Source organism: Meleagris gallopavo, chromosome 6, assembly GCF_905368555.1.
Source record: "Meleagris gallopavo chromosome 6, MGAL_WU_HG_1.1, whole genome shotgun sequence".
NCBI classification, from domain to species: domain Eukaryota; kingdom Metazoa; phylum Chordata; class Aves; order Galliformes; family Phasianidae; genus Meleagris; species Meleagris gallopavo.
The window spans coordinates 23,092,702-23,205,000 of record NC_139409.1 but is presented as its reverse complement, the minus strand read 5'-3'; the positions used below and the strand labels follow the sequence as shown (position 1 = coordinate 23,205,000).

Genomic DNA, 112,299 nt, shown 5'->3' with positions numbered 1-112,299 from the left:
TGTTCTTTGTAAATGTCATACATTTAGAGCTTTTCTTACCCAAAGATACTCATATTGTAGAAAAAAGTGAGAGTCAAACAAACTTGACTTCAAATTTATCAACAGCCAACAGATTTTTGGAGGGTGTTCAAGATCATAATAGAGAAAGCTGTCAAATTTGAAATAAATTTTTTATTAGTAGGAAGTGGGAAGAACAGCAAAATGGACAAATCTGCCAAATTAGTGAAAAGTTACTATCCTCCAGTGACTGACAAAAATACGTATTAATTCTGCTGAATATAATATTTCTGACTTTGTGAGAAGATATATTGATCCTAATTATGAACGCTTTTTTTTTTTTTTTTCATTAAAACTTTGGGGTTTGTTCATATGACAAGCAATTCTATATAACTTTATTGGTATTGTTATATTTACACCACATAGCATGTATTTTAATAAAACCTGGGCTTTCAAGTCAGAAAACCCAGTCTTTGGTCGTACTCTTCTGTGTAGCTACCAGAACCAGGAGTTATTGGTACATATGTCAAATTGAAATGAGGTCTATATATCAAGGTGGAATTTCCTATCTTATTTTCATACCTGATTATAAACCTTATGACAAGATGGATATTTGTAGGTAACTGTGCCACTGATGCTTCTGCTAGTGAGCTGGTTGTCAAATGGAATGGTGCTGGAGAAGGCGATTCTGCCCTTATCTTCACCACCTTCTCCCAGCTCTGTGAGGTAGATTTTTCTGTTGAAGAAATGTAGTGGCCAGTCTGACAAAATAATTCCTGAACATTTATTTAGGTATTCAGATATATATGAAATACATATTATTTTCTAGATTATCTAAGGACATATTTTTGTCCTTATGCATGGAAGACTGAATATAAGAAGCTCAGTGCAATGGTTCTGTTAATGACAGGAGAGAGGTTTGCAATCTTGACTGTAAACAGAAACAAGCAATAAACAAGCCACGAGTCTTGAATCTATTGGACAGTCACTGCATGGACATTTAAAGCCAGACAAAGGAAATGAACACAGAAATGCAATATTTAGATGATGCATCTGTTCATACCTCCAATATGTACAAAGTACTAAATGTTCACAGACAAAATAATTGCTTTTGAAGCAAGTAGTGGTAAAAAACTTCTTTATTCACCAGAGATCGGGAGATTAGTTACTCATAGAAGTATTAAGGTTGGAAAAGAGCTCTGGGATCATCTAGTCTAACCATCAGCCTATCTGCACCATTCTCACTAACCCATGTTTCTCACTTCTTTCTTTTAAGTTTCCACTTACTTTCTGCCTGTAGTTTCACAGCACTTAGTACTTTGACAGTTCCACACTCTCTTGACTGTTTGGATTTGTTTCCATAAGCACGTGTACTTTCTTGAGGCGCCCATCTTCATAAACACAATTATTCTCGTCTTGCTCTTCCACAGTACTAAAATAAAAAAGATTTTTTTTTTTAAATTCTTTTAATTTTCTCTTAACCACTTATGAAACCAAAAAACTAATAATGGAATCTGCATTACTACCAGCAACTACCAGCTCAATTTTTTGCACTCTTTTAAAATTAAATTGCAAAACTAAATTACATCCATTAGTTTGTTTTGAGTCACAAACAATAATATCAGAAATACTTTTGAATTGCTGGACCTACAGCTGTGCACATGCCAGCCTACATACTGCTGAAAATGTAGGTCACAGGTACGTGTATATATGCAGTCCTATTATGCAATGTGCTGTGCTCAGGATTTACTCCCAGAGCCTCCTTTGCTGTACAGAGACATTGCTATTGCACTCCCTGTGCTGCGTTCTACCCCCCTTAATTCAGACTGTAGCACCTAGCTAATAATTTTTAATTGTGGGTGATAGGAACACAAGGGACAACAGCACTACACTAGTGCAAATTTGAAGATCTGCATACAACTGTGAATGTAGCCCATACCAAGTGTGATTGTCTATTGAAAGTAAAGGTGGTCTAATTTGGTGCTACTTAACAAACGAAAAGCTTAGCAGTCTGATTTGCCCCACCCACCAGTGAGCCATCATTCAGTGATAAACCCATTACATATAGTTCAGTAAAATCATATATCAGAATTGACAGTACAGTCATGTGTTATGGATTATTTATTTATTCTCTGTGAAGAAATCTGCTGTCTTAAAGCCAGTGTTGCTTCATGATGTTAGAAATATCGGCTGCTGAATCAATTTTTCGTCTGTGAGTTTACCTGATGTAATGGAAGTGTGGATGTTTTTTATTTGTCACCACAATGACTTATACATAATCATTAGTAAGAAAGCTGCTGGGTATCTCAGATTAAACTTTTTGAAACAGACAGAGAAAGCCACTGGCAGAAACCAGGTGACAAGTGGAGTGTTTGAACTGAAGCCGTGAACGCTGTCAGCAAACTGTTACATGTTTGATAAAGAGTCCAGACTGGAAATATAATTTGAAATCTCATAAAAAAGCTGTAACTCCTGTGAAACTGTCCCCAGTGGATTTCTCCCAGTGACACAAATGAAACACGATAGGAGGCAAATATTAAACGTAAGATCTAAGTGGACCATGCCAATGCAACCTGAAACGTGACTGACACTTCCCTTACTACATTGCAATGATTTCACCCCAGTTCTGTATTGGCAAACTGTTTCTGCCCTTCAGCAATGTGGAAAAGACATTGCTATGAAGTATGAAAGATGGATTAAAATGTTACGCTTTCTCTTGGCTCAATTCTGCTCGTGGGCTTATTAATCCTTGACGAAACCTCTGTGTCTTAGTCCACTCAGAAAGGCTCTCCGATGTCGTGTCGCTAGAAGATAAAATAGGATGCCCTTATCTTCAGAAATTTAACATATGATTTTGTACACTAAAGCAAAAAATCATTAATATTCCAGTGCACTGTGCAGACAAGTTATTCCAGACTTTTTGAACTAAAAGTCATTAGTTCAGAGACAGCCTGATTTCTAGTGGAAAGAAACAGCTATTTTGGAAAGGAAGAACAGGTTCTAGAAACTGAGATATCTGATAAAGCATAACATCAAAGAAAAAACAAGCCTGTTCCTTCCTCTCATGATGCGTCTTTAATATAATGGAGAAAATGCCAAATGTATTAGCAAATATTAGGGACCTGTGAAGGAAAGAAAGATATTTATGTATTTATTTTCAGGTGACCAGTACTCAAATAATTCAAAATGAATGGCTTCATTGATTCCTATACTTCTTTTCAAGCATTTTTAAGAGCCAACTAGCAATAAGGAGTGCTAAACAATGATCTTTTCATTTTAAATATATTTTCATTTCCAGTAGAGCTTTTCCAGGTGGTCAGCTTCTCTTTAAATTATTCTTCTTTTTACATGGAAGAAAACAGTCTAAGAAGGAAAAGTGGCTTTTATCAATGAAATGAGTGAGCTGGACACTTCACTCTTGTTCTTCTGAAGTCATTGGCTGGGGCTCATTTCCTCTACTGGAGCACCTTGGAGCTCGTTCCCCAAGTGGTGCTCTTCCATTCAGCTAGAATCCAGTGATGCTTCCCAACACCACCGAGATTATTCCATCATTTCTTACACTCCTTATACTGCAAACTGTGGTTCAGGTTAATTTGCATAAACCAATTCCATTTTCAGGACACATTTATGAATTCATTTACATAGCTGACAACTGCAAGTGAGAGATTCATAGCGTGGCTTCTGGTCTCCTGCTAATTGAGGTTAGAAAAGTATCTCTGATATAAAAGTAATAATAGTATCCTGCAATTCCATACAGATCTAGTAATAATTCAGCTCTGGGAAGAAAACAATCTTTTCATGTTCCCTTCTTAAATGTCATTTAAAATCCTCATTAGTATTCCATGAAATACAGCCCTATCCATCAGTGTGTTATGGTCTCTCTGTCAGAATTTCAACTCTTTTGCTATTTGTTCACAGTACACACAAACAATTTTATTTAAGTTTGTGTTCCCTAGAGTTTGAGGAAAACTAAGCTGTTAAAAGATTGAAGATTAACAGTTATACTCTTTTTAGAAACCTGGCTAGAACTTCCTACTATCACAGTTCAATGTGATACTTTTGAAAGTTGGTGCCGTTCTATACGAAAACTTTGAAGAAACTCAAAGTCAAGCTGTACCAAGTCATAATGAACACCTCAGTTTATAGTTGGCAAAGGTGCATCAGAGGGGATCTTATTCTCATTTTAAATCGGCTATGATATTCACATCCATTGTACTCTGTGAGTATCCAGCAAAGATGCAATGTCTTTTAGCAATTCTGCCAGATTCTTTTTGAGAATTCCAGTAGGCAGAGCACCTGAGCATCACAGCTCCCTTTGCAATCTCATACAGCATCAAGTTCTTCCTCTTGTAACTGTATAGGTCATGTACAAGGCTTTAAGCTGTCTCAGCCTCTCCACATATTTTCTTCCTGCCTAAGTAGGTCTCTCTTTCCCTTTCCTATCTCGTTTCCTCAGGAAATGAGGCTTGCCTCACTGTATGGGGAGGATATCTACATCCCAGTCAGACTTCCTCCAAAGAAAAATGTCTTTCTTTTTATATTAAAAAAAATATATATTCTGAATCTGTGAAAGCCTGGCGGGTATTGAATACGTCTAAATTATTTGATAGGGAACTTTGCTCCATAAGACTAGGATAGATTGTCATACATTTATTTAGCCCACAGAAAGTCAAAACCTTGAAAAGACTGAGAGGAAAGCTCTTTTTATATAGCTGCTCAGTGACATGAGTGAACTTGCAAATTTCTCTCTACGTTCTGAAGTTTAGTCGTAAAATGAGAAAATCCAAGGCAGGTCTATCATAACATATAGCTTCTTTTACCAGGATGCAAAATGTTTCTAATGGAAAATTTTTTTCCATTTTATTCCAAAAAAAAAAAAGAATAAATTGATTCGTTTTAAAATATTAATATATTTTTATTGTTTGTGCTCCTTTTTTTTTTTCTTTAACATTTTTAATTCGCTGCTAAACTTTGGCAGAAAATATAATGCTCAAAATGGTTTATACTACAGGATTCAAAAGGGTTATGAAGCGTCAGGGAGAGGTATCATTGCCTTTGTGTGTAATTTTCAAGGTAGACCATATGATACGACTGAATTGTAACGCAAAAAACAAAGTCCTGTCCACTGACTTTGGGGGAGGTATCATATCTTAGTGTATAATTTACATGATGGATCAGGTCATTTGATTCTGATGTAATGCAGATAGCAGATGTTCTTCCACGGAATTTGAATAATACTTTCCCAAGGCACTCTGCATTTCACAATCTTAGAGCATGTTAGTAAAAATGATTAAATAAACCTCTTTATGTCTTTGGAAAGAAATCCACATTTTAGTGGATTTGGGAAAAGAGAGGAACAGAGATGTTAGAGATTTGGCTCCATTTCATTAATTTGTTTTGCACGTCTAAAGACCACTCTCCATCCTGCATATCACTTCACAGCCACACTTTCTGAGCTGACATCTGCACTGTGCGCTGCAAGTGATATAAGAAAATACTGCCTAGGTAGCAGGCTGTATGCCTACACTCCCTGGGACCATGTCTGGAGGCACAGAGGCAGAACCAGATCCAGACCTGCCCACTTAGCAGATCACTGAGATTTCTCTCTGAAATTTGACTCAGGATCCCCTTCCTGTCTTTCAGGTTTCCTTTGATTCATAGAGCATGACTCAGATCTGACAGTGGTAGATTCAGTGTGTCATGTACACAAGTGTGTTGAACATGAACATGTACAGCACAGGCAGGACACATCAGACTTGCATCAGGATACCCACAGCAGCTCCAGTCCTCTGTGCTCCAAGCTTTGGCACTGGAAGAGCTAATCTACAAGTGCTGAGCACATCCCAGGCACTACAACCAGGTGCTTCAGATGTGCCTTCATTGCTCTCTACTTTTGCTGTCCTTTCTAGACTTCTTTCTAGCATTAATTTCTCAAGAACTGGAATCTCTAGAAAGAGCCTGAAGCAAGTGGAGTCACTCATATTGCAGTTGGTCATGATTTGTCCAGACACAGAAAATTTCATCTCCTAAAGCACAATCGTGTCCAGAATCATCTGTACCCTTACTGTGGTCAACGATGATCCATGAAGGAGGAATGTGGTCTGCAGTTTATAGCACTGAGTGGTCTGCACAGCAGACAGTGGTCTAGACTTCTCAGCAAGGAGCCTTCAGAGGCACTCTTGAAACCGGATCCATGACCACAAATCCTGCAAAAAACTAGTACGCTCTGGAGCCCTAGGAGAATACTTTGTTTATATAGAAGGGAAAAGACTGAAGAATGCCTGGTCATGGGCATGCTGACCTGTATTCCAAGGTGTCCCTTCTGAATACCACCAAGCCTATAATATTTCCCCTTAACGTTAGCTTTGTGCCACAACTTTTGTGCCTCTTCCAAAGAAGTGCCCTAGAGAAAAGAGAACTCCCTGTCATCTTATCTGAGGCGCTGCTCAGGTCCCACATGCACAGCCAAAAAACTTGCAGCAGGTCTGCTTCTTCAAGTTGTTTTGTAAAGCTAGTGGGATCATACTGAGGTGTATACCCAGCAACACGCCTGATCCCGATTCACCCCTACAGTTCTGAACAGAGATGCTGGGAAGAACCAGCACATGCACAAGATCCCTCTGCTCCACCTTCCAGTCCGCTCCTGGACACTGCTTAGAAATGGCTGGGAATATTTAGGTAATCTTCTCAGTGAATATGCATGTGACTGCAGAAGCCAAGAGGTCAAAAGCAACTGATGCTCTTATGTGGGCAGTGAGGTGAGTCATGGAGATGGCATGATGCAAAACAAGAGCTAGATGTTGTTGCTGGGTTTGGCTATTTAAAGAACCTGCTGTGCATGGTAAGTGCATATGAAGTCCTTCAGGCTGCAGTGTCCCATTGAGAAAGTCTCTGGCGCACCCCAAAATGAAAGTGTATGTACAACTTCCGAGATCACAGACAAGTTCCCATAGCCGAATGCCAGGATATCCTGATCTTAGAATATTTCATTCTAGGCAATGCCAGCCACCCCAAAGCATATTTTGCTGTAAGAAGACATTAAGGTAGTCAGGCTAAGCACTAACAAAATTTATCTACTCTAGAATATATTGGTTAAATTTTGGTGTGAAATTATGTGTTTGACAGATGTTAAAACAGAGTGCTCTAGGGAAATACAATAAATGTCAGCAGAGGATCATGAAGATAGATAACATGATTACTAAAGCATAGCCTTTAAATATGCACTCAATGCATCACTTAAATGACAGCCTTATTGAGTAAAAGCATTTATTTTTAATAGATGAGATTATCCTAATAATCTTATTTAAGGGAAAATGTTCTTTATAAATGAAGATTCATGAAATTCAGACACGCACATGTACATTTTCTTTTCCATCAGTGGGGTATATGAACTCAGTGTTCCTGTAGTAAATGAACGTTTGCATTTTAACTTTATGAGTTTCCAACGAAAGTACAGTTGAAAGAATTACAATGTAGCATAAGGATTCAACTCAAGAGCATCACTGTGAGAAGAACTAGTCTGTGAATAATGTTATCTCCAGACTTCCAAATAATTCAGAGGAAAGTTACTCTGTGTAAACCATCAACCTGATACTCTCCCCTCTTCTGGCATCTCAGGAAAGAGATTTGGGTGAGAAGGTTCAGTTGAATCATTAGATTTCCTCAGGAAAAGGTCTCAAAAATACCAAATCATCTTTGCTTGGCTATGCAGATACAAAGACAGCAGTTGTATAAGGAGATGGCGGTCATCTGAGCAGCAGGGAACAAAATGGTAACTGCTAGGGCGAATAAGCTGAAAAAAAACCTCCTCAGCAGCACATAAAAGGTAAAGAAAATGTGCCGGATAAGATCACTGCTTAATTTGCCACAAGTCAAACAGCAGGATACAGCAGGCCAAGGCCAACTCTCAGAGAGAAAAAATGTATGGGCAGCCTGCCAGGCTTTGAGCTGTTAGCCAGGACAAAATCCACGACAGCGGTGCTGGTGGGCCTTGAACCAGGGAGCAGCTTGCCCTTGGGCATGAACTGCTCGACCTTGAGACATCCACAAAAAGGTGCAGGCATGGTGGACTTGTACTGCGGGAAAAGGAAACTGTGAATCTTTTTATCCTGTAGGCAGCCCTGCTGACCTTTTGCCTAACATGATCCCTAAGGGGAAAAAAAGATTCTTGTTATTGTACAATTAAAAATTTTAGGTGTATAGTTTGTAACAACTATACAGTGACTGTTTGTATGTGGTGGGACACATTTGTAGATTTTTATTTATTTTTAACTCACAGATCATGCATTTATTTGCCTGTATAACTAAGCTAATGATTTTGTTATTATTATTTTCAGGTAAATAGAATTACTTCTGTTAGTGAAAATGCTATGGAGGCAGAAATAGTTCTTCATGGTGTACCACAAAGCATGATCTATGTTTGCTTTTAACTAGATTTACAGAAAGCCATAAAAAGAACCTACAGCTTTCAATTCTGAAATAAAACAATCCTTTCTACACAGTAATTAATGTTCCTTTTTGCATTGCAGTTACTTCAGTTTTGATTCCATGCCATAAAAACTTCTAAAGAATTGCCATTGGCTTCATTAAAAGCCACATAATGTTCTGAAATTTTCAATAAATTAAGAGGTTTTTTTTTTTTTTTTCTTAGAAATGCATTGATTCATTTTTGTGGATTACAATGTTATATTTTCTTCCCAGTTGGCACGCTGCATCTGTCAAAATAAAATTGTAGAAATTATCCAATACTAGTTCTTGTGGCTTAACATAAAGCTATGCAGAAACTCCAAAAGAGCTACCAAGTGCAGGAAGGCTTATCGTCTGTTTACACCATGCTCAGTACAGGCAATCAGCTCTGCTGCTGTGTTCCTTGCAACATTCTAAGAAAACAAACCTTATAAAGGTGCTTTGAATGGATAATTTAATTGAGATGGTCTTTCTGGAGAACTAGGGACTTGCAAGAGCTTTTGCAGATTTATGTTCAGGCATTAGTTTCTCTAATTAGTCATCAAACTAATCGTTTTGTGCATGATTTGTTGACCTGTCAGAAAACTAATGGGAATTAAGGAAGTTCATGATTTTATTTTTCAAGTAACTGCAGTGGCTAAGCACAAAGCTAGCGCGCGCTAGCCCAGAATCAAGGAATCTTGATTTGTGTTCTCACTTTTTCCTTTCTGGACAACAAAGCAACTAGGATGCCGACTCATTTGTCTTCAGAAGTGTGCTGCAGGAAAATGCTCTGCCCAGATACATGTCTGCAAAGCAGCTCTCCCCTGCCTGAAATTCTCTGTGCTTAAAGTCTCTGCTTTTAATGAATTCTCTGCTTTGACTGGTAAAAACCTTTCCTACATGTCTGAAAGGTCAAAACAAACAGAACTCAAATAATCAAATTATTGCTTAATTGCATCTTATGAAGCATTGGAACTGTGTGCTCCAGTCATCCCATACATTTGTTTTACTGAAATGAAAAATATTACTTCCACTTCCACTTCTTATTTTAAATGTATTAGAGCTCCTCTTTAGACATTATAGTTATTAATGTTCAGGCTACTGCAATGGCTCTGAATTCTTATCATTCATTCAGCTGATATTATTACCCCGTCAATGCTGACATCAGAAACGGTACCTTAATATGAGAGAAAGAAGTCATGACTGGAATTATTCATAGATTGCACAGCACACACTGCTTGGGAGATAGAGAATCAGTGGAGCTGTTTGTTTGTTTTTTTTTTTAATAAAAATGTATAACTCGATCCAAAGTCAATACAAAAATTCTCCACAACTTCAGTAAATTTTGATTCTAACCCTCTGTAATGAAATTTAGGAGGGAGACTATCAGTTGGTCCCACAGCCTTCCTTCTCTACTCTGATGCAATTTAACAGCACTGACAAAAAATCTATAAAAATACAGCAGAGGTGTGTGGGAGCGTTCCCCACAGAATCAAACAAGAGATGGAACAGTTTATACTACCAAAAAGTAATGAAAGGAAAGAATAAGAAGAATCACAGTATTTAGTAGAAAGAAGTGAGTAAATAATAAACATATTTAAATGTTGTTATCCATAAGGAAAGATAAAGCTCAATACTTCCCAAACAAAGCTAATATCAAAATGAGGAGAAAGAAGCCTTCACTGTGAGTAAAGAAATGGGTCATGAAAGTGGAAAGTCTGCACTTTCTTTCTTCAAATATCTTCTTCAATTACAGCCACTTTCTGCTGATGCTGCTTAACCTGTTGCTTCTCCTTCCCTCAGCTGTGTCATTGCTGAAGTGTCCAAATTGCCATCTTCTTGAGGACTCCCAGAGGATAACCTTCTGCTAGGATTGGAAAAAAAAAAAAGAGAAATATTGAATTCAAGAACAAGAAAACAATGCGATATGCATTACAGCTTGGAATGTATATAATACACACAAAACTGGAGGCTTATACCAGAAAGAAATTGTCATCTGATGGAAATTGAATTGTCTTTGGTGGAAACACATTAAGACCTGAAACAGCCTCAGTTCTTTTTGACAGTATTTAATAAAATGTTGAATCATTGTGATGGGTGAAACTGAGAGGTTTGTCTGTACTTGCAGTGATTTACTTACATTCTCATAATTAAAGAATATCAATAATGAATGTACAAACTATTCTGCTTCTGGCTTACATGATTAATTCCCTGCTTGACAGTCTAGATATCAACAACAGCAGCTATGATGAGCTTCCTTCAAACATGTATTGTCTTAAGAAGGCATGGTTTTACATAGCATCATCTTGTCTTCTTGACTGAAGTACTTGGAGAGTACAACCAGGAAGAATAACATTGATGACATACTAAGTTCACTGTCAGTGTTATGGGAGGAGGCACCTGACTGACTGGACTGACTTCTTTTAACAGAAGCATTCTGAGGATTCTTAATTGCTAAATGGCATTACAGTAAATTAGGATAATAAGTAAAAAGGATACTGATGAAGGATGCTGAAAGATGTTCTTTATTCCTTTTTGAAGGAACCAAATCTTAATTATTTTGTGATCTAGTCTAGATTCTACATGGCAAGTGCAATGATTTTATTCGGAAATGTCTCATCAGTTTTTATTTAATTGTGCAATGGATCAAGCTTGAACTACCTTTTTTTTTTAATTATTATTTTAAAAAATTGCAGTTTACTATTTAAGAAAACAGCAGTTGAAGTATTTGGTACTAACACAATGCCACAGCAGCTTTTCAGCTCTCAAATGATGACTGTAACTTGCTAGGTTGTTTTCACAGCCTGTCAGTGCTCAAAGTAGAGTGTTAATCATGCTGACTGTGAAAACCTGTTTATCAAACATGTAAGAACAATGTCAGTCTGGTTGGTAATTAAATAATTCAATGATAATACTGCCATTATTATTATCACGTTAATAAGATTCCTTTGCTGTACTTTGTGTACTGGAAGTTTGATTATATGGAATCTGTTCACACAGCTTCTTTTTGTTGTTGTTGTTCCTTTTTTTTTTTTTTTATTATTGTTTTTGTAATAGAGTCCTGGAGTAATCTACTAATAAACTGTTTGCTATGTAAATTTATTCAAACTGGAATATAGTCAAACTGGAACCAGTAAATATAACCAACAGATAAGAGCAATAAGAAATGGCTCCTGTTGGAAAGATATGTAGAACATCCCTTTTAGAAAGAAAGTATGGAGAGAGAGCAATTGTTGATCAATATTTTGGGGAAAGGAGAGAGAGTGGTCATGTGCTGGTATGGGCTGCCCAGGGAGGTGGTGGAGTCACCATTCCTGGAGGTGTTCAAGAAAAGTTTAGATGTTGTACTGAGGGATGTGGTTTAGTGGGAAATGTTGGTGATAGGTGGATTGTTGGACTGGATGATCTTAGAGATCTTTTCCAACCTTGGTGATTCTGTGATTCTGTGATTCTATGACGCACCTATACAGGCTGCTCACAAAAACACAGTTAGGACAGATCAGTTTGCAGACTGCTTAAGGGTTAATCTTCTTATTTGCTTTTTCTTCCTATATGTTGCCTTTGATTAAAAAAATATGTAGATCAGGCATCTCAAAACCACTTGTGACTGCTTGCTGAGGCTTCCCAGCAGGAAGAACTGGGGATGCTGAGAACAGCCATAGCCACAAAGCAAGCAGAAGTAACATAGAATCATTAAGGTTGGAAAAGACCCCTAAGATCACCAGCCCAACCGCAAGCAACCCCACCGTGCCCACTGACCATATCCCTCAGTGCCACATCCATAAGATCTCCAAACATTCCGGGGACAGTGACTGCACCACTTCATGACAACATGAAAATTGTATTTACTTCATATTCTGTGAGCTGATTGATACGAACAAAACCCATCAATGGAAACAGAACATAAGCAGTGAATCCTAAGGCTAGCCCTATGCTCAGCCTCCGCTGTGACATGGGTTCGTGATTACGTGTTTGTGACATCAGGAGAGCTGCAACATCAGCCTCTCTATGAAGCATATCCAGTGCATAAAACAGCAGAAATTCAATATAATAAAAATGTATTGGAAACATTAATCGCGTCAGTATCATTTCCACGCTTTGCTGCGAAGCGCTGAATTGCTGTTTACGAGCGGCTCACAGACTCAGCACAGGGAGGCACCGCAGCGGTGCCCTCTGACCGGCCGGCCCGCCCCTCGGCAGCGCGGCGCCTCCCGCCCTCCCGCGGCTCGGGACTACACTTCCCATCGGCCCCCGCGCACCACGGCTCCCAGCGGGCCGTGCGGCGTAGCGCTGTCGTGGCGCTGCCGGTGAATGAGGCGGGCGGCGGAGCGGCGGTGGGGCTGAGTTCTGCTCCCGCTTCCTTTGGTGCGGCCGTCCCGCTCCTCACCCTCCTCCTCCCGGCCCTCCCTCGGCAGCTCCGGGCACGGCCATGCGGCGCGCGGGGCTGGGTAAGAGCCGTCCTGCGTGGGGGCCCGAGGGGCCTGCGGGCCGTCGCACTGCGCGGTGCCGTAAGATAGATGCGATGTGATGGGCACGGCGTGACCGTGGGTCGGGGCTTGCGTGTGAAGAGCGTCCTGCCAGTTCTATTCGTGTTTTATTTAATTTCAGTCGTTCCGTGTGCTTTCCTGCTACATTTGGGTCAAAAATAAGGCGGATCTACTTTCGGTTTAGCGCTGGTAGAGTCTAGGGGAAAGGCCGGGGTCTCTGCTGGGTGTGCTCAGAGTCCCGGGTCTGGCTCTTCACCCAGCAGCCATGTTGATGACTGGAAGGAAACTTTGACCTCTTGTGTTGTTTTCTGGGACCTCGAAGTGCTGTCACGTCCCCGTACAGCACAGGTGGTGTGGTGAGGGGATGGCTGAGTGCGTCTGCCTAAGAGCAGGTGTCTCCAGTGGATCGCTGGGGGCTTGGGTTGGAAGGGACCTCGAAGTCCATCTAGATCCAATGCTCTGCTATGGGCAGAGTTGCCAGCCACCAGATCAATCTGCCCAGGGCCCCATCCAACCTGGCTTTGAACACCTTAAGGGATGGGGCACCCACAGCTTCTCTGGGCAGCAGTGCCAGTGCCTCATCAGTCTCTGAGTAAAGAATTTCTTCCTGACATATAACCTTAACCTCCTCTCTTTTTGTATAAAACCATTCCTTCTTGTCCTGTCACTCTCTACCCATGCTGATTTCCCTCCTGGTTATATGCTCCCTTTAAGTACTGGAAGGTCGCTATCAAGACTCCCCACAGCCTTCTCTTCTCCAGGCTCAACAAGCCCAGTTCCCTCGGCCTGTCTTCACAGGAGAAGTGCTCCCAGCCCTCTGATAATCTTTGTGGCCCTTCTCTGTACTCTTCAAAGCATTCCACATCTTCTCTGAGGCGGGGGCCCCAGGCCCAGATGCAGTCCTCCAGATGAGGCCTTATGAGGGCAAAGTAGAGAGGAACAATCATCTCCCTTATCCTGCTGGCTACCCCTCTTTTGATGCTTTTAAAGGAGTGAGGGGATGGGTGGCTATGGAAGGAACAAGCTGGAGTTGGCCTTTGTTTGGCAAGGCTCTTACAATCAGTGCTATAAGGAGCATCCAGAAGGTACTCCTTGAAACACCTGCTGAAAAGTTGAACAGATGATTTAGATGTCTCTTAGGACTGTTATCAGCTGCAGTGAAATTTGCTGATTTATCTTCAAATGTCAGCTGTTAGTCCAACCTTTTTATTCCATAGGCTGGAAGTACAAACTGCGCACCAGTATGTCTGCTTTTGTCTCCAGCTACCTGGAACCTCCTGTTTAGCCTGAGATGATATTATAGTTTTGTCTATGGGCATGTCCTGGCAATTAGTGGTGTTGCAAGACAGCCTGTAGATGTGCCGTGTAGGAGTTTCTGGCCTTCCTTTAAGCCAGACTCTACACAGAACTTCCCATTTCCTCTCTGGAACCATAGAATCCCAGAATGGCTTGGGTTGGGAGGGACCTTGAAGACCATTTAGTCACAACTCTCCTGCTATGAGTATTAACTTACAAGCATTCAAAATTGCTTGTTACTTAGTAGGAGGTACTGTAGTTAGATGTATCTGCAAAGGAAAACAATAGGAACAACCCTGACTCCATTAAATAGCATAATTTTTAGTTAACATTGGCATCAGTAGTTTTGGTTTCAAGAGAAAAAACCCTCCGCTCTCCCTCTGATGAAGTGATAAGATGCATTTCACCCTGTCTTACTGTGTGTATTTGTCATTAGTTTAACTTGCAGAATAAAATTTCAAAAGCATTTTACAAGTGCAAACTTGTAAACTTTGAATCCTTGAAAAATTATCATTATGTACACTTAGCAATGGCTTTATGGCTTGAGATAAAATGACATCTTTTACTGAAGTAGCACTATAGTTCTTTTACACGTATGCATGCAAAGCACACAGTAAAACTGAGATATGGATTTACCTATGAATGCCGTTGTGTCTATTCTCTCACTTTTTCCTCAAAAAGAAAAACACCCAAACACAGCACTTTGTAAAGCGTGTAAAAGTGGTATTGAGACACTAGTGTGGCATTCCAACTTGCCACGTAAATACTCGTTAGTGTTACAACTGGATTGTTAGTAGAATGACTCTTTTCTGTTTGCTTTTCTTGTTTTGGACTTGCTTCTTCAGTTTCAAATCTTACATTTGGGGTCTTAGGCTGATTTCCGTCTAGGCTGAACTCAGCCTTCTTTCTCCTGCCCCAGTGCTGCTGCCCAGTTGCTGTCAGTAGGGGATCCTCAGTAGGGGCTGGGGGCAGTGTGTATGTGGAGCTGAGGAAACCAACTCCAGTTCCCTTCTGCTCTGCTTACTCTCTTTGCAGGATCAGTTCTCTGGAAGGCAGTCCTGCAGCCCCGTCACCCAAAAAGTAAAGGCAGGAGAGTAGAACTGCAGGATGCTGACAGGAAGAGCAATGTGCTCTTCTGCTTACAGGCTTGGCCTCTGGTCTAAGGTCTTGTTTGAAAAGAGACATGTAAGGATGAGTATGCTCTCTCCTTCAAGGCAGGTGTAACCAAATGTTACTTGTTTTTGCTCTTCTTTCCTATTTTGAATCAGGCTTACTGCTCTGTTAGCAACCTCAATGCTGCTTTCACATCTCCATACAATATTTAGATTGATTTCCATAAAAACCATCTGAAAACACCCTCTCAGGAAAAATATAGCATTTAATTGCTGTCATTCCTCAATCTTTACCTACTTTGATTTGCATATTGGAAAGATTACTTCAGTGCTTGAAAAAAAAGGTTGAATCTATGTCTCTGGAGCACACAACACCTCTTTCCAGTTGTCTGATTTCTGTTAAGGAGATGCGTTTTTAAATGCAGAGTGTTTTCCCACGAGTGAAGAACACTTACTCCAATTATATTTTCTGTCTGTAACTACTAGCTTTTTTGCTTACAGGTGATGGAGCACCAACTGGAAACTATGGCTATACTAACAGTGGGTACAGTGTATATGAAGAAGAAAATGAAAGGTTAACAGAAAGTCTGCGCACTAAAGTCAGTGCAATAAAATCAGTGAGTATTTAATTATAGCTAAATTTAATTAAAATAGGTGGACTTGTGACTTGTTTATAGATGGTGGTGAAAAGCAGCAGCAGTAAGAAATCATGGGGTAGAGGTTGTGCCACAAAATGTAGAGGTTGTAGCTAATGGAAAGCACTGTGGCTGTGGAGGCCTTGTCCTTGCTTCACAGGGTGGCTGCTAGAAGTGAACATCTCCTGGCTGGGGCCTGTCTTGCTGCAGCAATGGATTGCAGCAATTGCTGCATCTCTGAATGCTCCTCATTTCCTATCTCCCTGCTCCTGACCTGCAGAGTTGACTTCTTGCTTGACACCAATGACACAAGTCCAAGATCAACTTGCTGGATGATCACCAGATTATTGATGACCCTGGCTACAGTCTCTGGACTGACTGACTGGCTGCCTCTTGTCCTGCTATGCCATTGCTGCTCCATGACACAAACCAGGGAAGGAACAGACAAGCTCACAGAAGAAAACTGTGTTGATTGTATCAATTGACTTGACAAAAGGCATTGCATTTGCAAGTTACAGGTGTCAGCTCCAGCAACACTGTCAAAAAGGTGTGCTTGGTCTTCACAGTCAGGAGTTCTAACAGTTGAAGGAATGCTACTCAGATTTGACTGGATCCTCAATTTTTGAAATAAGTATTTATTTCCTTCCCTGAGGATTGCTGACAGAATGCTGCGCTTGTTTTTATAACTTAAGTTTCTGTTTTTCAAAAATACCAGATATTGCTTTCACATTTTACCCAAGAAAGCACTAGAGATATCGTGTATTTTAGAGCAACTTTTCTAATTTATGTATAACTGATCACTCATATTTAAACTTTTTTTTTTTAATAGCTTTCTATTGAAATTGGAACAGAAGTTAAAAATCAAAACAAATTGTTATCAGAAATGGTAAGTGCTTTTTCATTAAGTTTCTTTAAATATGAGGCAGGATGATGAAGTTAGTAATGTAGAACATTCTTTTGTGTAGTTGGAATGTTTGTATAAATGTTGACAGCTTATTGCTGACTATATATGTAATGTTTTTATTTGTTTTCCCCTCTTTTCTCTCCTGTTTTGTTTCACTGAAACATAGGATAATGATTTTGACTCTGCAACCGGACTTCTAGGTGCGACTATGGGCAGACTCAGAAGGCTGTCCAGAGGGAGCCAGACAAAACTATTATGCTACATGATGCTCTTTGCATTATTTGTTTTTTTTGTAACATACTGGATTATTAAACTGAGGTGATGCATGTTGTCTTAAGTTTAAACTGTGTAATTTCAACCATCAGTCTTAATTAATGACGACATTGATTTAAATTGCCATATTCTGTTGATAAAACACAATGAAAGTATTGTAAATTGCATTAGTACTTAATGCAGTGTTATATACAGTTTTCTTGATGTATTGAAATTTCTCCCACTGTCCCCTGTTTTGGGGGGATTATTTATAAATACACAGAAACTGCTGGCACTATTAAGTTGCTTTTTTTTAGAATAAAAGAGTTTATAGAACTAGTTAAAAAATACCCACAAGAGGAATCAAGGAATTCCCCCAAAACCAAAGGTTGTTCAGATATGAAATAATTGCAGAATTACGAGGCCTTCACTTTCATTTTGCTTTTCAATCTGAGCCATGCTCTAAATTAGAGCTCCCTAGGTTTCAGAACTTCTAGGTTTCAGAAGCATGACCAATACTTGGGTCTTCTGAAATTGGTTTTATCTGTAGATTTTTGAAATGTTGGCTTGAGGTAACAATCGTAATGGTGGTGCCCCCCAGAAGTGATTTTTGTGATGCCTAGATTGATAGGTCTAACAGTCTGCATGTTTAAGTAGCTTAAACATTTTGTTTGGGGGAGAAGTTACTTAAAACTGGATCTTCCTTTTAAATGTGACAAATGATGCTTGTGTGTCTGTTCTGTTAAGCAAATGCCTTTGATCATTTTGGTTCAACAAATTTGGACACAGTGCAAATGTTTCCTTTACATTTAAAGTCTTCTAAACTTAATGATTCCATTGAATCACTGGAACTTGTACCATTAGCTCATTTATGTTTCATTCTGTGATGAACCCTGAATCTACTCTGCATGATGTTTGAATATGAGGTTGAATATTTTCAATTTTATATTGATACATGTAAATATTATGAAGCACCTGTTGGAGGTGGTAGCATATTAAGGTTTTTACTTCTAACACTTAGCTTTAACTCACAAAGTAGTTTTTAATAGTTGAAAGTATCACATCACTGGGTTCAACATTCAGAAAAATATTGTTTTTTAGACCTTGAAATTGTATCTACATTTTTAAAATAATTTTTTCTAGAAATACTGTATAGCATACTGCCATTAATAAGTTAATTATGAGCTGACAAATAAAGTGTCCTGGAGTATTCTTGTTGTTTGTATCATACTTTCCTGCTGTAGAATACCATTGTTTTTTGAAATGGTGCTGCACTTAAGCAACTAGACTTGTGTGATGGTGAGCTCTGTTGAAATACATGGAGCTGTATATTACATTTTTCATGTTCATTTTCATATATAACAGAAATATTATGTCTAAATCACACATTCTGTAGAATGTCTTTTATAAAAGTAACTGAAATGCAGTTGTTTCTAGCCCATTTAATTCTGGACTGTTAAAAGGTCTACAAATAACAGAACATATAGATAAGATTTATTATCCTGGTATTAATATTTATATGAGAATTGCTAGGCTTGCTAAACAAACACAGTATTCTCAGAGAAAGTCAATAGGCTATAGTTTGTCATCCCAACTGAGAGAATGTAAGGGTGCCTAGCATTCAGGATAATAATTATTGACGTAACTTTGACATCCACACTGCCTTGCTATTTGGGTCATCATTTAGAAAACATTTAAGTTTTGTCTCAGGTGGTGTCTGAGCAATTTCTCGGTATTTCTTTCTTTCTAGCCAATCTGTCTTACCAATAAATGGAAGTAGTATTTATCTACGTAACATAGAGTAGAAAATAGGTAGGTGCAACTAGTTACACAGCTGAGACATTTCCCGTGTTTGTTCTGAACGATATGCTGTGCTTTCCCTTGCCAGTGCATATGGGTAAAAAACCTCTTACTTGTCCTTCAGTTCATGTGTAAAACCAACAGGAATTTTGTTTTAAAAGTCAGACCAGATCAAAGGTAAATCATACAGAGTAGGATCCCTCTCCCTTCTTTTCTTTCTTCTTTTCTTCAGTGATGTGGTGAGATTGAGGGAGAAGGAATAGGAGGAGAAAAAAAAAAAGAGCTTGTGTCTTCCTTTCTTTGTGCTTTTTTTTTCTTCATTTTAAAGACTGACAAATTTTCTGGATGCTACAGCATCCATTTGTCTTTGGAGATTCCTTAAAAGATGCTTAAACACATCCATGTAGTTACAGGGAGAATTCCAGTGAAGCTTTTTTGTTTTTTCAATAAGACATGCTGTCTCTTCTGCCTTATTAGGAGAGTCGCCAATGTTTCTGAAGGTATGGCTGATAAGCGGTGAAGTGTAAAGAATGAGATTCTAGGAAGTACAAAGGGAGAATTGATGCTTCATAGTAGATGTGTATTTCAGTGAGACTTTGTTGAACAGATCACAATAAAATATTGAAAATATTTAGTTTTATTTATTTTAATAGTGTAATATTTAGTACACTTCTGCTTCAACTTAATCATGGCGTGCACATTTTATGGTCTCATTTAACTGATTACAATATTCATGTTAACACTTTAATATTTTTCATTCATAATTGCACATAAAACGTGAAACCTTACTGCTGAAATTCAGGCCTCCAAAGGTTTCCAGTACAATTAAGGTATTGTTTGCAGTATTCTAAAGATAAAAATCTGCCTCCAGTGCTACCACCAATCATCTGTGTCAGAGTGCAGCAAAGAGTAAGAAGGTAATGATGGTGACTGGATTGGGGGGCTTGTGATTTTTGACTTGGTTTTGCTGAAGGAACTAATTTTGATGTTTACTTGCTAAAAGTGAGAGATACGGAAGATAATGGGAACTGAGAACAAAACCATTGTTCCTGTACTTGAATATCAACTGATATGGAATAAATAATTTGTGACTTGAAAGCAAAGTGAAGTGAAATTAGATTATGCTACTACTGAAATTATCCTGGACCCATGTGGAAGTTGTGTTTCTTAATTGGTTGCATAGATGATCTAAGATGCAGCTGTACCTTGATTGAAGAAGACAAGATTTCTTTAGCTTGGATCACCACAGCCCTCAAAGCTGTAAATCACTAAGAATGGAAAAAAATCTTGCAGGCATTAACATTAATTTGATATTAGAGAACGTGCATTATGATATTGGTCAAACACTCTGACAAGTATTTTCCTGGAAAAGTTACTGTTATTTTATAAATACCGTTCCTATTTCTTCCACGCTTGAATCACGTTGTCTGTTACCTTCAGGATGCAGTAATAACCATGCTCTTGCTTTCTTAAGTTTCTGAGGAAGAGTGCAGATGTGTTATTTCCTTGGAAGTGTTTCCATGTATTTGCATATAATAGAAAGCATGGTTTCATCTGTACCGCCACCTATTGATAGCAGTCTCAAATCCCTGTAAAAACACAAAGAGCAGATATAAATATTTCCATACTGTACTGGTAGAACAATTGCACGTGCTCATTTATTCCTCTCTGCATTCATTATGGAGCTGCTTTTATTGCATTTAAATCCCTTGTTTATTAGTGCGTGCATGATGCAGACAACTGTGTGTCAGTACCATAAATACCCTTCTGTTGACAAGTGTGTTGATAGTTCAAGGTGAGGAGATTTAATTTAGCGTGACCAGTGGTTACATTCTTTCAAAAGTAACCTTAACTTGGCAGAACACTGTATTTTACTCTTCAAGTAAGCTACACTTTCTCCTAGTATACAGCTGCCCATGTAAGCCTGGCCAGAGCTTCTGCAGCTTCTGTGGAGACTGCTGGATAGGTCCCATCCCTGGCCTGCCATGTAAAAGTATCAACTGGCTCTTCCTAGTTACCTGTGCACCAAATTTCTGCCAGCTGTTTGCAGAATGCCTCATCCAATGCCTCCTCCTCGTGCGTCAATCTGCAATAGGTCCTGCAGTGCTGCCACTGCTCCTCTGCCAAAGCTGTGCGTTGCTGTCATTCAACAATTTTCAGGAAAAACTTCTTCACAGAAAGGGTTGTTAAGCACTGGAATAGGCTCCCAAAGGAGGTGGTTGAGTCACCATCCCTGGATGTGCTTAAAAACCGTTTGGATTTGGATGTGGTGCTCAGGGACACGATTTAGCAGTGGGCTGTTAGGTTGGTATGGATAGGTTGTGGTTGGACTCGATGATCTTAAAGGTCTTTTCCAACCTGAGCAATTCTATGATTCTATGAATTGTAGGAGATGAGGAAGATTTTAGGGGGCAACAGCAAAACATGTTGAAGCATTTAACTTTGCCTGGCTCTGGTAAAAGAAGTATTAGTCAATCAATACATAGGTATTGCAGAACTGTATGGGGAAGGTACTTTTCTTATACAGTACGTTCTTCAACCAAAAAAAGCACCCTGGTCTCCCTAATGGCTCATATGATATCTAGCACAACTATAGTTTAAATATGCATTAGCTTCTCTGATTTAAAAATGAACAGCTGCTCCAAGCTTATTTACTTTTGATATGATCTTTCTAACTGGACTTATTTAAAACCCACCATTTATATTGCTAAATCATCCTTCACAGTATTGCTTCAATTCCCTTGGCTAGCTAGAATGCTAACTACTGCACTTCAAGCAATTTTCTGAGCAAGTTTCTGTTCCTCTTTGGGGAGGAGGAAAAAATGAAAGAAAAACAGTTCTGCTGAACTGCCTCTACTTAATTTGATAGCGTGAAAATTTCCCACTTTCGTACAGGTTTTGTTGAAGGCAACAGAATTGGAACAACGGTAGGTTACTTGTTCTTTGTGCTATGGTGCTTCTTTTTCAAGTCTCTGACAATGCTTAGCATCTTCACAGCACTGTTGTCACAGTAAGTAATCCACAAAACTACTTCGTGGTGCAGATAAAAATCTTCCATTTGCAGCAGAAATCTCAGACTTGTGGCTTGTTTATATGAAGTTATAAATAGGCAGTGATGAGATCTGGCTTTGGCATTGTGTGACAGATATTTCAAATTATTAGATAGCCATTATACAAATGCCTTCTAAAAAGAGGAGCGTTTCACATGACTGTGTGTGTGTGTCTGTCAGTCTGTTCATCAGAATTGCTGGTGATTACATTTTTGTCTCTGTTTTGAGGAATATTTCCTCCAGAAACTGCAGGCAAGCAACTAATGTTGATCACTCTCCTGTGAGACAGGACAGAAGATTTTACCTAGTTTAAATGGATCAAGATGACAAAGGATTCAAATGCTGTTAATCTACCAGCCCTCCTTCTAAAAATAAGATTTGCTTTCAATGTAAGAAAACAAAACCATGGGACTAACTATCCTCCCAGGAACAGCGTGAGGATGCTGAGGAAGGTTATGTAGTAAACTTACATGTAAGCTATTATAAGTAAATAGTTTGATTGTTAATATCAGTAATATATTAACACAGCATATGAATATTTTAATATATGGAATATATTATATGGAATAATAATAATATGGAATGCTTTTGTTGTGGAACAGCAACACCTTGCCTTCTGATTCCCACGTTGCCATACTGTTGCCTCCAGTGCAGAACTGCAGCCCCTCAACTACCTGGAACTCGGGGGAGATGAGCACTGATATGCAGTGGCGTATCAGGGACGATAAGGAACCAGCCCCAAATGCACTCAACAGGTACAGGAGGTGTAATTTTGAGAGATGCTGTTGAATGCTGTTTTCCTTGAAGACTAGAAGGATCAGGACGCCAAAGCAATTTGCCTGGGGAAATGATAATCATTGCATTCACTGCCCCTCAACTCAAAAAACAAACAAACAAACCCAAACTGCAATGCTCCCCACAAGGAGTTTCATATCAAGGCATCCCACCCACCTGAAAAAAAAGTCCATTTTTGATGGATGAAAAAAATAACCATTTCTTCAATGCTGGCTTAAAAAACTTATGAGGGAGGGTGAGGAGCCCTTCCTACCTACCAACCTCAATCCACATTACCAATCCTTTCCAGTTAGTAGGCAAACAGGACGGAAAGGACCCTCCGCATCACCAAATGAAGTTTTCTATTTTTATAGTTAGCTAACATAGAACCTCTTGCAGAAATGTGAAGGACCCTCTAATTTACAGCCTGAACATGTTACTAAGTTGCGAAGTTTCGGTGCAGTTGTTCAGTTTTAATTTTCATTTTTGGCCGGTGTTTGCACAAACCAAGCTGTGCTCATCATCAGGACTGTTTTTCAGGCTGGGAAAATGAAGGACAGGTACCAATTGATCTCACAGTGAACACAAGTGCAGCTTTTGTACTTGTAATATGCTTCACAGGCACTAAGGCTGCAACTACCGTCACACGCAAAATCTATTTCTAGCATCAAGCCAATAAAACTGTAGAGTGTGTTGTAGTTGTGCATCCTACTACCATTTACTGCCTGCAGCCAAGAGGCTCTGCCCACTGAGGGGGGTACTCTGAATTACACTTTCCTCTTCAAAGCCATATAACAGTAGGATCTAAAAAGTTCTTACTGTTCAAAACTCCTGAACAAACCTGCATGGTCTTCAATGCAGATGTCTTCACACAACTTGAAGTATTTTTCTTTCCCTTTTCCAGCTGAGGCTGATAGGAGTTATCAGTGCCATTTTGACATGAAAAAGTGAGCACTCTTGAGAGCAGGGGTTTTGGTTATTTCGGTTCTGTTTTCCCTGTCAGCCTGACTTCATAGCAGTGATTCCCTCAGGGATGCTGCTCCCTGCCTTTGCTAGGAAAGCACTGGTACTGCACCTTGCCAAATCCTTAAGATCTATGTGATTCAGAGCATCGCTGACTCCAAGAAGACTATTTTAATGGTGCTTTCTGCCAGCACAAATTGCACTTGATTCAAAGGGTTAACAGCTTCTTTTTTCCTCTCCTCACCATTATTATGTTAAAATTGCACTACTGGCAAGATTTTTCTCCACAAAATTTACAGATGTATCCTCAAGTTTAACGTCATGTGATCTCTTCCATCTTCAGACTCTTAGAAGAGCTATGTAGAAAAAGGCTGAAAACACGTATTTGTTTTCACAGATCACTGAGCAGTAATTATTCTTGCCCCAACAGTTAGCTGCTGACTGCAAAGTAGATTTTTTTGTCAGCAGACATGGATGGGCTTTGTTTTGTTTCACACAAACAAATTGTGATAATTACACAGACTGACTATAATATGTAAATACATAAATATTTATATATTATTTATTTATCTATCATTATCTTTATTTATTTTTATTTTTATATATTTATATATAACTATAACATATAAATATATAAACTATAAAACAGAATAAACCAATGAACTGGGATCATTCTAGTTGAGACAGGTTTTATAAAAAATGAATAAATACTAAAAAATGAAATAATGAATGAAACTAATTAAAATATTGCAAATGTTTTTTTGTTTTTTGTTTTTTAATTTAGAAGGAAATGCATTCATTCCTTACTCAGAGATACTCTACAGTTAGATTTTTAGCCATCCTTACTTACAAATAAAACTTGCAACACCTAGATGGCAGATGGAGAAAGAAATCTTTTCTTCTGCAGCTATATACGCTTTATCTATTCTACATGAACAATCGATCAAGAATTTTTAGTATTACTTTCTCAAGTCTTTCACAGTGCACCAAGGAAAAAAATCAGTATTCTTCCCATCACATCCCCACAAGAGTAAAACCTGTAAGAACTGACAGCCGCTACAGACATTGTTTAATACTTTAAAATTATAATAGAATCACCGAATCATTAAGGTTGGGGGAAAAACAAACAAACAAAAAAACAAAACAAAAAAACCCCCACTTTTTTAAGAGCTCCAGTCAACAAGTTCTTCCTACCTCAACAGAAGTGTTTGAAATTGCACTGGCTGGTGATGCACTGGAACAGGTTGCCCAAGGAGGCTGTGGATGCCCCATCCCTGGAGGCATTCAAGGCCAGGCTGGATGTGGCTCTGGGCAGCCCGGTCTGGTGGTTGACAACCCTGCACATAGCAGGGAGGTTGAAACTCGATGATCAAGGCCGCTTTCAACTCAGGCCATTCTACAATTCTATGATTCAATTACTACTGAAATATTCACTAACTGAATCTTTTTATAAGAAGTTGTGAAATCTGAAAAATTGCAACAGACTTTCTTCTGAATTTTTCCCTCCCTCTGGTCTACCTCAGCCTGGGGCTTTCATATAGATGGGAGCTTTGTTCAATAACTGATTTTTCCTAAGTCATGGTATCTTTGAGGCATTTGATGTCAGAGAGAGAAAAGCAGACAAACACAACTCCAGTCTGTCTTTCTTCTCCAGAATCATATTAGTAAGCTGAAGCCTAGAAACTCCACTCTTTATTTTTTTATTTATGTGTTTCTATTAAACTCTTTGGTCTTTGGGCTCAGTTCCATTTTTTTCCAACTCATTCTCCTTCTCAGAATCCCTACAACTGAAAATGAAACATTTAAGTATATTAAATCAGCCCAGTATAGGCTCCTACATGATTAAACAGGTACCTTCAGCTACGCTTTTTATACAGTACTTTAGAATAGACACTTGATCTGCAAACTATGAACTACTAAAACTGACAGCTGTGTATAAAGCCTTTTGTCAGGCTGTTGTGCTAGATCTGTTTAGTATCTCCCTAGAAACACCAATGACCAAAATTCAAAGACTTAATGCACTAACCAGCCTTATGCTTTTTGAGGATAAACAGCCTGACGTGTTAGAGACTAACATTTCCTTGGAACTTTAGTTAGTATTGTGCAGCAGAAATCCTTGTACATTATGACAGGCTGTCATGCTGTGCAGTTATTGTAAGCCCTGTGTGCTACTTTACAAATATCACAGTGACGTGAATGGTTACTCAGACTGCTGTACAAAAAACACAACGGTTTTAGGAAAGTTGCTGCTTTGCTTATTGTTCAGATTAACAGGATTCTAACTTGAACCTGTAATTGTTTATTTAGGTAATACTCTACTTCTCCCTGGTGCTTATGGTTACTCAATGAGGGAATTTTACTGATTCACAGAAAATTTTAGGGTTTAAGTATCACACTACTTTTTGCCTTATTTATAAGTGGTTTTTTTTTTTTAGAAGCAGAAAGATGTATTTCTTTAGCCAGCAGACACAGTTGATACTACTAGGAAATACTTTGGATTTCTTCTCAGGAAAAATGTGACTGTACTGAGGTGCTTAGAAACCATTCTGGAATTCACATGGAAAAACCCGCCTGGGGTAGGAAATCTAAAGACAAGTCAAAGCCATACAAATGTACATGACTTAGTGTCTATACATGACTACACTGAAGGCAAGTGCTTTGAGACAAGTATTCATTATATTCCAAGTGCCTACCACAGTAGCTTTCAGCATCTGCTTCACTGAGGACCATTTGCTACTAATAAAGAAGTGATGACAAAGGTAAATAAGAAAAAAACTCCTACTGACAATTGGCTTGAAACTACCACCATACAGCAGACTGTACCTTTCAGGAATCCACGAGTTGAAAAAGTCTCTGATTTACCACAAAGGCATTCCATGTTCATAAAATGCTCTTAAAGGCAGAAAGAGTAATAACTCCTATTTCTGGAGGAACCCTGTGTTCTGCTAGTCTGCCATTGAAGGCAGGGCGGTCACTGCAGAAAGACACACTCAAGAACAGAGAGTTTAGCTGCTCCATTTGCAGGAAGAGAAAGCGTCTGCATTACCTGTGCTGTTAGACCCTATTACCTATGTTGTATGTGTTGAGCATCAAAGCATGACTTGGGTGTTTGGTGTAGTGCTCTCCCATCTCTATCTCCTCAACCAAGGACAGGAACTAAATAGCAGAAGGTGTGTCTCTTCTCTCTTTTGTACTGGTTTCAACAGAAGAGACTTGACATGAAGTCACTGATAAGTTTATATCACACTTTAACGTGCTGTTTCTACTTCTTTCAAATAGCCCTCATTACTAAAAAAAAAATATATATATATATATACATATATACATATATTAAAAAAACAATTATAAAGAAATGAGCTTTTTACAGGTTTATTTAACACGATCTTTTCTCACTTTACACAAATACATCATTTACCAGCAGAATCACTACTTTGCCAACCGTTAATGAGGTATTGTGTTACAAGGGCTGAACTGAAATCTACTTTTGGAAGAAAAATTAAGTTCCATCTTGGTCCCCTGGCACAATATTGGATGGGGCCAGAATTTTGCTAACAGCAGCCAGAAAAATAGTTTGCTTTGAGGGAATTTTGCCACAGAAGTAGATACACTGCAAAATTTCAAAGGCCTAGCATGGGCCTTTGCAAAAAGGCTGTTTTAATGATCTAATGACTTGCTGGAAGCAGTCACGGCTCTCAGATGTCTCACATGGTACCTGGTGTGACTAATTACATGGAGACTGCTATCAGGAATGACTACGGTGGGGCTGTAGGCAGGGCCAGTGGTGTCTCTTCCTGCAGTAAAGCTTACTGAAGGAGCCCAATGCTGAACTCCACTTTTGAACACGTATTTGGAGTGGAGATGTGAAGAAAAAAATGAAACTGATTTTCAGTGGTCCCTCACAGTTAGGAGAAATACTGCTGTTTTATTTTAGCTCTGTTTCTGTAATCAAGATTACAAGAAAAGAGCAAAAGAAAAAAAAAAATCTCATTCATAGGCTTTGCCTTTTTTTCCTTGTCCAATTGCCTGGCAGGTGCCAAAGATTCACTAGGGAAAACATGGACTTTATTTCCTTTACCTGAAATTCAAGCTAACCTGTGAGTAGTTCAAACCACATTGTTATAATATGGCCAACATTTGGCAAAAGAACAGTCAGCACTTGCATGGTGTGCTCAGCGATTGCAGTGTGAGCCCTAATATAAATCAGTGACATGCTGTTCTGTGGACAATACTAGTCATGTAAGCCAGTGGCTGCTGGCCCTTTGATTGAGTGATCTTTTAGCAGAATATTTAAGAGACAAATTTGAGTAAAGAAACATCCTGGTTTCACCATTCACTTGCTTACCTGTAAAATCTGCTCACCAGAACCTCACTGGTGAATCCCATTCCTCCCCAAAACTGGAGACAGCTGTCAGTGACCTCACGGGCCAGACGACCTGCCTTTAGCTTAGCCATGGAAGCAAATTTGGTCACATCATTGCCTTCCACGTAGAGAGCTAAAAAGGAAAAAAGATTACATACACACAGTCACTGACCACAGTTTGGCAACCATCTCCCCATATTCCTTCAGCCTAACACTGTTCTTTGCAAAGCAAAAAGCACATCTGAGGAGGCAGACATGGGAACTCACCAATGGTACGGTACAGCAGCGAGCGAAGCAGCTCCACTTCGGTTGCCAGCTCTGCCAGGCGGAAATGTACGGCCTGGTTCTGCAGCACAGACTGGCCAAACACTTTCCGCTGGCGAGTGTAGTCAATGGTTTCTTGTATTATAGTTTCCAGTGGTGTCAAGACTTTAAGAATCAAAACACAGAAAAAGACATTGCAAGACATTGCTTTCTACAGATCACAGAATGGTTTGGGTTGGAAGGGACCTTTAAGATCATCTAATTCCAACCCCCTGCTATAGGCAGGGACACCTCCCTCTAGACCAGGTTGCTCAAAACCCCAATCAGCCTGGCCTTGAATGCTTCCAGGGAGGGGGGCATCCACAGCCTCACTGGGCAACTTGTTCCAGTGTCTCACCACCTTCACAGTAAAGAATTTCTTCCTAATATCTAGTCTAAATCTACCCTCTTCCAGTTTAAAGCCATTTCCCCTGTTCTGTTGCTACGTGCCCTTACAGAAAGTCTCTCCCCAGCTTTCCTGTAGGCCTCCTTCAGGTACTAGAAAGCAGCTATAAGGTTCCCCTGGAGCCTTCTCTAGGCTGAAGAGCCCCAGCTCTCCCAGTCTGTCCCTACAGGGGAGGTGCTCCAGCCTTCTGTTCATCTTTATGGTCCTGCACTGGACTTGCTCCAACAACTCCATGTCCTTCTTGTGTTGGGAGCCCCAGAACTGGATGCAGTACTCCAGGTGGAGGTCACACAAGAGAAGAGTAGTGGGGCAGAATCACCTCCCTCAACCTGCTGGTCATGCTTCTCTTAATGCAACCCAGTTTCATTTTCTTCTTGCTGAAAAAGACATTAGTTTTCTTTCAATACAAACATTTTTCAAAATGTTATTTTTTCTAACGTAAATCACTCCATATGCTCAGTCTCAGGTGTAGTTTCAATTCGTAACACTGGCATTCCCTTGTACCTTGATAACAGGTTTCTTATCCTCGTTACACCTGAGCCCCAAACTCAGCAAAGTCAGAGAGCACAGTGTGTAATTACACGTATGCAATCCTTATCTTTCATACATCATTTGGGGCTTTTATCACAAACTTGTGACAACTCCTGCTTTCCATGCTATCTGTGTCCTGAAGGGCAGATACAATCCCAAAAGAAAATCTGAAGGCAGACAGTGTGCACTCTGAGCAATGGTAGAAATGGAAATTCAAGAAAGGTTTCAGAGAGTAGGTAGAAGCATATTCAGAGATCATGGAACATGAACAGAATATGACTGCATTCTGTGATCTAATCTTAACAAAGAATGGGAGAGAAAAGTATGAATCTTCATAGCGACTTTGAGTGAATCCTGAACTGTGCTTCTAATGAAAACAGAACCAAGAGAGGACACTGCTTGAAGACAGGTCAGAAATGGAAGACACTACTTTGAATTAAGAGAATTAGTTTGCTGCAATTTTTTTTAGCTACTTTAGTCAAGAAAAGAGAGACATTTTACAAGGCAAACCAGCAATCTGTGAAGGGATAGGCTCAGTCTCTTACAGCTTAGCTAGCATAACAACTGGTGCCAAATTTGTGGGGTTTGGAAAATGTGGGCCCATGTAATTGTGACTAACAGCAGGGAGGGTAAGAGTGGAAAGAGCTCACAAATATATTGTTACGAGAAGTGTTGCATTTTCTCTTTTGAAAATACTCAATCTACATTCACCCTCATTTAGAATCTGAAACACAAAAATCTGAATACAAAATGCAATATAAAATTTAACAAAGCCTTGTAGTACTATAAAATCCCTTTCCCCACCTGCCATGGCTCTACATGCAACTTCCTCACAGGAGCACGGTGTGCTTCAGTACTCCATTTTGCATGAATTTCAAGAACACTTCTTAAAATTTCATCCCTATACTGCTCTCACACATTTTCATATACATCCCTACACTGTTCTTATATGCAGACTTGGGCTCCCACCACCAGCCCCTCACTGCTATTATTCATCAGCTCCTCCACAGAGCATTGCTTTTTGCATCCTGTCCCCACCATGTTACATAAGGTGATTAGCTTTTCTTATTCCTTTAATATTTTCCCCTCCTTACTAAAAAAAAAACTAGCCTGAATGCTTGTTTTGCCAAAACAAACTTTTAAAAATATCTTGATTTCTTCTGTGCTAATTATATGCTGCTGTTCTAACATTTGTTTTCTGGACAGGAACTAATTGCTCTTTTCAGGTATGTTTCTTGTATGGAAGGAACAACCCTGTTTTCCTAAAGGATGATAAAACAATACTGTAAGATGTAAGACGTTAACAGCTTTTTTGCTTGTACTTCTGTGGTCTCCAGCTGCAGAGATGCTACAGAAAGAGCAAGAGGTGTCTTAGCATCTCTTGTTCCTTACTCCAAGCTGGGCAGCATACAGCTGAGCCTGAGCTGCTGGGAGATAAACCAAACTGCCATTTGCAAACAAATTAGAGAGGAGATTTTTTCAGGACAGGTATTTAGAGCTATAAGCATAGCTCTAAAATGGCAAAGCTCAACTGTGAAGCAAACGCTAAAGCAATGCAGCATGTAAAGGATAATCAGGACTGACAGCAACTCCATACAACGTAACAGCACACAATACTTTGCCAGTAAGTACAGAGAAATGCCATTGTCAACAGTGGAACTCGTTTTCTCTCTGAACTTTCATCTGTTTGCATGCATTTGTTTTCTCTTTTGTCATACATACAGTATTCTTCACATCCTTGGGCAAACTTGGTCCCAAGGGTTTGGGTTGACAGCACATGCAGGGAATGTCACCCTGGGACAGCACAGGGACCATGTGGTCTAGCAGGCAATGGAGCATTGTGAAAGCGCTCACAGTTGTTCTGCAGCTGCCAATCTTTTCCTCCTACTTCCATCCAATTTCTATTACCCTACTTGAAACTCTTGGTCATTAGAAACACACTTTGATTTGTTGTGTCTCCAGCCAATGCAGAACAAAATGAATACATTTTTCTCAGGCAGCTGCTGATCCCTCTCTGGTGTAGAGCAAGCTCCAAGCTGAACATCTGTCTCTTACGGATGCTGGTTGCCCATGCAAAAGGATCTGTCATGCTGCTTACTGGCCGTGACTCAATGGTGCTCATAAAACTGAGGCTACAGGAGCAGAGAGAATTCATTAGAGAAGTGCCATTCTGCTCTCTCATACACTCACTGAACTCCCTCTTTGCCTCCAAGTTAAGCAATTCACAAGAAAACTGTTTGCTTTTTCACCATAGTGACATTCCCTTCCTGTGGTCGGTGTGACAGGTCCTCAAAGTGACGGTGTTTGCTGAGTGTCACAACATGAGGGAGATACGTGGCAGCTCATCCTCCTCAGTGAAGCAGGAAACACAGTGACTTTTACCAACACCTCTGACAATGTGCCACTTGGAAGAAAAGATTGCACTTGTGACCCAGTTTTGCAAAGTAACATTCTTGGAAGAAAAAAAAAAAAGCCTTACAGGTAATTCACTTTCCGTTTATATTTTAAATCTGTTTCCCTGAAAATTCATTTTAAAAGGTTAAAAAAAAAAAAAAAGAGAAGGAAGGAAACATAGCACACATATTCTAATATTTGGCCAAGAAGAAGATAACTAATAAGCAAATGGAAGACTGAAGCACATTATATTTCATGCTATATTTTATACTAAAATATTTTATAAAAGAAAAACAACTCTCCAAGTGACAACAACAAAAAAGAAAAAAAAGAATTGCAGCAAACTGCCTCTACCAAATTTTAGGATTCAAAGCAAGCAAGCCAGGATCAGTCCCTCAAGTGCTTAAAAGCAACCAATGCTTTTTGTTGTCGTATGAATAGCCATGAATAGAGAATGAGAAACGTCCATCTGAGGGCCAGAAAAGAGGGGCAGAATGAACATGTGCCGACCTAATTACAAAATTACTGAAGGCATGCACATGGTCTGGAATATCGGCAAAATGCTTGTGGTTGTAAAACAATTTGCAGGACTGGAAGCTTGCAATGCCTATGAAGTTGTGGTGTAACAAACCACATTCATCAGGCAACTGGCTCTGAACAACACTTTTTCTCTCATTTACCACAACTGCTTATCTCTGAAATTTGCAATTTGACACAAGAGGTGGGCTTTGTCCTCACTCCCAGAGCTCTTCACCCATTTTACATCAGACTGTCAGTGGATAAATGCAAAATCAACTCGGGGCACAGTAAGTCCTGGTTCCCTCCTAGCAAAGACACTGTGGGATGGAGCTCCATCTCTCTTGGTCGCAGAGGGACCAAAGATTCCCTTCCCAGATTGTTCATCATCATTTTGGAAGAAAGGAGAATTGAGACCTGGTGTCCCACTTCCTGAAAGACTATGCTGGCTGCCAGGCTGTTGTGCAAAGCTGGACAGTACCAAGCTGCCGGTGGTTTCAGACATGAATGATCTCACCTGCTGGACTTTGTGTTTTGATGCTGTCACTACTCGTCACTCTGCCTGGAACATGACTAATGCTGCTAGCCGCTCTGCTGCCTGGGGAATATCACTGCAGCCTGGAGCTTCTCATTGTTTTAACTTAGCCTCCAAAATGAGCATAAAAGTGCATAATTAAGTCCATACAGTCCCCGTATATCTTGGCTACATTTCAGAAGGCAATGTTTCAGGCAATGTTCTTTTTGCTTGGAGGAGCTCTTTCTTATTCCTTTGGTGAGGCAGTGCTTACAATGACCAGACATGCAAATGGGGAGTGTTGAAATGCAGTTACCAAAGGTAAGAGCACAAGGTGCAGAACTGCATAAATCAAAACAAATCTTGACAAGATTTCAGTGGTGCAAAACTGTTCTAAGTTCTCCTAAGGTGGCGCAGTAACTGCTGTTTAATAACACTGTCATTGAATAGTGAAAGATTTCTTTTTAGGATGACGCTTGTAGACAAATGAGACAGAAAAAATACATCTGCAGAAAAACTAACTCCTGCCAAAGGGCTTGATTTTGCCTGATCTTCTGACTCCTTCAGATTCATTCCAAACTTTGTAGAACATATGTCTGTGATAAGCAAAGAAACATGAAGTCAGATAATTGAGGTACTTCGATGGTGGCCACCAGAAATGAAGATAGTCACCTATGAGGCATAAGCACAGCTCTAGACCAAGGCTATTGTGGTACCATCTACTTACAAGGATAGAAAACTGATTTAAACTGCTCTCTGTACCAGATCTGTCACATCTCTGCCTCAGCAGGAGTACTCTTTTACTAGGGACTACCAAAACTTGCCTGTTCAAGGCCCTGAAGAAACTGATGTGGCTTTGAAGTGCCCTGTCGATGAGAGGACCTCCAGAAGCCCCTTCTAGCTGGAATCCTGTAAATCTCCACGCTATCTGAGCACATACCTGGGCATACAGCATCCAAGCTTGAACCATAGCTGTTCTGAGCAAGTGGCCTTGGCACAGGCGCCAGGCGTTCAGCACAATGGTGCAGACCTGAGATGGCCCAGCTTGCAGCGGCCATTGCAATGGTACCAGAGAGCTGACCTGTGCACCTGCGGTGGCTGTTTGCAGGTGATGCCTAAAGATCTGGAATCAGCCCAAATTAAACACGGGAAGGAAAAAGAAAAATAACAACAACAACAACAACACAACAACATTGAGAACTGCTGAAACAAAGGCTGTGTGTGAGAAAGAATGCCTGAATACACTCAGACAGCCCAGTGCTTGGGGTCCTCTCTAGATGAGACCAACCACAGGCTTCAGGGAATATTCACCTTTTATGACCAAGTAGAAGAAGAGAGCCTGACTGCTTTCAAAACACCCTGAAGCCCTCGGTTATAGCACAGTCCTTGTTACAGCAATCCCCAATCTATGCTTTTAATACTACGCATAAAGAGTTCCTATTGCATGGATTTGAACACAGCTTCACTCCCATCCCGTAAATGTTCTGAACAGTGTGCAAAAAGCAGAGCCAGTGCAGGACCATATCTCCTTGCCAGAGATCAGCATCATCCCATCCAGGTCTGACCTCCCATTCTTTGCTAGAACTACCCTCGTATTTACTATTTATCTCAGGCTGAACTAAGAAATTTTGCCCAAACCAAAGATGTTTTAAGCATCTAAGCTCCAAAATATCTGGTCTGGGATCAGTCCACAACAGGGAGTCATTTTTTTTAATTTGGTCACTGAATCAAAATATCACTTTGTACAGTTGCCAATTCCTCAGCCACATACAGGCACTAACAGCGTATGCACAGGGGTACAGAGGTTACTTATACAACCTTCTTACATCTTTAATCTTTTTAAAATGAAACAGTATTTATGTTTAAGTTAAATGTGCAGATGCTATGGGATGGGGGAAGGTTGGGAGGCTGAAAAAGGACAATCCAGGTTTGGATCTGGTTATCTAAAATATCCAAAATCTTTGAATCTCAATATGGATTTGGGTATGGCCAATAACATAACAGAACAATTAGAGTAACAGAAATTCTGTGACAGCAGAACTTTGGGGAAAGGCATTTGCTTTTACACCACTACATTCAGTGTATATTGAGGTAAAACATGCATAAACAAAGTTGTAATACTGTCTTTACACAGCACTACATTCATTTTCTACAATCTAGGGTAAAGGTAAACATCCTAGTTTACTGTACTACAGGAAAAGTCACAATCTTATTTCATGTTGGTATTTTGATAGCCTTTATACTATATTTATAGCTGACATAACGTGATGCTGTTTTTTCTTATCAGCAGAATGCACTGAGAAAAGGAAGAAAACCTCTGCTAGCCTCTGTCTCTCAAAATACTTTCTTTTTGTTTCAAGTTTTCCTGTAGAAAGGGAAGATTGTCTGTAGCTACGCTGTGACATTTCAAAAACAGAGGTCATAATTTACAATAAAAGGAAAGTGCTATTAGTCATGCAGTAAGGGTGACCCATGTGTCCCTGTCAGACCCCTGCAGCACAACTGATGACTTACCAGTGGCTACTCCCCACAGTCGCTCTTCTTGGAATTGCAACATCTGATATGTAAAACCCATTCCTTCCTCACCAATTAGGTTTTTGCTAGGGACTCTTACGTCTTCAAAAAAGATCTGAGCTGTGTCCGATGACCTCATGCCCAGTTTGTCTATCTTCTTAGTAATGTGAATGCCTGAAGAAAAAAAAGAGTATTAGAAAGGCTGCAAGAAAGATAAAGCCAGATGTACAAGGATAGTGCTTTTAAAAAGTAAAGTTCAGCAAGGATATAACAAAACCTACTTCTGGGAAAACATCATAGTATTCTGGGAGGCAAAGTAAAATAGGTAGTCACATCCCATTTCTAAGAGTTTTCTCAATTTTATTTGACTAGAAAATCAGAAATTGCAACCTGAAGGGTCTTTTAATTATATCCCCAAATAATAATCATTTGCCAGTAGTAATAATTTCACTTCACGCATATCTTCAAACCGTGCATGAAGTGCTTTATTTATTTGCTTATGTTTGATTTTTTTTTGTGCACTGCAATAAAGTGTTGGAATTCAATTCAGTAGTATTTTCTGAGTCCCTGTACTACAGTGAAACTGCAAAAAAATATTTAATAACAACAGCAGAATTGTGTTGAACTGTTACTAGAGAATTTCTACTCATGGAAATTCTCTTCTTTCTCTTTCCACCACATTTATCCTCCACTTTCAAGCCTATTTTGATTTCTCTTGTACCTACAGAAGAGTTTATAATCACATGATCTCGCTTGTTCCTAGTAACAAAAAGATTAGACTCCAATTTATAAATACAAACATCTAACAGTTCTGTATCAACTACAAGTTTTGTTAAGGCTATGTCTTTTATGATGGCCTGTAATTACTACCTAGTCCATTTAAATAGTCAAAGAAGGTTTACAAATATCATGATTCACTTGTTTGAGTTTCCACATGGACATCCTTAGTGAAGATGGCTTGCTTCTCCACTGATCTCCCTGTACAGCACAGACTCTGACCCAACGTGCAGTTGCCTACTGAAGATGAACATGACTCCAGTAGGAAAATCTTGTTGTTATCTCCATTCAGATCTCAAAATTGCTTCAGGTTTGGCCACCTAAGACTTCAGCTATGTACTCTCACCAGGAAGTACTCTTCCCCAGTTGTCTTTTTCCCCATCAAGATTTTTCTATCCACAAGTTCTTCCTTGCTTTTGCTCAGATGCAAGTATGACACACTACTGTGCTATAACAGTTAGACAGACATCCACTGGTTTTTATGTTATAGCCCTTGAAATCTTCCACCTTTACCTCCTTGTGTTCCTGGAGCTAACATGCAAAAATTCTGCATGGAGATCAACAGTGCTTCATGGTAAACTGAAGCCAACAATCAGATATGAGGATTTCTGCAGGGACTGTCAACTACATCTGACAAGTCAATATATGTAGAAAAATACATGCTTTCAACATATGTGTCTTCTGCAGGAAAGAAAACATTTAACTATCCACAGACATAGTATTCTAACCAGTTTTGTAGTGGGGTGAAATTCTGGTAGTTTTTTTTTTTTTTATTTCTTATAGTCCTCTCCTGCTCTCTGAAGTGGCTTAGCAGGAATTATTCACCACACAAATTGCTGTGGTCTCCTTCTGTACATACTCGTACATGTTATCTTTCATGACTTCAGTGTGTTCTTGCAGCTAGGAAAGCAGATGGTATTCTTGGCTCCATCAGAAGAGGGGGGGCCAGTAGGGACAGGGAGGTGATTGTACCTCTCCACTTTGCCCTCGTGAGCCCCATCTAGAGCACTGTGCCCAGGTCTGGGGCCCCCAGTGCAAGAATGACAGGGAGCAGTTGGAGAGGGTCCAGAGAAGGGTCACAAAGATGATCAGAGGGCTGGAGCACCTCCCCTACAAAGACAGGCTGAGGGAGCTGGCCTTGTTCAGCCTGGGGAAGTGAAGGCTGTAGGGCAACCTCACTGCAGCATTTCAATACCTAAAGGGAGCCTATAAACAGAAGGGGAGTTAACTTTTTGAAAGGGCAGATAACAGCATGGAAATGGTTTTAAGTTGAGGGAAAGAAGATTTAGGTTGGGTATCATGGGAAGGTCTTTACTATAAGAGTGGAGTGGTGCTGGAACAGGCTGCATAGAGAGGTTGTGGATGCCCATCCCTTCAAGTGTTCAAGGACAGGTTGGATGGAGCCGTGGGCAGCCTTATCTAGAATTAAAAGGGAGGTTGGCAGGCCTGGAGCCACAGGGGGTTTGGAGCTTGATGATCCTTGAGTCCTTTCCAACCCAAGCTATTCTATGATTCTATGACTTCCACTGAGCATCTCTTTCTGAAATAGAACAGATCTCTCAGCTGCTAGTGACAGGAGTCCTTTAGTCTTCCAGGCAGAAGAAACTGGCAGTCATTTATTTCAAATTCATTTTCTCCAGGAGCACTGAATAAGATTATGGGAAGTTTAATCTCTCAGCAAAGCAGAGATGAAATACTGACACTATTTCAAAATGCCAAGCTTGCTCTCAGAAGAAGGTCCAGATATACTTCACACCTTCCACTCAAGGCTACTCCATTGGCCAATCTAAAAACAGATTACGTGTCAGGAATATTTGCTTTGATAGGTGTTCAATGGAGGAAGAAAATCAGGGCAGCTATATAAAAATCCTTGACTCTCACATTGAAAACTACCCAGTAATTTGCATCTACTCACGCCAGAAAAGCATCTGTTTTCAAAGCAGCTTTGTTTCTGTATTAAAATCAGAGCTACACAAACACTCTCTGAAACCATCTACAGGCCAAAATGATTTCTGGAACATTACTGCTTGCTTTCTTTGAGAGTCTCAGATGTTTTGGTCCACTTCCAGCCATATGCTCCCTCCCCTATGAAGATGCACTTAGGCTCTTGTTACTGGGATGTTTATTAAGGACTCTGCTGGAAAAAGTGCAACTGCTGGCAGTTCTCTGTATTGCTAAATCAATCCTACTCTGTGCTGCCCAAGGCCCACATAAGGTAACAGCTATTGAAGGAAACTCATGCAGGTTTGGTTAGAGGAATTAGAAGTATTAACATTAAACATCTACTCATGCTTCTTACCAATTGGATTGTGTGTTTATCTTTCCTGAATCCAGCAGCATTTCTTGTTTGTTGTGCCTTTCCAGTTTCACTTGCTCTTAGATTATTTCATGAATCTCCTTCAGATGGAAGCCAAGCTTCATCAGAGCCAGGTAGTACCCTCTCTTTTCGCTAGCATATGCTTTACATTTTCTCTTCAAAGACACCAACACATAATCATCTCTCTACCTATGAAATGGACACTTTCTTCCTTTATTTAATTTTCATTCTCTTCAAAAGTACTATGTAATAAAAATTACCAGCAGCAGCAATCATCTGCCCAAATAATCCCCAGAACATGTCTGTATTAAATAAATCACAGGCTATCTGAAAACACACATCTCAACCTAGGAAAGACAAGTGCTTGCCTTTCTAAAAATCACTCTAACAAAGCTATTTGTGCTTCTTGTACCAGTATCACTGAGATGGATTGCTTTCTCTCTTCCTGGGACAGTTCTTCCCAAGTGCCTTTGATTTTTCATTTTCTCTCACTTCTCCAGCCTTCTGACAATTTTTTTTTTTTTAATTTCTTTTAGCCTATCTTGACTGAAAGTAGTCACTCTCTCCTGCCACATTTAATGCTGTTACAAATGGAAAGAGACATTTTAAATTGCAACTTGAGAAACATGCTCTTTTCCCCTTTCCTGGAAGTTCTCTTCTTTATTATCCTCTGTACAATCTACTAAGTGCTATCTGATGACCCACAGGAGAAACCAGTGCACAACTACATCCCAGATGAGGGCTGCTAGCCATTTGTCTACATATCTAACATGGACAATTTATACTTTGGTAGAGTCCTTTTTCCGTCACATGAGAAAGAGTTCATACTTGCTAGTATGAGGAGTATTTACCTGCTTAATGCAAGTATCTACTGTGAATCCACACCAGTTACCCAAATTCCCTTTATGAGAGGCTTTCAGCAATGTTTGTCAAATTTAGGCCATGATTTTCTTCAACATAGAACAGACACTGCACAAACCTACAACTAAAAGTTAATTACATTTTGTATCTCCAGTAACTACCAGTAGTTGAAGCTAATAATTCATTTCAGATTTTTTTTTTTTCTTACATCACAATATGTACGAAACAATATGTTTGTATGAAAAACATGGGACTCCTATCTCCTACCAACAGCTAGCACGGAACAAGTTACCTCTGTGCCTTGAACCCTGTCTTTCCCCTGCCACACATCCTGATGACTGCAGCAGTTAGTCAGACATAATACGCTTGTCCTCCACTGTGGTCACTGGAGTGTTGTCATGCATCTGTCTACAGATGCATGATAGTGCATCTTTCTGATGTCATCCAGACACTTCCTGTACAGTCTTGGTCTGCTGCCCTCTAAAGATAGCGATCTTTCACAGACACATCCTTAGGATGTATCAAAGCAGCTGGAGCTTCCTCCTCACATCTGTGTCAATTGGCAGCCTTGTTCATACTTTTCCTCTTTGTATCCCACCCACATTTCATTTCTGATGTAGCCCACTCACTGAGCACAATCAACTGTCTCCATATTTCATTTTAAAAGGTCACCAGTCTTGGCACAGTGACCTTTCTGGAGGTCCAGACCCATGTCACAAAAGATAGAAAGCATATAGATTTTGAGGAGCATAATTTATATTTCGAGGAAGATTTCTACATCTCCGATTCTTTCATGAAAAATCATGAGGACTTTATGCAGATGGCTAAGTAAGGTCATCTGGAAATTCAGGGAGATTCTGGCTCTGAGTTACCACATTCATTCATCACTTATTGATAAGGCCAGAGTCAACAAGTGAATCAGCTCAGGTCAATCTCCTGTTCTCATTCCAAGCCAGCTTTGCATGAACAGTGGTTTAGAAAGTCACAACCCATTAGCTTCAATCCTAAAGCAATTTGCTTACTCTGACTTATTCCATATTTAAATTCATTTGTAAGAAGTTATCTTAAGATGTTCTCACCACTATCTGTTTAACACTGGAGACCTGGGATTTTGTTCTCACTCTGATCCCAGAAATAAACATACAGATATTTGCTTCACTGCCATTGTGCTTTCTCTACACATTAAAAGCTGATAATGATACATTTCACAATAAAATACTGCAAATTGAATGAACAAAAAAAGTCATACATTTCAATGTTTTCTTGCCATCATCATCATATCTACAATGCCAGTTTAAAAGATTTGAACTTCCTAAAAATCACCAGTTTTTTTTTTTTTTTTAAAGAAGTTGTTTAATTCAATGAAAGTTTTGTTTTGTGTTCTTTAAGAATGTGTAAGAACAAAAATTATTTGAAACCTTTAAAAGGTGTAATAACTGCTCAAAATTAAATTTCAATGGATAGAAAATTGGGAATATGTTATTTTGAGGACTGTTTGCATCTACAAGTCTTTTCTGAATAGAAAACCAACATAAAAGTTCTGTGGATGTTGTTATTCTCAAAAAAAAAAAAAAAAAAAAAAAATTGGCTCTATTTTTAATGATTTCTTTAAAGCACTAATTTTCTCCTTGGCAGTAACTTAATCTATCCATTCTCAGAAAATCTTATGAAATACTCCCCTGCTAATGCATCTGAAAAGCTTTTCTAAATTTATTTTGGTCAAAAAGAATTTTCCACATGATTTGGGAGTCCCAAGCTGAAGTCTGCAAAATATTTAATTTCCTTCTCATTTGCTCATCCTCTTCCTTTTTTGTGGAAGCATGAGTACAAATGCATTTCAGAACTGTCTTTGTATGACAATGAAACATTTAATTTAAAAGAGCATTAATGGGTGTTTTCTCTTATCTGGAACCTTTCCTTCTTGTAATTTGCACAAACAAAAGCACCAATAAAATCAGCCCAGAAGGAAAAGAGTCATGTCATTACCAGGTAGATTCATCGGCAGACATATGAGAGATTTATTTCGATGGGGATGCCCTTCACTTGTATTTGCCAGCAGGCACATCCAGTCTGCTTGGCACCCAGATGTAGTCCACATCTTACCACCATTTATGATGTATTCATCACCTTTTCTCACGGCTGCTGTCTTGATACCTATTCAAAATAAAGGAAATAAAGAGTTGCTCTTGTGAAAGAGGAATAAGCTGGTTCCTGTATGATTGGCCAAGTGATTCCCTTGCTCTCAACCAACTTTCACTCCTCACTTCACTGTCTAGGCTGCAAAAGGCAGGCCCACCTGGATGAGTCTCTTTGAAGACGTTCCAGGGAAAGCAGACCACTCCTCTCACCCCCTGTTAGTTGGAATCTTCATCCCAGGGGATGAAAGCAGAAAGCTCTCCATAACTAAATTCAGTTACAGAAAACTCAGGCCAGAAATATTTTAGGTTGGGATGATCTATTACACATCTGTCACTGTGTACATTAGTCACCGAGAAGGCCATTAATTTCAGAGTCCCAACTTAAACAAACATAAGCTCCAATATCTGTGTATGCCTAAGGATATATATACACACACACGCACTTCCTGTGTGTTCTAGGTCAGAATGGCATAATAAATTCAAAGTTAGTAAGTCTTTAAAAGGTGAAGTTTAAATATTAAGATTGTCTAACATTGTCTGTAAAACAAAGAGTTCTAAACACCTGCTACCCCATGATGTAGAAAAAAACATTATTTTCATTTCTGAGCATTCACATCACTGCAAGCAGCCCCAAACGCAACAGCAGGAGTGAATCATGAGTTACTGATCAACCTCCAGCAGAATTTCCAAAGAGCTATCTTCCTTGAACATGAATTTCTTCCACCGAAACCCCAACCGAAGAAGGCTCTGCAACTGATATCCAGCTGCAAGCTGCTGATGGTAAAAAAAAAAAAAAAAAAAAAAAAAAAAAAGAACCCAAGTACATTCCTAATAGCACTTTTATTATGAGACTATAAAGTGCATAAGAGGCTATATAGTGAGTTAGGCAGTAAATGTGGAGTGTAAGAGTCATGCAAAAAGTGTAGTGAGCAGCCACATTTAAGTCAGTTGGTGACTTCAATGCACACCCACCCTAACCTGCACATGAACCTTCTTCCCAAACGTCCTAAACTCAAAACAAATTGATAACAGGCACCTAATCTTCATTTAAAGGATCAAACTAATGACTACCTGGAGCTATGGTCTGCACGGTTGAAAAGATTTGTTAATGTAAAAATGGGAAAAAAAAAGCAGCTGAAAATTGTGTAATGATGTAAGATAAGGAACTTGTGGATATAGCTGTGGATAAATAAACTTACAGAAGTATAACGTTGAACAGCAAGAGATAGTACTAATGTGGATAAAAACAGCAGCAATCTATGCCAAATCTGTCCAAAGGACATACTGTAGGATCTGAATAATAATGAAGGCCAACAAAGCGAAGGAATCCAGAACACTGATCACAGTAATATGGGGACAGACATTTGACAATCATACAAGGAGACTGAACAACATGTGAAAGATGCAAAAGAGCTGTGACGAGACATGGTACAAGTAGCGTAAGAAGGATGGGAAAATACACAGTAATTTACATCACACAACCCTTTGTTATGGAACAACTACTAAGAAGATTAGATTGAAGTCGTTTGGAAGGTCTTTAAAGGAACACTGAGCACTATAATGCTATCACAAATATAAACAGTATTTACAAGCATGGCATCACAAGAGACTAACTTTCCAAATACAGATTAAAGAAGAAATGCCTGACTAATAGGAACATACAAGTAGTCTCAAGTGTGATAGCCAACAGTTTGTTTCAAGTACTTGAAAAGTAACTTTTTAAAATTGACTTATGAAGAACATAGCATTTTCATTAAAAGATTATCAAGCCAATAAGTAGATTTTACACTTAAACTACAGCAGAATTTGAAAACCTGCTTAACAATTTACTAGAATCAAGAGGATCTGAGAGATATGGCTGTAAGATCCATTGGCATTTTTCACTATAATTATTCTCCCTGATAAAGCATGGCTATGGGAAAAGGCTACTTCAGTCACTAATTTTTGGCACGTCTACATCACTGACCCTATGGTGTTTATATTCCAACAGCCTATAGAATCACAGAATCATCAAGGTTGGAAAAGACCTACCAGATCATCCAATCCAGTTGTTCACCTACCACCAATAGCTCCCACTAAACCATGTCTCTCAGGACCACATTTAAACATGTGAAACAGCTCGTGCCAAATTAATAACCAGGGCAATTTATTTCACCGTTCAAATCACAGCAAGAGACTTAAGTTTTCTTTTCCAGTGTGCTCTTGACTTAAGCACACATCTAAGTAGGTTTGACAAAAGGCAAGGTTGTCTTCAACTCTGAAAGTCAATCTTCAGATCACAGATAATCATTTATGTAATAAATTAAAAGCACGTATGTGGAATTTTCATCATCAGTACAGGAAAAAGAAACAAAAACATCTATGAGATAGCTTCAAGTTTAATCAAATGAGCAATTGCTTCAAAAAACAGGAGGTGGCCTGCAGGAAAATAAAGAGATTAATTGTCAAAGGAAGCTACAGTTTGGAGGTCAAAAGGTAAGAATTACCATAGGTTAAACTGAGTTAAATCTCACAGATGAAAGATTACAGAACCAAACAACATTAAGGCAGCAAACAAAAATGTTTCAGCCACAGAAATAAGAAGAGAATGAGAAATAATAAAGTATGCAGAAGATACCTGAAAACTAAAATATTTTACATGAGATTAAAATAGAATTGTAATATAGCTGACAAAGGAAGACATCAGCACAAGGACTGTACAAAGTGAAAATTAGTGATAACAAAGGTTCTTAGTCTCAGAAAGCTGCAGAGACTTAGAATACATTTCGAAAGAAAACTCAGTTCACCAGCGATACCTTATTTAAAGCAACCTGATACAACTATTATGAAAATGGATTTTCTAGAGAAAAATCAGAAATGGAAACAGATCCTGCTGTGCCCAAGCAAACTAAAATATGTTCTTAGGCAACCATGAGTAAAAAATTTTTATTATTATTATTTTTTTAAGTCAAAAATCACGTCCAAACTGGAAATGAGGGTAAGGAACTTGGCAGTGTGAAATAACATAAGGTTGCATTAATAAAGTGTGACATGCAGGGAGAATACTGTGGAGCTTCTCTTTGGACAACAGTCTTTGATTGAAACTGATTGCATGTTTCCAGTGATGACCTTTAGAAGAAGAGCAGGAATACATCTGTGAAATGTGTTGGTGAGACAAACCTGGGAGACATCACTAACAGATAACTCAGGTGTTACCCAGAAAAAAGGATGATTCTGAGTTTTCAAAGTCAACATGGCAAGCAGGTGCAAGTAATAAGAATTACTGCTGTTATCTCCCAATATTTCAGTGAAAAACTAGTAAAGATGATGATCACCACAGTTAACACAAGTCACATGAGAAAAAATTACTAGTGCTACACATAACTAAGTGACCCATCTAGTTACCCTTTAAGAACACCATAGTCTAGTTTCCAGATTTATTTCAAGGATAAAATCTTTAATGGCAGGTGAAAAAATATCACTTGTCATCCTGCCGTCTGTCTAACTGTGACACTGACAACCTGGGTTCATAGGATAAACCTGAGTATACTCCAAATCTTTCTTTAATTTCATTAATCCAAGTGTACCATACCAATTAATTTAGATCATAAGCAACACACAATTGAAAGAATATTTGTTATTTGTTGTCTAGAAGACTACATCCAAAAATTACAACCATACTTGGGAAGTCTTGATAATCAGGTAATTTAACTACAGAAGCATTAGCTAAAACAAATGATGCGTTTCCTACAAGAGAGAAATATAAATTTCAAATTATTTTACAAATAACAAGCCTATAAAAATTATGGATTTTTCTTATTAACAACGTTAATTAGGTAGAAGGGAAAATGGCTCTGGATCATGCAGGAAGATTTATAGCCCCTTCATTTAATTTCCCCCATGTAATGCTGTAACATGATAGAAAACACAGAATGACAGCATAGTAGCAAAGTCCTAGGTTGCAGCAAGTAAGAACATGCTCAAATATGCCAGTCGTGGACAGAGAAACAAAGGAATTTATTTACCTTCAGAAGGCCTTAGGTACACAGGGATCTCCAACAAGATTCCCCTGCCTCCACTGCCAACTCTTAAATGAGGTCTGGAAGAAGTCTCCACCTGAGCTCCCTCGGCCCTGCCTTCCCACCAGGTGCTCAATCACTGGTTCAAGCCCTGACTTAGCATTTCTGCTACACCCCATTAACTCCCTTTGGAAAAGATGCTTGTTGCACCTCTTTGCTGTGATACGTAATAATCAATTATCTGTTTGTCTTGAGAAAACAATGTGATCTGGAATGAGGAGATGGACATAGGTACTGGTTTTGCTGACCAAAAACTTTTGTTAAATTTGTTGATTTTTGTAGAAGTAGTAATCTCCATAATTTGTAAGAGCACAGTATGTTCAGCTTAGCCATTCAAAATAGCAAGATGTATACAGTAGTTTCTTGTCATTCTCTTTTCCTTTAAGCGCACATTCCACAATCAGGTGAGACATCTCCTACTATAAAATCTGCTGTAATTTAATTATCTACTGTCTCAGGCACTTCAGAATGATAGGCTGACTTGTTGCTGTTTTTAAACATATTCTTGTACTGAAACAAGAAAAACAGTTTCATGCAAAGTAACTAAATCACAAAGCTCATACATTTGATATGGCAAATTATTCATTATCCCTAAATAAAATAATTACCCATTCAGAGACAGAAATGACTGGAGGTGGTGAGGTAAGAATGAGGTAGAAGAACTTATTGCAAAAGTATGATGCCATCAGTTTCAGAAGGGACTAGCTCTGCAATCTGTCTGCATTCAGTGGGGAAGTCTGTATTAAGGAAGTGCAAGCCTTGTCCATTTGAACAAGGCACACTGTATCACATACTCCTGTAGGTTTGCACAACTAATGGTGACAGTGCAACTGGAGTACACCAATCTGGAGCTTGGACACAACAGGCCAGACAGCAGAGGGACAAAAACAGTAGAGAAATCCAGGGTCAGCCTGACAGCTGTATATTAACCTCTTCTGCTCAGCTTACATCTATTTATTCACTGACAAACACATTCAATTATTTGGCTTTTGGATGAATCAGATGTTTGTGGGGGTGCCCAACACAAGAAGGACATGCAGCTGTGGAGAGGATCTAGAGGAAGGCCACAAAGATGATCAGAGGAGCACCTCTCCTAAGAGGACAAACTGAGAGCTGGGGCTCATCAGCCTACAGAAGAGAAGGCTCCAGGGGAACCTTGTAACAGCTCCCAGTACCTGAAGGGGGACCATAGGAAAGCTGGGGAAGGACTTTTTATAAGGGCATGTAGCAACAGAACAAGGGAAAATGGCTTTAAACTGGAAGAGGATAGATTCAGACTAGATATGAGGACAAAATTCTTTACTGTGAAGGTGGTGAGACACTGGAACGGTTGCCCAGTGAGGTTGTGGATGCCCCCTCCCTAGAAGCATTCAAAGCAAGGCTGGATGGGGCTTTGAGCAACCTGATCTAGAGGGAGGTGTCCCTGCCTATAGCAGGGATGTTGAAACTAGATGATCGTAAACGTCCCTTCCAACTCAAACCATTTTACAGTTCTATGAGTCTATGTATTACTGCTCCTAGAATATTACTTTTTACTTTTTTCACTATTCCAGAATTTCTTTTGTATTTCTTATAAATGCTGACAGTAAGGGCAGGCATCAGTGAAGCCAGATTCCTTCCACTAAAATACCAAGCTGTCTGAAATTGGCAGTTTGCTAGGTTAACTTACTTGCAACATCTGATCCAGCTCCAGCTTCGCTGATTCCCAAACATGCCACAAGATCTCCAGATATAGTTGGTGTGAGGAACTGTTTTTTCAACTCATCAGAACCAAATCTGCAACAACATAATAAAAAGATAGGGTATTAAAAGCTTTTGGAGGTAAACTTTATTTACAGACTACTCACAAATTTTGTTTTACTCAGTGATCAATTTGTCTGTGACTAGGTAAAATCTATCCTGAAGCCAAAGAGAGAAGGGACTTTGTGCAAAGCTATGAATCAATCTTCACTGGAAGTGCAGCCACAACCATTTTAAGTAAGGCTTATACAAACATCTTACTTCTAAGGAAATGTGTGGTTCTAATGTTCCAAATCTTATCTTTACAATTGCTGCTTTGAGAGCTATCAAACATAAAGAAATGTTGGCTCCTGAGCTGGAAGCAGGACAGAAGACACTCTCTCTGCATACCTTCTGACTTCTGTACCAACTCTTTGCTAGGTTTTAGTAGTGACTAAAAAGTTATGCTTCTTGTCAAAACAGTGACCAAAATAGCAGCCAAATCTGCCAGCTGATGAAAAAGAAACAATAGGTGCATATGATAAAACCTTTCCCCTCAGGAGCCTAATCTCAGCTTCCTAGGAACCTAATCTCACTAGTGAACACCCATTCTAAAACACCTAAACTCAGTGCTCTGGGCTACCAGCTGCCTGCCCTGTACACCCACACGAGGAGGACCAAACCTCTTTTTGTGACACCATGAGCCTTAGTAGAGCAGGGCTGCTACTTCTTCAACAAGATGGTAGAGGAAAAATGAAGAAGCACTCTTGGACAGGGAGGAAGGGAGGAAGAACGAGGATGAACAGTCTGCAGAAAGACAGTTGTGAAGCAATGCCTGTCTCTCCTTTGTCCTTTCCCCTCCAAAAGGCAGAAAGGCTGCTGAGGGTCAGCCATCCCTCCCCAGAAATGTCCCTCTTTCCCTATGGGATGTCGGCAAAGGAGCTTGAGGGCTCTTGTGTAACAGTGCCTTTTTTATTAAGGCTCCAAGAAACAGTGACTTCTTCTCCTTCCCCGAAAGAGATTTTTTAATTTTTTTCCTAAATTTAGCTGCTTTTACCTATTCAAAGTGTGGTTTCATGGTTGATTTTTTTCTTAACCAACTTTCAAGTTTGGTCTTGGAGCTTGAATGGTTAGCTCACACTCTTGTTCTTAAACCTCTCCTGTCCCAAAAACAAAAGTCCTTGGGTTGTGAGACCTCTCCTCTGTGAGCAGAAATCCATAACAGCCAGGAAATAGATGTTTTACAATTAGTGATAATGTGCCCTCCTAGCTAAGAGGTTTCTCAGGTCAGTGTTTCAACTGACCTTTGGCTCACCAGCTGCCTAAGCAGGCTGCAGCTGGCTGGGCTTTCTACAATACCGGCACCATACTTCCAAGGCTGACCCTTTTCCTCTGCTTTCACTCTGCCACAAAGCAGTCAGAGGCCACAAGAAGCCAGAGACCAGAGTGGGAGCTGGCAGACACTCTCCCTTTGTGCACGCAAGGAGCTCAGCTCCTAGTGCTGTCCTGGCCCATAACAATCACAGCTGCAGTCCCAAATAAATACAAGAAGTAAGCTTGCAGTGTTCATTCCCCTGGTCTGTTATACACTGTAGTTGTTTTTCCTTAGAACATGATTGTGTGTGGCCAGCTGAGAGCACTCTTTAAACAAACCAAAAACAACATAAAAATTCAGATTATGAGACGAGCTGGAAGCACTGCCTATTAGGGAGTTCTGGCAATGCTTACCATTGCTTAAAACTTTGCCAACCCTTAGTTATTTGAATATAGGATTTCCATGGCAAGAAATTTCCTCAGAAAGAAAATATTTTAGATTTGACAGATTTGTTTGCTTGTTTTAAGTTCCAGAAAACAGTTCAGCTCTTCCCAAAAATGAGCCTGGAGATGAAGTTATTTAGTAATTAAAAAAGTAGTCTGCCAATGCTACCTTCAGAAGATCATGCTCTGCAGGAAGGATGTGCAGCCCAGCAAATGGCCAGCTATTGTTAGAAGTATATTGCTTTTGTTAAATTCTACTCACCTTAAGTACATCCTGGAAAGGTATCAGGTTTGCATAAATGTAGTATTCACTTCTTTCCAGTTTAACAGCTCCAGCATGAGAAAACTATGCAACGAGTCTTGCTCTGACTCAAGATAGATCAGATTATGTCTGCTTTCTGGGCTGTGATCATACCCTCAAGCATAGAGTCCCACATCATTAACTATGAAGCATTAACATCCATCTCAAAGTCATTTTCATGCAGGTGTGTACCTATAGATACAGACACGGAGTCTATGGGCAATAAACTAGAGCTCCTTGCTGACGTTGGGTAATCCAGAAGTTCCACATGTGAAATTCTAACATTAAGAACTACATGAAAATAGTCCACACTTTGTAAGTAACATTAGTTGAATGTCATGAATATAGACACAAAAATGACAGTGATAAACAACCTCATAAATTGTGTGTAAAAGGTGAAAGAATTATGATGAAATACAGATGTTAGAATGTATTCCTGATTCACCCAGTTTTGTTTATGTGCTCTGCAAATTAGAAAATGGCAGCCAGTTTTGTTAATCTCAAATATATAAAAAAAGTGTTTCTGACAGGTTTGATTGCTATATTGAGTGAAAATATGTCTATTGCACATCACTGTTCTGACTTAATTGGGCCGATAATCACCTTATTAGAGCTGCAGATCTCATTCACTTTTGTTTCTTTTGCTTCTGAGAGAAAAATGCTAAGCTGAAATGTATTAATTAAATTAGCATAGGAGGTTCTGAGTAGAACTGACATAGTTTGATTCATGATTAAGTGCAAACTGAAATTTTGAATATGAACAACTGCAGGCAGCTCTAGCACAGCTCTCAGCATTTGATTAACTGAAGCTTTCTTGCACTGGCGCTTAAACATTCGAGAAATATAGCCTACTCCAAATTCTCACATGGGCCTCTGGACCTCTTGAAAGGGAATATAATACTACCCCTGAAGAGGTTTCCTAAACAGGCATTTCAAGAACAGTTGTGAGAGACAATATTGATCCTGATGCACATTCACATATTCAACAGGCTTGAAGGTAGGCATTAATGGCGCAGCAACTTCAGAAGAATTATTCAACATCAAAGCAAAATAAAGCAAAAAAAGCTTTCAGGTGATCTATGCATTATTCTATATTATGTCAAAGATGACAGAGGAATTTGCTCATGGACTTTCCAGGAATAGAAAGAGGATTTCCTTCACCCAAAGAAGGTCACTCTGACCTATGATCATTTAATAGCAACAGGTGAATTTCTTCCAGTTCCCTCTCTATTCTGTTCCCATACTCGAACTATTAATAATACATTTGCCACATGCCATGCTTTTGCATGATTTCTGTGTATCCTGCACAGACATCCTACCATCTAAGTCTAGTCCCAGCTCAGCAGTACTCCTTGGGTCCTCAATGTACATGGAAAGAAGCAAGAGAAGATGAAAGGCAATAAATTCTCCTTACAGGCAGGGAAAGAAATGCATGGGGAACAGCATCAAGCTCCCTCGGGCAGTAGGAAAGCCTCCTTAGGATCAGCAATTTGGCTTTCAACGGCTTTAAAGGAATCCATACTGCAATCAGCTTTCTCTCTGTGAGTCCCTATTTCAGTCAAGATAAGAAGACATGCAAATTTAAAAACACCCACATTTAGAAAACTTATTTACTTATCATAAAAGACAGCATAAGGAAAAAAAAAAAAAAAAAACCACTAAGAAAAATACTCTGGCTCCCAGTTTTTATCAAGCCTTTAAGCTTGAGTTATTTGAAGACTATATGAAATAAATTGTTCAGCTTGAGCTGCAGAGGCATTCTGAAAAGAAAACAGATGGGAAACCCAGGAGCCCATTCTGACTACTCCAAGCGTTCTGGTAAAGAATGATTATGTCAATCTTCTATTTATTTAGGAATGCACTGAACTATTTATTTAGTTTTGCACTGAAGTGCGGGCATTGTGAAAGAAGAGTCAAATTAAAGATTATCTTCTTCAGAGAATGCAGTTTTTAGCATGACTGGTGTCCTGCGGCTCCCCCCCACCAGGCAGGCTGCAGAATGGCCAGCTGTCACCAGAGCCTACAGCACCCTCAGAGAGAGGGACAGCAGTGTGACTGCTTTCAGAGAAGATAGTTAGGAAGCAGCTGCTTGGCTTCACACTGCCTCAGAGTACCCATATCAATCTGGTCGTAGAAGCTCTTCCACCACGTCTGCACCCAGATGTGGACAACCTCTAACTTTCCACAGGACTTACCAGCACAGGCCGCTCCACCCAGTGTGGGTGCACTGCTTCTGGCCTGTGCCTGCTCTAGGCTTGGGAGGAATTGGCTTATAGCTCCTGCACCCAGAGGGGCACAAAGGAGATCTGGAAAAACAGGACAATGAGCAATGTTGGTAGAAATATTTTAGATCTCCTCAGAAGTTGGGCTTCTCAGATAACTTCTTTGTTTTTCCTTACTTAATCTGCAGCAGTCTCTTTGATGGCTCAGGACAAGCCCAGCATGCTAACAAATTCAGTACCAAATGATGTGGACTACACAGGATTGCTGAAGGAGCACAAAACAGAGTTCTCCTATGCTGAGCCTGTAGGCTAGCCACCCAGCTGTCAGATCACCTCTTCCCATTTTCACCATTTCCCCAGCTGATTAAGCGGATAATAGAGCATTTCAGAACCACTATTTTTACTGACAGCTGTAACTTATTTCCCTTACAGCAAACAGGAGCAGAGACAGTAACATCTTCATGTTTCTGACACTAATTCTCAGCCATTGTTCAGCACAGAGAAAGAATCTGCAATGCGTAAGTCAATGAAATGGAAAAGCATTCTTCCCACTGAAAAGTCCTCACTATCCTTACTGTCTTCCTATAAAGTTTAGTGTCTGTTGATGAGATAAAAGAACTTTATGCTGATATGATTATGGATGTGTCACACTATAGGTTTTTTTTACAAGCCCAGGGAACAGTATTTCATTCACTGCCTCAGCTGAGAGCTGCTTCCTCCGCTCTGCTTGTAAGCATGAAAGCAAGAGAGGCACTTTATCCAGAATGCATTTGAAAGATCTGACAGAGAGTTATGTTCAGAACCAGATACATCACAGGCCAGGTCACTGTTGACTGAACATTATGTATGTTGTTCTCAAATTTAGAAGTGCTACTGCTTCACTTATCTGAAAATAACAGAGCAGTCAGTCTGGGCTTCTTTCAGTAAAGCACAACTATTTTCTCCTGTAATTGTCTGCACAATAGAAGTGCACATAATTCAAAATCTGCAGGGTTGCTTCCAAGTATGATCATGCATACAGTCTTCTGAAGGTTGTCAGTAAAAAAAAAAACCAAAGAAGTGAAAGGTGGAAAGAGCATGAACAGGCAAGCAGATATGAGTAACATTTTCAAAACCTGCTTAATGAAACCCAAATTTAGGAAAGTCAACAAATGCCTTTCAATCTTCTTTTAAATTATTTTTCAGGGTATAATGTTTGATTTCTGTATTAGTTTATTTTGTGCATCATCGATGCATCATCTATAACAATACTTAGCTAAAAAAATTCAAATTCAAAAATTTCAAATTCACTTTCTGCGAACATCTTCTTTAGGATTTCACTAACACAAATGTATGTAGTTTCACTGTTGCACCAGAACAGAGCAACATAAAGCCAAAAAGTCTGCTGTGGAAGAAAATTCTATCTTATTTTACCCACAGATTTTCCTAAAACTTTGGGAATAAAAAGAGGCAAGGTCTTTTAAAATATCAGTGGTTTAGTGTTGTATTTTTTTCCTCCACTAGAATATAAATAAGTCTGTTGCAACAGACGTAATCACCTCCACAATTTCAGCAAGATTTTGGTGCATTACACAAAGGAGAACAAAATTTTTAGAAATGTATTCTATGGTTAAGATCTTCAAAGTCACACATAGCTAGTAGAAGAATGGATGGATGGATGGATGGATTGGGAAGAGAGTCCAAATTCCAGTTGGATTAAGAAATATTTTCTCTAATAGAATGAACAGACAAACAAAACACTGAAAAGCTTTTCTGTGCAAGTACTCTCTTGTATATCTATTTAGTACTGAAAAAAATCTGACTTCATAATCATTATTTGAAGTTAATTCCCACCACTACCTTCCAGAGCTTTTAGATGAACTCATATCCCGGGGCAAACTGCTGGCGCAGTGTGTCACCTCCCTCTAGTTTTGCAGACTGTTATTTTGAAGCAGAATGTCTGTGAAGCTACAAGGTCAAGGTAGAGAATAGGCAATTGCTTCTTACTGAGGGAAGGGAAAAAAAAGAGTGTAGGAGCTTGAGTGATATAAAATGATAAAAGAAGAACACTGACATAAGCACATGAGAAAAAGTATGATGAGTAATTGACTTGAATGGGAGTGTTCAGGCAGCATAATATGTGCTAAAATTTTAGCAGGATTTACACCAATCCTGATCATTATTTCTGAAAAGCCAGAGCTGGCAAGGAACACCTTGAAATACTGGAAAAAAGCGAGTAAATGTTAAAACACAATTAGACTCATTCTAATAATTACAACTAAATGTGACCTTAGTATGACTGCACTGGGATATCTAGCTAAGAAAAAAATGCACTAACATGGATTCTGGAATCATGACTGTTTAATTGATTCTAGCACCAAGGTTCTGTGTTTGGAAACAGATCACTTACTACTAAACAAGGCCTACCTTTGTTATATAATACTCTAATATTAAAAATTCGCATTCTCTCCCCTAAATAAACCTGTGTGAAAGACAGGTAGAAAGCATGTTCATTTCTCAAGCCTTACTAATGAGCAGCTACAACATAATCTGAGCAGTAACGTTTCCTCCTACTCTAAAACATGTGGCTGGATGTTTTTTAAGCTTAAACACACAACAGCTTGGGCTTTAGGCTAAACAAAACATTTTGAAAATTACCTTGTTAGCGCAGGAGTGGCCATACCAGCTTGCACCCCAATAGCCATAGGGATACCTCCACACCGGATACTTCCCAGCTCCTCTGCCACTGCAATGCTATAGGAGAAGTCCAAGCCCATTCCACCATATTCTGGGGGGGAAAAAAAATAAAATCTATCATACTGATGTTATATATTCCATGGAAAAAAAAACATCTGTCACAGTGATGTTCCAAATTGGCATAAATGACAAGAAAAAAAATACTGCTATTGCAAAAACTTGCCAACTGCAATTTGCTGCTAACTTGTAAGTATTTGATTTTATCAGATTTCATTTCAGAAAAGTGATGTCACAGTTTTCTTTATAAACCCTGAACTTAAAATTCTGTATCAGGTCACCTCTGGATAAGTTACATATCATCATTACTTTTACTGGAAAGGGCAGAAAACAGTAACTGCTGCAGAAAATGACATCAACAGGGAAAATCACTTTTTTCTAAAGAAGAAATTGCCACAAAGACGTGCTTATATTATATTTGATCTCATCCCCCATTGCACTCCAGTGGAAACATCTTTCTCCCACCGAGCAATCAAGTTAGCACAAAGCAAGACCACGTGCGCATGGTGTCCACATGTGAAGTTGCCTCTGTAGCTCAAAACTCAATGTTAAACAGAAGCACAACACCAAACAGGCATACTTCATATCCTGGCACCTGGTCATTGCTGTCATTAAAGCATTTTTCATTAATACAAGGTTGATGGCCCAGGGCGTTCTTCCTCCCTGCATTCCATTCTGCAAATTCAATTAAAGAGGATATCATTCGTCATCTCCTTCCCCGGCCCAGCACTGATAAACCTCCACATAGAGTAACAGAACACTTCTATGCTTCTATGATGGATGAGGTAATTTCTATCCGTACTAAATAGCTTTTATTCCAGAGAAAATACTGTGTGAAAGAGCTGTCTGTTGGACGTCATTAGTTGACTGCATAGTAGTTATGGTTGCATAAAGTTTTCCTCCTTTTTAATCTTTTTACTCATTTGAAGGCCAGATAAGAAAATATCAAATAAACAGATATACGATTTCCCTCCCCAACACAGGGCAAAGGACCACCTTCCGTTATCATTGCTGATGTCAAGTACTATCTGAACTCACTTCTTTTCTGCTCTTAGACATTTTCAAAAAACACCATTAATTAAAATTAAAAACATCACAGTGCACACAAACACAGATGATAGTATGCTATCATCTATTTCCTGAACTCACAGAGACTGCCTTTGTGCATTCTTTTCTACAGAGAGAAGGAAAATGATAAATCGAAAAAACTAAGTGTGAAGTTCAATTTTCAGTCTGAATGGTCTGGATTATCAGAATTACACAATAGTTACCTTTCAAAATTTTTATCTGAAAATAAAGCAAGTTTCTTAAAAACATAGATAAAATTTAAATTCCTACTAGGAGATGCTGCAGTACAGTGAGAAGATAGTAACATGGGAACACCTTTAGCATGGTAGATAATCCAATTCCTTCTTATAACTACAGGAGAACTTTTAACTACTTAGTACTCAGCATGGGGAAGCAATGGGTCAGCTGGAAAACTTATTGTTATAGAAGTACTTTCTTGATAAGGAAACATTCAGCAAACTGGAAAAGCACCAGAGTTGTAATAGCCTCAGTTTTGGCACTACACAAACACTTTCCACTTGATTTTGTTTTGCTTTTAATTTTCTAAAATAATTCATCACTTTATTGCCAAACCGCAGTTTTTACTGATTTTGTCTTTTGTTTCACCTACAAAGCATTTATATTCCTTTCTGTGACACGCTTTCAGAAGTCAAACCCTTTGTTCCATGATTTACACAGAGCAAGTTCATAAAAGGGATGTTACAGACACAGCAAACCCCAAAAAGAACTGTTTTATGCAGATGTGCACCTTACACACATTCCTTGTTTGTACATTAACTCATAATATGTTATCACGTAGCAGACTTAAAATATCCTCATTTAAGAGTAGGTATTATATAGCACATTTCAAAAACAAAATGCTGCAAAAGAACAGCTCTCAAAGTGGTGATATTTGATGAATTTCCTTCGTGACAGAAGAAACAGTACAAAGACTCAGAAGCTGAGAAGCTGAGGGGGAAGCCCTAGCAAAGAATCACAGAATGGCTTGGGTTGGAAGGGACCATCAAATGATCATCTAGTTCCAAACCACAAACCATGGGCAGGGCTGCCACCCACTAGATGATGACACTCCAAAGAATTTGATTGTTGGGATGGATAACATAGGAGACAACCAGAGAAGACAGGCCAGAAAGGTTGAAGCAAGCTGCAGGAACATTACTCAAGAGGCAACATCTGAATGTATCAATTCTGCTCCAGAAGGCAAGGACAAAAGCAACTCATGGAGAAATGTACGTGCTTATAGGGATTATAATTATTATATTATATATATATTATATATTATTATATATTATTATGTATTATATTATAGATTATAGGGAGCACTTCTTTTGAAGATGTCTTGGGAGGAAGGTAGACATCATCCTCAGCACCCAAGGTGCACCATCACACACCCACACCGCACTCACCATCGCTCAGGTGGCCTATGGCAGCCCACAGCTTCCTTCAGAACAAGCACTCAGCTCACACCAAACAGAACAGCTAGATCTTCTCATTTCCACCTCCTGAAGAGATAATGGTGAACGTTGTACAAAATGAATGCTTAATTCTGAAAACAGAATTTTTACTGTTGGTGGGCAGGAGGGTTATATTCATTAGTTCTGTATACAAAATGATACTTTCTACAGTTATCTATCCAGTGCTGCAATGCTACTAGGTTGATATAATTTTCATTCAGAAAAGCAAATATTGTGCCCAGTATCATTTTTGGTGAAAAATCCATGATTAAGGCAATCAAACTAATTCCAGATTTGATTGGTTTTACTATATGTAAATATTCACATGTAAAACATTTCCAGGGTAAATACTTCATTTAAATTGAGCTGAGTGATGTTGAGAGAACTGTTTGGCTATATTTCCATTTTTAATTTGCAAGAAATACTGAAATACCAAAGTGAAGCAAAACCAGGCAGAAAGTCTAATGCACCAACATATTTATAGTTCGAAACAGGTAGAAAATGGCAACTCTGCTATATTCAAATTGTTGCTATTTTGCTGACAATAGCACAACTTCCAGCTGTTAAAAAGATTTATATGCTATCTTGTCCATTGTTCGACTTCAGGTACTTATACAAAGAAATTGAATTATAAAACTCAAACTAAGCTCATGTGAACATGCACATAAACAGAAGTTCTACACTGCAGCCTATGGGAGGGACCTGCGATGGAACAGAGGAGAAATGTAGGAGGGAAGGAGTGGTAGAGACTGGGTTGCTATGGACTAATTGCAGCCCCCACATCCCCTCCCCCTATGCTATTTGGGGCTGGGGGAGGAGATGGAGGAGCTGGCAAAGGAGTGAAGCTGAGCTTTGGAAAAAAATGTGATGTTTTGTCTGTTTTGTCTTCCCCCCCCCCCCCCCCCCCTATACAATTCTATTTTAATTGGCAATTAATTAAATTTATTTTTCCTAATCTAAATCTGCTTCAACAATGATGGTAACTGGTGAGCAATCTCTCTGCGTTTATGTCAACAATATGCTACACTGGTAAATACAGAAGACATTTTTCTCATCATGTAAAAATAGGAAACTCTGTACAAAAACAAGCGAAACAGCAGGGAAATGCACCACATGGGTCTCGGCCTAGCTAGAAGCATGGACATGTTTAAAGAGGGTCTATGACACAGCTTTAGAATGCCAGAGCAACGTATTTTAAACCAGTGGCTCACAGCAGCTGCACCAGTTACCCTCTGAGGACCAAAGACTCCCTCACAAACCTATAAGCCAGCCTTATTTTCTAAATGGTCATGAGCATGTAACACAACGAATTGCCCTAAGCACTAGCAGTGTACCATCTGCTGTATCTTCAAACTCAAGATAGCAGAGCTCTCCAGAAATCACAAAGAAAAGCTATATATATATATGTATATAGGTATATAAACATTATTACAGTGAAGGGACGGCTAAGCTGCAAAATACTGATAGCATAAAAGAAAGAAGCACAGGGAGCAGTAACTGTGTGAAAAGATGCAGCAGACACAAAAGAAAAATGAAAATCCAAGATTGCATGCTGCCCTAAGCACCAACTGATGCATCAGCCTCAACTCAGAGTAACTTGATACGATCACTGCTCAAACACCCCTCAGACTTTTTTGCCTACTTTTAAGATGATTATTTTTCCCCTTCAGAACCAACCTAACACCAACTTCACAAACATCTACTTAAACTGTTCTGCAGTTTCTTTTTTTTTTTCTTTGAGGTTAAAAAGCACAGATCCCAGTTATTATATGTTTAAATATGTCAGTCCAACTGAATACCACAGCATGAAGAAAATAGGAAACAATCACATGGAAAAATGAAATCAGGAGGTGTACTGGCTGAATATCACACCTCCTGAGCTTTGATGGCAAAATCATGCGACTTCTCATGTGATTTCTATTTGGGCGAGCTCATAAACAAGGCATAACCTTGGTTTCAAGAATATTAACTCTGCATCCTCCCTGCTGCTTGCGGCCAGTCCACCAGCATAAGCTGCCAGGGCCCTTCCACATACTGACCACACACTTTGCTCCAATCCGCTGCATTTGCACCCAGCTTAAGTTCCTAGAGTCATAGACTATCCCAAGTTGAAAGGGACCCAAAAGGATGATCCAGACCAACTCTTGGCTCCACACAGGACCATCCAAAAATCAGACCAAATATCAGGTTAAGTTTGTAGATCTTTAAGTTTATGGATTTGAGTTTTATTCCCTTTGCTCCTCTCCAGCTTGAAGGTTGCCTCCCTTCTGTCAAGCAGGCACGTTACACCAGTATCCTTCAGCAGGGCACGTGCCGACCCACTCCTCTTCACACCACCACAAATTCTCCCAGGTCCGAAGGCCTGCCTTCAGGTTATCTGTTACCCCACATACAATGTGCTTGTCCTTCCAAGGGAGTAACTGCACAGGTCTCAGCCACCTTCTTTCAAATGTCTACATTCATTCTGAACTGAACATTAATTGATTAACATTAACATTACAAATAGTCTCACTCAACAAGAGTAATGCAGGTACAGCATCTTTATGCACTGCTGGTATGCTACACAGGACTCTTCCTCTCACAAAAAGAAGAATAACACTATCACGTTACTGTGCATTGCAGCACATCTTCCTCCAAGGGGATCTGAAGAAGTGTGAAAACATAAATAGATATTTTCAGGAACCTGCAGTAAAGTACAGTGAAGTACAGACACAATATGCTGTAAGTGAACACATCACAGCAAACAGGAATCGATTAAACAGCAGATAGCAGATAGAACCCAAAGAACTCCAGTTACAAGTACATTGGCTTGTGAGGACTTTTTGGGTGTTTTCTGAAATGGTGTCAAGAGCTGAAAGCAGAAGAAACTGCACTCAGTTTTGTTGCAAATCCTCTGACCAAAAAGCAGGCTAATTATTTCCATTTCTGCAAGGCTGCGGGACACACAGCCAGTATTCAAAGCATCCAGAGCTCATTCTGGGCTCTGTGTTCTACATAAATAATTGAACTGAGAAGCAATATTATGTGAGCCAGGGATTAAACATTTATTAAATTTACTACCTATTAACATTTCTATGCCAAGACTTAACATGAAGGCTGACTATTTACCAGCTGAAAATTGCATTTAATGTTCTTTCCTACAAAAGCTTTTATTCGAATTCAAGCTGATAAGTAGCTTTTTGGGAACTCATATTTGTCTGAGAAGGAAAATGTTAGCCAGTCAGCTCACAAGGTCACATCCAAAGACATAAATTTTTACTAGATCACATGTTCCAAAACTTTCAATCTCCACAAGGCATTATAAACTGAAAGGGTGCGTAAAGAAATTTGAGAAACGCTGGCTTTGAAAAAACTCCAGCAGAAAAAGGCTTTAGGAATGCGTGTAGCGAATAAAACAATGAAGTTTGGATATGCTTTGGAGCCAGCAAAGTCAGCTGAGGTTTAGTTCAGCAGCACAGGATTCAAAACAAAAACCCACCACAGGAGGCTTCCACAGAACTTCAATTAGTGCAGGTGGGCAGGATCAAGAGGTATTCCAGTGGCTGAATTCCCAAAGTCCATGAGGAGCTGGGCCCAGATACCAAACCCTACTATGCCTCCCAGAACACCTGTCACACTGTAGATCAACACATTCTTAGCATAGTCACAGACAACTATGAACTGATGTCCCTCTGTCATTAGGTAAAACAAAACAACACAAGAGAATCCCTATTTCTGAGCACATTTTCAGTTTTCCAGGAAACATGAGTATGAACTCAGACTTAAAACAACAACAACAACAACAACAAGAAAAGTGAACAAATTCTTTATGACATGAAATTCCATTCCCATTTCAGTTCATTTGTTTGTTTGTTTTTCTCAAGTAAAATATAAAAGAAATTTCATAATTAAAAAAAAGAAAAATCTGGGATGAAAGTGGAAGATTTTGCAATGTCAAAACAGTGCGTTTCCTCCTTTTCTCCATCAAAATCAACATTTTGATAAGTGACATTTCCCTACTTGATCTATGCTCAGTAATTTTAATGGAAAAAAATTAATTGAAAACTTTGTCTGTTGAGTATGGACAAACACTTTAAGCACTAATCCAGAACTCAAAGTATCTGTTTTAGTTCTCATTTCTACCTCTGATGTTGTGTACATCCTTTCCCTTACAATGCTAGCCATGTTATATAGTAAAATAGATCATCCTTCTCCATTTTTAAAAAAGCTAACACAACAGAATTCTAATCTGAACTACAATCTCCAATGGGAAATATATTATCTCACTATTTTCTTTTATTTACCTTGAAATTGGAGGGCATGTCTTATAGGAGACACTGACCACAGGTGAAAGGACTTCCAGTACAGCTCAAAGCATGCCAGAAATCAAATCCTTCGTCCAACACTGTTTTCTTCAAAAGAACTTTCTACTCAAAATATTATGTAATTTCTACAAACAGTCCATCATCTTTGGTGCTATACTACAAAATAAATTATTCAGATTATCTGTCTATTCTTTTTGAATTGGTTCTTAAATCAGTGACAATCAGCGTTGAAGGCAGTTACAGCCAGGAAAAGCAAGGCATTCCAAGTGGAAATGACAGCACCCAGCTGCAGAGCCGACAAAGCTGTAGCATGGTTCACTAATCAAAAAACATGTCAAGCTATTACATACCTAAGAGGTAATTTTCCAACTGACACAATGAGGTATGTAACATATAGATCGAATACTCTGTGATAGAAGGAACTTCTCTGTTCTTTTCTGTAGAAAAATGGGATGAGTTTTTAAAAAAAAACACATCCACAGAAAAGCCTATCTTGTATAAGTACCTTTTTTAGTACATAGTTTAACTGTAATTTTTTACAATGGAAAAAGAACATTGATTTAGCCTGTAGGAAATTTAACTCTGTAGGAAATTGCATCTGCAGTTCTGAATGTTTAAATGCTTGCAGCTAAAGTCAAACCTGTTCTAATTGTGAATACTTTCTGTAAAACTTAGCCTTCAGGAACTTGAGCAGGCATGTTCAGCATGCAGCTGTCACTCAGGAGCTCCAAGAATGTCAGAGGCCACCTATTAATTTCAATCTTTCTTTTTTTTTTTTAAGTAGCTACACAATAAATCTTATCTTAAATTCACATTGTTAAAATTTCACACTGGAGTAACAGCATTAAATGTATTCTTCAGGAAAACAATGCCTTGACTATATAGTCACATGGTACATTTGCAAAGAAATTAAATTTTATTGCATATGCTGAATAATTCTGGTGAAGCATATTAAATCAAAACACACGTTGCACTGCATATATCTCTATTTATGGGATGACTCCGAAACCAAGCTTTAAAGCATTCACATTCAAAAATAAAAGCAACAAAAAGAGTTTGTAGGTATAGAAGAAATTCCCCAAAAATAGGAAATTGTTGGAGGAGGTGCTGGAAAACCTGTCTTAGAAGTGCTGCCAAATACTTGAGCAGTTACCTTCGTGGCTCCATGATCTCACCAGTAACACACCTTCCTTTCACATCACAGGAGAACTACTAGTAGAGCTGGAGCCATCACCAGCCTTCCCACATCACTCTCACACATCTACTGGTAGATGGAAATTGGGGATGATGGGGGAGGGCTTGCTCATGATGGAAAACGCTCTTGTCAAAACTACATACTAAAACTACTGGCTTTTAAGTTTGTGTTGTACCATGCACTTTCCACTAGATCTAGCTCATTGCAAAACAACTTGAAAAACACAACAGGCTTGGCAGCCATCCAGCAGGCAGCAAGGGTTTATGGCACTGTCATGTGTGCTGTCTGTAACTGAGTAAACGAAACATCTGAAACCACAAAGACAGGGTCATCTTGTGGGTATGTAGGTGTAGGAATCTTCAGAAACAGAACCCACAATTATAAAATTAGCATATGAAGGCTTTTTGGCAGGTGTTTGAGAGTTACATCTCTTTCCATCTCAAACGCTCTCCATGCCAACATTTTCAGAGGCATTATTTTGGAAACACATCCAACAGCCAACAGCCACAGGAGAGTTTCTGTGCTCTCCCAGCTGCCTCCAGCCAGCTGTGACACCACCGGCTGCTGCAGCCCAGGCCCTCACTGAGCACAGCAGGGCAGCAGCAATGGGAGCAGCGCAGGACTGCATCACACAGGTACACTTCGTTGTGGTTGCACAGCTCACCGGGCAGCTCCTCCACTAAGGCTGCACAGCAGCCTCTATTTCTCCATCCCCATGGTCTTCTAGATACTATTTCAGTTTTAAAAGTATTTTCCATCACCTTGTTCTTACTCAAAGCTAACAGTGAGCAGAGAAGCAGTGGTTGTCCCTCCTTTCTCTCAGCTACGTAATAATCCTGAATCGTGAAGAATGAGAAATTCCACACCCAAACCATTAATTTACACTCAGCTCTCCCTATACATTCCAAGTAGTTGAGGATAGAACAAAACCACTGTTCTTTGAAGGCTGAAAGGCTTCAAAATTATCAGTAAGGTTTGAGATCATGCTATACTTCACGGAAACAGCAGGAAAGTTATAAGCACTATTCCTCTAATGTGAAGCTGAAATTCTCTTTCCATTATAAAAAATAAAATAAAAAAATAGAAAATTAAATTATATTTAAATTAAAGTGGAAAATTTTTTTTATGTCTGAAAAAGATCACAGTACCTCCTAGGCTACAGCCTGGTCACTTTGGGTCAGGGGACATAAAACAAATCAAGCAGGAACTAAAGCACATTTTCTTATTTCAGAAAATTAAGAAACAAAATAAAATACTGGCTCTTTTTAAGTATTTATTTTTTGCTTAAAGTATGCCAACATGGTAATGCCAACTGTAATAACAATACTATAGACTTTCTCTGTTTTTATTACTACACTGCATACTGGTGAAGAGTTTTTTATTTCTTGTTTGAAAACCTTCTCATGTTCTGACTGTAGCTAATCCTTATTTCTGAATTTTAGAGTAATATTGATAAAGAATAGACTAAATTGAGAATGAATTAATTGAAGCATGACATGAAAAATGCACCAAATACAAGCTTACCTAAAGAGTAGGCTAAAACACCGACCTTATCAATTACACTTCCCAACAAACTGAGGCACTATTTTCAGAATTTTAAGGTTTACACAAAAGAATCAGATCCATTTTCTTATTATGACATTTCTTCTTATGTGTTAGGAATATTGTCATAAAGAAAGAAAAAAAAAACACCAAAAAAACAAAATAAGAGAAGAAAGAGGGAAAAAGAGAAAAAAAAGAAAGAAAGAAAGAGAAAGAAAATGAAAGTAAAAAAGAAAGAAGAAAAAGAGAGAGGGAGGGAGGGAAGGAAAGAGGGAAGGAAGAAGGGAAGGAGGAAAGAAGGGAGGAAGGAAGGAGAGGAGGGAGGAAGGGAGAGCCCAGCACTGGGTAATGCTGAGCATGGAGCCCTCACCTTGCAAATGTAGGGTGCGCCTAACAGCGGATGGCTTCTGATGACAAAACTGTGTTTAAACAAAAGGGAGCAAACACCCCTACCTCTCACCCTCGCTTACACGATCATCCACCTTCATTTTTCATCCCCTTGCATAAGCAGAGCGGCCTTTTGCACATCTTTTCAATAAATGGCCAGTGAGGCAATTCTGTGGAAGCTAACATACCATCAACTTTCTTTTAGAACATCTTACTACTTAGAAAACAACCTTTAGTGATGACATCATGATCCATAAAGCTGATAAAAAGGCATAGAAGTGGAAGGCATGGAAGGAGAAAGTAATTCAGAAAAATTACTTCTGTAATTTAAATTACTGTGTAGTTTTTGATCCATACAGAACGATAGATGCTGCAAGACTTAAAGAGGTGTGATAAGTAAGTCTCTTGATAGAGGAATTACAAGGTTTTGCTGCAAACTTGGAAAAGACCCAAGATCTAAAAAAAGACCCAACAAACCTGAATCTGGGAAGAAGGTAATTATTTAAGGCAAACAATAGAGGAATAATTTCAGAGAAGTACACGGGGAAGGAAGGCAGACAGATGGGTGGAGTGATGCTGTCCATCACAGAGAAGTACAGGGAAGGAAGCATCCTGGCTGTTGTATTTTATTTTTAACCTTAATTAAGAGAATCAAGGAATGGAAGGAAATACGAATCCTCCTGGGCAATATGGTATGTGCTGTAACTAGAGATTCCTCTTGGTAAAGGAAACCCTTAGCATAGGTGAACTACTGCCCCTTCTGAAAGCAGAAGTCATCAGGAAAAGAATTTCTTACTCCTGGCACAGAGGTGATGGTCACTCCATCCTGCTCTCAGCATCACTGCCGCTGTTCCTGCCCAAACATCATTTAGGTTGGATATTAGGAAAAACTTCTCAGAAAGAGCAGTGAGGCACTGGAATAGGCTGCCCAGGGACATGATGGAGTCACCGTCCCTGGAGGTGTTCAAGAACCATGTATGTGGCACTGAGGGACATGGTCAGTGAGCATGGTGGGGATGGGTTGGTGGTTGGACTAGGTGATCTTAGTGGTCTTTTCCAACCTTAATGATTCTATGATTTACCTCCTGTTACTTATCCTTCCCACAGCACCCAGTCACAATATCTGCATTGTGCCTGCAAGAGCTAGGAAATATCTGCTACTAAGAAGTCTTCTAGACTGTTACCTGAGCCTTCTAAATAAGAGAAAAGCCACTTTTAGGGGTGTTGGTGGTTGTTCCATAAAGTGTACTTTAAGTCTTCTGATCCCATAGACAGTCTAACTTAATTGTGGCTGAATGAGCTGTCACAGGGAATGACCATAAGGCTGATCTCTTATCTTTTTTTCTGTTTACACTTAAGATTACTTCTCATTATTCTTGTGATAAATGACTTTACATCTTCCACTACTTTCAATAACACCCCAAGACAGATTTCTTTTAAAATAATATTAAAAAAAAGTCAAAAAACCCAACCATAATGTTTTAAAGAAATTCACAAAAGAATTCACTGAAAATTTATTCCTGAACTTAAAAATTATTTAAAATATATTGCAAATAATTCAATTTATAAAGAAATTACTGGAAATAATTCAGCCATAAATTGACTGTCTTTCTATCTGCCTGCTAATTGAGAACAAGTTTCTAAACATATATGTGAAACTGTTTAATAACACCTTCTCTAAACAAATATACGGAGATAATGAAGACAAATTGTCTGTTGTCAGTAACAACCTGAGATTCACTTTTCACTATCCACTGTGAAAAGTGACATTGTCCACTGAGAAGAGATTTTTATTCGTGTCTGCATCCACCTACAAAGGAAAATGTTTTTGCTGTTGATTACAAAACAAAAAGACAGACTTGAGAACAAGAGAAATAAAGCCAAGAAACTCTACAGATATGTTAAATGCAAAATTAGTGCATGTAGATTAAAGAATATTAATTTCTTGAATTTTTAGCTATATAGTTCTTAAGTAGTAATGTTGACCATATAACAAACTGTTTTTATCCTTACTGCCTTTCCTAAACTAAGGTATGAAAACTTGATTTGAAATGACTCATTGCATTGCTATTTCATTGTTATTTTAAAGGCAGAACCTTTACAGTAATTTCTGAGTTCCATGGAAAAAAGTATTAATTTAAAAATCAGAAAAAAAATAGGAAAAAAAATCATAACAAATTAGATAGTTTCGCAACATAAAAAGCATCACAGACAGTGATGCCCTAAGGACAAGATGTCACAAATGCAGCTGATTCTGAACACATTTCTGTCACCTTGAAAAGACCACACAGTGTGAAGTTACCACTCTGCACCAGCTCCAAAAATGAATGTTGCTGCCTGAAGTCTGCTGATGATGGCACTCCTTCAAACACTTGTCAACATATGTGTATTGGTATGGTTATTAGTACAGTGGCTTTTGGTCATTCCTCCTATTACCTTCACTCCATGACTGAAGTCGTGATTCAGAAGAAGGTAGATAATCCAGCAGCCAGAAGATGAAAATAGAAAAACTAAGTCTTGACATAAGACACAGATTTTCAACAGGGAGGCTAGGTAATAGGTAACCACTACAATAATCTTGCCACATAGCGTGCCTTAGCATGCCAGCCACTCCCCTATGTAACTTCCAGTGTGGTACCATTTAAAGCACATACAGACATAAACAACATTTCAACTGCCTTCCATTGTTTTTTGACACATTTATTTTTTTTTTCCCAGTAATTATCCAAGTGTATAGCCAAGAAGTTTGTTATTCTTCACCAACTTTTTGCACGCATCTTGGATATGACCCATAGAGATCCAAAGGGCAAAGGCCAAACCTGCTTCTCTAATTTATCCACAAGTACCAGATTTGATTATTTGATTTCTCATGGAACTTAATTATCTACATTAAACCTGAAGTTGGATGACATACGCAAGCAGCTCCCTGCTTGCCATTAAATCTGAATTAAAGAATCAAAGAAATTAAAGAATCCCATAAGCTCTAGAAGAGCTTATATTCTCCTGGCATTTAATACACATGGCATGTCTCTAGCAGTAAGTTTTCCAGCTTTTAGTGAGTATGTGAAAATCTCAGTTTTGCCTAGAATCATTGAATCATAAAATCATAGAATGATTTGAGTTGGAAGGGACCTTTAAGACCATCTAGTTCCAACTCCCTTGCTATGGGCAGGGACAAGGCAGGGACACCTTCCTCTAGACCAGGTTGCTCAGAGCCCCATCCAGCCTGGCCTGGAATGTCTCCAGGGAGGGGGCACAAATGATCTGCTGGCAGTTTTTCTTTCTCTGTCATAAGCAGTTCCTCCTTCTCTCATCTGTGCCTGACATGCACAGGAATCACCCACGCCTTTAATCACTCCCTACCTCAGCTATGGAGCTCTCTAATTGCTCCTACAAATCAGCTCTTTGATCTTTCTGCACTTCTTCCCTGAACTCATTACAGTTTGCCAGAAACTTTCAGGCCAAGACATGCCCGAACAAGAGGTGCTATCCCAATTTCATTCAGTGTCAGTAAAATAAACTGTTAATTTTGGACTTGAGTTCTTTTGTAGATGCAAATTCCCTTAAGCACAGGAAAAATGGGCTTCCTCTTTTTTAAGCTTTCACTAGCGATCATGGTGATGACTCTCGCAATATGTGCGGCACAGAGCTTCAGAGCTGCAGGCAGCAGCCTTGTAGCAAAGAGAAAAATGAAAATAAAGAGGGAATGAAATTCTGCTCACGCTTGCATAAAAAGACACTGATAGACTTCTGACAGCAGAGAGCGGATCGGTGCTGGTTACTGAGCTCAGAGGTCTTCTAATGGCAGAGGCACTCCTGCACCACAGCAAAGCTTTCCAACAGCCAAACAAAAGCAGCATTCAAAAATATAACTTTTGCAGATTGAAAGATAGTTTATTAAAAAGTTTGAAATCAAGCTCACTATTTAAAAAAATTTAACTCTAGCAAAGAATAATAAAAAGTCAGTGTTTTTTGGAATTTTTTATTTGTGCAAAATGAAAGCAACGTAAGAAATAAAGCTGACTGAGCTAAATGAATGAAACCAGACTTAAGTTCCTTTTATTGCCACTAGGTACAGCATGAGCCAGGAAAAGCTCCTCCAAGAAAGATGCCAACAGCCACCCTTGGTCTCCCACGTGTTTCAGGGGACAGTTCTGCTTCCTTCATGGGGAAAGCATTACAGTTTGATGTTGAGAGACAAATGTGGAACAGCTCCAGCTCTGAGGTTAGAAGGAAGAACAAACCCTTAGAGCATGCTGCAGCAACACCTCCTGCGCCTGCAGTCTCTCCACCAACAAATGACCTCTGATCAATAAAGAAGACGGCTTCAGACTAAAACCACAGGCAGGAACCAAGCAATCAGCAGGAAACAAAACAAACAAACAAAAAAAACCCCACAGCATTATTTTGGGGAAAAAAAATCACAATTTTGCTTTTCCTTCTGAAAGTGAGAGATCTAAGTCCCCGCTTCTCATGCTCTCCTGAGCACATCAAGAGTCTCCGGTGTATGTTCTTAATGTAATGCTCTCTGAGATTACTTAGCAAACGTTTGCACAGAACTGCAATAACTACAGAGCATGAGTAAGTTTCCTCACTGTAACCAATCTGGCAAGTTCCCAAATTTCACTATGACACACTTATTGCAAATGTACAGTAATTTCCAGCTGCTCAGCAGTGAGAATGCAGACTTTAAGAGAATGTAATTCTTCACTGAAGTTTCACAAGCTGACAAACTTCTTGCAAACACTTCTCCAACCAGCAGTACCTTCACAGCCAAGGAAAAGGCACCCAACCCTGTCACAAATAGGCCTTCCCCACTGGCCACTCACACCTGGAAACCTGACCAGGAAAGGGCCTCAGGAAAAAGATTTGATGTTCAACGGCAGTGCAATTGCCTTCCCATTTAAAATTCACATTAAAACAAACAAAAATGTCCAATGTGCTTAGTTAAAGCCTGGACAATATATGTACATGTGTCTTAAGACAATATTTTTATCATAGAATATTCCGACTTGGAAGAGACCCACAAGGATCACTGATTCCAACTCCTGGCTCCACAAGAACCACCCAAACAAGCTATACATATTACCCATCTCTAAGCCTCTCTCGCTCATGTTAAAAACACCATCACAGAACAGCAGCACTGAGGACTCCCTTGGTGCTCCTGGCAGGACACTGCTATGCCACCCACCTTTCTCTGCTCTGCAGATGACAACGAGGGGACCCAAAGGAAAGTGGGAGCTGTGCCTGACATCACCTCCACACCTCAGCTCCAGCCCCAACCTGCATCGCACCCTGGGTCTTTAGAGAGAGTGGCTTCCCACTGTCAGCCATCTGCAGTTCCGAGTAATTAGCAGGCAGTGCATTAGTTCAATTAGTTTCAAATTAAGTCTTTTAAAAACTCACGGAGAATTACAGCAATGAAGCCATGCTAATTAAATATTGAAGCAACGAGTGGAAATAAGTATCAGGGGAGAGTTCTTTATGCCCCACTCCCATTGCTCAAAGGATTTAAGGGCATTTACTGGAACGCATTAATTGGTTCAGTGGGCTCCTTCTTTACCCTTAACTTTTCTTTAACATATCTGGGCTGTGTAAAATATGTATAAATACATGAATAATGCATAAGGCACTGCTACTGAAAAGATCTTCATAAAGATTTCCTTAGGAAACATAACTGCAGCTAAACCTTTTCTAAAATGTCGGAAAAGCTTCATTGCTGTGTAACTAACACAGAAGAAGTACATTCAGCAATAATAGTATACAATCTGAAAGCAATACTGAAACACTGTGTGAACAACGTGTGCATTATATAGAAAAAAAGCACTCCTCCAAAAAATAACACAATTATTCTTCACCCAATAACCAATATATGAAGTAGCCCACAAATATAAAGTGAGAAGCATATTTCATGAAAAATGAATCAGATGGGTAACTCGACAGTGATCACTGAAATACAGAGGATAAAACCGCCACTGAAAGTGGAAAAGGGGATGAAAATCTTTTCTGTAAATATTTATGGCATCAATGACGAGCAATCATTGTTAAATTCTGCATTCCAAATCTAAAAGAATTACACTGTGGTATCTCTTGCCATCATACCAAGGGAAATCCTGTCCAAAAGGCAGCTATATGAGACATGTTTCCTGCCTGTCAGTCCAGAGCTCGTTAAAGTCATCAAGGGTGCCATTAAATCCCTGGGAGCAGGATTCGCCCTATCCTGTCCTTTCCTGCTCTACTCAGCACCAGCATTATTGTCCTGGGAGACAGGGCAGACCTTCAGCATCTAAACACTTGGGGTCCAACTGATTTTGTTGCTTGGCTTAAGGCAGCATGGAGTAGCTAAAGGCTTGGTAGGAACCTGCAAGCAAAGATGTGCTAAGGGAGACACCAGAGAGGAAGCACAATGTTTATCACAGTGCTTCCTTTATGGAACTACAAAGGCAATTTTCAAAAAATTGAAATTGCAAATACATGTGCCTCACCTCTCTCAAAAAATATTAAAATATGTAAGTATATGTATTACATAGAACGTTCAACGGGAAAAGCACAATAACCAGCACCTAGGCCTCTGCAAGTTTATATTGCCCGAGATTACTTAAATAAAGGTGATATTTGCCCGTAAGCAGATAGGAAGGCTCAGGTGAGCAGCTGGGAAGCCCTCTGCTGTTATCTGAAAGCCTCAACCTGCAGTCTGAGGGTTTAAAGCACCGCCACAAGAACAAGCTACAATGCTGACTCATCTTCTTCAAAACAAACTTAACAATAACCACTGGAGGCTGCATCCCCTGAGGAGCAAGCTGTGACACGTCTCACCCAGCCGAACCCAACACTTTCATTTGGCTTTTATCACTCATGTCGAACATGGATGTTTTCATCAAGTCCTGCACTTCAGAGTGACTTCATATCACTAAGCTGTTTTTTGCCCTAAACAATCTGATTGGTTGCGATTCGTTACTTGAGTGCAATTGCATCCGATCATTAAAGATGCATTTGTGGTATCCTTCAGATTCCCCAGGGCCAGATGAAATAAGGACAGCGCTGCCAAGTGATTTCACAGCCTGATGCCTGAGCAGTAAGAACATCTGTAATGTGTTTTGAAAGCATGCCCCCTCTCACCAAAATTAACCACTCTCCCAACAAAAAAAACTTGACTGAAAAATACCACAGACAAAGGCAAGGAAGGAGAGGAAAAGCTGGGCAGGGTGTGGGCAGATGCTGGATGTGAGCTCATCTCCACGCCCCTTTTCTGTGGCTCTAAAGATGCTCTAAACTGATTTCTATTAAGCACTTCTTTATAATTATTCACCAAAACTCAGATTTTGATTTCTTTCCCTCAAAAAACATTAGTAAGCTTCAATACCTAACTTTAAGGATATTTCCTTGTCAGAAATTGAACAGCAAAGATTTGTGGTTAATTTTGAGAGCTGGCAGATTAAACTTATTATTAAATTAAAAGCTGCTTCACAGTGTCAAAAAGAATGTTCTATATAAGAATCTGCCTTCTGACGGCAATTTTGTATAATTAATGCCAGTTTTTCATGTAATCTTTTGTGTTTTGAAGTTTATTCTGTACTCCCACATGGAAAATGAGATCATTCAGCATGTGCAGACATTTACAGAGCACAGCTCGCTACAATCCATTGAATCCATAAAATACTGAAAGGAGAATTATTTTAAATATCAGCTCATTGTCCTCTTTCAACACTATTAGCATTTTCACTCAAAAGACAGCAGATGAGATGACCGTATGTAGACCACCATTTCCACATGTACTGCTTCACCTACAGAACAGGACACTGCAAGTTTCCACCTCTGGTTTTCTCCATCTCACTTTGTAGATGCTCACAGTGTAGCAGGCAATGGGCAGTGGCCAACGCAGAACTGTCAGCCATGTCAACACACAAGTAGTGCATGGAATGGACCTAGGTGATGCTCACTGAAGTGGTAAAAATTTCCAAGTTTAATAACAACTTGATTTAAGTTTGGAATCTTAGACTGTTTTCAAATCACTTGCTTTAACAATTAAAACCTGTTAAAGCTTTAGCAAGATCAGAGCCAGAAGATTCTGGAATTCTGTACATTTATATATATTACGTGAAAGACACCTGCTTGAAAAATACCCTTTGAGAAAGTCTAGTGCATGTCATTCCACTCTATCCCATCCCCTCCCAGAAAACAGAAAACGGAAAGATTTCTCACTCCTTTCCCTAATTTAGAGGGCAGCACCATACAAACCATACAAAGGCCCAAGTTATCATTTATCACAGACAGACACAACCCTGAAATCTCCAGTGTCGCACAGAGCTTACTCAGAACAGTGACCCCATTGGTCGGGGGAGCTCTGCACATGAGTGTGCATGGGCATGTCCAGTGAGTACCTCCAAAATGGAGTGTTTCTTCAGTTTCACAAGAAGCCCCCAGAAGAACTCAAAACACCTTTCAAGCATTTTGCAACTGCAAAGTTTTTAAAGACCAGTACATACACGTCTCAGACAATATTCTAGGAAAGAAGAAACTGGATCCTCAGCAGTAAAGAATAAATCAGAGAAAAAAAGCAAGGAGCATTTGGATATAGTTTCAAAGTAAGTTTGCTGGATGGAACAGAACATTTCCTTTTGAAATGACTTTTCCTTTAAGCACTTTCCTCCTGGTATTTGTTTCATCCTGCATCCTTCTGGCTCCACATCCTGCCCTGGAACTATGGGACTTGATGATAATCCAACCACAACTTGGGCAGAGACAGAGGACAGGATTCACAAAACCGTGTTTGGAAGATAAGAAGAGAGCACAGATAACCACTTTTGCTTTGGAGTGTTATCAGGCTTATCCTGATATCTCCCCTGTGTGATGACTGGGGAGGCCAGAAGAAACCTGCCCAAATGCAACACACGCATCCTGGTTTCTTTTACAGTCCAAGAGCCCACAGGTTTTACAAGCACAAACCAAGACGTACAATTTACACAACCACGCAATGCAGTCCTTTGTGCTCAGAGGATGTATTGGGTTCAACTTAAACCAGCACAGAACAGAAGATGCCCACACCTAGTGCCCCCTCCAAACACAGCACTACTGCCAACCTCAGCAGCTTTACTCAGCTTTTCAGTAACACAGAGCTTGGCACGTGCAGAATACAGGAGTGTGTTATTTCAAGGAGGTCAGCATATAGGTGGCATTGAGAAGAAAGCCAAGGGAAGCTTTCTGCTAGAAATGATCCCATTTTCTGCAGTTCCTTTTTGTTCTTCAAAACAACCCCACGCACAGCAGCACTGGCCAGGCAGTGAGGCTATCCCCCTCCACGGTGCCAGAGGACTGGGCTAAACACAAAATAAAAAGCAGCCAGAGGGTGACTTGATTTGTTTTTAATCATGTGCCAAGTATGACACCAGCGCGGTGTCAGGAAGCATCTGGACATATTGGAAAGAATTTCCTGATTTGCCACGAGTTAATGGCTTTTTTCTGTTTGCCACAGAAAAGCAAACTGAGCTGCTTGTTCAGCTGCATTCCTTTAAAAGAAAAGGGGCAGAGAAGTTCAGTATTCTACCTAAAACAAACAAACAAGCAAAACAACCCGAAAAATCTGTTGTAAACATGGGCTTTCATGGTAGCTGGGCTTAGCCTGAACTGCTCAGCTACAAGAGACTAGGGAAAGCAAATCCCTATTAGAACACTGAAGGAGTGAGATATTGTATTTATCTTCCAGAGTAAAACTCCTGAAAAGGTTACAGAGCAAAAACAAACAAAAGAAAAAAAAAAGAAAAAAGGTAAAAGAAGCACAGTGAGTTATTAGCTTGAGGAAAAAAATATGCAATTTAATTCTTAATAAGCTTTCCCAATGAAGCAAAGTCCATCTGTCTGAACTTTTCTGAAATGGCACTGGGCTTTGCAGAGTAAATTCATAACAAGTAGATGACAAAAAAACAAACTTCAATTTCCTCAGGACCTTAAGGTTTTCAGTAATACTAAGAGTACCTGATATTAAAAGAACATTTTTATGCCCAGAACTTCATCAGTTTTTCATCATACATAAATATATATGTGCATTACACTCACTCCTCCCAAAGGAAGTTGAAAGTGGCAAACTGCGGTTGTTGGAGAGGTCACACATGAACCAACCTGAGTTCCCTTAAGAGAGAAAAACAGCAAAAAAGAGAGAAGAGGCTCAGTGGGAAATCACAAACAGACAGAGGTGGCTGAAAACAACTGTTAGGATTTAAAAAACAAATATGGGTAGCAGTGACCTGTAAAATTATAATCATAGTAATTCCAATGTACGAAGGGGGAGAAAAGTGCAAAAATAATGTGTTTCATCTCTTGTGTTGGGGAGCACAGTCCAGGATTTCTGGGTTACATGTGCAGGGCAGGACATTTTATTAGTCTTGCTCCTGCCTTGTGGTGTTTCAGGTATTTTGCAGCTGACTTTGTTGGTAGAGACCTTGGGTGATTTGAAATACAATTTCTCACCCTAAAGTAGATGTGGATAGTCCCGCCATCTATAAATATATGTAACAGCTTCTGGATTCTTATTAAACTTTGCTTCCCTGGATTTTTTTTGCATGAATTTCATGGGGTATGCATAACGTAAAAAGAAGAAATGAATTTTTTTCTTGCCCTATTACTCACTGAACTTCCACTCCACCAAGAGACCCCATTATTGAATAATAAAGGGAGAGTGAGCGTCACAACCTCAATTATTTCCTCTGACGTATAGAACAGGGAGCCAAAGAAACACTGACTGAAGTCACCTTCACAGATTTTTAAACCATTTAATGATGCTATAAAAAGCTCAAGTAGCTGCCCCTGTGATACTCACTCAAGGAAATTTTCCATTAATTCTGCCCTTTGCTTCCCTGCTCAGCAAATGAAGTGAATTTGTAAATGCAGGAGGTTTTAAGGGAGTGCACATTTTCTGCCAGCTTCACAGGCCAATAGAAACTGTACATACCATGCCAAAGGTCCCATGTCAAAACACCTCTAACCAAAACATGTCTCATCATCAAAAAAATTTCTGGCACTGAAATGGATATTGGCACACAGCCAGCAGATAACAGAGCTCAGCCATTCCACCATGAAGAAGCTAGACAGCTGAAACAGGCTCTGTACTAGTTTTCCTACACACTGCTCAAGGTATTAGTTTGTTCCAGTTCTAGATGCTGTTACAGAGCTAACCCAGCACTTTACCCAGGATTAGGAACCCCTGGCTTCATTCACTTCTCTGGATGCATTAGCAACTGAGATGAACTGTACTTCTTTAAAATAAAAAATTGGACATAAAGTTCAATTTCAGGAGCAAATCTGTAAAACAGAAAAGTGGTATTAAACTTAATTTTGGTGTACAAACAATTCTGGTGGTTAGAAGAATGCTTCCCTTATCTCTCCATCCTTCCCAATTGGACAACTCAAACACCTTAATAGCTCTGTCACAACGATTAAGCATTCTAAAAGCGTTCTCTATGTTGTTGGAAAAACAAACAAACAAAACAAAACAAAAACACCACAAAAAAATAGAAGATTAAGGCACCTAAAGGGGTTCTTGAGTGGATAGATGGATTATGATTTTTTTTGAGAGAGATTTTAATTCAGCTTTCTTTTTCTGTTTTTTTTTAACCAATAAACACTTTTATTACTGTTGTTTTCTGCTCTTCAAACAGGATGAAGTTGTGTGGCCTTCAGATAACTGCGGTTTTGTAAAAGCAACACAAAACCAAATGCCTCTGAAAAAAAAAAAAAAGTGTTAAACAAATCTTCACACTCTCTTGTGGGGCCTTCTTTTTGTTTCCTTCTTACACCCATTATCCCATGCCTACTCCCAACTTCTGCCCCAATGAATTCCAGATGTGTATCCTCCCAAGGTCTCTACCAACAAAAGCAGCCGCAAAATAACTGAAACACCACAAGGCAGGAGCAAGACTGCAATAAAGTGTCCTGCCCGGCACACCTAACCCAGAAGTCCTGCTCTGTGCTCCTTTCACCCCTAAAGGCTTACATTGTTTAGCACAGCCTTGAGGTTATGTTATTTTCCCATCTTTGATTTTCATTACATTGTACAGCAGCCCCCTGTGCAGGTTGCTGAGACACTTGATCCATTTTGCCCTGAAAGTTAACTGTGTGAAAGTTAACTTCCCTTTATAGGTTGTTCTTTTAAAGCAAGCATGAGACCAGATAAACATCACCTATCAATGCTACTACATTAAGCTTCTGCTTTAAACTAAACATCTTATCTAAGTAGGACTTAAAACAACAACAAAAAAGTTTCAAAATGGCAAGTTTCCTTATATTCATTTTATATCATGTGCATCAAAAAAGAAAAAAAAAATCAACAACAAATCATTTCCTCTAGCTATTACGCAAAATTCAGAGAAGAATAGCTATCAGTCCCTCATATCTTATCACTGTCTTCTTTATATGGGTTTGCAGCTTGCAGGAAACATTTGTTTTCCTTGGATGTTATAGATTATATTAGGGAAAAAAACAGCTAAAGTGTGAGTTCCTCACATCAAGTAGTTTGCAGCCAAGACCTGAGGAACCAAGAGTGAACAATGCATGTAAGCACACACTTAGAAGAGCTAAAGGTTATCTCATGTTGCATGACCAAAAGTTTGAGGGGTACCTGGCAGGCCTAGGAGCACCAGGTTTTCTAGTCAACTCTGTAAGCTGCCCAGACAGCACTGCCTATGTGAGAGTCCACACATTTCTCTTATGACAGACTTATAAAGACTGGATACAAGTGTATTCTAGATTTAATTGTTTTAGCAAAGCGCACTCAAATCATGTCTCCTTAAAGTACAAAGTTTAAGTGTTTATTCAGTTCAAGCCATCTATTTGGCAGACCATTTTAAGTTTCTAGGAAATGGGTGTAAAATACTCTGAAACATGAATAATCCTTTCTTTCATGTGAAAATAAACTAAAATAATGATTACTCATTTAGCAGTGAACACAAGATGCCAGATTAAATAAATTTATGTCAGGCAAGATCCCTGACCACGGCTGGGAGAGAAAGCAGGTCAGCCAGACTTATGACTGCTGTCTCAACTGGAATACAACAGGTTGCAGCTCAGCCTGGGACACAGCCAGCCTGGGGAGAGGCCGGCCCCTCAGTTCCTGGGAAATGTTACTGAGCTGAGTTCTGGTGCTCATAACAAATTTCAGCACGGTGCTGGGCGATGGGATGTTGTTTCTTGTAAGGGCAGCACAGGAGAAGAGAACACAGTGCTCCTCTGCTGTGCGTATGCACTGCTCTCAGATGCTATAGGCAGGCAGTATGGACAGCAATCACATAGGCATGCTTCTAAACACTCATCCACAGCTCACTCTTCATTCAGTAGAGGCATAACGTGGCACAATTTCTCTGGAGAGAATAAAAGATGATGAAAAAAATGAACCTAGGAAATAACAAGGAAAATCAGTCAGTACTGGTGACTACTCCAGTCTGATTAGCTAAGAGACTAAAGTGCCCAAAAAAGGAGCAGGACGAGTAGCTCGTGACTGCCAAGCATTGAGGTGAGGATGATGAGCCTGGGGCATGGTGCTCATTTGGCTCAGTTTGCAGCTGGGTTGGAAGCTGACCATGAGGTAACCATGTGGGAGCAGCTCTAATCTCCAACTGACCCCAAAGCCAGATGCAGGTTTCAGTGCATTCAGATGCATTTCCCCACATCAGGAGTCCCCACAGCAGTTGTGGTTATCTGATAGAAACAAAGATCTTCACAAAGATCTTCACAAGGCTTCTTACTGCTACAAATTATGGTATCTTAGCATTGGGCTACAGTTAAGTTACAGTGCTGTTATTTTCAACAGTAAGATTTGAAACATGAATCCTTGCATAGCAAATGGAGACAGGACTTCAAAATAATTTAAAACCAAACAACTGGCCAAGCTGACTAACTGGATATTTCATTCTCTAAAGTTTTACAGAGAGTTTAAAACAACAAAAATAATTAAAAAATCCTTCTCTACCTATAGAAATCAATGTATAAAATGAAACATAACTTTACTGCAGTATGTCATATAAATGTATAACATATATACACACAGTCATGCTTATCACTACAAAGTACTATTCAATACAGAATATTACTTTTCCATATCAGCTACGTATTACAGCTGCACAGAGCATCTGCACATGCCTGAGACTCTTGTTGCTTACCCACCCCAATGAGGAATTCACAGAACCCTCAGAACTGCAAGACACACAGCTGATAATGCTACGCAAGTTATGATGGCACAAAATCCCTGCTTGCCTCCACAGAAATGAACTGAACCATTGTCTTGCAGTGGTCAGGCTGCTCAAAAGAGCTACTTTTGAAGTTTTAAAGAATCACTCATTACTATCTCCAGTGTACCCCGACTTAAAAAAAAAAAAAAAAAAAACACATATGATTTTAAAATTTGATTAATTAACAGAGAAACTGAAGGAGAATGGATTAATTCTTTGGACCTACAATACATCTACAAATCACTGCAGTATTTAGGCTAAACCTGTAAAAGATTTTCAATATGGTTGCACCACTTCATCAGAGTGCATGTTACAATATGTCTCACACCTTTTAATAGATTATAGAAACATTTCAGAAGAAGAAAATTTTTTTTTCTTTTTCATTTCCTACTTCATTTGCTAGAGGGTATCACACAGTCTCTGGTGTGCCTATCAGTATTACATGAGGGTAAGCAATGAAATCACAATAGAACCTAAAAGCAGAACAAGCGTAAGACCCACGTCACATAACATCACAGAAGATGTGTTAGCTTCCAGGTTTATTGTGAAATGGTGATATCTATGTCACACAACACAGCGTGATTAAAAATACTGCAATCTCAGTTCTCTGCATCATTACTTCAAAATTCACTTGTTGCACTCCATCAAATTAGAAAGCTGCAAGTATATAAATCTACATATTAAGCACAAAGGAGCTTCACTCTTCGTATCAGCATTATTTTTTCTTTTCTTTTTTTTTTTTTTTTACCATGTAGCAAATGTTATGAAGTGTTGTGTGCATACTTCTCCTGTACTCAGGTTGTCAGACACACATAAATTCACAAAGACTGGGCCGGTGCCTCAGACTGTCTTTCTCTCTGGGATAATTCCAGAAAAGATTACCACTTTCTCCACAAGTCCAGTTTACAGCAGGGGAAGTCCTAGCATTGTCTGGCAAGGATAAGGACAAAATTCACAACGGTGCCTGTCAGAAGAGGTGAAAGATGCTGCCAAGATCTATTTTTCACTTCTATGAAAAGACACTTCACTGGTATGGGGAACTCTGATCTCCTTTACCAGCACTGGGATGATTAAGGGCTTATGCAATATCATCATGGATTAGATTATCAATGATACCTAATAACGATGTACTAACGATTTTGCATTAATTGGGTCAGTAGCAATTAGAAAAATTTGATCATCATAGGAGAACATAAACTAATTTTTTTTTTTCCTCCTTTTTTTTCTTCCTCATTTCCTCTCATACAGCTACACGTGTTCTGATTTATGCAGGACACCAGCTTCTTGTGTTGCTCAAGTATTGGGCATAGAAGCACTAACCTAGGAACAACACACTCTCCTCAGGCCAGCTGTCATTCAAAGTGTGCGATCTCATTATTGACCTATAGGATCTGCAAGTGCTGACAAGTTAATAGCTCCTCAACAATTTCTGTGTCAACCTCAGAATGAGTGTTTCACAATATTTTTCTCTGTTCCAGTCCCAGGAACGGAATCAACCTTTAGTCCCAGCATAATGCAAATGCAAATGAAAGCTATACTTCACAAAGATTATTTTCCCACACTCAGTGTACTGACACGTCTCAATGCATTAAGTGTGCATTTATACTTTTCAGAAAGCATTCTCATTATGCCATCTAGGTATATGACAGGTGTCAAGAATCTAGAGTCACACTTCTGAAACTGTGACAGTTTCTGTTAACAGTTAACTGTAAGCTAAAGAGACTTCTAATACCAAAGGGTTTTTTAATACAAAAAGTCATTGGCCCAAGCTTTGTCAAGTGACAGTCTTTCCATTTGATCCAGAGAAGCACACAGATAAATTCAATTATTTTAACTGAATCTCCCAAAAAGAATATCTTAGTTGATATTGTCTCGATCCCTATATTGAAGGTGTTGTAACATTTCTTATTTCTTTAATTTGTTCAGCTCCTCTCTCTGATACACATTCTTTTTCTATTCACAATCATCAAATTAAGAACATCAGATTTTAGCAGATATACCTCTTCAAAAACACTCAAACTCAGCATTTCTCTATGAAACTGGTTATCTATATAACCAGTTATATATATCTATAGTTATATAGATAGATCTTTAAAAGTAAGGGAACAGGATGAAAAGGAAAAAATGAGCACCTCACATACCGATAAAATATTAAAAGCTACAAAATTTAATAGAATTGTTCAACCACACCTTTTGAAACAGGTCCATCTCCAAATAAATGGTCACAAGATACTACCAGGAATCCTGATTCTACTGTTTTTTGTTTTTTTTTTTCATGATATTACAGTGAGAAATACCACCCAGTTTTTGATTCAGTTCAGTGCCAATTAATCCAATTGGTTCTGTCCCACAGGCTATATTGGGCTAATGACTCAGTATCTAGACCTCAGAGCAGCATGCGGGTCCTCTTCATTGAAATACAAGAAACATTATTGCTGCAGTTTTAGCATCAGGGAACAGACAGAACTCTAGCTAGAGAGGATTCCTGTCTTCAGAAGCTTGAAGCATCAGCACAGAAAAAAAGGCAGAACCTGCTAGACAGTAGATAAGACCATTGCTCTGCTTCTGGAAATCAAGGATCTCACCCTGGTGCACCATCTCAGTGTGACCTTCAAACAATGTGTCACAGCTGTCCACAGACACCTGGCTGGGAGGGGGGGAATCATACCGTGGGCACAGCTGCTGCCAGCTGTCCCTCAGATGCAGGCGAGGCAAAGTGCTGTGAGCTGGATTCCAGACACCACATGGGTCTGTCAGCTGTGTGAAGCTTGAGAGAAGAGGAAGAGAATTTGGCACAGCAGGTATGTCATGGAGCACCAAGAGCTCACTTACTTAATTGTAGACACCTCTAATTTCTTTCAGGAATTAAGTTGTTGTTTTGTTTTTTATTTTATTTTTCCTCCCTGTATCCCCGGTTCATAAATTCCTAGTCTGCCCCAAAAGTACTGGTATATGCATACCTGAAATGGACAAATTACTGTCTGGTCCTCCATTACAAGCCCCAGGTGTGAGGATTTGCTTCATCTCAAATACAAAAGCAGAATCCCAGGAACTAATCTGATCCTTCTATCAACAAGAAGTTTAAAGGAAGATTATCTCTTCCACCAAGACTCACTGTCCTTCAGTAAGTCTGTCCCCTGCTGCTCGATAGCCAAACAAGTATTCCCAGAGGTTCCACTGCAATTCCTAACCAGATATAAAGTATGAAGCACCCATGCTTCCCAATCATGTGGAGCATCAAAAACGAAAACAAAAACAAAACAAAACAAAACAATCCAAAACTCAAGCATCCATTTTCTTGTCTGACCAGGAACAGAAATTTCATCCTGCACTTTGCCATTTCACAAGAGAAAAGAATCACTCACATAGAACTTCTATGTATACACATAATAATGTTTCCTTGACATTAAGAGGGTCAGACAATCACCTAAAATTTCTTAACTTGTTTGACTGAGATGTCCACACCACTGCATCACTAATTTTGTCAGCAATTCAATTCAAATAAAGCAATGACTAGTTGGGGCTTATTGTTCTTCAAAGCCTTGAAATAGCCTATCTCTTGATTGTAAAACAAGTGCACCTCCTAACTGCTGATTTATTGGTTCACTGGTACTTAATACACAGCACAATGCCCTCCTCCCAAACATTTAGAGCACAGCTGGCTATGCTTAAACTCAAAAGAACTGTAGTTGGTCCACTCCTGACATACAGAATATTGGGAGGCAAAAAAATTCTCTATTGGCAACTATACCCCTTCTCGTTCCAATCCATAGATACATCTTAAAAAGTTCATTACAGTTAGTCATTGAAAATCACACAACTTCATCCATACTATGGAACAAATCCCTCTGTAGTGACAGAATTCACTGTTCTCCAAGGACCTTTTGTTAATTCCAAACAATAAGACTTAGTATTACAGAAAGGAAAGAAAGAGACAGCCCCCCACGCACACTTTAAAAGTGTACCAAACGCTCACAAGGTGTCCTCTTACAAGAGAAACATAACCTGTGAAGAAAACAACAGAATTAAATTCAAAGGATGGTGCAGGTTTGTATTCTCACATTCAATACAGAGGCACATACAAAAAGCAGGCTTTCCCAACTGCACTGCAATCCATCATTTGAAGTTTGTTTTGCTGCATCAGATGCTCATCTGTCTCAGGTGACAAGAACACACTGCTTATTACTTTATCCAGTCCAAAATCTGGCATACATCCCAGAGCTATGGGAAAGAGATAATGTAAATCTATCCTTTCCCATGTATGGGAAGCCTTACAACACACTCTCCTGATTCTCCTCATATGTTTAGGAATGTATTTCTGCAAGAGCACTGCAAATTGTTTGACAGGATTAAATTAAAGCTACTGTTTGGACATATCATCATAATCATTTGTGCATGTAAATGCATTCTGTTCAAAATTCCTACAGGACTGCCAGTGAAACTGCTAGAGAAATACCCAGCACAGCAATGTTATTGCTCATGTGTCACAGCACTGCTGTATGCACACACACAACAGAAGACGCTGCCCTCCTGCAAGCTGCTTTCCCTAAGCCTTTACAGTAGGATTCCTGTACTTCATCATCTGATAAAAACATGCTTCAGTCATCTGAATCGGCATGCAGAGCTTTGCAGGCATCTAACAGCACATTTGGGGCCGTGTCTTTGGCAACACATCCTAAAATTTACTAACAGCCAAGGCTTTGATTCACAAACCATAAGATTACAAAGGACCACATGGATGTTTTCAGCTTTTACTCCAATATCTCATCTAATCTGCACATAAAATGCTCCAAAAAATATGTCTTGCCCACTTCCCTTATGGAATCTCCAATGGCCAATTATCAAGGCTGTTTAAAATATTTTTGCTGCCTACCCTAATATTTTATGTCTTCAGTTTTGGGACTGTCAATACCTCAAAAGCCCAGAAACTCTATAATTTGAGGAGAAACACACAGTAAACATAAATGAAGTGTAATAAGTATTTGGAGATGCTATCTTTTTTCCCCTCAAACTAAATACTTCAGGCTGAATGGAGTGATTCTGTAAAACACATATTGCACATAGCAAAATGATACTTTTTATTCACAATTAACATTTATTTTTCACCATTTATTTTACCAGTAGAAAGAATTTCCTAATAAAGAGAATAACACACACTCTTTCCCTCCCCCCCCCCACCTCAAGGAATAGCAGAGCAGAAAAATGATTTGAAGAAAAACATCATTCTCTGGCAGAGGACTGACCAGAGAGCGCAGTAGGTTAAATGCACTGATCATCCTTAGCATTCTCCAATTATACATGTGTATGGCTTGGCCTTGCCCAGTGTTTACATAACCCCTGCAACTAACATCTTGAACTATTGTACTGCAGCAAATATCACTACAAGCATAAACAACTGCAAAAAAGCATCCAGGAAAAATATTGACATGTTTGTAGCCCATAACTGCAGATGGTGGGAATTGGTGGAACCTTTCAATGCAAACAGTGCCCCAAATCAGTTCTTCACACAGAGAAAGTTTCCAGTGATAAGGGAAACATTTAGGGCATGTTCCCTTAAAGGCCTGTCTCCCATCTAGCAGCTCATTGTTCACAAATGGAAGTGTTTACACAGGAAGAAGTCCAGTTTCAGCAAACGGGAAGTCCAGCAGATGTTTCCTTCTATCAAAGCAAAACAAGTTTAAAAGATGTTTGCAAATTGCTTTTGCCCAATCAGAAAGCTTCAAAATTAATTCTATTGAAGGAAAAAAAAAAAAAAATACTCAACAGAATAACCTTGGAAAATAAAATCAGAAAAACTTTTATTTCAAAACTGCAGCTGCTAGAATGAATTCTTTTGAAAAAAAAAATTGGTCTTTTTTACAAATGCTTTATGATCCAGGTTTGGAGGAATAAAAGGAAAATTGTAATTTTGGTCTGTTCTGGAAAGGGAAAGTAGGGCAGACTGCTACTCACACGGCTCCACGTCTCAAATGCTCTCCTCAAACCAATTAACCTCTCCTCTCTAGACTTCTCCCAACATCCCCAAAACTTCTGGCTGCTCTTGACTTCCTCATTTCTCTTCAGATCTTCAAGTACCTCTTCCTCGGTACACAGCAATTAAATAATAGAAGTGGCTGGGCAGAGTATAAAAGGTACAGCTCTTACCTTTTTCTTCACTTTTCTTTTTCCTTTTTTTTTTTTTTTTTTTTTTTTTAATTACTGCTACCAGTACACACACTGGTTACACAGTAAGCATAAGCACTCTGAAAAAAAAAAAAGATGAAGAATTTCATGCTTTGCCAAAATAAGTTCTGTTGAGAGGGTGATGTTACCCATCTGACTGTTTCACTGATCATCCCATTCAAGAATTTCAAGATGTGCCTGATGTTACTGCATCATTACAATGGTAAAGAAAAGCTGGGTCCGGGCTCCTACTGCTCAGTTGAATCTTGCAGAAGCTGTTTCTTTTTCTGCAGCTAATAACATCTTGCTCCAGAAGATCAGATGAGAACGACAAAGTAGCACTGAGGAATTTTTCCAGTTTTTTAAAGCTTTTGTAAAATGCAACTGCAGAGCTCCTACAAATTAGACTAACAGTTAGGTAGATACAAGTGTCAAAGCCAAGGATAAAATACTCTTAACTACAAGTACAACAAGTGCAGTCAGTGCACGCAGCCCTCTGTACCCATCTTTCCCTCTGCAAGCCCATTCTTCACTAGATTTCATTCATCTCTTTTTCTAACTACTTTGTGAGTATTATACAAAGTTCCCACCTCCACAATACTCATGCATGGCATGCTTGGCACCGAGGTTCCTTACCCCAGTGGAGGCCTCTGCACATCCTAAAACGTATACAAGAAAGTCAGAGCTATAATATGGAAGCAGTGAAAGGCACCATTACTACAACCAAGACGAGCATTAGCAGTCCGAAGTAGACCCCGCTGTGGCATACTTCAGATCTGCCTATCAAACAGTTATGGCAGGAGGAGGAGGCGTTGTTTTTTTTCCTCTTTCCTCCAATAATCCTTTTTGTCCTTTAAGCAAATCTTAAGTGTAATCTCAATCCGTCAGCAGTTCTGTAAAGAAATACCAGCTCAGACCTAATTGGATTTGTCAGAAAATGACAGCTAACCAGTTCTGCAAGCCCTAGCAGCTGAACAGCTAGAGGAAAATCTTCCAAGTTGGAATGTAGAAAAATACAAAAGTTCATTTCAAGAAGAAAACTTTCCTCTGAAAATAACTGGTAAAAAGATATAGTTCAAACCCTGTCCCTTAGCAACATAATGATGTGGTGTGGCATAGCTAAGGTTGTGTGAGCTGCTCTATATAGATGATTATTTGCAGTTAACTGTTCAAACATTGTCACTTCAGGTTGCTTTGAATTTGGTAAGATTGCTCAACGTTTGCCTATGCAAACTTGCTTTTGTCTTACACTTTTAAACCACAAATAAGAAAATAGGAGAACAGAAATGGGAGAAAAAAACAGAATTCTGACAGAAATATGTAACAGTAGTACTTAAAAAGAAGTATCTATTACATTGAATGCAAATGAAAAAAACTTGGAACACGCATTTTAGCTGAAGCGTTGAAATACCTCCTACACCTCGGGGTTCTAGACTTCTTCTCACAAATACAAGAAAACAAACATGAACCTTGATTTGTTCTGCACATGCTTCTGGCTGGAATAGTGCATGTCAAGGACAGTCTAGAATACAATGGCCCAAAGCCCACACAAGCATCCCCTCCAAATGATGTGACACAATGCATTACAGTGCTGCAGAGGTTACAGGTTAAATACATATAATAGGCCAAATCTTACAGTGCTTTCACTGCATTCAAACTGTGATTTCCTTAATGGTGCCAAGATCCAGAAGAAAGAAAAGTCACTAGATGGCCTGTACATTGAGAATTGAAGTGACATTTATTTCACTGGCTTTAAAATGACAATCACTAATTTTTTTTAACATTTATATTTAGGAGAACATCAACGTGATCACTTAGAAACACCATCATCTTCTGTATCTGCACAGTTGGTAGGCAGCATTCCCATGACTTGGGAATAAAAGTTATCTTCCCACTGAATTCAGAACTAGGTTTTGATCTGGGGCAAAAGCCATCTGAAATGGTATGGTTCACTGTCTGCATCAATAATCAGGAGCTGCACATTCTCCTACCTGTTGGCTTATCCACACCAAGGAATCCAGCTTGGCCCAGGGTTTTAAACACTTTGTGTGCTGGGAACTGTCCTTCTTCTTCCCATTTGTCCACAAAGGGGTTAATCTCTTTGTCAATGATCTAGATTTGAAAAATAAATGTAAAGTTATTGACAGACATTCTTACTGATACAACAAATTGACTATTTTTGTCTAAATAATTAAAAAACGAAAAGAAATACACAGGGAAAATTTTGAAAACACCCATTAACAACTACTACAACAGCTGCAATGTGGTAAATATAAATAATTCTTTTAGCAATTGCAACTAATGCAACAGGAATTCATGAGGACTGGTTTAAGACCAGGAAAATAGCAATTCCCCATCATCATTTATTATCTCTTTGGGTACTATTTCTAGAAAGCAACAGGAAGAGAAATCTGGATGGTCCTCAGAGGGACACAGCCAAGGATGGCTGATGGCCTGTTCATGATGACCACATACAGCACATAAGACAAGCAAGTACAAAGGGATTCAGCTCCCTTCTCTTTGCCTGAAATGCTCATCCTACAAAGCCTCAGATTTTCATGGCCATAAAAAGGGAGCAGATGGGCAATCTGCAGTTCCACAGCTGAGTTCTGAGGAACTACTCAACAGTCCCATGCCTCAGTCCCCTGCACTGTGGTGTTGCTCCCCACGCCCACTGACCTTTCATGAGGCAGATGGTTTCAAATAGCTTTCAAAAGGTGTCTGTGTAATGGTGTCCACCCCTTTCTACCTCCACAAGCCAAGCTGGGGGCTGGCATATGCTTCTGCTGGGCCTCCAAGTGTCTTGTGCAATTGGGTCAGCACACACAAGAGCATTCAATAGTAAAGCAAAAAAGCCACCAAACCACACCAGAACAAGTACCATTTCTCAATCTAATGTCCCTAGTTCATGACCACAATTTTACTGTTACACCGTTCTACAAAGAGAGAATTTATTATTTTAAGAACTTCTCTTAGTCTTTTCTCCACACTAAACAAACAAGTCCTGTAGTGCTAAGTCTTCCTTAAGCTGGAAATAGATCTCTTTTGCTCTTGAAGTGCCGTGCTCATGAGACCCTGTAGAGTGTTCTTCTCAGCCGTCTATTTATTGCACATTCTTCAGAGAATTTCAGACCATATACGGCTGCTTTCTGCTTCCCCGTTGGCCACAGAAATACAGATACTTCACTGTTGGCTACACAAAATTACTTTTTCTATTCTCCTACTAAATTCTGAGAAATATACAAGCTCAATGTTCAACTCACTCAGTAATTACCATCTCTCTCTCCTTCTCTTATACTACCTGACATAGGCCTTATGACCAACACTAACTGAATACTCACCAGGACACAAGGACAGCCTACATTTAACTATCTGTATTGCCGTATCCTTGATACTCAGACAGCAGCACGTAGACCTTTCGTGCTGAGTAACAGGACATGAAGCACCCCCTGGATTGCACTTTTTGTAACATGTGGTAATGCTGATCTGAAAACACCCAGGGAAGTGCCTGAAAGCAATTATGAAGCCTATACAGAAGGCTAACCCGGTGTTTTGACAGATCTTGGCAAAAGTTTGATGTGAACATACTAACACAATTCTGTATTTGTTATGGCAGGTACTGAGCCAAGTGTTTCACACAAGAAACTACCTTTGAAGTTCAACCAAGTCAGAAGAATGACGAAAGCATTCAAGAAGTTCTTTACATAATTCCTGCATATTATAACCTGCTCCCTTCTGCATCTTTGAGCAGAGCTCAAGCTGCTTGACAGAGCCAAAGTTTAAATATTAGCAGGTGAAGTTTGTTCACGTCTAGTAAAGCAAGATCTACCTGGCATGACACAACAAAAAAACAGGGACAGCCTCGCTGCACAAACTGCACTTTTTTTGTGTTTCCAGTCAAGAAAAAATGAACATCACAGTCCAGATATCAATATCCAATTATTTCTTAGCTCCTGGACCATCCACTTTAAACTGTGTTTATGGTTCGCAGTCGTAAATAAGACTCTAAACAAATTTAACCTACTTTCAGAAGAGAGAAGTAATTCCTTCAGAAGTATTATTCATGAAAATAAGGCTTTAAATAATTTGCTTTAATACTGATCATTGGATATTATCACCCTTTCATGCAAAAGCTTACAAAAAGAGACATTTTCAAAGGACCAAATCATCAATTACCAAAGGAATTTGCACATGTACAGAACTTGTGCTTTAAACGTTGCTAAAGACAGATGTATTTGGAAGCAGATCAAGTATGCTGTATGTTTCATTTGCCCTTTCCTTTGGCTTTTGCCAAAATGTAATGTGTGCTCCCAGAGAATTACATCGAGCTTCAATCAATTTATATGGTAAGTAATTAATTTTGAATTAACTTACATTTTCATAGTGCACACAGCTTTCAGAAGCAAAAACTAAGTGCTGCAGGCACCTTGAGCTAAATCATAAGGGATACCTGCCACATATGGTAATTACACAGAAAAAAAGCTTTTAGCAGTAGCCAAGAAGCAATTCTGTTTATTTTTATAGGCTTTATCATGAAAAAAATGTGGAAATCATAGCTGGTAACATTCAGACATACATCACTAGGATAGTGACTATAGTAAGAACTAAAACACCTCTCAGCAGGTATTTGGGATCTAATGCCTATTTAGGAGCCCTGTATCTTTTCTGCCTACTGATAGAGTAAGCCACAGCAGAATTCTGCTCTTGTCCTGACAGTGAGGACATGGTTAAGTCTTGTGTACAGGAACAGAGGTTTTTCAGGCTGCTTCAATAGCCCATAAAGACATAAAACAAAAGGACTGAACTCTGGAGACAGACTTGGCTCAGTCTACATCTCAGTGATGCAGACAGTCATGGTTGGTATCAGCCATGAATTATTTTTAAAAACACCATGTGCGCACGTCCAGTCAGAAACTGATCAAGACAAGAAACTCATTTCATGTTGAATGGTACTAAGAAAAATAAAAGTGTTTTATATTTCAAGTAGTCTTTACAAAGTTTGTGAAAACAGAACCTGTAACTTTCTGCTCAGGAAAGAGGAAATTGAGTGGGGGAGTAAGGGGAGGAGAAAGAATGAAATACAGGTTTTTTGTTGTTGTTGTTACGGATTATTTTATTTCTCTTCTAGATGGAGATTATCTCTCCAGAACATTGCCAGATAGTTGCATGCTTTTCTTATTTTCCCCTGGAAAGTTACTGTACTATTTAAATGAGTAAAACAAAACCACACACATGGGATTTTCCTTCGCATGGTGCTCAGTATTTTCTGCTGATATTGTACCAGCAGAAGCATTAGAGACCGTCATTTATTTCTTACTGTAATCTAAAACAAATATCCTATTCCTAATGGTAACTGTAATTAAATCATTTTGGGTACTGAGAGTCTAAAGATATTCTTTACAACCACTAAAGATTTCTTTCCATTATTCACCATCAACTTTACCTTTTAGCAAACAATTCAGATCAGAAATTAAAAATAACACTTCAATACACAATATCTCATATCTGTCTCCTACAATATTGTACAGTGGTAGTACAGTATTTCAGCACACAATAAGTAGGACAACATATAACCTTGAGTCTTACAAAAAACAACAACAACAAAAAAAATGAAGACTACATTAATATGCATTCCTACAAAAAGACAGAAACTTTTAGTAAAGTGTCTTGTGAGTTACACCGAAGTTAAGATTAGACTGACTTACTAGAAAAGCAAGATAAAATGTCTGACAAAAAACATACCTTTGTATTTAGAAAATTAGATGGATTTTGAGTTTGGTTTTTATGACAATGGCACTTTCTATGAAGATTATTACATTAGGGAGGGATGAGATTCACCTGTCTAGAAGAGACAGGGCAATCTTCGGCAGCAGGCCGGCCAACCTACTGAGGTAGGCTTTAAATTGAAGTTGGGAGCAGGGTACAAAATGGCAATAGTCTTTTCAGCAGTGCCCAGCCACAGAACAAAGGACAATGGGCGCAAAGTGAAACATAGAAAATTCCATACAAATATGAGGAAAAACTTATTTACTTTGAGAGTGACAGAGCACTGGAACAGGCTTCTCAGAAAGGTTGTGGAGTTTCCTTTTCTGGAGATATTCCAGACCCATGTGGACACTTTTCTGTGCAACTACTGTCATGAAATTGCTTTAGCAGAGGGCAGGACTAGATGTTCTCCAGAGGTCCCTTCCAACTCCTGCAATTCTATGATTTAGAGGTGCCATATCATACCAGGGTAAGAGGAGTATTTTTGCTTTTAAATCAAGCTGAGATAATGATTAAATCTTTAAATCTTTAAAGTAATATAAGGAACAACTAAATAAGCAACAAACCACTAACAACATTTCTTCCTTGATTATATCATGACAATTAGCAAAACGCTGACTTGAAAGAAAGGAGGTAACAGACTGTAGAGCTCTTTGCTTTTGACACCAGCGATAATTAAAGAGAATAATGAACAGCTCATACTACATCTCTCCTTGTAATTGAATTCATAACCTCTGGCAGCAATGAGTGCACACAACATTGCACAGTGCAGCACTGGTGCTGAGGACAGGCAGTGTTTTCCCAAGGCTAAGAACTGAAAGAGTCAAGGTGGCCAAATCCATTGCCCTGCCCATATGTACTACCAAAACAAGCCCATAAAAATCACCATAGGATGCACCAACAGCACCAGAACATGCTTTCCATCTGAATATCCTGTTAGCCTTCTTTCTGAATGCAGCAGGAGCCATGAGCTGTTGGGGGCTACATCACCTAACTCAGCCTGGCCCTGATGAGCACGGCAGTGATGAGCCCAGGTCTGCAGTGGTTGGCACCCAGAAGGAAGAGGCCATGGCTTGGGTCTGATGAGATCACGAGCAGAAGCAGAGGCAGTGTAGGACATCATAGACCACAAGAGTTACAAATAATCCCATCACACAAAGATGACTTAACTGCACAGCCACAGAAATGATTCCCTGAGTGTAAACCTTGTCTGCTTATGCCACCAAGTTACCTAGCGAGCTTTCTTCTGGCAAACAAAATCCAGCATTCTGAAATGATCTTGACAGCAAGGCTGCAACCCTCTGCTTCCTCTTTCAGGTTACACAAGCAGTACAGAGTGATTCACCAAAGATTTTTCAAGCAGTTTTGCATGCCCTTTATCTGAGTATTGTTTCTTTTAATACTAATTGCTGTAAAGGTGCTAGCAGCCCAAAACTATTGGATCCTTCTCTCACTCTCTTTTAAAACATAGATGTTTTTATTGACATATCTCAGGACTCACATAGGAAACCTATGTAAAACAACTCACCACTACACAAGGGTCCTATCGACTTGGGACATATCCTAGAGGTTGCTCTAATACTTCCGTCTCCTTACATGTCCAGGAAGGCAAGATTCTCTTCTGTTCACAGAGTGGAAGATTTGGTATTCAAATTCAATCTACAGAATTTACTCTGTATTCACTTTGGCAGCAAAATGTACATTGTAACATGTGAACCTGCAGAAGAGTTTGTCCTACTTGAGTACACAATTTGGAAACTTTGCTCTGAGCGGTCATCAGACTGCTGGGAACAAACTGAGAATATTTTCCACAATAATGCAAGTTTGAACTGAAGAAGTTCAATCTATGCATAGACATCCATTTCATGACCCTGTGAAAATCACTTAGCAGGCAAAAAAAGCCCTAAAATCAGAATATCTCAATAATTAAAATATAGAACAAAAATGAAGTAATTATGACATCAGTTTTTTAAAGCAGTGTGATTCATTTTAAAAGCCTCGAACCAACAAGTTTTAAAATTATAATTTAGAAAGCAGTTCCTTTTAAAGTCTCAATACTTTTATGTCATCAAGATATTAAATAGTGACCTAAGTGTAGCACAGAGCATGGGGGAAACAGCAGGAAAAAGAAAAACCCACAGTAATTAAGTATCCATTTAACTTCAAATTTTACAACTACTAGTAATGCATCTAGAGGGTGTGGTTTAAACACTCACCTAAAGGTTCACAAGCTTTGTACTTCACTTAGTAAATTTGAAATGTTCGTGTACCAAGCAGGATGCCTCCAAAACTTTGCCCTTGAAAACGTCCAGACCTGGGAATGTCTAAAGGACCACAACGTGCTATCCTGGCCCTTCAGTCCATTTTGGTCTCTCCAGCTCTCCACACACTTCATGCAGAACCAACCACTCTGCACAACATCTGAAGAATGCAATCAGAGAATCAGAGTTGGAAGGGACACTTAAGGTGTTCCACTCCTTGGATCCATTTTGTGGCCCTTCTTTGGATGCACTCCAACAGGTCCACATCTCTCCTGTACTGAAGACTCCACATCTGGATTCAGTACTGCAGGTGAGGCCTCACAGTGCAGAGCAGACGGGCAGGAGCACCTCCCTCAATCTACTGGCCGCCCTTCTTTTGATGCAGCCCAGCCAGGTGAGCAAAAAGAGAAAAAAAAAAAAAAAGCTGGATAAAATGACATAAAGTTAGGCCCACACTTAAGCCCCTTGCTGAGCACAGGCTCTAGGTTTCACACTTCAGCTCACTGTACTGTCTGTGGCCTGCACTGATTATCATTTATTTTGCTTGTAAATGCACCAAGTGCTTGACAGAATAAATAGTGTCACATCACCCACGTTCATCAGGTATGCTATATACACCCCCTCCTTGTGCGTGTGGGCAAACTTAGACATAAAACATGAAGATTTGAGGTCATTCAGCTTTCCCCTTTTCCCTCTCCCAATAGGCAGTATGTTAAAATTTTGGGAGAAAAATCCAATCCAGTTTAGTGCTGTGAAGGTGGTTGAAAGGAGGCAGATAACACATCATTGCTAGCACCTCAAGATGTTAGGATACTATTTCTATTTTTTTGTCCATTACTGCACAGTGAGAGTGAACAGACCCAGCTCACGTCTGCCTTTCTCCACTGCCTTTAGACATAGCTGTGTCCAGAGCTGAGCTTCCAGAGAAGCTGACAGTGGATTTAAAACCAATACTCATTAGGTTTATAGAAGGTGAAAATGGAAAAATTCCCTGAATGCTCAAAAATAAATGCCCAAAATGGGAAGATGTGTTTAAAATTGATTAATTATAATGCCACAATTCCTTTTTGTACCTTCAATTATGCTGTGCCACAGGCAACAAAGGACTCATGCAGTGTGCTACAGCACTGGGTACCAAAGACTGCGAGATCAGCAAACACAAGAACAAATCGTTACTAAATTAAATTTTCCCTTTCCTAAAGGGAAAAAAAAAAAAAAAAAAAAAAAAAAGCACAGGGAAAAAAGGCAATGAAGTAAGATTACATACCTGTCCTCATCTATTTTCTTTTCAGCCAAAAAGCACACACATTATAAGTATAATGCCATTTCTTCTCTCTATACATTTGGCCGCAATTGGACATGCTTCTGTTCAAATCATTGCGTTTGTTTCCTGTCAGAGACACAGTTCTCTGCCATATACATAATACATAAAGCAGAGCTGATTATTGCTTCAGAAATTTAAATACTGCAAATCCTTTAGTCCCATACATCTGGCTACAATTTTTACTTTGGAGGAAAAAAATATATATCTGAATCAACCACAAAGCTTTTGTCACTGCTTGCCTAAAACTTAAAAACCTACAAGTCCTGTAGGGAGTGCAGGGCTGGGCAGAAGCACGTGCTGTCCCTCCGCCTGTGTGGAGCAGAAGGTGGCTTTTGTCACTCTGGCATGTATCGTCACCCAATGAAGAAAACAAAAGGTCCAGACCAGGATGTGGGAGCTGAGCCCAGCTTAACCTTTCCTGAGGAACAAGATGCTGAAAGACCAGCTCTGGTTGGGGAGGCACGTGATCCCAACTGACCCTCCTCCTTCCTGGCATTCTACTCCCTGCCCAAAGGGACACAAACACAGACAAACCCCTTGCACACTTGGGAGCTTTTGTAGTCCCTGCTCACTCCCAGCCACTCCTTCAACAGCCGTATCTAAGAACATGGGTGAAAATGGGAGGATCTCAAAATTGCTTCTCACTCTGGACTCCAAGAATTGCAAATACCATTCCAAAACCATTTCTCCAGCGAGAGCAGGAAAGGAATATGTTTGCAAAGCCCCCCAGGATCAGGCAATCATTTAAGTGTTTATGTTTGGTTCCAGGGAATTTCGCAATTTCTTTCCTTTGACCACAAACTGTATTTATTCCTCCGTCTCATTGATGGCATCTGCTGCATCCTCCATTCAACCACACCACAGTGGGCAAAGCAATATGCTATAAAATGAGCATTTCTCACCCTTGATACTCAACACAACAGGGTTTAAGCCATGTTGGGCTCCATGTCCTTCTTGGACAAGAAATTCTGTTCCTTTTACCATGATATTTTTGCAAAAACTGTGAACTACTCTCTTGGGGATATAGAAAATACATTCACGCATATGGTTCCATGGTACTCACGGATATATATACCTCAAACACAAAAATATAACTAATGGATACTATCCAAGGAGAGACATATTAAAAATATGATTTATATTGGGGCAGAAAATAATTTTTTTTCCTCATTACTGACAGTATTCCCCCAATGCTTCTGCACATGTCAGGCTCCCCTGAATCTCTTAACTTTAGGAAAGAAAACAGCATTTAATAGAAACAGAATGGGTCAGGAAACACAAAGAGATTTGGGGATAATGCTTAAAATATCAGAACTTTGATCTATCTAGCTACTCATTCAAAAAATGGCCCATCCCTGTGACTTATAAAGCTGCTAATGCACAAAACTTGTTTTCTTTCCCTCTGTTAGTCAGTAGGACATTTCGTGCACACATGGTATCATTATGGCAAAAAACTAGATTAAAAAAACTCCCTTTTCCACCTCCTAACAACTTTACTAAGTTCAGACTTGGCCACAGTGACCACAAATTATATTCTTAGGAACTGTGATTATTCATATTTGGTTCTGGATTATATCCCTGCGCGAACAAAGCAATTTATCTCACTGTGGCCATTCCAGGCCACCTTTCCACTGCAAGTCATTAGGACGTCATGAAATAATATGATGGGATCCAATGCAAAAGGCAAATGCCCCTGGATTTTGCCCATCTTTGCCACCCACACACTGTTACCCATGACATGGCTCAGCATTTCATGCTGTTACTAGGTTGAACTGCAGCCTGAAATCCGAGTACTGTTGAAGATATTGGCAACGTGGTATGAAGCAGTGCCTGGGCTGGTTTGTCCAGGCTGACAGACAATCCTTCTTCAAGAGATTTCAATTAGCAGAGCTTCCAGATGTACATGGTGCCTTTTTAACAGTCAACAAGTGGCAACAAGCATCTACTGTAGTACTCTAGGACTTCACAGAGCACCAAGGGGCCATGTTCAGACACTGTAGCCCACATCGTGGCTGAATCCTTCAGATGAAATGGAAAATATTCAGTCCTAGGAATGGCTTTAACCTCACTGGTGCCTTCATCTTTTTTTTATCTTGTGTCACAGAAAGAGGATAAGTAATTCTCTGGAGCTACTAAAAGAATGGCTCTTTACATGCCAAACAGTAAGGCAAATGATGGAAACCCACCAGAGAATCACAACTTTTATGTATGTCCTGGCACTTAAACTATGCTCATCTCCATATCAGCTGAGTGCCTAGTAAGCCTGGGGTATCCTCACGGATTCAAATAGCTGACCTCACTGAAGGACTGCTAGTCCTGAGTGCTGAATCAGCAACTACAGATTTGGACTATCATCTCAACCACAAGAAGCTTACACAGAATCTACTTACCACATTGCTCCAGCATCATGGGAAACATTTTTATTCAGCATGATCTTGTTGCATCTATTTTCCATTTTTTTCGTTTTCCTTGTGGCTGGGATAAAGCTAAGCTGAAATAAAATGTTCCACATTTCTCTTTGGATGAGGTGATCAACAGTATTTTATCAGCTTCCCCCGGGAAAGAGCTGGTTTCTTCTCCAGAAGAAAGGAGACATTCCTAGTCTCCACTTCGGTCTTTGAAAATGCAATTATGACACACATTCTTCTGCTTATCCCACTGCAAATTTCTAACTGCAATACTTGTGACCCTCCCAAGTCTGCCTGAGGAGCAGCTTCATTCTCAAACAGTGTAGTAGGACACCCATACTTTTCCCTGTCTCAAGTTAACACGGCATATTTTGAAGGCTAAAGCACATAAAATGGCAGATCGCAGATAAGCTTAGGCCGGCCTTACTGCTACAGACAAACCAAGGCTCTAATTTTTTATGACAAGCTATAAACTAACCACTGAAACCCACCTGAGGAAAGACACACTTCTGGTGGTGCTATCAGGGCTAGTGACCTGGTACCTTCTGTTCCTAAACCATGCTGATAATTCAACAGCTGTTGACTAGGCACACAAGCCTGGCTGTAGGACAGAAAATAATTTTAAGTAGTACGCCAAGAATCTCAGAAGTCTCCTTGCAGCAATTCATCAGCGCTCATCTATCAAACCTGATGTAGACTTTCTTGCTCCCTTTGAGGCTTAATAAGAAAAAAAAAAAAAAAGAAAAAAGAAAAAAAAATGTCCAGAACAAGGCAAGTTGAAAGTACAATGACACCTAGCTGGGAGCTGCCATGTTCATCAGTGTGCCCATGGGGCAGAAGTAAAGATTTACTCACACATTTTTACACTAACAGGACTTAAAATGATTTAAAGAAAGCTACATTTCCTGAATGGTCATGGCACAACCTGTGTAAATCACAGGCGTTTGCTCAGTCACAAACTGCTTATTAAGATACGATTTAAATTGTCAGAAGTTCATAGCTGCACTGCCTACTGAAATTAGGTGTGACAATGATAAAGTACTACTGAATGTCTTAGGTGGTATTTCTTATTACAGTAGTATATCCCAGCTGCCCTGATAACAACAAAAATCAACTGTGAACATTTTCCCTCTGTTAAATTATTGCCCAGAATTCTATGCAGTAGAAAAGGATATTTCTGTGTTTGTCTACACCAGAAAGTGATCTGGCCTCAAAATGTTATAAAATGTTTCTGTTAGACACAAGATGACAAAGGCTACTGCAAATATCCCAGAATGTGGGAATTTTGTTTGCCTTACAAAGATCTGTACAAAAGCTGTGAGGTTTACTAATGTCATGTTTTTAACTGTCTCCCTTCTCAAACTTCTACCTCAAATGCATGACAAATATTGTTTTAGAGATCCAAGTCACGTCTTTTGCAACTTCTGCTGTGTCTTTCCTTTTTCATTTTCTCTTTCAATTTAGTAAGAAAGTATTTTAAGTTATTAATTTGTAGCACCAACAGCCAACGACTTCGCTGTTTTAATACTGTTTTTAGTGATTTGCTATAAAAGATGGACAAAACAACTCCAACTACTGTGCTCCAGCAGTAACAGTAGTTACATTTCAGTAATAATCTGCAGACTATCCAAAATAGCTGCACTATTTTGACAGAGAGCTTACAGCAATTTTAATGGATATTTATAGTGAAAATTAGTATTTAATCCAGCTCTTTTATGCTCTAATACAAAGAGGCTCTAATTCCTCCATGAATACATATATATTAATGAACAGAAATTTGTGACACTGTTAATAACTGGAGCCAGACATACAAGCCAGGAGTGGCAAATAAACAGTGGTGTTCTTTTGTGGAGTCCATTTTTACAGGAATCCCCCTTATTCTGCAGAGATGTAACACTGTGTAATCAGTCCAAGCCATCACTGTGTGTAAAATGAAATCTTTTTTACATTAGATGCAATTCCATCAAAATATATGCCAATCTTTTTCAAATGTATTTCCCAAAGCTTCCTACTACTACTGCCTGAGGTATACAAATAGGGACATGCTAAAATACACATCACATATGTATATGCATTGTTACGCATGCACACAAAGTAGCTTAAACCCTCTTTTCCTTCAAGCCTATACTATAATTATTGCATCAAACTGTAGGATATCAGTGCACTGTAAGTATTGTTAAGAAGGTAAAGAAAAGTTATGTTTTTCGATTTCCAAGAGGAAGGGTGGTGACCTATGAAGTAGTAAAGGAAACCACTCACAAGGTTATTTGAATGCCCTTGCTAAAAACAGCTCCTGGAATTACAGGAGTCTCTTCCTCATCCTGCTCAGAACAATTGGAGAAGTACAGATCATTTAAAATATATTAATTTAACAGATTAAAAAATAAAAGGAATGGAGACAAAAATATAACAGTTCTCACTAATGGAATTACATTGATTGCTTCTCTGATTTCCCTGGCAGCTGCATCTGGATTAGCCTAGTGAAAAAAGTGCCCCAAATTAAATAATCGTTCCATTTAAAATTCATTTCAGATTCTCAGTGGTCATTCTCTGTCACAGTGTTTACTTTTCAGTTTGTCTTGAATTCACTGGGGTCAGTTTTAACTTAGGCCAAAATAAACTGATTGACGGAAGCTTTGGAGTAAACAACATTAGACTGGATCCGATGTAAACTGGTTTTTTCTATATGATCAGACAGAAACTGAAATAAGAGTTACATAAGCATTTTGTAAATTCTAGGAGTAACGGACAGCCCAGGTGTAGAGGACAGAGCAAGGCAGGTGACTCTGCAGACATGCAGGCTTGTTACTGCAATACAAGCAAAACAATCCTGTATTATTCACCCAAGTGACAGAAGAGGATTCATCTTCAACTCTTTTACTGATCCTTTCCCTGCCAGCTCATTCCTGCTTTGAAGAACATCCAGGAATTTAGATGAATGAAACTAACTTATAAGGAAGTTGGTCTAGCACCATGTTTCTTTGTATAACAAAGAAAATGAACACACTACTGCAAAAGTTTAAGGATAAGAGGCCTAACTTTAGCCATAGAGAACTTGATGAATTAAATGGCCTTTGCAATATCCTGCTTTAACCCTGGAAGTATGAAAGCTAATTCAAAAAAAACAAAAAACAAAAAACCAAACCTGTCCGAATCAGAAGTAGCCCCAACATCCTTTCTCCACATTAAACATGGAAAGAGGAGAAATTTGGAAAAAGGGTAATTATCCATAAAAGTGTAAGATTCTTCCAGTCATTTTTAAAAGCTTCTATCAAATTCTTGACAGTACAGCTCCAAAGTCACATAAATGATCTAACATTAGGACACCCAGTGTGCACTGCTTTTAAAAAACTACAGTGCAGCACCAGCCAGGAGCTGAGCATTCACTTACAGGCAAATCAGGGGCAGCACCTCACACTCCATCATGCCCATCTTGGAATGCACACCCTGCTTGAAGATGAACTTGAGCACATCACAGTTTAGAGACAGACTTCTCACACGTGCAGCTTGTCTCATCTTGCCTTATCCTATCCCATCTCGCCTGGTTCTGTTCTGTTTCATCTCATCCCATCCACTCCACTCCACCCTGTCCTATTCCACCCACTGCCCCCAGACCATCCTTGCCAGTGGGTTCCACACCAGAGTTTTCTAATTTTAAAAAAAACCTAATTCTCCAATTTTGACAGGTGTTGCTTAAGTATACCACAGCTTTCTGCAGGTGACACTGATCTCATTGCTGGGAACACAGAGAATTCCCCACTGCCATCATTGTTCAGAGTGGCATTCAACTTCCATTTGACCTTACCCAAAGTGTCTCTTTCTCTCGGTTTATCATTCTGTTTCAAAGGAACCTCCTGTTACGGCCCTACTAGAAACACCACCACAAATGGACTCTGTTCTGCCTGCCCTTATGCTCTGTGTCCACAGCCAACCCTTACCCTGCAGGAGCTGGGACGGAACTGAGCGCTCTCCTGCTCTGTGCCCCGGTCCTTCACGTCCCATTCGGGCAACCCAAGTTCCACCAACACACCGCTTGTGCTCCCTCTCCACACACAGGCAGCACAACAGCCCGGCCCCACTCGCAGAAGTCCCCACAGTCCCACCACTCGACTTTTAAAGCGAAAAGAGGAGCCATGGAGTGCCAACACGCCGCACGCAACAGCCGGGGCAGCGCAGCGGGCAGGCCACGCAGGCTGCCGGGTCGTCCCCGCGGTACCTTCCTGAGGGCCGCCCGCAATGCGCCGTGCTGCGGCGAGTCGGCTACGCGCCCTCCGTCCCTCCGCCCGCCGCCACCGCGCAGTGCCGAGGCCCGCAGCGCCCAGCGCCCGCCGCTCCGCAGCGCCATGGCCGCCGTCGGCCGCTCCGCTCCGCCCTCCGTTCCGGGCCGCCGTGCCTTCTCGGGTTACCGGCCGGAGCGAGCGGCGAACAGGTGGCGAGAGCGGTGAAGCGATGAGACCCTGCTTTCAGATTAATCTATTTATTTAAGAAAAAAAAAAAAAAAGAACAACAGACAAAATCCGCTCCTGCACTGCCGGAGCAGGCCCAGCGGAGTGGGGTTTCCCTTAGGCGATGACACAGCCGCCCTTCTCCTTGAAGGGGTTCTTGTCCTCCGGGACACCTTTCACCAGCGGGTCCTCTCCCGAGCGCTCCTCGATGTAGTTCTTGATCTCCTCGGAGCACTTGGACACCTGTGGGGAGGACACACACGTTGCCAGAGCTCACGCACTCCTCAGCAGCGAGGTGCTGAGCTCACATCTTTCCCTGTTTGCCTGCCTATTGGGTACCACAGGCCAGCACTCAGCTGCTATGCTGTTAAACTTCCATTTTTTAAATCAGTCCATCTAGTTGTATTAAGCACATCTTCCCCGACATGACTTACCGTCAACACCCTCAGGATCAACATTTCAGCTCCACAACATGCTATCTGTCTACAACGCATCAGTCATTTCACATGTTTTTCCCAAACAAAACACTCCATAATGGTTTTTCAGAGATGATATAAATCCCCATCCCAAGTTCTACAGCAGAAGCCACACGTCTTCAATGACAGTCACCTAGGAAATCATTTACTTACAGGCACGTGGCATTATGTCAAACAACAGCTAATAAAATACTGCATGAAGCAGGAGCACAACCCACAGGCCTCCTTGCATGACAGCCCCACACAGAGGGCCCCCAAAGGAACCTGCCCTGGAGGAGGACCGGGGCTGCTCTGTGCCTTGACCACACACACCTCTCACTTCTCTTCCTATGGAACAGACACTGTCCTCAGGTGTCTGGATAAGGGACGCCTCTAAGCACAGCTCCCTGCTCTGTGCCTGCCAACCCACAGACACAACAGCGCAGTCAGCAACAGCATCCAGCTGCTGCCAGGCCGACAGGGGCCATTATTTCTAATTTAAGGCTCGTTGCTTTCCCCCATAATTATATCTTACTCCATAGGTAAAGTTATGCCAAGTGAGATGGTGAATTTACCCGCTGTGTCACAGCCTCAGAGCCATCAGAAGTAGCTCAGGGTTAATCCTCAACCACAGAGCATACAGAATAAGGCCTAACTACCTCTAGCTGTGGTACAGCTGTGATGCCTATAACACAGACTTCATTCTCACTGTGAAACTTTTGTATAGTGCAGAGGTGAAATTGAGGATGTCAACTGTGCTTTACTGCAGATGGTTTCAAAATACCCATTTCCCCAAAGTCTATTACAGTATTAGAATATATTGACTAAATATTAGAATATTTAGACTATTCAGAATATTTAAATATATATTTATTTACATAAGGAGTTTTAAACTCTTTTTAAGAAAATAAAAATCTATGCATTCTAGAGAGTACTTCAGGAGCTTGGGAATGCTCTGAGGGATGATCCAGGTGTCTGTAGTACTCAGATGTGCAGCCCTTAATACTTCTGGATCCACAGACCATAACATCTATAATCACTGACATTTAACTGACACCTAAAATGCAATGAGGCACTGGCACTGCTGCTCAGAGAAGCTGTGGGTGACCCATCCCTGGAGGCATGCAAGGCAGAGCTGGATGGGACCCTGATGTGGTGGGTGGACACAAACCCTCAGCAGGGGGTTGGAACTGTGTGGACTTTAAGGTCCCTTACAAGCCAAGTCCTTCCGTGATTCATTCTGTGAGTCTGTTATAATTGTGGCTTTCTTATTTTGTTGGCTATGTACCTAGGTCTAGTACACAGAAACAATTCCACTGATCCCCTAATATAAACTCACTTTTTGTCTGAAATAAATAGTTTATCTAGATGTATATTTTTTCCTGCTGGCATATAGAACTAAAACAAACAAACAAATTTTATCATGGAGCAAGATCAATTGTGTTCTTCCATTTACAGAAAATGTGCAATAATACAACAGCAATAAAAAGCAACGGAAACCATTCACCTGTGAAAAGAAATTACCAGTGTGACAGAAAGTATAGTACTCCCATCGAACACAGCAGAACGGAGCTCAGCTCTAGAGCACCAGCCCCTCAGCTTCTACCCTTCTCCCGAGGGCGTCCCGCCGGCCACGGCACCCCCCACGCCCCGGTGGCTTTTACATAGCAGGGGAATTCTGCCTCTCCCGGCACGGCCGCTCAGAGGGGGGTCTGGGCTAGAGCCGTCGGGGAGAGCACAGCACTCCTCGCGGCGGGGCCCTCAGCACCCCCGCGCCGCGCCGGGACGGGGCCCTCCCGCTCCGCCCCGCCGGGCTCCGCACGGGGCTGCCCGCCCGGCCCCGCTGCCACCCGACGGCACCGCGCCGGGGCTGCCCGGCCGCCCTCCGCCTCCGCCCCAAGCCCCCGGCCCGCCCGGCGGCCCCTCGCTCACCGGCTGCCTCTCCAGCTTCACTTCTTTCCGGAGCTGCTCCACTTCCATTTTCAGTTTGTCCTTCTCGCTCAGATCCTCGATGTTGATCGCCGGCATGGTGTGCGCTGCCAGAGCGCGGAGAGAGGGAGGGGAGGAGGGAGGGAGGACAAAGGGTTACCGCTGGGCAGCGAGGCCGTCGGGCCCGGAGCCCCCGGTAGGGCGGTGGGACGGCAGGGCGGCCGCCCCCGGCCCGCCCCCGGCCTCACTCACCCGGTGCCGCCGGGCTGCTCCGCGGCGACCGCTTCCTCCCTACCGCGCCGGGCACCGTGCCCCGCGCCGCCCGGCCTTTAAACTCCGGTCTAATCCCCCCTAATCGGATTACTGCCCGCCTGGCTCCGCGCTCGGGACGTTCACACTGCGGGGCCTTTAGCGCCCCGCACCCGGCGGGCTGCCGGGACCCTCTCACCTCCTCGCCCCATGGGGCAGAGGCGGCCCGGGGCTGCCCAGCGCTCAGCCCTCTCCTCTGCTCCTCCTGTACCTCAGTGCTGGGTGGTCGTGTGCCGCTGGCGTACTGAGAGAGGTGAGCTGGTCACAGCAGGTGTTTTTCTTGGGCTCATTCCCCTAAAGTTCTGTGTAAAAACTACAGGCAGATCAGACTGAAAGGCAGAGAGGAGAAGGAACAGCTGCCAGGTCAGGTTTTCAGTGGGACACAGAGCTCTGCATGCCACAGCGCTGCACAGAGCATGTGGGGTCCTGCAGCTGCACTGAGTGCTGGGGATGGGGTACATTCGGAGTGGTGGGTTCAGGAAGCACAAGAAGGACTTAAGAAAGCCCTCTGTGCTTGCATATACTGCTGAGGTCCAGACCCTGAGCAGAGGACTCACTCTTTGCAGCGTGTCCCTTCACTCTGTTTGTGCCCTGGCATCTCTGCTCTTGGCAGCTGCTTTCATATGATGCTAGCGGATATGGAATCAGCACGGCTACAGCCCTTCACATCAAGCAAAGCTGCAGGCCTAGATGCAACCCTTTGAGTGGGTGTGTGCGAACCCATTTGGTTTTCAGAACCTGAAACGCCCTTGTAGGCAGTCATCTCCTTTCCTCCTTCCATCTCTGGCTATAACCACAAGGACACTACCTGCCCCTCTCCCACCCACCGGATATAAGCAGTACAGCAGGATGCCACGATTTACACCTCCTTCCTCTGCCACTGCTCCAGTAAGTATTCACAGGGTATACATCAGATTTATTTCAGTTCACTAAAATCAGATCCTCTTCCCCTCCATCCCTTTGGCTGTTATGTATGTGCAGTTCCTAATCCCTACAACCTTTGCTGTCATCCCTATGCCCCTGTTGGCCACAGTGCTGCCCAGAGCAGTGCCAAGGAGCTGCACAGCCCTTGTCGGGAGCATAAAGTGGGTACAGAGAATGGTGGGCACAGGGGGGCCGGAGCTGAGGGCTGCCAGTGGGAGCAGGGCATCATAGCCCAGCAATGGAAAACCTGCAGCAGTCACCTGCAGATATGACTACTTTTGCTGACTGTAGCTAATGAAGGCTCTCACCATTCACTGTTAGTTGGTCCTCAGGTTCGTATGTTTTTACAACTACCTACCTAATCTAAGTGAACTTTGTTGCTGTTACAGCATAGGAGCAGCTGAGTAAATGCCACACTGTGCTGCAGGGTTGATGGATAGACGCGTTTAATCCAAACTTTGTTTTGTGTGTGTGCATGCACAGAGGAAATGGAAAATGGTATTAGTGTGACAGCACTCATTTTGCTGCTATTGTTTGAAGTGGCATTTCAATGACTTCCTGTTCAATTCCAACAAAATCCAATGAAAGCTAAAGGACATCAGTCTGATTGTATAAAAATCACCTGTGAAAAAGAATGCTTTTTTTTTTTTTTTTCCTGGAAATAGAAAATCTGGTGGTTGTTTTTTTTCCTACTGGAGGAACTGAAGCTTTATTACCATCATTGCACTTAATAAGTTTACCCAAAAACGAGGGCATGCTGTTAATGGCCATAGCAATAAGATCCTGAAATACAGCAGATGTGTCCCATGGCAATGCCTCACATTGGACCAGGATTCTGTTTGGTTGTCGGTGTAGTTTTGTGTGTGTTTTTGTATGTTTCTGTGTTTTAACTAAAGCAGCTTCTTATTTTTGAGCAACTGGGAGATTTTTGAAGAAAAACAAGAGAAGCCATCTAGGTTTTAGGGAGTTGAATTTGCTCCTCTTTCTCGCCTTTGTAGAAAGCGAAATCCTGTCAGAAGCAGGCAGCAATTGTGCACGGTACATGGAACAGTTTCTCTCGGGGCCTGCATGCATGCTGGGGTTATCTTCAGGATAAAACCAAGCCGTGATGCCTCCTGAGACCCATCCAGCGGTTTCATCCCTTCATCGCTCAGCGCTTCCAGGCTCCCGACGCCGGCTCGTTCCCTAGTGCCCCTGGTGCCCCTAGTGCCGGGGCAGCTGAAGGCGGCCGGCTGCAGGGTGGTGTGGCGGAGTCCCGCTGGCTGCTGCCGCCCCGCGCCCGCCTCGGGCACCGCCGTAAGCGTCCCGGATCCGTCATTAACAGGAAATTCTCTTCGGGCACCGTTCCGTAACACGGCCGTGGAGCCCCGCCAGCCCCCCGCAGCCCCGGCGAAGCCCCCCCCCGTCACCGGGGCTCACGCAGGCGCGCGCCCCGCCGCCGACCTGCTGCCCCATGAATCACCCCTTCCCCTCCCACCACATGCGCAAGGAGGGAGGCGGCCCAGGGAAGCCGTGTCGGCGCATATAAAGCGCTGCCGTCGGGCTGGGCAGCGCTGACCGCTCCCGGGACCTTGCTGCCAGCCGTCCCTCCCGCCCGCCGCCGCGACATGGCCACCGGCCGCCGCCTCCCGCTGCCCGCGCTGCTGCTGCCGCTGGCCTGTGCCGCCCTGGCGCCGCGCGGCCTCACAGGTAGGAGCGGGGCGCGGGCGGCGCTCGGGGCCGGGGCCGCCGCCGCCGCTGCGAGGGTGCCCTCAGCCCCGGCCTTGTGTCTCTGCAGAGAAGCAGCGCGCCTGCCTGCTGCCCCCCGACGACGGGCCGTGCCGCGCCCTGGTGCCGCGCTGGTACTACGACAGGTACACGCAGAGCTGCCAGGAGTTCAGCTACGGCGGCTGCCACGGCAACGCCAACAACTTCCTCAGCTACGACGACTGCGAGAAGAACTGCTGGACCATCAAAAGTGAGTCCGGAGCACCGAGAGCCCCGGGGTGTGGGGGGTGTTGTGCCTGGGGGACTGGACCAGCCTGTATGCAGGGAGCTGTGTCAGATTGGAGTGCACGGGATGTACCACCTTCCTTAAAATCTTAGCATTATAACAAGCATCTAATTAATGCATCGGATTCCTCCTGTAAAGCTTACCCCAAGTTACTGTGGAGTGCAGGTGCTGGGACAAGCTGGGTCTTGCTACAACCGGCACTCAGTGTGCAGCGCCATGCTCTTGGGACAGGGGCACGAAGGGTTGGTTTTTACTGAGGATGCAATGCTGTGCTGTTGGAATGAGGGCATGTAGGGGTGGTTTTACTGACTGCAAACTGTTTTTGTTGCAGAGGTGCCTAAACTGTGCCGGATGGAGGCTGACACAGGGCCCTGCCGAGGACACATAAGAAGATATGCCTTTCAACTTGAGTTCAATGAGGTGTGAGGAGTTTGTCTACGGGGGCTGCTACGGGAATGGCAACAACTTCAAGGACCTGCAGTCCTGTGTGGATCACTGTCTGCCAGAGAAAAGTAACGGTTGTTCCAAATCCTTAATAAACTAGATGGTTTGAAAGCGATATGAAGATGATACTTTTTTTGGTATTTTGCTCTAGATACCTGCACGGTGGTGTTTTTTAACGCACAGTATGTTTTGGTAGCACAGATGCTTATTATTGTCTTCAGGTTATGATATGTGGCTGCTCTCACCTGCCTTTTACCAAGTGCACTCTATTACTCTGATATAGTGACTTCAAATTTGAGCACAGCTACACCCAGCCAGCCTCTTGCCTTCTAGGGAACTGTGCACCTGTAAGCTGAAGGGCAGTGAGGTAGATATCTGTGCTGAGGCAGATGCCTAAGGTGCTGTGGCTGTCATGGTCAGGAAGGTGATGTCCTGATATATGCAGAGGTCCCTTCATGAATTCAAGCCTGAGGGATGCTGTTGGGAGTGCTGAAAACTCCACACCACCTAATTCAACTATCGATGGAAGACTTTTTGCCTCATCTGGTTGGCTCTTCCCTGCCTCTCCTTACCAACTTTTAAGAGGAGAGAGGGTAATTATGAGGACGTGACTGTAGATTAATGTTTTCATAAACACCATCTGGTTAATACCTGTTGCAGGACAGTGCCTTTGAAGAACAGAGAGATGCTAGAATAGTGTTGCTGCCTGTGCTTTATTGCGCTCAATGAGAGTTGTTTTTGGTTGATGAGAGGTTGTCATCATTTCCTTAAGCAAACAAAATTATTTTTAATTTCTGTTAGTAAAAAGTCTATAGCAACAGAAGTAAGATTTTGTTAAACGTTCTAGTAAGAAATGAGGTTTTGTACTTCTTGCAGCAAGTAGGTAGGATTTACTAGCAAAATTGTAGCAAGGACAGAGTAAATAGTACTTTTCTCACCTACAGAGGTAATTCCACTGGAATCGCTGTTGTTCCTATAAATATGGAATCAGACTGCTGTCTATCTCCCATGAACATTTCTGCTCTTCCAAATACAGCACTGCATTTGGGAAAAGCGGATGAATTTCACTTGTGGACTACTAAGCTTGTTTTCTGGGACTACCTGATGCTTTCCCCAATGTATAACTCATAGGAATAGAATGCAGTAACTCTCTGAAGTCATTGGTAGCATTCATGTCAGTTCAATGGGAGTAATAGGTATTTAGCAGTCAAACTGATTGCAGAGTCTTAATATGGTAGGCATAGAGATTATATAAATCATCTCCTTTTTCTTTTTCAAGCTGGCCCGTTGTTATGCTATAGCCCAAAAGATGAAGGATTGTGCTCCTCTTCTGTGCCCCGTTATTACTATGACAGCACGAGTAAATTGTGCAAGGAGTTCAAGTACACTGGCTGTGGTGGAAATGCCAACAACTTCGTTACAGAAGTAGATTGCTACAGTGTCTGTAAAAAAGGTAAGATTTCTTGGTATTTTGTCAGTCAAAAGCAGATAAACCAATCCGTATACCAGTATTAGGTGTCCATTGTGTTCTTTTACTCACTTTTTTTTTTTAAATAAATATATGCTTTTTACAGTATGGACTCAGTATTCTCAAAGAAAGGGAAAACTGAGATGCAATGCTAAATTGTTCATACAAGAAAAGAGTAATGTGTGGAGGTTATACAATTTTTAATTTTTAAATGAAATGTGGAGAAAGGCATTTGAAAAGACTTTAATTTTGTAGGGCCCACAAGGAATCAGTATTTAAACGGTTCGAAACACTAATTAAGGTTTTACTTTCTTCCAGATACTTTAAAGTGGGATTAAAGCAAGTTGTGAAATCAATTTACTTTTTTCTTTAGCATTTTTAGCAGCTAACATCCTCTCTTGATTCTCTGCTTCCTGTTCCCATTTCCCATTCCCATTGTTAAAGATTTGTCTCATCACTTGTGTTGAACATGAGGCCATGGTGGGAACGGTTGGGATGAATTTTTTTTTTTCTCAATGATTTTATTCAAACCAGCTTCTTGTGCTTGTAATTCAAAACTTGTGCTGTTAGCTGCAGTAATATGTTCATACCCACTATTGCAGATCTAATACTCTGATTGATTTGATATGTAAATCTATGAGGAGAGAAGCATAATTAATGTAAATCCCCAGAACAGTCAGGAAGCAGACATAGCACAAAACTTAAAAAAAAATAAAAATAAAATAATAATAATAAACAAAAAATTATACTAAGGGGGAAAAATTAGGGCTGTATCTAACATATACTTCACCTTTGGAAAAAAACCAACAACAACAACAACAACAAAAACAACAACAAAACAACAACAAAGCCCATCTCTGTTTTAAACATGAAACATTTATAGTACCCAAGTACAGCTATATTTAAGGTGTGTGGAAGGCTTAAGTCAGTAGAGGATTATCCAGTTCTGGGCTTGAAGTCCATGGCTGTTGAAGCTGGTAGTTGAAGAGCTGTGAGTACTGACCTTGGAAGTAAAAATATTGCCTGCCAGTTACTCATGGCAGTACTATTTCTGTGGCGTACCACTCTGACTGTGTCTCTGCCATTCTGGCATTATAAGGGAGATACAAATGGTGTGCAAGTCTATCAGAGATGCCTATGATTACCTAATTTGCGTCTATTACTCTCTGGAAGTGGTAGGGCCAGGCTCCAGCCTAACCATGCAAAAAGAGAGGAGGAAGGAAATCACCTCTTCAACATCTTGCCTTCTGCCCCTGCATACACTCAGCCACATCCACTCTGGGGGCTCTCCTCTATTCCCTTCACAGGGAAGAAAGGCATGAAGAAAAGTTATGTCTTGTTATTAGTGCAACAAATAGGGAAACTCAAAAGATTGGTTATAACTTGTGCATTTCAAAATTCAGTAAGGTGTGGTCAACTGAAGCTCATAGTTAAGGGCATAATTAGTGTTAATTAATGTACATATACATTTCTATAGCTTGGGAGTGTACAGCAACATTAAGTAAATCTTTAAGGCAACTTAATCTACTCTTCTCCCCTTCCCAAGTTCCCCTCCCTAGTATCTTTCTTGTAACCTTTTGGAGTCTGAAGTTGTAATCAGTTAACCTCTCATATGTATATATGCAACTGCTGTTTAACTTGATCTGTAGCTCTTGAAATGACAAGGTACCTGAATAATTTCATTTTAAAAGACTAGAGTAGAAAACAGTTGCAGTCAAAGCAAATGAACAGGAAACTGGATGCAGGGCTCTTTGTGCAGATAAACAGGCAATGCGGTGGCAAAGATTTTTCAGTCGGCATTGTCAAGTACTGGCTTTCAGGACTATACTCACATGTTTCTTGTTGCTTTTTTTAAGCTCTTTTGGAAATAACCCTGACTGCTGCCTTGGAGCATTCTGCAATATCTGTGTGAAAGCCTGTTGTGTGCAGGAACTCGGATAATTTTACCTTTTTTCCATCTCCCACAGGCACTGGTTATAATTAGACTTTGCCCTTTTGTTGATCTAAGAAATGAAGCAATAGTTTTCTTTTTTCTTTTGCAAGTAGTGTAGGGTGTACTTCCATTCTGGTGTTCCTGTGGGGCAGCTAGAATGGACTTGCATTCTTTCGCAGGAAAAGAACAAACAGCAAAAGCAGAGAACAGTGCTATAGTGGATGCACTAGAAACCTTACTGTGTGTGAAAATAGAGTGTCCAGAACTCATTTTACAGTTTTTGACATGGCTGTTATTATTGGGTTCAACTGGTTTAACAGCATAATAAATAATAAAAAAGAAGTTCAAACAGTGAAGAGTAATAATAACTTTGTCATTCTGTTTTGCTGACTACTTCCTTTATTTTCTTAGCAGGGAGTCAGAAACCAACCATCAGCAAGCCAAGAAATCTACTCCGCAGAAAAATGATGAGAAAACTGATCAAAAAGCCTCAGACACGTAACCCGAAGTCTTAAATCTATTGTGCCCTTGAGTGTTTTAAACACTTTGACTTTTTTTTTTTGTATTCTAGTTTCCACAGATTTATACATTGACATATAGTTCTGTCTTTCAGAACTGCTTGTTTTCCAACTTACTTTTTATAAAGGACTGCATTTAATAGAAGCAGAATGAACCTAATTATGGTTCTTCTACTCTGTTGTATTCACAGTAATACTTCGCCAGATACTTAGATTTCCATGTTTTTATGGGGGAATATTACTACTGCCTTGGGAGAATACTTCAGCTGTTAAAATCAGTTAAGATTTGAAAAAAGTTCTCTTAATTACACTAAGGAGAATACAAAGCAAAGTCTCTGCGATGGAATTTTCTTTTTATACATCTTCTGCTTGTTAAAGAGAAGGAACCTTTCAGAAGTGTGTTCAGAGGTTCATAGCCCTGCCATTTCACACTTTACGCTGTCTTTACAGTCTTTACCCTTTACAGTTGCATTGATAGTCAAAACCTTTCAGCCTTTGTAACAAGAAATATAAACATAAATGGTTCATCCCACAAAAGAGAATTGAGATTAGGGATATTTTGCCAAATACTCCAACAAAGACAATGAGTAACCTGCCTGAGTATTAAACGGAAAATGTAGATGTTACTTAGTTGAAATGTCAAACATCATGACAAAGTCATGCTCTAAATCCTCTTGTGACATAAGTCAGCATTTCTTTTTTTTTTTTTTTTTTTAATTAAACACACTGGATGTATCTGTTGAGGGTCTTGATAGTGATGTTTGTGGGATGTGCTTAAAAAAAAAAAAAAACAACCAGAAGCTTCTGTAAATCTCACATAATCTGAGGCACTGTTAGATTATGCCTTTGGCAATATTATTGCACTTTTATGTTTTGTGTTTGAGCCATGTCTGAATTTCAATTCATTTCACCTACAATGTTTTCTAATGTGGATTGATACGTAATATTAATAAATTTTTTTGAAGAACAGCTTGTTTTCTTTCATATGATTCTGTTAATTACCCTGAATGACTTGCATGCACCAATATGTGTTATGGAACCTATTATCTACTAATTATGACTAGTAGAGTTTAGTTGTCTCTTAAATTATTTCCTTATGCTGAAGTCTTCATGTGAAGAAAGCCATCAAACTTTGTTGATGTCATTCAATTGTGGCAGCTTTTATGGCTCAGTTGGCTCCATTAGGAGCTGCTGTGGAAGGAAGGGCTGCTTGGCTCAGCTGACTGCTGCTGGCTGTCCTGTGTGATGCTGTGCTGCCTGACTAGTGTTTGTAAGGATGGTGGGCTGACATGTGAAATTCCTTTTTCTTCCAACTAGAAGCTTTCAGGTGCTTGCTTTATCTCCAATTCAGTGAAGGGATGTGGTAGGAAAACTAGCCAAGATTTTTTTCGTTCTGATTTTTCTCTCATCCCTGTGCTTGCAACTGAAGCAGTAAACTGCTTGCTGTAGTCTTCCTACCACACCATTTCTGCTACCTACTCTCAAAAGAAGCCACCTTATTTCAGAGGATCTTTCATCCTAGTTCTCTCCTGTGACTCCAACCTGAGCAGATGTCAGTCTGGAGTGTGCCGGCCTGGCAGTGCCAGGATTTCAGCTGGGGCTGCTCTGGCCTAGGGAGCGGTTACAGCTCCCGAGGCGAGATGAAACACACTGT

General features: G+C 40.2%; 4 protein-coding genes across 8 annotated transcripts; 2 read left to right on the top strand and 2 right to left on the bottom strand.

The window, feature by feature from the left end:
* Positions 1-12,685: 12,685 nt before the first annotated feature.
* On the top strand, positions 12,686-18,341 carry BET1 (Bet1 golgi vesicular membrane trafficking protein). Its single transcript, XM_085227453.1, has 4 exons — positions 12,686-12,893; positions 15,842-15,957; positions 16,805-16,861; positions 17,046-18,341. The coding sequence occupies exons 1-4, from the start codon at positions 12,875-12,877 to the stop codon at positions 17,199-17,201; spliced, it is 348 nt and encodes a 115-aa protein (XP_085083579.1). The 5' UTR covers positions 12,686-12,874; the 3' UTR covers positions 17,202-18,341.
* A 1,206-nt stretch (positions 18,342-19,547) lies between these two features.
* Positions 19,548-100,631, bottom strand: LOC100540124 (putative acyl-CoA dehydrogenase 6). 3 transcript variants are annotated; one of them, XM_085227449.1, is made up of 9 exons: positions 100,444-100,628; positions 86,460-86,580; positions 54,045-54,174; positions 47,077-47,183; positions 41,198-41,365; positions 35,257-35,430; positions 28,346-28,507; positions 28,061-28,211; positions 19,548-20,520 (listed from the first exon to the last, which is right to left on the bottom strand). In XM_085227449.1, the coding sequence occupies exons 1-9, from the start codon at positions 100,570-100,572 to the stop codon at positions 20,430-20,432; spliced, it is 1,233 nt and encodes a 410-aa protein (XP_085083575.1). In that variant the 5' UTR covers positions 100,573-100,628; the 3' UTR covers positions 19,548-20,429. The 3 variants fall into 3 exon arrangements, with proteins under 3 accessions (XP_085083575.1, XP_085083577.1, XP_085083576.1); XM_085227451.1 differs by lacking the exon at positions 41,198-41,365 and having other exon boundaries at positions 100,444-100,631; XM_085227450.1 differs by lacking the exon at positions 28,346-28,507 and having other exon boundaries at positions 100,444-100,630.
* A 57-nt stretch (positions 100,632-100,688) lies between these two features.
* On the bottom strand, positions 100,689-103,752 carry LOC104911465 (guanine nucleotide-binding protein G(I)/G(S)/G(O) subunit gamma-11). Of its 3 annotated transcripts, none has more exons than XM_085227454.1 (3): positions 103,505-103,752; positions 103,060-103,163; positions 100,689-100,915 (listed from the first exon to the last, which is right to left on the bottom strand). In XM_085227454.1, the coding sequence occupies exons 1-3, from the start codon at positions 103,515-103,517 to the stop codon at positions 100,790-100,792; spliced, it is 243 nt and encodes an 80-aa protein (XP_085083580.1). In that variant the 5' UTR covers positions 103,518-103,752; the 3' UTR covers positions 100,689-100,789. The 3 variants fall into 3 exon arrangements, with proteins under 3 accessions (XP_085083580.1, XP_085083583.1, XP_085083581.1); XM_085227457.1 differs by having other exon boundaries at positions 103,577-103,750; XM_085227455.1 differs by having other exon boundaries at positions 103,309-103,560.
* A 2,024-nt stretch (positions 103,753-105,776) lies between these two features.
* On the top strand, positions 105,777-111,614 carry TFPI2 (tissue factor pathway inhibitor 2). Its single transcript, XM_085227452.1, is given in 6 exon segments — positions 105,777-105,978; positions 106,067-106,246; positions 106,614-106,681; positions 106,683-106,794; positions 108,006-108,179; positions 110,539-111,614. Coding segments are annotated over 6 exon segments (720 nt in total). The 5' UTR covers positions 105,777-105,896; the 3' UTR covers positions 110,643-111,614.
* The last annotated feature ends 685 nt before the right edge of the window (positions 111,615-112,299 follow it).

Coding starts and splice junctions, on each gene's coding strand:
- BET1 (XM_085227453.1), top strand. Junction 15,958..16,804: donor AAGTCAGTGCAATAAAATCA/GTGAGTATTTAA, acceptor TTTTTTTAATAG/CTTTCTATTGAAATTGGAAC. Junction 16,862..17,045: donor ACAAATTGTTATCAGAAATG/GTAAGTGCTTTT, acceptor ACTGAAACATAG/GATAATGATTTTGACTCTGC.
- LOC100540124 (XM_085227449.1), bottom strand. CDS start 100,572: ATGGCGCTGCGGAGCGGCGGGCGCTGGGCGCTGCGGGCCTCGGCACTG. Junction 41,366..47,076: donor AGCTGGATCAGATGTTGCAA/GTAAGTTAACCT, acceptor TATTTTGAATAG/GTATCAAGACAGCAGCCGTG. Junction 28,508..35,256: donor ACTGTGGGGAGTAGCCACTG/GTAAGTCATCAG, acceptor TGATTCTTAAAG/TCTTGACACCACTGGAAACT.
- LOC104911465 (XM_085227454.1), bottom strand. Junction 100,916..103,059: donor TGAAGCTGGAGAGGCAGCCG/GTGAGCGAGGGG, acceptor TCCTCCCCACAG/GTGTCCAAGTGCTCCGAGGA.